The sequence below is a fragment of the Micromys minutus genome (genome assembly GCF_963924665.1).
Source record: "Micromys minutus genome assembly, chromosome: 8".
NCBI lineage: Eukaryota > Metazoa > Chordata > Mammalia > Rodentia > Muridae > Micromys > Micromys minutus.
Genome location: NC_137977.1, coordinates 40796381 through 40940559, shown reverse-complemented (window position 1 = coordinate 40940559; position 144179 = coordinate 40796381). Strand labels below are relative to the sequence as shown.

General features: G+C 42.1%; 1 protein-coding gene and 1 long non-coding RNA gene across 2 annotated transcripts; one reads left to right on the top strand and one right to left on the bottom strand.

The window, feature by feature from the left end:
* Positions 1 to 34920: 34920 nt before the first annotated feature.
* Positions 34921 to 36329, bottom strand: LOC308423480. Its single transcript, XR_013975107.1, has 3 exons — positions 36256 to 36329; positions 35632 to 35678; positions 34921 to 35380 (listed from the first exon to the last, which is right to left on the bottom strand). It is a non-coding gene; the product is annotated as an uncharacterized lncRNA (long non-coding RNA).
* A 1725-nt stretch (positions 36330 to 38054) lies between these two features.
* On the top strand, positions 38055 to 138188 carry ZNF608 (zinc finger protein 608; the record flags this gene model as incomplete). Its single annotated transcript, XM_080919945.1, is given in 10 exon segments — positions 38055 to 38432; positions 38434 to 38635; positions 38638 to 38957; positions 80314 to 80569; positions 128071 to 128158; positions 128683 to 131131; positions 132477 to 132894; positions 133493 to 133665; positions 136118 to 136271; positions 138103 to 138188. Coding segments are annotated over 10 exon segments (4524 nt in total).
* Between the last annotated feature and the right edge of the window lie 5991 nt (positions 138189 to 144179).

Here is a 144179-nt window from a genome sequence, read left to right as displayed (position 1 = left end):
ACACATTCTCAGCAGTCTTAAGGCAAACACAGATTAATCACGGACATTAAACCCTGGAAGAGGAGCAGGTGAGAAGGACCTAAAATTAGACATTTGTTCAAACACAGAAGACAGACAAGCAAAAGGGGATTAGCTTACTGCGGTTTGTCTTGGACACAACCTAACTGCCCTTACCACATGTGGTCATATAATCCCCTGAACCTGTAGGCACTCCCTTTTTTATCTCTAGAAGCATATTGATCAATCTCAGGTCTTTTCAAAGATTTGAAATGAAAATGCACTCACTATTTTTTTTTTCAGTACATACACAACAGTGGGTACCACCTACCCATTGTCTATGCAAAAATGGAGACTCAGCCCTCCTCCTTAACTCCTCCAGGAAGTGTGTGATCTACATAGGTAAGCTGACACCAGGCATGCGCAATGGGAATAGGGCTGGCTGGGAAAATAGAAGAGAATGATTTAATGTGGCCAAAAGTCAGAAAAACATTTTCCTGGTGCCTACTTTGGAAGCCTAAGAAGGAGAAAGCAGTCAGGCAAAGGGAGCTATAAAAGCTTAGAGGCTGCTGGTAGGACACATAATGCTGTGTACTTTCCTGATGTCATAGGACAAGTAAAGTACATACATATGAAAGAAAGTGGCCTGACTTGGGATTACAGTGGAGGGTGGAGGCTGGAGGCAAATTCAAAGTGTTTGAAACCATGGACCATATGTAAAGCGTAATGGGAAGTCTCTGAAGAAGTTTATGGGGGAAAAAGTGGGATATCCTGATCATATTACATACTAATTGTAGTTTTAGAACTGATGGCAGGTCAAGTGACAAGGAACTAGAACTGCTGTCACTAAAGAGGAGGAGCCCATCATGCTGAGAAGTCATCACAGCTTCACTGTGAGCACAGAATGGAAAGAGGAACCAGGAAGAAGATGGGAAGGGACCACTCTCCTGAGCATCAAATAAAGGCAGCGTGTTGGGCATGAAGGAGAAATCAAGCCAAGTAACTGCAAGCTGGTCCATTGGGTTAAATGTACAGATGGCAAAGCTATTGGCCAAGACATGTGATCAGGAGAATATGTAAGCGATTGTTTCCATTAAGATGTTGAGTCTGGCCTGATATTAGGACACTGATGAGGGACAGAGGGTCTAAAAACATTGACTTACATTTGATTAACTTGTAAGAGAAGGTAAGAATGTTAGAGCCATAAAAATAGAAAGAAGGAAAACCCAGGAAAGAAATTATTGGAGAGAAACTATTTTCTATTTATGTGATAGCTTTTTCACATTAAGAGAAAAAAATACAGATGAGAAATTTTTATGTTTTTATCTTGGTAAAGTTGGCACGTAGTACAATATTTTCTGAAAGACAGATAAAATTCAGAAACAAACATTAGATTAAAATATTTTACAGTGTTTGCCTATACATGTAATGTAATCTGTATTTAAGACGCTAGTGGGTTCATATTTAGAGAGTAATGTTTCAAATAAGAAGCTTAACATTATCTTGAGCCATGGCTGTTTTAAATGTTCATAATATGCATATTTAAATATGTACTTACATTGTATATGACAGATTCAAACACTTCCCGTGTCAACTATCATACACCTCCTTTAAAGATTTATTTATTTTTTAAACTACATTTTATACTCTCGTAAAAAAGGAAAATTGAATCATAAAAATATACATGAAGTTAGTGTTTACAGTTTAACTACAATGCGACCAAGATTCTGGAGAGTCTGGGGATGTGTCTCTTGTTGATTGTGAGGAGAAGTGTGTTGTTCTTGCTCCTGGAGCTTTGAGATAGCTGGATTTCCTTCAGACCTCCATAAAACACATAGAAGGTTGAGGTGATTTTCATCTTACCTGGTCTTACCTTCATTAGTACGGAAAGTGTAAGAATGGGTTATCATCCAGTAGAAATTAGTTTTGTATGTGAAGACCCAGAAAGGGAGTATATACATTCCAATGAGTGTTTGGTGATCTTTTATAGTAATTCATTTATTTATATAGTAATCATTCACTGGACTATAATATTCCAGACTTGGTACATAGTTTTAAGATGTGTGTGTTTGTGTGTGTGTCTATGTGTGTGTATACATGCATGTGCCTGCATGATCACAAAACATTTATATAGATCAGAGGACAACCCATTTAAATCCATTCTTTCTTTTTATGCGGGGCCTGAACGCTGAATTTTGGCTTGGCAACAGGCATCCTTTCCTCATCTCCTGGCTCCAAAGTTAGGTTGATTTTGTGATTTGTTGTGCAAGCTATGCTTTGTACAACTCCTGGGAAGGCCATTCACTGGCAGATTGTACAGCCTCTACTTCAGCCAATTGGCTTTTCCAACATCTGGCATAGAACCATGCCATCTCCATAAGAAATCTGTCCCTTAAACCCCATAGTAAAGGGATGGGGCACCTTTCAGCTCAGGGTTGATATAGTTGCTTGCATCCTTCAAATGTTTTTTAAAACGTTTGTTTTGGTAACAATAGGCAAAGGACTCTTAACAGGTGTGGTTTGGTTTCTAGAGACACATAGAGGGGACTTAAGGGATTTCTTTTTCCAAATATAGGACCAATCACATATCTTTAGTTGACAGCTTTAAAATGTATTGATCTTTTAACAAGAAAACAACCTCACCATATGCCAAAGTTCTCTAGAATTAGCACATAAAGATATTCAGTACCTGTGTGAACATCCTTTATTTATTCACACACAGTTCAAACCCATGGGTGGTTTTTGGGAAACACAATGGGGTGGATCCCAGTGTGATATTTAATCTTATCTGGGTTAAGAAGTGACTTGGAGATGAGTTAAGAACTCTTTGTGTGTCTTTGAGGAATGTCAAGATAGTATTAACTAAGGGTTAATCTACTCTGAATGCCCCAGTGTCATTCCTTAGGCTGGGGGCCACCTGGGTTAAAAAGTAGAAGGGAGAGGGTCAGTTTGCTCTCTCTATTTCCAGGCCACCATGATGTGGGATGCTGTTTTCAGCTGCTCTTCCATTGAGATGCTCGAAAACCTGTAAGTTGTTTTCTCCAGGATTTTGTCACAGCAGTGGAACTGACTCAAAGCAGAGAATGGACAATGTGATCAGGGGACCTCAGCTGGGACCTCAGATCTAGCCCCGTGAAATGTGAGCAACTCTCCAAGTTCACCCCCATGGGTTCAAGCAATTTTTATGTGGGCCAACAAAGAACAAGCACTTCCCAAAGTGCTGCTTATTTATCTTGGGGTGAAATATGATGTTAAAGCCAGCTATATGGTCAATATGCTGAGACTGCACCATCTATATGGTGCAGGTTCTCAACCTGTGGGTCATAACCCCTCTGGCAAACATCTATCTCCAAATACACACACACACACGCATACACACATAACTATTACTAACAGTAGCAAAATTATACCTATGAAGTCAAACAAAATTATTTTATTGGGGGGGTCAGCACAACATGAGAAACCATTAAAGGGTTAGGAAGGTTGAGAATCATTGGTCTAAAACATCTCATGTCTCTCTGGGCTCTTCCCTCTTTCTCCTCATGGGTGAATAGCCAGGTTAGACTTATTCATACTGTGATCTCAAGGTTACAGTCACAAAGAGCATAAGTAAACCACTTTATTTTTGTGCTCTCAGCACCTATTAATGTCCCATTGACCAAAGGGAAGTGGTGGCCAACCCTAGATGTGAAGACAAAGAAACTGTATCTCAGTGAAAGAACAGGATCATGCTAATAAAAGGGGAATGTGGGGCATAAGATCCATTTTATCTTATCATGCCAACAGATACTCTTATTTATGAAATAGATATAATGGCACCTGAGGTACCACATATTGTGATTACTAAATCACAAGGTATTGTGATTACTAAATAAGTCCCTTCCTTCTTTTTTGTTGCCTAGATCACTGGGACACAGAAATGGAAAGGGAGTAGGCCAAGACTGGTTTCAGTGTCATGATAGAAGGTTCTCGGTACTGTTGAGACATTGAAACTTACAGGAGAGATAATAATGCTATCTGCACATTGGGTGGCACCGTCTGAATTTATTTAGGGCTCTGTTCTTATGGCTATATAGAAAAAAGACTTGGGGACCCAATTCTGCTTGATCAAAAGCAACAGATATGGCTGTGAGGAAGAAAACAGAAAGGGTAATAAAAATTAAAATCCAAGGCAGTAGAACAAAGGTCATAGCTACTGAGTTGACTTTGTGGGAAAAGAAAAGAGTAGGATGAAAGGCTGCACTCTGTGTACCTGAGATTTAATGGTCTGATAGATAAGCAGAAAGGCAAGGTATCATAAGAGGTTCTTATTTGGCAGAGCAATGGAGCCTCTTGTGGGGATGTCTAGACGACTCTGAAATCTCAGGGTAGCTGTTTTGTGAAAAAGAGACTGTGGTTGTTTGGATAAGGATGTCTACAATAGGTTCATACATTTGAATACTTAATCACCAGGAAGTGGAATTTATTGATAAGATTAGAGGGCTTTGGAGACTTGGCCTTGTAGGATGAGAGCACAGCTCTCAGCTACAACGTGCATACTGCCATGCTCCCCCATGAATGTAAAGGATTAAACTTCTGAAGCTGTAAAACTATAAGCAAGACTCCATTAAATGCTTTCTTTCCCTTTTGTTGTTTTGTTTTGTTTTATCTAGACAGGGTTTCTCTGCATTGTTCAGACAGCTTTGTAGACCAGGCTGGTCTCAATCTCAGAGATCTACCTGCTTCTGTCTCTCAAGTGCTCTTTCTCTCAAGGATTAAAGGCCTACACCACTATGGTGGTTTGTATATGTTTGAATCAAACAGTGGCACTATTAGGAGGTGTGGCCTTAATGGACTAGGTGTGGCCTTATTGAAGGAAATGTGTCATTGTGGGGTTGGGTTTTGAAACTCTTCTTCTAGCTTCTTGGGAAGACAGTCCTCTCATGGCTGCCTTTGAATCAAGATGGAGAACTCTCAGCTCCTCCCACACCATGACTTCCAGGACTCTGCCATGCTACTGCCTTGATGATAATTGGCTGAACCTCTGAACCTGTAAGCCGCAATTAAATGCTGTCCTTTTTAAGAGTTGCCTTGGTCTTGGTGTCTGTTCACAGTAATAAAACCCTAAGACAGAAGTTGGTATTCGAAATCAGGTTCAAAGCCACATGTACATATTTCCAGGTAAAGAAAAATTTAAGTCATCGAATGATGGTACAAACATTTAATGCCAGCATTCAATAGACAGAGCTATGCAGATCTCAGAGTTTAAGTTCAATCTACAGAGTAAGTTCCAGTACAGCCAAGCTTAGACAGTGAAGGAGTTGAAAAACAGAAAGCTGGTGATAATGTAATAAGTAGACCAATGGGGACATGTTTCAGCTTCACCAAGCCACAGAACTAGCAGCTTTGGCCATGTGGCTCTGGCTTTAGAGTCATGATTAGAAGGGAAAACTGGGACAACTGATGCTGGTTAGCTGGAGCTAAGAAATTATCAGGGATTAAGAAGAGACCAGTATCACTGAGATGAAATCTTCTAGGAAGTGAGAACACAAAGAAGCTGGGTTTCAGAGATAGCCAAGGTTGTACCTTGCACAGCATCTGGATTTGGTAATGTGTAAGAATAACCTAGGTGGTATTGGTTTTGATGGTATAAAAGGGATCGTGGAGAACAGCTGAGGCTTGACCCTGTGAGGTCAGGAAACACCATTGATTAAGGTTGACCTCTCTTGTTGTTAGTCTCTGCTCTGTCTCTTGAATGCTAGCAATAAATGTATGCACCATCATGCAATGACTTAAACTTTTCTTTACCTGGAACTATGTACATGTGGCTTTGAACCTCATTCCACATACCAACTTCTGTCTTAGGGTTTTATTACTGTGAACAGGTCTGAAGGGACCATACAAGAAAGTTGAGGTTTGGCACAATGAAGAGAGTCTATGAGAGGCTATTGGTGAAGTCTAGTTGCAGTGGAAGATTCCAGTATATTGGAGATGCCTGTACCATGGGATGATGACCAAGAACAGCAGCAGTAGTGGATTAGGGTCAACCAGAGCCTAGAGTGCTACAGAGGATTGTGACCAAAGTTCTTTGGAGGAGGCCAAAAGATCACATGTGGGTCCCAGACATTGAAATAAGAAGCTATAAAAGTTGAAGTTGCCTTTGGAGACCCCAAGATGCAAGAGATGCCAGAGTTGCCACATACCTGCTGAGAAAAGCTGCCAACAGGAAATGGAACTAGCCCAAGAGAACAACCCAAGAAAAACAGCCCAAGTTTGTTGCTGCTAAATGCCATAATTACCCCATTCTTAGCTAGGGTTTCCATTGCTGTGAAGAGACAACATGACCAAGGAAACTCTTATAAATGCAAACCTGTAACTAGGACTGGCTTACAGAGTCAGAGGTTTAGTCCACTATCATCCTAGCACGAAGCATGGCAGCATGATGGTAGACATGGTGTTATAAAGTGAGCTGAGAGTTCTGCATTTTGATCTGAAGGCAGTCAAGAGAGGACTGTCTTCCAGGAAGCTAGGTGAAGGGTCTCAACATCCACCTACATGGTGACACATTTCCTCCAACAAGGACACGTCTCCTCACAGAGCCAGTCCCCAGGTCAAGCATATTCAAATCCCTGGATTAAATGGCTTCTGACCTTGGGGTTTTTCCCAGCAGTGGAGCACTGACTGGGAGAGTGAGAAAGGTCTTGACACCAAAGGGAGTTTAAACACCTGTAGCAAATACTAAGTTTGCCGTTGTGTACAGAGTGACATCTTTCCAGGAAAACAACGTTTTGTTATACAGAGCTATTTTATGAGAGCAGAATCAATTTTCATTTGTTTGTTGGTTGGTTGGAGACAAGAGTGGTTTAGAGACGTTCTTGCTGTGCAGCCAGGGGAGGACTTGAACTCAAAATCTTCTTGACTTTGGAAATGATTGGCACGTGTTGTCAGTATTTGTTTTTAAGATGTGTGAGTGGATTGTTTTTATCTGTGTAAATTTAAGGGTTTTTGTTTTTCTGGTTTTGTTTTTACCTTAGTTTCCTCCTTTTCCTTCTTATCTGATGACTTTTGCCACAGTTACAGCATACGGGGCTTTAGGCTCTGTTTCTGGAGACTGCTCAATACTCAGCCTAGAGCAAAGCTCTTATCTGCGCTCCTTCCCGGCATGACCAGCCTCCAGGCCCCGCCTGCCTACCTTGGAATGTGACTCTGGTCCTACCTTTTCTCCCATCTTTTTTCTGCATACCTTCTTGCCTTCTGGTCCATAATACATTCTTTAGATAAGAGCCCGGCCAGTATTTTAAGAACTGAAGTCAGATCCTATCACTTCCCTCTTAGTATTTTCCAGTGGTTTCCATTTTCACTTAGAATGAAATCTAGACTCACACATGGCCTGGAAGAGCCTGAGTGACCTCATTCCTACCCACATTTCTAACAGCAGAGCTCCCTACCCCCTCTGTATTTCCTTTGCTCTGTCCTCTTTGCCTCAAGACACCAAGCCCATCCCTGCCTTGTGACCTATGCATAGACTGGTCTTTCTGCTTAGAGAACGTTGATCCAGATTTCAAATGTTCTTCCTCTTCAATGGGGTTTCCATGCTCCATCCTTAGACAGATATTCTTTGGCTGCTATCAAATGCAGCCTGAACCAGCTCTCTCTGTTCTTCTATCATTTTTATTCTCCTCTTCGTGATTATCACTCTATAAAAATTACGTTTTGTTGATTTTCTTATATTTATGATCTGATTTTATCCATTCAGTTTTAAATATCACAAGACAGAATATCAAGTTTCCACTTTGCCCCCAGCTCAACAAGCTCCTGATCAAACACAGTTCATATCATTTCTAAATTGCTCTTGCTGCAAAGTTTCTAGATTGTTTTACTCCAGACACTAACCTTGGTGCATAATGTCTTCTGGTCTTCAACATTCTTCAAAACTTAGCATATTCCTTCTCCTGAACTTGATGACAATTGGAGATCAGAAATATTTCCCAGTTGTTTCCTTTCCCTTGGGGTGGTCTAAAACCGAACTTACAGTTGATATAAAATTTACAAAAAGTCAAATCTTCTATGATTTTTCTCTCATAAACCGATCGAAATATATATCTTAATCCTGTCTCCTCCCCAGATTGTCCCTAATCACCCTAACCTACAGAATGTTTGTCTTCCTTCAGTTTTCTCGTTACCACCAGTCTCATCCTAGTTTGTCTGGGTCCATATTGTGTCAACAAGGACATCTGCTTGCTTACCTAGTATGTCAAATTTCATACTCACTTTCTTATCCCGTCTGCTGCAAAGTAGATGACAAAATATTGGCTAAAGAAGCCCGTGGGTGGATGTCTGCCACTCAGAGACCTCTAACCATTTTTCCGGAGCAGTGATCAACTCTACACATCCTTGGTGTGGAGCACACATCAACTCAAGACCCTCCCTCTCCAGCTTCCCCGCCCCCCCCATCTTAGCATGCCATCTAAAATTTACTTTACAGCTGTTTTTAGTTAACATACCAGGTCTTTATGACTCTAATTTTCTCTCTATTTCACTAGTATTTTTACAAATGAAAATAGAGGCAAAGTTGTAGCTCACTGGGGAAATGAATGCCTAGTACTCCCCATCTCTGGATTTGATCTTCACCAATGAAGAACGGTTTGGGGGTTTTTGTAATTTATTTTTACCCGGACTGTCCTTTTGACTGATCTCTTTATCAGGATAAAAATATCTGTAATTCAGTCAATAATTCATTCTTTCTGAGGACACTCTATTACCTCCAAGCATCTTCCTGAAGACACGGGCACCTCATGCATTCTGTAACATCAGTTTCTTCCTGACATCATAGTCACCCTACTGAACCTCTGCCTCTCAAACTAGATCTACCTTCAGAGTTACTCAGAGGCCTCTTTCAAATCCAGATTCCTGCCTTTCATTCCCAAAGTTTTCAACAAGAGTGAGGTTGAAGTGAAGGTTTTTCATTTCCATTAAGTTTCCAGATTATGCTAATATATCTGATCTAAGGATCACATTTGGAGACTTAGCAACCTAATGATGTGTGTGTGTGTGTGTGTGTGTGTGTGTGTGTTAGTCTCTTTCTGTATCTCTGGCTATCCTGGAACTTACTATGTTCCAACAGGAACAATAGGCTGGCCTCTAAAGCAGAAAGATCTACCTACTTCTGCCTCCCAATTGCTGGGACTAAAGGAAATACCCAACATATTTCTAGTTTTCTAAAAACACAACAGAAGTTTTCTTTGATTTTTCCAGAGAACTCTAAAACTGGTCTCTGGAAATTTCCTCCTTCATGGTCCAACTTGCTCAGAATAGTTTCTGTAGTTCCCTTTTTCATTTTCTTGCGTTCATCCTGATACCATTTAACCGTCTCTCAGTAACTTCCTCCGTAGACCTCCGGTTGCCGTTTCAAGGTCACTTTGTTCTCTGGCTTTACTCTCACCCACTTCTTTTTACTCTGCTAAGATTTATTCCTCAAAATGCTTTTTTTCTTACCAGTTTGCAGATCACCATGATATGTTATAAAGTGGCATGAAGGAGCTAGAAGTCATGATGTCAGAGGAGATCTGAAATGGGTTACAGTTATAACCAATGTCTCCCAAGCCACACAGAGCTCTGGGCCTCCTTATTGGGGGTATCCTGGTATCTCTGTCTCAGTGTATTTTGTTCACTGCACTGGCCTGTCCTTTCCCTGTCACCCACCAAACATCTGCTTGCCTTGTTTGATACCGTCCTGGTCATTTTGCTCCTTAGGAGGGCTTCTTATTTTTCACGCCTGAATGTAAATAGCAGCTCATCAGAAAGGCTTTCACTTACTTCTTCAAGTAAGCCATGCCATTGCCACCAACTTAGTCATGAAAGTCACTTGTGCTAGACATTGTCCAACCGTGTCCGCAAACCCAACACTCTGAAGGCTCAAAAGCTGGAAGCCAGCCTGATCTATATGTTTGTAGGTGACTGGCTTTGGACTCTCAGTGAGCATCTTACAAACAAACCCAAAGGACACGTGTAAGTGCTGTGCTTGCTTTATTGCATTTTCTCCTCAGCAAAAATCTGAGGCTTGTTCTGCTGATTCAGCTTTAAGTCCCCAGGTCTACCAAGGTGTCTGACTCGAGGTTGGTGGAACTAGATACTCTTTGAAGTCTAGAATAAATGACTGTGTGAGCGAGTACTGAGAGCAGGTTTGTTTGCTTGCTTGTAGTTTCTGTTGAAATCCACAACAAAACAATTCTAAAAGAGAACCGTTCTTTTGCACTGAGTGTGTTCCAGTGCTTTACAGCTACCATGAGGGATTTTAAAAAACATTTTATCTTTCATATGTAAAAGCCAATACCTGTTAAGCAGTTGCAGCCAATTTTCTTCTTCCCCCAGTCACTAACCACGGACGCTCCACTTCTGTTGTCTCTGGATTTAACTATTCCACATACTTCATAGAAGTGAAAAAATTCAGCATATGACCCTTTCTGTCTGATTTCTTTCATTTAGTGTAATAGTGTCAAGGTCAGCCTCATTATAGCGTCTGAGAACTTTTCTTCTTATTACAGCTGAATAATATGTCATTGTATGTGCATACTGGAACTCACTTAACCATTCATTGGCGGACATTTGGACTGGTTCCACTTTCAGCTGTGGGGGATGATGCTACTGGCACTTCCTTCTAATAGGTCACAAGCTCCACTTTGGAATCTGGGCATAAAGCAGGGTTCCCCTCTCTGACTTTCTGTATGTCTCTCATGCTCTAGAAGGGTTCAGAGTCTTAGAGAGCTGCTTTCCACACTGCCTCAGCTTCATCATTTTTTAATCCAGTGATTTACCCTATGGATTCGGAGCACAGGTCCTAAACTTGACAGGGCTAGAACAGAACTTGGAGTGGGGAGGGAAGGAAGATAGCTAAAGTTAGGACTTGTTAAGAGTATGCCACTGTAAGAAAATCAGTTTATTCATCCAAAGTGAACCCCAATTCTCCAGGAAGTGTTAGGAGGAGCCGATGTGCTCTAAATGAAACACTTGGAGTCCCTTGGTGGTATGTTTAATGCCATCTCCAGTGTTAGAAACTTTTAATCTGCAATTAGATATATATTAAGCCATTAAAATATCATTGCATTTTAATGATTTGAATCTATGAAAATATGTAAATTAGTAATGGCTTATTAAACTTTACAGTTTTGGGTTATTGTAAAAAAAAAAATTCCACATAGAAAATGTTAGGTTGGGGGTGGGAGGAGTCTTTATTACATCATTCTTCAGTGAGGCTGACAAAAAGGAAAATGTTCCTGCGATCAATAATTAAAAAATATAAGTATATTAGTCATTATGAGCAGAAAGGACTCCCGTGAAGCCGGAGCACAGACCTTGTTTAAGGCTGAGCACGTCGTCTGCCTGCTCCTGCTCTCTGTGATCTGGAAAGCTGAACTCAATTTAGAACATAAATTTCAAAATGGTTTCCTCCCTGGAACTGTTGGAAAGCCTGTAGTTATGTGGTTACTTAAATATTATTTCCATAGCTACGCTGGCTTCCAGCCCCAGCTGTAATGCAAATCAACAAACCCTGTGAAAACTGGAAGGGAGGGAGCGAGAGAGGAGACAGAGGACACTAGCTTCCCTTCTTCTGCCGAGGAGGAGGTGGAATGTCTTTATAAAGTAATAATTAAAAGAAAAACAATTGCTCGAGCCTTATCAGGGCTATGCAGCTGCGCTGCCTCCTTCGGCATTAGCAGTGTTTCTAAGGTTATGACAAACCATGAAAACTGCATCTTTAGAGGAGTTTTATTCCTTTTCCTATGATTTGATTGAAACAGACAGCTACATTTTGTGTATATATAATTAGGCAGTAAAATGGGCTTTGAAGGCAGGTTCCGTTTAGTATGTGAGTCACATGCACAGCAGCGTTTCATTCAGCAGCCAGAGACTGATCTTTTTAATGCTTCAGCTCTCTCAACGTGTTTTCCAAATGCTACTTCTTACACATTGGGAGTTGGGGAGAGGAAGGGAAAGAGAAAAATAATAGCTTTTAGCCCCTAGTTCGTTTTTTCCCCCCCCCTCCCTTTTTTTTTTCATCTTCTTTCCAAAGGAAAAACTTCCAAAAAGCCAATCTAGGAAGTCTTTGGTGGTTTAACCTCACGACAAACTGATTTCATCATCTTTTTTCTCAGATTGTCGTCAGGGGCACCGCTGAATGCTGCACCAGCTCCTGGCGTGTCTAATCCCTCTCATAAAAGGCCATTGTGACAGTAAACTGAGACCAGTGGCCTTTCATTTTGTGCTTCTCAGCTTTCAGTGTAATGGCGATGGGTCCCCTCATAGACCCTTTTTCCTTCAGAAGAATAGTTTCTCCCTTTAACTAGGGCAGAGATGGGGTGAAGGGGGGTATGCGGGGAGCACTTGTGTGGAGACTTTTTTCCACATGCTTTTTCCACACTGTCCCCATATGTAGCACTCTAAGTGTTGTCGCTCCCACCCCACCACACACACACACACACACACACACACACACACTTCGTACATTGGGATGAGCTTTAACATGGGCTGTTCTTTGAGGGGCAGTCTGTTTTTATGAGAGATTCTCCTCTGAAATTTCAAGAATACAGCGAGAATAGGCCTAGGTGCCACCCCGCCCCCACCCCTCTTGTAATAGAAATCTAATCTATCAGTTGGTGCCTTGTCTGGTTAGAAAGTCCTTGCCTGCTAATCTCTGAAAAATGCTTGTCATCCTCCACGCCTTCCCTAAAAGCAGAGGAATCATCATATCCAGCCACTTGGTTGATTTATGCAAGTGATCGTCTGCCATTTGTAGGAGGAGGTCTTTCTTCTAAAGACCTGAAAGGACTTTAGGTACACTATCACATTGACTGGGTTCAGCTCCAATATAAAGGCACAGAAGCAGCCACCATAGTCTGCCAATCGAAACTTCTCTGGTGATTAGTACCCTGGTAACCAGGAGACATACCTAGGTTTTCATTTTTTGATGTGAATTTCAATGCTCATGCAAGAATTTCAATTTTCAACTCCAGCCTATCACTGGGTAAACCACTCAGTATTCAATTTACTTCCTGGGATGTCCCCCTGGGGAGTCTGCTCCCCAAGATGAAGGGCTTTACATGACAGGCAGGTGTATATATTTCCTCAATTGGCCTAATCTAATAAAGCTGGACATGATTTATATGTGCAAAATGTTGCCATGTTAAATAATTCAGAGTGAGACCGCCGTTTCTACTTGCACTGCAAATAGATGTCAATCTGCATTTGATGGAGTCAGTATCCCACAGGGATTCTGGATCAACTGAAAGAAATGCATGGCTTGCCCTGGTTCCAAGGAAGAACACTGGGGACGGCTCTTTAATGGAAGCCTATGGACTTTGGTCTAAGCTAAATGAGATTTTCAAAGTACACCATCGTCCTTGGCTTCCATAGGAGGAATGACAGCCATCCAGATCTCTAGGTGAATCTGATAGCAGGACTTCCTTGTTGTAAGCAAGATGCTTCTGTAATCAAGACACCCATCCCTCTCAACCATCCTATCCCAAGAGATAAACACTTCACCTCACCTTCCCATAGTCCTTTTCTCTCTTCTCCTGTCTCAGTCTTTCCTGTTCCCTTTTGTTTGACCTTGGACTGATCGTCCCCGTTCCTTTAAGTTGTTGTTGGTTTTGTTTATTTGTTTATTCTTTGTTTCTGAGGCAGAGTCTTGTTACTCATGCATCTCAGGCTGGCCTCAGACTCAATGTCTGCCTGTCTCAGTTTCCTGAGTGTACTGGGGTTGCAGGCATGCACTACTGTGCTTAGTAAAAGCAGCCTGGGACCACATTCTCTATTAACCATAGTGACACAATAGGAGCTTACAGAAGTAAGGTCTGCATATTTCCAAGGTACTGTGCATATGAACTTCAGCAAAGGCTTTGTATGTCTGTGCTGATGTATGGCGGCCAATGTTCCCCCAAGCATAGCCTCCCTGCTGATGAAAATGATATGGAGACATTATGAAAATGATACAATACAGCCAAGATTGAGAGCTTTTTGATAATAACTTCAGGACACCAACCTGGATATTCAACTTGGCCTAATTTTATGGCTGGATGTCTGTCTCCTGTGCTGTTACTGTGTGAACTCAGCAGACCACAGCTGTGAGCTAGTTCATCAATCTTTAACAGCTGATCGGGACCCAGCTTTGAGTTACTGGGAAAGAAGATGCTACTAAAGGCCAACGATGGAAGAGAAGCTATGCAAGGAACCCCACTTCTGCCATCCCTCAGGCCCAGGTGTGGTTTCTCCAGGGCTGGCTCTATTGAAGCAGGCAATTCTTAGTTAATATTCCCTTTAATTAAAGCATCATTTTGAAGTTTGTTTTAAACTCAATTCTTATTTGGTATATACACAAGCTCTGCTCTAACAAAGAACAGAGTTAAAATATTTTCAGGGAAATGGACGGGCTTAGAATGGGTAATATTAAGATATGGGTAAATTAAGACAATATTTATTGTCTCAAAAAGACAATAAGTGCATGTTAAATGCATGTTTTCTCTCATATGGAGAACCTGGGAAATAATATGTGTAAATATGTAAATAATTGTATACCTAATAGAGTATAACAGGGAGAAAAAACAGGAAGAGCTAAGACTCTGGAGATGAAGAACTGAGAGTATGCAATGGCCACAAATTTTGAAAGTGACTACAAAGCTAAGTGTTTTCCTACTTCTAGTTGTAACATTGGAGCCTTGGGGTTTGGTAGTGGATGGAGGCAAGAAATGTGTCCTACAGTGAGCCTGTGGAGTTCAGCGTGAAGATCCATAGCTTTGATGTTTAATCCACACTCTAAGTGCATAGATCAGAGGTCACGACCCCTTCGTGGGTCACATATTGGATATCCTGCTTATCAGATAGGTACAGTCCAATTCATAAAAGTAGCAAAATTACAGCTATGGAGTATAAATGAAATAATTTTATGGTTCAAGGTCATGAGAACACGAGGAACCGTGATAAAGAGCCTCGTCATTAGGACGGTTAAGGAGCACTGTAGATTATCATTGAACTGTATAGACTTTGGGTCTAGCTGATCTTTGTGTGTGATGTTTTTATTTATTTGCAGAGTATTTTTAAAGTCTTTAAACTTAAAAAAAAAAGTTCTGAGGAATACTCTGTATTATAAAAAGAAGACCATATTTTACTGAAAGGAAGCAAATAAAGAAGTAAGTTTCTCCTGTTCCATCTCCCTGTGTCAGCCTTTTCTATTTTCTTCATAGCATGTGTTGCTATTCAAAGTCACTGGAGTTTGTTAGCTTTCTAGTTATTATTTACAACTTCATTAGAATATAAGTCCCATTAAATATTGACTTTGGCATTTCTCATATCCAAAATGGGACCTGATAAACCATGAGACTCTATAAATATTCAAAAATAAGCAATCGATTAAATTTAAAAGATGTAAGTTATCATTTGATAAATTTTTATTCTATAATCCTATAAATATTTATGTGCTATTCAAAGTACTTGATTATTATTTTATATAAGAATTAACCCTCTAGAACTAATTGTTTGACAGCATTTAATCACTACCACCATTAAAAAAAATCTATAGTGAAATAGAAATGTAAAATGCATACAGTATTCTCAAATAACAGGAGATATTAACCCTAAGCCAAGTTCCAACTTAAAGACAATTTTAAATAGAGGTTCTGGGTAATTTATTATATTCAGACTCATTGACAGTTTTCGGTAGCCCCGCACTGTACTGAGAGTACACTTGGTAATATTTGAACTACACACCATCTTCTCTCTCCTTATCTCGGTGATGGAATTTGAACTTCTGTAGATCAAGCTCCAGGTCTCCCCTCATTGTTTGGTTCACTCCTTCACCCAAAACAGGATTATTATTTACTGACTCATTGATTGTGAAATTTTAAGATGAGATTTATTTGAACTACTTAGTGTCATGACTTGTAGATAGCCTTCAATAAAAAAAATCACTATCATTCTTTCTGCCACTTCCAAACCCATTTTAGCAATCCAGACTAGACATCCCTTTACACTTTTCTGGTTCAAGGTCGCCCTTTAGGGAGCTCAGATTGCTTTCTCGTCTGAAACTTGCATGGTTGATACCTGACCTTTGACTGGACTGATGCTCTCCGTCATGGCTATGCCCGAGTGTCATCTCAAGACCACACCAGCACTGTGGATCTTCTCTAGCCCAGGAGCCATATTCTAGATCTAACTACCACCTTCGCTCAGTCTCTTATTTTTAACTTGAAAGCTGGTTCCCAAGAAAATTATAAGTTGCTTAAACATCAGAATAATCTTGTCACTAACTTTGATGTGAAACTGTGGACAAACCACATGCTAACTGAATTTCCAAGTTTTCATCTTTAAATGAAAAGTTTTTGAGTTAGAATCTCCTATAAGGGTTGTGGATACGATCAGTGTTAATGTGTTTTCCCAGCATGTCTCTGTTTACTTCTCAGTGTGGAAGAAGATGGGAGGAGGAAAAGGAGGGGGAGAAATGATAAATCAAGAGTGTTCTTTAAAGTTATTTCCAACTAAAAATGTTTGATTCTAATAATAAGAAAATGTTTATGTCTATATTTTGCAAGTTATATTTTCAAAGAACTTCTACTGTAGCAAGGTATCCCAACTCACCATTTTCTCCCAAGCTGAACTACCTGACCAAGACTTTATATGTGCTGTTCTACCTCAGCATCTTCTTTCTGCATTGGAGGATTTCTAATCATTTGGCATGTTTATATACACATACACATAACAATGTGACTCCCCTATTGATTCCTACCAGAAGCAAAATCTGACATTTAGTATTAGCAAACCAGTAGGACCTGGTTTATAGTCCACAGTGCTCAAGATGAAGTTCCATCAGATGCCAGGCTGGATAACCTTACCGGACAACATAGGAAGGAACTGGGCAGTGGTGGCATTTATCTTTAATCCCAACACTTGGAAAGCAGACTTAAGTGGATCTTTTTGAGTTGGAGCCCAGCCTGGTCCAAGAGAGAGTTTCAAGGCAGTCAGAGATACACAGAAACCCTGTCTCAAATGAAAGGAAAGGAAAGGAAAGGAAAGGAAAGGAAAGGAAAGGAAAGGAGAGGGAAAGGAAAGGAAAGGAAAGGAAAGGAAAGGAAAGGAAAGGAAAGGAAAGGAAAGGAAAGGAAAGGGAAAGGGAGGGGAATGAAAGGAAGGAAAGGGAAGGGAAGGGAAGGGAAGGGAAGGGAAGGGAAGGGAAGGGAAGGGAAGGGAAGGGAAGGGAAGGGAAGGGAAGGGAAAGGAGTGCATGGCTTCTGTGGAAATCTATGTTTCTTAAGTCTCAGAGGGGGAAAAAGTGAAGGCCCTGCAGCAAAGCTGCTGTGAGCCCCTTCTAGCTTCTGATTGCTAACCTCTACTCTTTCCCTAAAGCACCTTATAGAAACGTCACCTTTTTCCTTATATCAGCCATAAAACATGAAAACCTGACTATAACCTCCAACTTTCTGTAAGTGCTGGCCATAAAGAAATTCTTTGACCTCCTTGTTTGACAGTAAGTAATAAGACCCCATTCCAGAAATAAAAGAGTTTACTCCACACCCAGGAGGAAGAGATTCTGCAAAAAAAATAAGTACAAGAAAAATCTAGACAGGTCTTTCTTGTTGGCCCACTCTGCCTGTTCCTAGTGGCCCAATCTTTCTCATCCACTCCAAGTTGTGTGCGGCTCACCCTGCTTCACTGATCCTAAGCACACAGACCTTTTCCCCTGAGTCTTTTGTCTGAAGGCTTCTATGTCACATAGAGCTCCGAGTGAGTAACTCTAGTGTGCTTTTCATGGTAGCTTGCATTTGGTTATAGAGGTGACAACCGTGGGTCTCAGGAGAGACTGGAGAGGCATCGTTCTTTTCCACTTACACAGCTTCGTGACTCAAAGTACATTTAGTCACACTGACTTCTCTGACCCTTACAACAAACTAATGAGATAAGTAGGGCGAGCTTATTGTCCCAATTTATACGAGAAAAAACTAGGGCACAGAAGAAAACTGAAGTGGCTTGCCCTAGGCACTACAGTTGATTAGTAGCAAGTAGGACAAGAACCCAGGATTCTAACTCCCAATGGTTATTTCCATGTTGTCTGGCCCCATTCTTAGGAGCCGACTTACCCCACGAAGTGCCCATCACCAAACCTTCACAATAGTAAGAGACCTTTTCCATCCACTGGCCACATGACTTTTTTTTGTACAGAACTGGTTTTAGAATCAGTCATGTAAAAAAAATACATACACACATATACATCCCTGCATATGAAAAGCTTATGAAGTTACACAGATGTGGCTTACAGTTGTAAATGTGCCATATTACTAGTGATCAAGACCCTGGCTATGCTCTGCTTTTGTGGACTCTTGTCTCCTCCTGTATGTCCCTCGTGGGATAAGTGGGGTACCAGGATTGGTTATACTTTGAACTGTGGAGTTCTAGTTACGTGATTGAATGAACCATGGGGCCAGATGTTCACTCTTACTGATTTAAACATACTTGCCCACTTTTATAGTGGGGATCTCTTTCAATAAAAGGTGAATGCTTTGACAAATGTTTCATTCCCCTTTCAATCTAGCATCATTGCTCCTTTATTCTCTTGTGTTACAGTGGTTTTATGTCAGTGTCTTTTCAGTTGTAAATTGGTAAAATCCAGGCCTGAGTCTGTAGCTCTGTGGTAGGGTGCTTACCTAGAAGGCACTAGGTAAGTTTGAGCCCTGGCTCAATACACACTAGATAAACTAAGTACATACTAAAGACATAGTGAAGTCAAATTTTATTTATACATGCTCAAGCCATCTTCAACATGTCTAGCCACAGTTTAGTTTTTTGGAAAGAAACATAAATGATGGGGGAAAAAAGATTTGTTCACTTGAAGCCTTGAAATATGCATATATCCAGGAAAGCACCTGTTGACTGGATATACTGCTGCATACCTTTGATCCTAGCATTCTGGATATTGAAACAGGAGCATTGTAGATTCAGGACCAGCATGCAAAGCAATCAAAATCAAATACACAAATACACTTGTGTAGTAAATGTTTAAAGATCCCAAAATTCATATATTAAAATCTCCAGTGTAACTATGTCTGGAGAAAGAAAGGAAGAAAACTTAGGATAAATAAATTTATAACACTGGATTCTTGGTCCTATAAGAATAGCATCCAATATGAAGAGACACCAGAGACCTTCTCTTCTGGTTCCTCACTTTTCCTTTTCCACAGGCAGACACAGGAAAAGGACTTCACTAAGAATGAGCCATATGGGCTGAGAAGATGACTCCAAGCCTAAGAACACTGACTATTCTTGCAGAGAACCTGGGTTTGTGGTCAGAGATGACAGAACTTTGCACAACTCCTGGGAAACAAATGTTGAAAGTGATTTGCTCCCATGCTATGCCATGCCTACTGTCACATTGTGTTAGTTAGTTAGTTAGTTAGTTAGTTAGTTTGTTTGTTTTTTAAGCATAAGGGAGAAAAATCAAATAGGTTCTCCAGGAATATTCTCCATTTTCCAAATATAATGGTGATCTCATATGTTTCTATTGCAATATAGATTATTATCTGATATTTTTGATTAATACAATGCCTCCTTCTTTGAGGTATTGAATAAACTCATCAAAACATTTTGGGGACAGCTAGGAAAAACTCTTGAACTGATATTGCTAAGTGATAAATTTTATAAGGTGATTACTACTGGGCTTATCCAGGCATTTATAAACACTAAGAGGAGACACCATGAGCAGAAAATAAATCAGGAGTACACTCCTCCTGAGCTTTCAAACCCAGTGTCAACAATAGTTTGAAGACCTCGGAACAGAGAGAATCAGAATTCAGCAGCAGAATTAACTCCCAAGGACGAAAGGATGCAACTAACTAAGAGAAATCAGTGCTGTAAAAGATTTGAGGAAACATTGCGTAGGTGAAAAAAATGGGCTGGTATGAAAATAAGAAAGAATTTTTAGAAATAAAAACTGGAAATTATTAAAATAGAAGTTCTATGTGAAAAGGACAGCCTGCATAATGGATAGGCTATGGTCAAATTAATGAGGGACCACACTGTGTGCAGTCATCTGCTGGAGTGTAAGGTCAAAGGATACCAAAGTGCATACCCCAGATCTACACATACAAGCCATAGCCCTCTTACCTCAAAGAGTGCTTGTATAGAAACAGGGTCACAGACAAGGAAACTGTGGGTAAATGAGATCCTATGAGTGAACCTTGTTCAGTCTCACTGATGTTCTTGAAACAGGATGGAATCTGAACACATGAAGAGACAGAACAGATTGGGTGTTCATAGGGAAAGCCTATGAGGAGAGCAAGAGGCTTCTCCTTTGAACAGCTTTCATTGTATAACCTACTGTAGCATTTTGATAGCTCAGCCCTAGCAAAACAATATAGGCAAAAACAAACAAACGAAAACTATGGGAAGCCTTAGAAAATGATTAAGAAACACAGACAATGCACCTTTGATTAAAAAGTAAATAACGTTTATTCAATATGATTTCCAGGGAGGTAAAAATAAAGATAATGGAAGAAAGAAAATAATCAAGAAATGGGGACAACTTAACTATTTAACTAACATTAGTTAAGCAGCCTTCCTCTGAGACCTGTTTTAGTTCCTGATTTCAGTTCCTGCCCTAATTGAGTTTCTACCTTGTCTTTCCTCAGTGTTACATCCTTTCCTTCCCAAGTTGCTTTTGGTTATTGTCTTTATCACAGCAGTATAAAGCAAACCAGGATAATAAGTGAGTCATAAAAAACTCTATTAATACATTATCTATTTTTTATCTATATGCCCAATGAATTTCTTGTATACAGTCCTGTAGAGAGTTCTTGAGGCCTCTGTTTTTGTTTCCCATTGGTAATTTCATGGTTAGAGCTGGATCAGCGTTTAGAGAGTATTTATTCCAAATCTCTTCACTGAAGTGAGGCAACTGACACTCAGTTTAAATACCACATGGCTTAACATTTCTGTCATTGAAAATTGCCTGACATGTTCCCATAGAGCCCGACACACAGAGAAAGATGTGTTTTCTCCCTTTGAAAGGAGTTTTTCTAGTGACACATTTGGCTCTCGTAACCAACTGTCTGGGGTTACAAGTAAGAGTTTTTAGTACTGGAAGTCCTCCAGGAATCCACTATGAACCAACAAATTAGGCAAAGGAGTCATCCAAAATGACTAGTGTATGTAATTTCAAAGACTGGCTCATAAAGACCACGCAATTCACTCTCAAACACCAAGAGTCCCAAGGCTGCTACACTAGACTGGTCATATGTGCCATTTTGACAAGGTGCCAGACTACGAGGGAAGTTGCTTTGGACCTTGCAATCCTAACTGTGCTCTAGCTTAGTGCTGCTAAGTCACCTCCATTGACATCACATCGAACATAAAGGTCCACCAGGGAGGTATGCTCTCACTACTGCCAGACAAAATTGTAAAACATATCAGATTCAGCTGTTCTTGAAGCTTCTGGGGCTGAGCATTGCTTGACACAAAACCATAGACAATGGGAATTGTGGTTGAAACTACAAAGATTGTCAGGATGCTTTGGTACTGGCACAGTGTTCTCTCTACCAGAACCCAGTCCTGTGTGGTGTCCTTCCAGAATTAGTATAGATTTTCCTTCTGAGCTGAGACACAGCTGTATAGACTTTATTTATTTATTTATTTATTTATTTATTTATTTATTTATTTATTTATTTATTTATCTGTTTGTTTGTTTTGGTCTGCATACAGTAAAGTGCATTTTAGTAAGGAAATGAGCATAATAATAACATTTTTAAAAAAAGAGATAGGCTTTGTTCATGGTATATTTTCATATTACCCTTGGATAATCACAGAAAAGAAATTTGAGAACAATTTGAACAGAGACAAATTTACTCTAAAGAGTTAAACGTAGGCCAAAATGATAGGTCCAGGTTAAAAAAGTACATAATTCTCTACCATATTGCCTGGGAAGATATCAAGGGAAGAGGTAAGGCCCAACCATGGCCAATCTTTTGACATTGTAACATAACACTGTCATCTACAAAGCTAACACAAACTAACTAAATACACCCACCCATGCACACGCAGACACCTCATAATGTTTTAAGCTTATGATTCTGTGTTAGGCCATATCTTCAATGCACACAACCTGGGTCTTGAAGTGAACACTGGTGTGTGAGACTGGGCCATTGAATGCTGTTGGTTGCTGTCTACTGCAAGATCATGCAGCTTTCATTGCTGAATGCTCATGCTGGAAGGGTCTCCTGTGTTTTAGGAATCTACCAGCTGAATGCCCAGAAACTAAAACTCACAGTCCTTTCCTTCTGCAATTCTTCTTCAGCGCCCTCAGTTAATAACACTCAAGATTGTGCCTGTCAGTGAAGCAAGGCTCTTAAAGTGTTCAGATTCACCTCACCTAGCAGATAGAGCAGGTCAACTGAGGGCAAGAAAAGATAACTGGAATTAGTCTGCTATGTGCCAAGATTTCACTTTATGATAGAGCTCTTGAACTTCTCATTTTAACTTCCACGAAAGATTACTCAGAGAGTTTTCAAAAGTGAATGTCTTACTAGGGATGGCCATACATTGCGATCAAATTTACACTTTACTTCTTAGTAAAGAATCATTAATATTGTGTGTGCAATATGTGTATGGGAGTATGTACATGTTATAACACTCATATAGAGGTTGAAGGACAACTCCGTGGGGTTGATTTTTTTCTTCCAGTTTTATGTAGAGTCTGGATTAAACTAGGCTATCAGACTTGTTTTTCAATTGCTTTTTACCTGCTGAGTCATCTTGCCAGCCCCAGTATTTTCTAGTGATAACTGTTATGTGACTACTATGTAATACCATGTAAGTGTGGTTTCTAATGTTTCAATGTGAAGCTCATATGCCACTATAAGTAGACCTGAAGTTTTTTTTTGGGGGGGGTAATCATAATGTTCTAATATTACATTGTGGTGAATGTTGCCAGACTGAATGTTTAAATCCATTTAATTGCATACTTTCCTGAAACAAAACCAATGGAGTCTTTTTAGTCTGCAGATGCCTTGATTTTCCTGAATCATGTCCAAACATTGATTGTATACTTCCTAGACATACTCTGTTTTAGGGTTTCATTGTTGTGAAGAGACACCATGACCAAGGCAACTCTTATAAAGGCAAACATTTAATTGGAGCTGGTTTACAATGGCAGAGGTTTGGCCCATTATCATCATGATGGAAGAATGGCAGCCTACAGAAAGACAAGGTGCTGAAGGATCAGAGAGTTCTAATCTTGATTGGAAGGCTGCTAAGAATTCTACACTAGGTAGAATTTAGGCCTAGGAGACCTCAAACCCAGCCCTACAATGACACACCCCTCTAAGGAGGACACACCTATTTTAACAGGGCCACATCTCTTTGGAGTGCCACTCCTTGTGGGCTATGCATCCAAACACATGATTTTATGGAGGCCATTCCTATTCAAGCCACCATGAATTTTTAAAAATTCAAGTCTTTATAGCTCCTTTTTGCCCTTTTCGATGACAGTGATGATGATGATGTCATCCTTTTTTGAGGTCATTGTGGCTGGGTTGAAATTCTCTGCAGATACCACCTAGACCAGGCTGAACTCTTAGTGATCCTTCTGCCCCTGCCTCCAGAGAATTGAGGTTTCTGGTATGTACCACAATCCTGACTACTCAAGCCTTTATGTTATTGTTCTATACTTATGTGTTTGTATTCTCCAATGGTCCATTTTTTATCTCATGTTCTGTTTATTGACTTAACTTTTTTTTCAGTAAACACACACACATACACACACACACACACACACACATATTATTTTTATTTATTTATTTTTTACAGAGAACCCTCACTCTCCAGGTTTTCAGTCATACAGCCCCTTTCTTGCTCTGGCTAATGTGATTAGGCTGTAGCATATTCTTAAAGAATCTGCACTTTCTTGTTTGGGAGTTGCTAAACTCAAGATTTCTTTAGTCCAAAAAAAGGAGTGGTCTATTTTCTGTTTGTTTTGCAATAAGGAATGACAAAGGTCACATTTGCCTCAAAGTTGCTATGTTGCAGAGAATGACCTTGAACTTCTGATCCTCCTGCATCTATCTCCTGAATGCTGAGATTACACAGATGTGCCACCACAATGGTTTTGTTCAGTGCTGGGAATCAAGAGTAGAGGAGCCAAATGCCCTCCTGACTGAGGTACACCCCTAGCCTGATGACCGTCTGTCCATTGAATGTACTCCTTAGCATAGACAATGTCCCAGTGCATTCTGATTGCTCATGCTTCCTAGGAAACTTTTCATATAGATGGGCATTCTGTACAAATTAATACCAAGCATTCTTAATAGCCTGATTTCTCAAAAGTTGTCCAGACATGTAGCATATGATACATTTACTAACACTTTGACCCTTTCAGAATGCTTTTTATATATGCCATAAAAGCCGGTGAAGTAAAAGAGATTGACGTATTTCCCATAGTTACTATTCAGGGTAGGCTACTACGCCGTGATTAACTCAAACTGCTCTTTGCAGGACATGTGACTGGAGGCAGCCAGGCCTTCCAGTGACACAGCACAGAGCCAAGGGTTCACTACTAAACCTCAGGTATGCAGGTGGCAATTTCCATTGTTCCCAAAGGAGACTTTTGTATGAGGTCATAACAGTCACCTCTGCAATGCCTCCCCTCTATACTCTGTTGCTCTCCTTCAAGACTTCTAGGATTAAGCCAGCCTTGCCTGATGCTGAGGCCCCAGTCTTTGCTTCCTCTACCTCAAAATTCATCTCCTCTGCCCCCAGACCTTTCCTCCATCTCTGTGTGAGCATGGCAGCCAGTTTAAACTGCTGCTTCCCCAGAACCTAGACTGACCCCTTAGATAAAGCTAGCCTTTCTTCTTCCTAAAGTCATGCTTTCTGGACTTATTACCATAAATCAATTCCTTTGAGTTTGGCAAGTATCTTATCTTCCCTAGGACACATGAATCAGCATGAGGGAGGAGCTGACTATGCCTTCTGCCTCCTGTCTTCTGGGAACCTCATAAAGCACAGAGGGGGTCTGCTGAGTTACCTGACAAATGGCTCAAACGGAATCACGGAAAATGAGTTAGTACTTATCAAGTGTTTGGTGCCATTCTATGTGCAGGGTGTTGTACAGGTGTTTGTTAGATAGACTGAGAGGCTGAGAGGACCTGAGCTTGGATTTAGGAGGGCTATTGCTATTCTAATTACTGGAAATGCTGTCTATAAATTATTAACAGACTCAGATAATTTTCTCTTTATTACCAGATTCCTACAAATGCGGAACCATGGATGGAAACACGACTTTCTTTTTATATTCTGTTCCTTTTTCTAATTACATATCATTTCTCTCACAGTGATAGTTAAATCTCATTATATTTAATGATTTATCCATTTTCTGCCGTAACAGTTTTATCAGCAACTCCTTGTATTATAATCTCATTATTTCACAAAATTATATCCTATTTGTTAAGAACAGTAGCTGTTACCATGATTTTATCTCCAATGCTCTTTTCAAAGTCAATGTCTTAGCCCTCTTTGTGTAAAGATTAAACATTTTCTTCTCCTCCTTTAGTAGAATTCTGTTCAATGCTGCGTACGTAAGTGTCTTTCACTCTATTTTGCTATCTTGTGTGAAGAACTTAATTCTTCATCTGAACTGTGCAGGCCTCATTTATACAATTCTGTGTTTTGAAGAAATAAGATGGCATGAACCAAGAAAATATAAATTACCAATTTTTTCTTTATTCCGAAGTACAACATATCTGCAATGAAATACCAGATTCTTATTTCTTAATTTCCACGGACTCAGTCCCTACGGGACTGATATTCTTAATTCTTGATTCAAATGTACTTTGTGGGAGGAAGTTGTAAAATGTTCAGCTAAGTCTCAGAACTTCATGCTGGACAATCAGACCACACAAGGCTTGAATGTGCCTTTGGTTAACAAAACAAACAAACAAACAAACAAACAAAAAAAAAAAAAACCCAACCTTCGTCAATACAAGATAGGGCTCCAATACAGTCTGCTGCTTGCTTGCACATGCTATGTGTGTTATACTGTCCCTTGAAGTTGCTTCCCTATATCAGGGTGATATGAAAATGTTTTTAATGCCAAAGGTTAAATTGTACTTCTTAAAGGTGCCCTTCCCCCAAATCCTCATCGCTTTCTTTTCCTTCCTATTCTGATATAGAGAATGTGATAATACATTGTATGAGTCATTATAATATAATTTATTCTTTGAAAAGTTATTATGTGTGTGTGTCTGTTTTGTTGGGGTTGAAGGTGTTATCACATCAGGGTAGTATTCATGTGAAGAGTAGCAGGCTTTTGGAGATCAGTTCCCACTTTCCCCTTTGTCTCACTGTTGTTACTCTGACTACTGCTGATGTTGCTGTGCTGCTCAATCCAGACCTGAACATTCAGAGGCTTTGCTTTCTGCCTCTTTTCACAGTGCACGAGTCCTCCAATGAAAGATGTGTGCAGTGATATCTGGATTTGACAGACTTGGGTCTGCAGCCTCATCTTTGACCCACTGACCCATCCCCCAGCCCCCTACATTGTTCTTTGTGTAAGACAACCACAGGCACATATACAAGGCCTGCATTGGTATATGTTCCTGAATCTTAGGACCAGAGAGAATACATCAGTGTCACGCTTTGTACCAGACATAGTCTAGATCTTTAGTGGAAACTTTGACACTTTGTTTCTCTTTGATGTGAAAATATTTTGATTCTTTCATCCAGGAAAAGAATTCACCCCCTATAAGGGTCCTGTGTGTAACTTAAAAGCTTCATGATGCTGTTACACAGTTTTGTGGCAAGCCAATATAGCAGTGAAGCCCACAGGGTTTCTGGGTTAAATCTCAATGTCTTCATCTGCTGAGACTCATACTTAGCTTTCGGGCCAGCTGTGAAACTTAAATACATTAACTTCCAGGAAAAGTTAAGGAGAGTTTTTGGAACTGTGTCTCAGGGATGTTTCCAGGTGCTCTTTCCTTAAACTACATCTTTTTGTTTGTATATTGTTTGGATTTCTCTGTGCAGCCCTGGCTGTCCTGGAATTTGCTCTGTAGATTGGTCTGACCTCAAACTCAGAGGTCTGCCTGCCTCTGCTTCATGAGTGCTGGGATTAAAGGTGTGTGTCACCACTGCCTAACTAAAGAGTTTTAACTTAAAACATTTCAGAACAGAGTAAATAATGGTTCAACTTCTAAAAGTCAATGCAAATGTTCCTTTGACCTGTTCAATTTTTTGGGGTCATCTAATAAGTAATGTCCTAGAGTGAGAACCTAAACAGAAAATATGAGATGGGAGGTACATTAAAATCTATTTTTAAGGGCTAGAGAGGTGTCTTCAGTGGTTAAGAATACCTGATGTTCTTCCAGAAGACCCAAGTTTGAGTCCCAGCTCACAGCTGGCTGTGACTTCAATTCCGGGGGATCTTAAGTCCTTTCTGGTACCTGTACACACATGGAGCATACATATAGAAATGTATACATAAATAAGGATAAACCTTAACATTCTATATTGAACAGCTTCCCAACAAGATTGTTCTGCTCTGTTCTTTAGAGGTGTGTCTGTGTGTGTGCATGCGTGCGCGCAAGCACATGTAGGTAGAGAATGAGAGATGAGGAAGAGAAGGAGAAATGATTAAAATGATTTCATAAGAAGAGGATCCATCCAACAGGGTAGCCTGCCAGCGTTTGTTGAGCTGTAGAGAGCAGAATAGCCTAGGTCCAGGAGCCATCCAATCAGGAGGCAGAGAGCCACATTTTCATAACGATGATTGGCTAGTAGTCTGGAGGCTGGCTGAGCTGCAGGAGAATGGGGAAGAAATGCTCTCCTGAGAAAAAAGCAGAACAACTTTCTGTTGTTTACTGCATGTTCTCCAAATGATTGTAGTGATTCATCCTTTAGGAAGCCTTGTTTAGCAAACAAAAGAGGCACAGTTGTTCTCAACAACAGTAGCATTCAACGGCCAAGAAGCTGAGCAAAATGGAAGTCTTCTTTAAAATCAACTTTAGGCTCCTGAGTTCTTCTAACCGAATTTGCAAAACCTGTCTAGGAGAGGCAGGAGGATCATAAATCACTAATTTGGGTTTGCAGGTTCTGATGAACGCCACCGTTGCTTTATTAAACGTGTGTCAGCTTTATGAAATTTGAACAAGGTAGAGTTCATCAAGTATGAAAATCCTTTAACATATACCGAGTATTTTCACAGTGAGGGGTGTTCTGACACCCTCCATAACAAAGTTTGTCCTGGGTATTTCCTTTTCCTCCTGCAGTCATTTGTACATAAAAATCTTAGAGACGAATCTATCAATGTGTTTCATAATGCTCTCACAGTTTTTAGGCTTATAACTATCTGCTCTCCGTAAATTACAGAGAGGACACAAAGAAAAGGAGCCGAGAAACAGAACGGCTGTACCTTACAGCCTTTTGTCCTTTCCAACTTGATGTTTTTCTGCTCTGTTGTTTTAAATTCACACAAAGCAGTGGCAACATTTCACCTACAAGTTTTTAAGTTTTGCTTTACGAACACTCCCCTCCTCCCTCCCCCCTCCCCCACCATTTCTCCTTCTGGCTCTGAGGCTAACCCAGCAGAGCAGATTAAGCAGAAGTATTTTGCAGACTTTCCCAGTGACCATTCCTTGGCTGGCTAACAGACCAGCCATTCAGAAGCAATTTTCTTCAGGCTGAAATTATGTGCTGACCGTAGCAGATCACTTCCCATAATAACCCTTCCCCCACCCAGCGCTAAATACAATCTGTCTCCTACTCGCTGTAATAACGTGCAAATGACTGTAATTTCGCAGACAAGAAACAGCCCAAAGTGAAACGTGTCTAAACAGAGGTCGATTTGAAAAATCAGGGCTATTACCTAAATCTGTAAAATACATATTGTAATAAAACCAGCAACAGCAATCTCCAATAAGTAGTTCTAAAAAACGGCAGCTTGTGTTTTGATCTTCTTTATGTACCGGTCTTCAGAGGCATAAAAGAGAACTCCTTTCCTAGAAATGGCTTCATTGCATGTGATGTAAATTGCCTAAGCTTCCTAGCCGATCCCAGACCCTACCAGGGCACCCAGGCAGACATAGCCAATACCACCCTGACAGTGCCTAGGGCCAGGCTGAGGTATGATTTGAGACACTTAAGGCTGACCTACCTACACTGCTGTTCTCTCAACACAAAAACGATACAAGTGTTTTTTCAAAAGGAAAAAGAGAGAGAGAGAAAGTGCTGTTTTGTTAGGTTTTCTCAAAGTGAAGCAGAGCAGGGACAGGCTGCAGCCGCCTTTTCTTCTCCATTAAAAAACTGGAACTGCACAAGAAAACAAGAGCGATTTGAACATACAGGGAGAAGACACCTCATCTTTCTCTTTCTGTCTTGGTATTGAACCAATACCATTGAGCAGGCGACACAAACACTCCACCATGGAACAAATTTTTATATTTTTACTATTAAAATTCACTGTAATATTAAATCATGTTATTTATTTTCCTTATACTGTTGTTTAAACTACCCTAGTTAACAAAGAGCTGTCAGGACTACACGATTTGCCCTGTCTTTGTGAGTCAACTGGTGAGACTTTAGGTTAAAAGGTATTAGCAGGACATAAAAGCCATCTGAAAAGCTAATGTGGCAATATTAGAAGATGTGGAAGAATAGTTATATTTGTGGGTGTCTATCAGAAATGTGTTTTTTTTTTTTTTTTTTTTTTTTTTTGCCAGGGGTAATCAATAGGTCTTTCTGCCTTTACTTCTTTCTAACAAGGACTTGAAATAGTTTTGTGTTCAAGATCTTTTTTCCCCTTGGGACTTTATTTTGGTCTAAGGTTACTTCAGAATTATGTAAACTATCAAATGTTTGGCCAAAAGAACAGTCCTTGGCTCTATTTGATGACAATTATCCAGAGAAAGATATTGCTAAGTGCTCAGTGGAAACTTGAGTCAGACTTAGTATGCAGGGTATGATAGGGTAGCAGGTTTTTGTTTTGTTTTTCTTTTTCTTTCTTTTCTTTCTTTTCCCTCTTTTCAGAAGCTCTTCTGCAACTAGGAGCAATTATCTGTAGGTGAAAAGAGTAAAGACCTAATGTCTCTGTGCTGGTTTCATTAATCATCTTCCTATTCTCTAGAAGGGAGCAGGAGAGGACCAGTGTTTAAAGACTCTTTCCCTATAGTTTTGTTGGGTAACTAATACATTTATAATTACATCTAACTTAAGTCCCTTTCATGCAAATTAAGCTCATATTATCTGTGTTTTAGGTTTTTCTCTTCCAGTTTTTCTCTTGATCTTGAGAGCTCCCAAGAACTCCCATGTGTGGTATGTGTAGATTTTTTAAAAAGCTTCGACTTGCTTCCAAATAAATAAAAACTCAGGAAAGATGTCTGCTGGCCACAAGGACACATCCTATAATCCTACCACTGGGAAAGCAGAGGACATCAAGCTTCTAGCTAGCCCATGCTGCCTCGTAAAGTACTTGTAGAAAATAAAAAAGGGGGGAGGGGTATAAAACTGATTTTGATTTCTGGCCCTTAATAATACAACCCCAATCAGAAGAAAGAATCACAAAGACAATCTGCATTGCTGTCGGAAGCTGTTAACCTACTCTTGAGTTTTTTCCAGGAAAAAAAAAAAAACCAACAAATAGAAAGAAAAAAGAAAGAAAGAAAGAAAGAAAGAGGAAGAAAGGAAGGAAGGAACAAAAGAAAGAAAGGAAAGAAAGGAAGGAAGGAAGGAAGGAAGGAAGGAAGGAAGGAAGGAAGAAAGAAAGAAAGAAAGAAAGAAAAAAAGAAAGAAAAAAGAAAGAAAGAAAGAAAGAAAGAAAGGAAGGAAGGAAGGAAGAAAGAAAAGAAAAGAAAGCAAGCAAGCCAACTCTCTTGTCAGGATGGCAGGACAGCTCTTCTACTTGCTAATGATGTGTTATGTGTAGTGCTGAACTGCTTTGAAGGATCCATGGAGGAGTGATGGTGGCTAATGCTGGTAGGATGAGTGATGGTGGCTAATGCTGGTAGGATGACAGTCTCTAATTACCTCCTTTACACTAACCTCATGTTTCCCCCACCCCTCAACTCCAAACACTGCTCCTTGTTCCCAGACATGCCCTCTGTCTCTCATGTCTCTGAGTAGACACCTGATGAAACGTAAAATTACAAAGTACACGTTGAAAGAGTATACTGGTGTAATCAAGTAAATGAAGTGGATATCTTTAGGAAGACAACTACACACCCTGGTACACTACTTTGATAAGAAATCTGCATAATAATAAGAGGTCATGAATTTAAAAAAGGGAATAGAGGTCACAGAAAGAATTGAAGGGGAAGAGACAGAGGGGTGGAAATTAGATACCCAAGTATGAAATTCTCAAAGAGATTAAACTTAAAAAAATAAATCAAGATAAAAAAGTTTTAGTTCTGTAAACAGAACCAAACTTTCCAACTTTGTGAGGTACAAAAGTAAGTCCATTTGTCAAAGCTGGTAGCTAATTATCTTTCAGTCTTTCATTATCTGAGAGTACTCACATGCCTCTGGATTTTCCTTCACCCCATGTCAAGCAAAACAAACACATGCAAAGCCTGTTTAACAATAGTAGTCTATTCAAAAGTTGCCTGGAAGAATTTGGGAGGTGGGAGAGATAGGGGTGGGGAATAAAAGGCCTGTGGGGATGATAAAATGAAAAGAAAAATGCTTAGATTTGCCAAAATAATTTGAATTAAATCAGTACTCAAGTTGGCCTTCTTTGGCCAAAGGTGTTTATTTTAAAAGGCTATAGGTTTAGGTTTGGCTGTAGAAGACAGGGTTAGGTTCAATTACACATCTGCATGGTGACATTTTGGATCTGGTTCAACCCTGTGATTTCTTTAGTAAGGAGGTATTTTGAAAGAGCTTTACCCTCTCCCAGTGCCTCTGGATGATATGTTTAAATACCCTGTGAAGTGTTTTTGTTTTAAGAGATAATCGTTGATATTTTTTTTTTTTCGAAATGAATGTAACATATGGGGTAACCACAGCCCGAAAGGGAGACAGGGACACAGGAAGCACACAAGGGTGAGCTGGTCTTTGGGGGAACCACACTTCTAAACGAAGGAAAGTTATGACTTGTCAAGTACTATGCCATTACCCAGGAGCCACACATACACGTACAACCTGTACAGTAAAAAGTACTACCCAGAAATCAAAACTAGAATGGAAGATGAGTGGATACTAAGTATCTCATTTGCCCCCAAATAATATTTGTTATTGTGGGTCTTCACTGTGAGTCTGGAGGTGTGGTAGTGATCCCAGTGTTCCTAGAGATGGCTTTCTGTGTCTTACTCCAGTCAAGGTCAGACCAGGCAGTTTGCCGCTTTTGCAGCATGTACTTTAGTTCATCTAGGGCAATGAAAGAACAAATTGGCATTTTTTTTTAAATGGACTAAATATATTAAAAACACAAACATTAGTCAATAGCCATTACTTATAACATGTGGCATAAATGTTTTTATTGATCCACAAAGTCGCCTCCAAACATTTACATCATAGCTCTCTTGTGCAAGAGGCAATCCACCCTTGTGTGCCCATTTGCGTACGCTATGGCAGGTCTAAGACTCCAGTTGTCAACTGAAAATTCCAGTCATATCCGATCCTTCAAACTTTGGGTTTTAACTGGTTTACTTGAACTCAAAAAAAAAAAAAAAAAAAAAAAAACCCTCAAGTGACATAAAAATCCCCACATTCCAGCTCCTAAAATAATTATTGAAAATAACAACACAAAAATAAACCATGTTCTAAAGACTTAATATGTAAGAATACATTAGCTTCAATATGTTAACGGGCTGTTTTCACATTAGCCTCCTGTCCTGGAAAATGAGTCTTATTAACTCGGCTGTGTTTGTCTTACCATAAAGTGAGAGCATTCTGTATGTTTGTGGACTGTAGACACAGCGTTAAGAGAACTTAGAATCCTGACCCTCCATATGAGTTAAAGATTTGAGAAAAGAACTCTGGCAGAATCGAGAGAATTAAAAATTGTGGACAGAGGCTGTTTAAGGGGTTAATATGCCTAGTATATTTTATCTTCCACAAAAATCGATTTTTTAAAATAAGGTTCATTTGAGGTGTTAAGGTGGTTTGCCTATCTATCTATCTATCTATCTATCTATCTATCTATCTATCTATCTATCTATCCATCTATCTATCCATCCATCTATGTCTATCTGTCACAGAAAATCAGCTGGAGGGATTTGTTGGTAATTTGAGGAGAGTCTTTCAGTAGGTTTGTTCAGTAGTTATTTGGGTACACAGTTCAGGGCTTGCAGCTCAGAAGCCTGGAAACAAAAGGGTAATTTGTTCCCCCACCACCGGACGCTCCGCACTGATTCTCTTATTTAATGAGAGAGAGAGAGAGAGAGAGAGAGAGAGAGAGAGAGAGAGAGAGAGAGAGAGAGAGAGAGAGAGAGAGAGAGATAGAGAGAGAGAGAGAGAGGAGATTGTGGGGGGCAGGATTGCAAGAAGGACAAGGAGGTGGGAAAGGGCTGAGAGGCGGCAGAGCTGGGCTGCGGAGTCCTTGGGACATGGAAGGGACAACAGTAAACCGCTCGCGTGGGTTTCCACCGAGCGGCGTCCCCGCTCTGTGCCGGTGGCTCAGCTGGCTTCCCTCTGCCACCGAGCGATCACATACATTATTTCCCCCAAGATAACACAATCAAACTTGCATTTACCGATATCCTCTCTTCGCAGCCTGCTTGAGATGTGTTTTAATAAATAAGTGTTTTATGTGAATGATGTAGTAATTGAAACAGGCGCCCCATTTTCCCCCTCCCTTCGTCCTGCGGGAGGTTCCGCAACCCCAATCTGCTTGGAAAATAAAACGCTTTGTCTCCACCGCCACCCCCCACCGCACCCCCACCAGCGCTCAGTGTGTGTTTTATACGTGTGTATATCTCAACCCCCTACAGTAGCCAAGAGAAAGCAGCTAGCCAATGAGAGAGCCCAGTTTCATAAAAGCTGCTCTCTGATTGGCCCTGTGCGAAAGGGCATTGGGAACAAAGAAAAGTCCCTTTCAGGTATACAGGCTGAGAGCTCCTTTGGCTCCACTCCCCCTGTGCGTGTGTTGTGTTTCAGTTCTGATTCCACTGTTCCAGAACAAGCTTGGTGTGTGTGTGTGTGCACCGGGGGTATTTCTGTGTCTTTTTTTCTTTATTTTTGTTGTTTTTTTTATTTTTATAAAAAAAATACACGGGACAGTCTGTGACATTTGCTGGTCCATCTTTAATAAAAAAAAAATTGAAGAAATTATAATTTCCAAAATAAAGCGGCTGCAACCAAACACACTCAATGCAGTTAGAAGGAAAAGGTCAACTCGCTCCCATACAGACCGTAAGTACGGTTGCGTGGTGTGTCGCTATATAGCACTTTAGTGGGGTATTCATGCAGGGGGATGTGCGAGTTTTATGCATTGAAATGAGGAACTAGTTACAGGGTTTGGCTTTGCATTTAGAACAGCCCAAGAAGGGTGAATTTTATTCAGTGGAGGGTGACTTTGTAACTTCTTTAGACAAATTAAGCTTGACTCGGCACTTGGGCTAACTTAGAGTAAATTACCTTTTGGGCTCTAACCCAAAGGAGACTAAGAGTGATTCAGTTACACACCCTGGTCCTCCGTGTCAGGTCTCTTGCGCACCTTCCCCCTCCTTTCTTTTTCTACCGGAGCTGTGCTGACCCCCGCCCAGACGAGCCAGGCAAATGGGAACCCGGGTAGAACAAGCTGATTTCTCTCCTGTCACATCCTCCTGCTCAGTAATTTAATAGTAAACTAGGGAATATTCATCCATTACATGTAATGACTGTAACTATCATTTTCCACCTTCTTAAAAGGGGGGGCAAAAACATCATTAAGGGGGGGAGCCCCACCCAACCCAAACAAGCCCACAATAGTAACAATGGTGTGTTTATTACAAGTCCCTGTTTGGGAACTAACAAAATGTTTTTCTTTGTTTAATACACGGGGGGGGGGGGGGTTGTCCTAAAATCCCAGCAGCTCCGGGGTACTCTGCCCTCCCCCCAGGCGCCCTCCGCATTGGCCCCCTTGGGAAAGCCGACAAATTGGAGATCAGTTGAGGAAAGGTTTATAAGCTGTTTCTTTAAAACATCTGCTTTGCTCTTGTGGCCATTACATTTCCCTCCTTCCGAACTTCCGAGATCCTAGATGGCTGAGAAATGTTTCACATTCATAACTTGTAGCTTCGCCCACTGTAGGGCGTGCGGGGGGAGGGGAGTTGCAGGGGGAAGGGAGAAACCTTCAGCCTTTTTTTTAAAAGACCAGATCAGTATTTTCTTGATACGCTTGTCACCATTTTTGTTCTCACGACAACCAATTGAGCCCTTGATCCTCACGTGATGTGAAAGGCTTGCACTGTAACAAAACCGCTCCTTTTAGATGGTTGGTGTTGCTAACGCGCCCATCCCCCTCTCCCAACCCCGACATTTCCAGCAAAGCGACTCTCCACTTCCAATCCATCAACAATTCATTACTGCTTTTAGCTTCCAAACGCCAGCTAATTAAAAATACTAAGCCAAGCTCCGAGGCCGTCTGACTAAACACAGGAGGGGGTGGGTGGGTGAGAGGTGCAGAGAGGAGGAAAAAAAAAAAAAATAGAGACGTACTGTTTGCTGCGTGTAGAGAAAGAGAAATTGTCCTGGAGAAAGGTCGCCTTAAAAAAAAAAAAAAAAAAACCTTTTTGACTCTAATTATCGAATTACCACATGACAGATCGGCTTGCGGGGCGGAGGATTTTAACCCCTCCTCGGGGACTATTCTAAGAACTCGGTTCTTTTTTTCTCAAAAACAACATAAAACAGGAAAACATCACATCCTTCAGGTTTCCAAGACAGCCCCTTTTAGACGCCGTTATTTTCCCCGCTCCACCGCCCCCCGCCCCGGGCGAAAGCTGCTCTAACTGGTTTATCAGCTCCCTCCCTGCTTCGTCGGCTCCTTCCTCCTCCACACCTTTCTTTTTCTCCTCCAGCCCAGCTCCTCATCCCACCCTTACTTCCTCCTTCTCCTCCTCCTCCCCATCCTTTCACCTCCTCCTTAAGTTAGTTGGAGAAATCAAATGTCAGGACGAGCGGAAAAATGCCACTTCCCGACTAACAGGCGGAATCCAGCCCAGATTTTCAGTCCTTTCTTCTTATTCTTTCTTCCCTTTCACTAATTTATCCCGATGTTAGCACATTCTGTCTCGTTACTAGAGGACGCCTGTAGGTTTGCTACATGAGATCATTACTTACTGATCACGGTGACTCTGAAGTCTTCAACTGAAAGCGGAATGAGAAGTTCGGAAAAGTTTTTTCTCTAATTCTCTCTCTCTCTCTCTCTCTCTCTCTCTCTCTCTCTCTCTCTCTCTCTCTCTCTCTCTCTCTCTCTCTCTCTCTCTCTCCCCATCCCTCCGTCCCCTCCCCCTCTCCCTCTCTCAACACCCTATTATTCTGAATGCTTGTTAAGAGGAAAAACACCCTTCGGTGCTTGGATTGTGAATGGGAAGCATCTCTCAGATGCACAGTGACACATTTTTTTTTTAAGGAGAAAAGGACTCCAGAGCTTTTTGCCAAAAGGGGGATGGGGAAGTGAAATAATGTCACTGAGTGATTATTTTGGCTGAGATGTGTTACATGCTTTCTTCCTTTTTGATCATTTGGTGTTTTAAGTAAAATGAGGCACAGGGTTGTGTGTCTAGTGGACTGAGAAATGCCTTTATGATTTGCGGGCCTACCTAATTAAAAATGATAAAGGATTTAAAGGTAAGCATTCTCTCTTTCTGCGTGTCTCTCTGTGTCTATGTATTTATTTATTTTTTCTTGACAATCAACTGTTAAAAGGGGGCTGATCCCTTTAAAAACTGTTTTAACTGCTCTTTGTCAAACACACACTCATTTGTGGTCACTGAGGCCACCTTGGCGCAGATCACTTAAAGTGTATGTCTTAATCAGTTTCCCTACAGTTAGTAGCACCATATTTAAGAGACTGAGCAGTTCTGTGACCCAGGGGTATGGCAAGATTATTTAAATGGATTTTTCTCATTTTTCTTTTTTTCTCAAAAAGGGAGATATTTAACCTTTCACACTGTCTTTTTTACTGAGCAAAATACTCTTAAAGAGGTCTGTGCATATTTCATGAAAGAATGTGTAGCTGTTGGGGAAGGAGAGTGGTAGGTATGTGTGTGGGAGAGGGAACTTCTTTTTTTTTGTTTGTTTGTTTTGTTTTTTGTTTTTTTGTTTCTTGTGGAGAACAAAACCTGAATTGTCTAGACAATTTGTAAGAAAAAGTATTAAAATTAGAAATCAGGAAAACTTAGTGACATTTTGAATACTAGTCCTAGAGAACTTTGAGGGCCTGGTTTATTCATTTATTTATCTGTTTTATGTTTTGTTTTGCTTTTTACATTGTGAGACCCAGGGCATGTTTAGGGGTGTTTAACAGGGTGTTTTTCTTGTATGAATGTCCAGGATCTTTTCCTGGGGTTGAAATAGCACATGTGCCAAGCAAAAATAAAAATGTTCAACTTAAAAAAAAAAAAAAAAAAAAAAAAAAAAAAAAAAAACCACAAAAACCTTTCTGGAAGAGCTTGAGTCAGCCCCTAGGAGATATTTTAATGCTTTTAAAGAACTGGCTATCCCCTGCTGTTTAGAGGGATTTTCGTTTTAGCTACTGTAAGATGCTTATTGCCAGGGGGGTGCTTTTCAAGTCTGGCTGTTTTCCCTTAAACCTGGTATTGGACTGTGGAGACAATAATAAACCCCCTCCTCTCCATTCTTCCCTGGGCCCCTTACTAACTCCCCAGTACTAATGGTTTTCTATTCCGGTAATACCCAGACAAGACATATTCGACTTTTTTCACCCTCCACAGGAGAAGGTGGACCTGGAGTAAACGGAGATCCCTGGATACATTTTGGGGGCAGGAAAAAGAAGAGGAAAATTGGAAGAAAAAAATTTTTTTCCTTAAGAAAAAGCCCAGAGGAGCTAAACGAATGTCCCCTCATCTCTCAAGGAAAGTTCATCGGATTTTTAATCTCGAGAGCTCATCTTCAGGATGTCCCTGAACGTTTCGACTGCAGGAAAAGGTGTGGATCCAAATACAGTTGATACTTATGACAGTGGCGATGATTGGGAAATCGGGGTTGGAAATTTAATCATTGATTTGGACGCTGATTTGGAAAAGGACAGACAGAAATTTGAGATGAATAATTCCACCAACACCACTACCAACACCACTAAGGATTGTGGAGGTCCGGCCTCCAATGGGACCTGTGCTACCTCAGCCTTAGCTGATGGCCTAAAATTTGCTTCTGTTCAGCCCTCCGCTCCCCAGGGGAATTCACACAAAGAGACCAGCAAATCAAAAGTGAAAAGGGCTAAAACTTCTAAGGATGCTAATAAATCTCTGCCTTCTGCTGCCTTGTATGGAATTCCCCGAGATCAGCAGCACTGGCAAGAGGCAGGAAGTCCAAGGGCGCCCTGGAGAGGCTACTGGCATGAATTCAGCGCTGGGTCAAAGTGTGAGCGGCGGCGGCGGCGGCAACCCAAACAGCAACGGTACCAGCACCGGGACCTCGGCTGCCACCGCGGGGGCAGGCTCCTGTGGGAAAAGCAAGGAAGAGAAGCCAGGAAAAGCCACAGTAGCCGAGGCGCCAAGCGGGATAAGGATGCTGCGAGATCCCGGAAAGACAAACACGACCTGCTGCAGGGCCACCAGAATGGCGGCGGAGGGCAGGCCCCCTCCGGTGGTCACCTCTATGGCTTTGGGGCCAAGAGCAATGGAAGTGGCGCGAGCCCCTTTCACTGTGGGGGCTCTGGGAGTGGCAGCGTCGGGGCTGCAGGGGAAGTTAGCAAAACTGCTCCGGATCCAACGCTCATGGGAAACTCTATGCTGGTCAAGAAGGAAGAGGAGGAGGATGAGAGCCACAGACGAATTAAGAAACTGAAAACGGAGAAGGTAGGATACGGTCGCCTTCTTGTGTGCCCCACTCTGTGCGTTTGTTTGGGATTGTGGGATGTGCCTCCGGGTGTCTTCCACTTTCTAGTGCTTTCGGGTTCTCTGTGAGATTTCTATGAGGTTCATCCTTTATGGATGCTACCCTGAGTGCAGTGTTTGGCTCTTGCTTCTGCTGCTTGTGGTGTCAGCGTTTGAAAGGTCATGGATGGGAGGGAGGCTCTCTGGATGTCCCAAGTGATTTTTTTTTTTTTTTTTTTTTTTTTTGCCTTGTGAGAGCTCCTGGGCAGTCAGCAAGTTGTCCGTGTGTTTTGACCAGAAAACCTGCTGCGGCACTAGCTTGAGTTTCGTCCTGATTTCTTCCCTAAAGAGAATTGTCGTCTGTGTTACTGTTAACAGTGTGTCCTTAGGAACAGGGTTCTAGTTACCTCTGTGGGAAAGAGTGTGTAGGGTTATTTACACTCATCGTTCTGTGACTTTTCCCCCCAAATAGTTCCGTCAGAGGGTGTACTCCAGGCTTGGAGTATTGAACACTGACTTTAACTATGCAGCCCAACTGTGCCGGTTTTAGTGACTGTGAGGACACTCCGTACCTTTGCTCTCTGACCTATTGAAGCTAAAGCTGTTGAGACTGTTATCACTTCGGTATTTAGCTTTGTCTGGGCAGCTGGAAGATTAGTAAGAATTGGAAAGCGCATTTGGCTTGTGTTCCTGAAATGTGAGGATACGACCTAGGGGCCCGTAGGGGCCGCAGTGAAGCCAACTGTGGCTTAACAATGCTTGACTTGGGCCACTTGAACCCTTACACTCTTCTTGGTCATTGTCTTAAAGTCTCTGGTTAGACACTGTGCTGGAAAACCTGCCCGGGTATTACCTTGCTTAGCCGCGGAGGCCTGGGTTTTGCTTGTCTGGGATGAAGTTGCTTTGGGGTAATGTCTGGGAACTGATGGCTATGTGTCTACTAGGCACATTGGTTGGGAGAGGAGAGTGGTGTTTCTGTGAAATTAATCTTTACACTCATTCCACAAGTTGTAGCATGCAGATGTAGTGTTCCTATCAAACGGTTGTAGTAATGTAATTCCTTCTAACTATGCTTATTATGAGATGTGATGTGATTTTTTTTCCCCTTTCTGACTGGAATGATGCTAAGAAGTCTCCTGGGAATTACTTCTGCATGAAATAATTCACAGTTCTCTGATTATTTTTATTTTCAACTATGGGTGCTCAGAATTAAAGTTGGGATGGACACAGGAATAAAGTTCTGATTGTAAACATTGATGGCGGCCGAGAAAGGTGTAACCAACACTGTCAAACTTGCAAAAGGCCACTGATTACTTTTTGAATCCAAATCCTCTTAGCCCTTTACATTGATGAATTTAAATTAACTTTAAAAAAAATCTCAGGGTTTGCTTCTTACTTTAAATGTGTGGTTTCACATAATTTCTACGAAAAGACATTTTGAAATCTTCTTATCACTTAGTACAGTGGGGCATTTACTTTTGTTGCCAATAGTCTTCAAATTGCAGCTCTAATCTGCTTTAACTATCTGGATGAATTGCCCTAATCCACCGCTCACAATGCTGTGGTTAAGGAGTCAGAGCTATTTGATTGGACCCACTGGCTGCTGGGAATGTGGGAGGTTCTGGCCTTTTGCATTCCCCTTAGCCTTTTAATCTCCCAGCCAAATGTTCACATTCAACAATTTTGTTTAGCTGGAGATCGGAACATTTCAGGATCTCAAAGGCTGCTGTCATGGCAACGGAGATTAGTGCTTGGTGTCGGTTCTCCAGTTTGTGTTCCTTTTGCTTGCTTCCCAGTCACCGAGGGAAGTGGCTGAAGAATGGAGGGGCTGAATTATTCACACTCATGCAATGCATCTTCAGGCAGAGCAGAACAAATGGCATCATATGAATTCCATAAATGAAGAGCAAACAAGTCATGCTGGGGCGTGGGGGTTGGGGTTGGGGGATGGAGGAGGGGAGAGAGAGAACATTGCCCTGCAGTGTGGAAGCTATATACCAACCTCAGCCACCAGAGTTGGCCCAGACATCATTTTAGGATGGTTTAAGGGGCCTGGAACCTTCACTGTTAGCCCCTCTTGTCAAGCTGTGCTGTTGGCTTGGGATCTTAAACATTGCTCCTTAAGCACTGTCCTCCCCATCCCCCAGACGACTTAATGATACATCAATCCTTGCCTCTCAGAGATAGCAACTCCCTGGCATATAAATACCACTGAGGGAAGGAAGCCTAATTCCACTAACTATTGGCTCCATCAAATTAGGCTTTTTAGAAAGCCTTCTCAATGGCAGAAGGATGCCTGTTTAGGAAGCAGAAACTTAGTAGGGCATACTTGAAAACATGCCTCACATCTGAGGCATCTTTAAAGAAGTTTTTTAAAAAACTATATGTTTTAAGTTCAGAATACTTGAAGAACATTATTGAAGAGTAAGCACCTTCAGGGTAAAGATGCAATCATTTTTTGCTCTTTGTTTGTTTGTTTTGAGGGTTCTGTTTTTATTTTTTCTTCTGGTTGGAAGGTTAAAGGAAGTTCACAAGACTCGCTGTCACTGGTTAATTTTCACAGCATGCTTAAATGTCTATTTTTGGTCTGTTTATTCTGTTTCTTCTCTACACAGAGTCAGGTAAAGCATGATAAATTGGACCTTATGAAACCTAATTAAATCAATGAGTGTTCTGGCTCCTTTATGTGGAAACCACAAGTATGTTGTAAAATTCGCCACTCCCTTAATACGTGAAAAAAAAATCAAAACACACCATAATTCCAAGACGTTTGAGCTGTGTTTCTATAGCCCATTTTGTGGTTAAGCCACCAGTGACATGTCTGCCTAAGTAGGTTTGATGAGTTGGCTTTTGGTTGTTAGAACCTGCCTCTCCACCTTCCTCCAGTCTCTCAAAGCAGAGCAGTTCTGCATTGAAGCTGTTTGCAGATCTCTCTTCATTTCCTTACAGTTTAGATGTATCAGAGAAGGAACCATTGGGCTGGTCTGAACAGTTATGTTGAGTAATGTTACAATCAGTGGAATTATTCAATCATCAGAATACTGAGAAACACACAAGGAAACAAACAAACAAACCAACTAGTCCTAAAAACAGCCAACACTTAAACAGAAATAAATGACAGATAGTTGTGTCTTAGCATTCTATGCTGCACATATTCCAATAGTCCAAGAAGAGTGATTTCTGTAATATCATAAACTTTTCATTTCCCTGGGTCTTGTCTTCTGAAAGATGGTGTCTATAATGAACCTGTCTATAACAAGATATCATTCATTTTGTTTTATTCTCCTGTAGAAGCCTTTTTACACGTCACTAGGGAATCCTGACACATTCTCTAAGTGAGTGTGAGCAGTTTAAGAACATATTTTGATTAATGACTTTTGTGGCTACATCCCCCACTCTCATGATATAGTGTCTTGTGAGTCAAGGAGTGCATTTGCTCTATGTTGGGATAAAAGGGCAGGAAGGTCACTTGCTTTAATGAAAAAACAGGCCATTGTAGTTGGACAGTGTTCTGGTTTGAAAGTTACATATGGATTTAGCTAAAGGCAGCTTCCTGTCAGCACCGATCCTCCTTCCGGTCCGGTCCGATAGACTTGCTGGGAGGGTGACAGGGTCTGTCCAGAGGTGTTTGTGAGAACACATGAATCTTGGAGTGTGACCAGTCACTGAATTTTGAGTTGAACGTTTGAAATCTGTCAGGTTTGTTGGAGGGAAAAAAAAACTGTGAAAGTACGCATAATTGTTCCAGATTTAGTTTAAAAAGACAATGTTCAGCTACTTTAATAACTTGGCAAATAGCCCATAATGCTAGGGTGGGGGGAGGGAAAGGGTGGGTGTCCAAATGTCACAAGGTTAAGAATATGCTCTTCAAGTAAAATTGTTTGGGTGCAGGATGGTTTTAATTAGAGTGTTATAAAGACTTACATTTTCCTAAGCAGCACTTTTATAGCATTGAATGAATGCTGAGAGTGTTAAGCAGAAATCTCCCTAGCCACGGAGGTGTTCAATAACCAGATTCAAACAATACAGAAAGTGCCATCTGTTCTTCGTTTCCAGCATGGAACATGGGGAAGGAATGAATGGCTGAGATTTGCCCCAATTTTGATGATGTCTGTGCTTTTTTTAATTTAAGAAAAGAAAGTTCACCTGGTACTTCATAGAAAGTTGAAATTGCAGTAATACACACACCACGGTGAAAACACATGTTCCCACATTTCTTTTAACCAGTTCCCTTTTTTCCTTTTTTTGGGGGGGGGGGGTGAGGATTTCCAGAAGCTCAGCCATTGGCCACTTCCTATGGGTTATTTTGTTTTTACAAGCCTTCACAATGAGGGGGTCAGTTCTTCAAAGATCTAAATGGTCCTGCCAATTTTCTTCCTGGAAGCTACTGGGAAAGGCTCCCCAGGGCGAACCCTGGTCTACACTCTTCATTTAACTAATTTTGTATGATAGTGGCAGGCACTAGTGTTTCCTATACACGGACTATACTCTCCTGCAGAGCCAGCCACCTTCTAGAATCCCTGATAAACAACAACACACTTCTTTAAGGAAAACTTTTGAGTGTTTGGCTCTGGGAGACAGACATTCTTGTCTTCTGGGTTTAGTGAGAACCCTGGGTAAAACATTATCCAGCCTTTGTTTGAGGTCTTTTATTGAAGCTAATGACTGAGCTTGTGCCTTCCTGAGATAAATGACATTATCTCTGAGTGGGCTGACAGGAAACAGACATGTTAATGGTGAAGCTGCAGGGGAGTATCTGCTTGGGTTCTGACAAAGGACTGGAGAAGAGACCCCTGGTTGTGGTCATTAGCACATAATGCATTCTTGCTCATCCTAAGAGGCCCTTGATAATTGAAAAGCGAGTTGAGCTGCAAGCACTTAAATCATACATTTACTACCTAAGAGTAGCACTGTAAAGTGTTTTTGTTAAGAAGTGTCTGTTCTGCGCTTTGAAGGTGGTGGCAGTTGAGGATCTCCACAATGACATTTGGGAGAAATGGCAGGTTGAATGGTTTGTTTTAAAATCAGGTGGGCACCCTCTTTTTCTTTCCTTGGTGCTCAGCCTTCCTTCTGCAGTCACAGGCCAAAAAGAAAGAAAGAAAGAAAGGAAGGAAGGAAGATAGATAGATAGATAGATAGAAAGAAAGAAAGAAAGAAAGAAAGAAAGAAAGAAAGAAAGAAAGAAAGGAAGAAAGAAAGAAAGGTATATCTAAAGCTTCAGAGAAGTTAGTTTTGTATTTGAAGATGTCTCATGGGAGGGGAATAAAAATCTCGTTTTTATAAGTTGGGAAAGAGATTTTGCTCAGTGATGTGAGTGTGGTGAAACCTGCCTTTTGAAGTGTATGTTTAAAAAAGTCATGGGTATAATTGAGTTTCAGTGCAATTTAAATTCTGCTGCTTGAATGGAGATAATTGCCACGTTGAACACACTCTAGAGGTACAGAGGAGGTGGAGGGATCACACTCTTCTATTTTCTAATATCAAGCACTGGGAAGTTTGTCATAGAAGTCACTGTAGCACAACACGGTTTTGATTGCCATGTTCTCAACTTGCCAGCCATCTGAACATCAAGGGTGCAGTTTGGATACTAAACAGTTTATTTCTAAGTCACTTGTATAGCGCTCTTCTGTCATGTAGAAGCCAGAAGTAAGGGAACATTGGGCTACCTTTGGTGGCACCATCCCAGTGGAATATCATTTCTTTGCTAGGATTGTTACCAGTGAATTATACATGCCCGATTCTCGGTTATTGAATATGCTAGGGTTAGGGGACAGGTGGGATTTGTTTCAGTACTGCCTTTGGTAGTCACAGAGTAAGTAATGTAAAGATCATATTGGAGCGTGGGAAGGGGTCTTGTATAGAGATCTGAGAGTCTAAATTATGTAATTGCATATATTAATGCTGAATTGATAATTTTCTGTGGTGTGAGCTCTATTTTTAAAACACACACACAAACACACACACACACACACACACACACACACACACACAAGCAAACAAAAACAACAAACCAAGGTTTTGAGATGGCTCAAAACCTCAGGTCACCAAATCTCAGGACCCAAGTTTGTTCCTTATGACCCACACTAAAGAAAAGAGAACCAACTCTTGTAATTTGTCCCTTTGACCCTGTTCATGTGCCCTGTGGCAGGGAGACACACCCATGCCCAAGGGCAAGCATACCCATAAGTAAATAAATGTATTTTAAAAGTAAATCAAAACACCACTAAATTTGCATTTTGCTCTGCCACAGAGAAAGGGATAGGTTTAGGGAGAGGGATAGATATAAGGAGAGAGGGGGAAGAGAGAAAGGGGAGAGGGGGAGAGAGGGGGGAGCGGGGGAATGGGGAGAGAAGGGGAAGAGAGAGAAGAGAGAGAGGGAGAGGAAGATGGAGAGGGAGACCAAGAGAGGGGGAAGAGAAAAGGACAGGGAGAGAGAGGAGAGGTCATTCCCCCTCTGGGTCCAATTCTGTCTCCCCACTGAAATTTCACTAGTGACTGCTTTCTGTAACAACTTCGCAATTCAAGCTAAAGGTTTTGGCAACTGTAACAAAGCCATTGCAACTGAATGAAAGGTTGTTAAAACCACTCTTAGCTGTCTGACCAGCAGTTGGCCTGTTTTGTAATGTTATTTTGAGAGCTTGGGGGAATTTAAGATGATGAGTCTGGCACCTTGTTCTGGAAGCTGAATGTTACATGCCTGCTGAATTTGATTTAGAGACACCTTTGGGAGTGTAGTAAGAGATTATGGATTCTGCTCAAAGATCATAAGTGACCACAGGACTCAAATGCTTGAGTCTTGGTAGGCTAGTGGGGCCTTGAACTATAGGAATCTTAGCGGATGTTTAAGAAGGAGTCCTTTATCCCCAGGTAAGCTAAGAAAAAATTTAATGTCTGTGTTCTAGCTCTAATGGAGAACTCAATGGGTAGGATGGTCAACAGACACCACTGATGACTTTTTCAAAGCCTCTCTCTCTTCTTTCCCATCTGGTCATCTGGACTGAGTCTGATTGTTATTCACCAAGGACTCTCAGACACTTAGCTTTCTGGAACTCTTCAGTGTCTGCTAGAACCCCAAGGAAAATGTACATTTAGGAATATCCCAACAATGCCTTATGAATGTAGGCGACACGGTTTACGGGTAACTAAAACCGTATTGATTATATTTTCGTGTCAGTCATAGCGGTCTTAGGTACGTATTTAGGGTTGAGAATGGCCTTATTATGTTAACCAGAGAGCAGATGGCATGGTGCCAAGGGACCTTTAAGGTTTCTGATGTGTTTTCTTTTCCTCTTATTTCCCCTGATGACTTCTTTTTATTGAAGGGTAACTTAAGGAGACCTGGTAGCGATTTTACTGCCTTCCCTTGACAGTTTGGAATAATAGCTTGGTCTTCGGTTCTACTGATCTTCTACCAATGAGCTTGATTCTGGTTTTTGTCATGTGGCAGTAAATTTTTTTTAAAAAAGTGTAATATGTTTTAAGAAATGGACTCTTTTATATGCTTCAATTAGCAACAGACGACAAAGTTCCAGTTGGTCACACTTGGAAGTTACTGCTTGCCCCTTTGATTAAAGAAAACTCCTTGATTTAGTTGGAAAGCACATCTGGCCTTCAGGATGCTAGCTTTCCTTCCACCTCTGTGTCCTTCACATTAGTCACTAAGGGTTCAAGGGTCATGTCCAAGTTGTTCATTGTTAGGTTAGCAGCCAATGTTGGAGGGCTGCCCTTTGGTCAGGTACCAGCCTTACTGCACCTCTGAATTCCGCTAGTGTAAAATCACTGTTTATGTTTCTCAGCAGATTTTACAGTTTAGCTCATTCTTCACTGAAAATAGAAGGGGGATTTGGAGAACATTTCTCCCTCCTCCTCTCCACCCCCTCCTTTCCTTTTTCAAACTGTGCTCAGCCAGACCGGCTTACTTTTGAATTTCCTGTCATCTCCTTCACCGATTTTATGGATAGCTCATATTAAAAACAATAATGTTTGACTTGGAAGGACTGAAACCTTGGGCTTTCATTCTTCATGGCGAACTGTTTGTTTATTTGCATGTGGCTCACCACTGTACGAGGATAAGGCTATCAAATCTGGGCTTTCTTTTGGGCTCAGGATCAGCACAATGGCACTTAGCTCTGTGTTCCCTGGTTCCAGTTCTTTTGTGATGGAAATGAAATTAGGGCCGAGTCTAGGAAGCAAAGGAGAAAAATAGACTACCACAAATAGAACCTGACCCTTGACCTAGTTCAAAAGCAAGCAGTGGTGATTTAAAAAGGGGGGGAAAATCCCAGGGAATGAAAGAGAGGCTAGTCCATCTTAACTCGGTGTGAAGCCGTGTGGAAATTGAGCAGAGCACTGGCAGCCAGTAGGTCAACCAGACAAACTGAAGGCTCGGTACCCGATGGAGAAGCTCTGAGCATTCTCAGATCTGTCAACGGCTGGAAGGTACTATCCGAGCTAAGTCACGTGTTCTGGCTGGGGCTGCCCAAAGGCAGCACCATGATTTCACAGGGGAGCAATTGGTCTCCCTCCACCCCCAGCTCCATGCATCCAGTTCTGTTTGGGCAATTGTCTCCATTTATATTCCTCGCCCAAATTCTTCCCCCAGCCCTTCATGGCGAAGCAGATGCCAGACACCGAAGTCGAAACCCAGCAGCTGTTTCCATGACTTCATGGTTCTATCAGCCCTCACTAGCTGCTTCCCCTTTTTCTCCCCTCCCCCACCTGGTAAAAAAAGACCCTCCCTCTTGGACTTGGGCCCTGACCTGTGTGTCAGTGTGCAGGGCCCTTTAATTTTTTGTGTGTGATGGGGATCAGAGACCGGTCTAGTTCCCTGGGGGCGTGGCCTGCGTTCCTAGGGGCACACTGCTCGCTTCTGGACTTGGGGAGGGGTGGGACCCACCCTTCTTGCTGCCAGGGACCCGTTTATGGCCCTGAGCACAGTAAATCTGTCAGCTCTTCAGGGCGCCTTCACCCCTTTCTTCCTTTGCTCCAGCTTCTAGTCTGACAACGTTCCCCTGAGGCAGAATTCTAATCTGCTTCCAATTAGTTGTAAAATGTGACTGAAATTTCCACATTATGTCTGCTGTTTTACTTACACGCACACATCTAGAAACAAACGAATACCCTTCAATATGTATTTGTTTGTTTGTTTGTTTATTTATTTATTTAGCCCTTGGTTTTACTTGTAGAGGAAGAGTTATGGACTATTAGGAATGACTTTCATGGGTCGCATCTCCTCCACTCCCATAGGTGGGCTAAATTAAAACAAGAGACATCTTTCAGTTAGGTGTCCCTTCCTAGCCACCTTTCAAGATTTCCCAGAATGTATTGCATATGTTTAAGTTTTTTAAAAAAGAAAAAAAGGTAGAATTTCTAAAATAAGCTAAGTAGGGGTCCTGTAGAGTGTTTTAATAGATACAAACACACATTTACTTCTAAATATAGCACAGCTATATTTGGCCCAGACATACTGCTACCTTTCAAAAATTATTTCATTACATGGCCAAAAGCTGAAGCCCCAGATAGAGGAGTCGGGTTGCCCTGGCTTGAAAAATAGGGTCGTGTTAGTGACGTTTTAGGCACTAACAAATATCCTAAATTGTGTCTAAATCCCTGGAGCAAAAGCTCTTGGGCCTCTGGGATCCTCATCCATGGAGTCTCATGATTTAAGTCCCCAGCACCCATGCAGAAGTGATTGGCTCTCTGGTGGAAGAAATCTTTTACACATCAGCGACTTCTACTCTATGTCCCCTTCTGGGACTTTTCGTGAAGTTGTTGATCCACCCGATCTGTGTGAATATTGGAAGGGTTTAAAATCTTGGCCTTGAAAGGGACATTAAGAACATGATTTCATTACATCCCTTGGAAACTACTTTCTCAAACACCGCGCCGGATAATTTTAGTACCTAACAGTGGACCCACAGCTTAGCATTGGTATAGAGGTGGTACTCTGAATGTTAAAGGATGTAAACAGCAGAATTTATTGGCACATTTTATAGTTAAGTTCCGTCCTCAAGCATCTTGGCAGATTGATACAAACAGACGAAATGGGCTTTAAAGAGGTGTGAAGGATTTTATTGATGGTAAAGAGCTTATGTTGATCACATCACTCTGTTAGTTTCTAAGTAACAGCTTTCCCTTGGAAATGGAGGCACCCATTGTCCTTTCAAGGTCGTTGTCATATAATAATAAAACACCCATGTTGATTGATTTTTTTGTACCCTCCTTTTTATGTACTATTTTCAGTCTCTGCAATCAAGAGAAGTGTTTATTTCACTGCATTTAAACAGGTTATATTCTACATTATTTATTACATATGGAATACAAATTACTTAGATGATTTTTACCAAAACTCTTAGAGTTTATTATATATGAAATAGAAATGGATCAAATAATTTTTTTTTTTTTTTTTTACAAAAGCCCTTTATTTAAACTATGTACAAATTCCACAAAAGCAGCAGGCAAGTCTTTTGTATGGCTTCCTTTCTTCTTCCTTAATGTCTGGTAGCAAAAGGAAAAATGGGCAGATTGAAATCCCTAAAATTTTAAGACATGGCCTCTTAGATTGTGGACACCCCCTGGTTTAAAGAGCACTGCCATCTTCATACTGAAACCTCACAATAGGCAAGACTGTGGTAGCCCCTCCAGTCCTGGGGATCACTAATTACCCCTTAATGAGGTCAGTCTGCCCCAGTCGCTCCCTATCTTGGGAGCAAATGCACACAGGATTGTTGGATTTCAAGTGGATCTTGCTGTATTTGCAACTTAGCATAACTGCTTTGAAGGCCCCCAGGGTGCTTAATTGGGGCTTGGCATTTGTGCTTGAGGGTGGGGGTGGGGCTGCTGCACACAGCTATTCATTGTGTGTCTGGAAGCCACTGTGCATCTTGGAAGCAATTCAGGCTTTTGTTGATGGTGCATAGTTTTATAAACTTTGAATGAGCTTATTACCTTCTAACCATTGGAAGAGCAAAATAATGGGTGAACTTAGAAGTCTTTGGGTTGGTCAGGAGCCAAAATGTTAGCAACAGCAGCAGCAGCAGCAACAACAACAACAACAGAGATGAATAAATGGTTAAATTTTAGAGCAAACCACTTGTTTATAATCTAAGACTTACTCCTCACTGAATCTGATGGGCTGGACATGAGGCTGTATAGTAAGGGAACTGAATGGCCAGGGTTCTGTAATGTTGTGTTTTGTGATCATGCTCAACCATTTCCCCCACATCTTTTCTGTACACAAAAAAGAAAGCAAAAAGAGAAATTATTTAGTTATTTAATGGTGAGGCTGCTTAGCCACGAGAGTGCCTTAAATTATCAAGAAATGAGATGGGAGGTGGGAATGCAAGTTCCTTGGTCAAGACATTAAGCCCAAGGACAGAAGTGCTTGAGATCTCTTGCTATGTTTTGTTTTATATTTTGTTGAGATGGTGCTGGGGAGAGCCAAGCAGAGAGGTGTATCAGGAGGGAGAGCAGAAGAGAAAAGACTGGATAGTGGAGGGCTCTTGGTGGCCCAAAGTCCTACCCAACACATTCTCCAGAATTGTTGGGACATTTGTCAGAAACATCCCCATTTAAGTGGGTAGTGGCATGGTTCTGAATAGAAAGGAACTTTCCAGGAAGGCAGTGATGTGGTATACAATCAAAGGGCCAAAGAGCTGTTGTCTGGCAGCCTGAAATTGGTGTGATTTTCTTTAGAAAAGAACAGATGATTTTTTCCCCCTTAGGATAGTAAAATGGCAGAAACAACAGCTTATGTTCCCATATGAGCTGCACTTCAGCCTTCTAATCTTGTGGGTAAGAAGTCTTAGAAATGTCTTCAGCAAACTACTGTTTTCCAGAAGTGACAGTCTAAACACTTCCTCACTCACTACTTTTATTTTTACACCAATCTTGTGAGAGCTGCTCTTTTGTCTACAAGCAGCCACACTTCCTGATAACTCTAGATCCAACTTTTTTTTTTTATATAACTGCCTTTGATCTCTTTGACCACAGTCAAAGACATCCCACCAGAACATTAAAACCATTGGTTCCTTACTTGATGTGTTCTGTACTATTTTGTGTGTATGAATGTTTGGGCCACATTTGTCTATGTGCACCACGTGCAGACCTAATGCCACCAGAGACCAGAAGAGGACATTGGATGCCCTGGAATTGGAGTTAGGTGCGGTTGTGTGCTGCCTTGATGCTGGGAGTTGAACCCGTGTCCTCCTGGAGAACAGCTCGGTGCTGTTAACCACAGAGCCAGCTCTTCATCCCCACATGATGCATTTTTGAAAAAAAATGGAGCTTAACAAGATCCTAATCTGCTTAAGGTGACCTTGATTGTTTTCTTTTTCAAGATTTGGTACTGCTATTTTACTATTTTTATCCCTTTGACACGGCATGACTTCCTGTTCAAATGGAACCTGGAAGCTTTCTTTGGTATCTCTCTTCTAGGGCCTTGTACATAACAGATATGGAGAGGTTGAGGGACAAATAGGACATAAGAGATCAGGTCCTAAGGACTTCACTGTCAAACTTCTTATGGTTTTTTAAAAAGATGTGTTATTATTTACACTTGACGCTTTTCCAGTAACATAGTCTATCCAAATAAGGGAGGAGACCGGGTTTTATGTCTGTGAGAACTCAGTGTAACTTTTAAAACCTTAGACTTAAATCTTCACTTTTGCCACAGAAGTACCGTCGTCTCTAAGACAACCAAATGAAAATGTTTCTAAACGTAAAGAATTCCTGGACCTGGTGCCTTCCAATTTTAATCCTAGCACTTGAGAAACAGAAGCAAAGAAATCTATGAGTTCTAGGCCAGCCAGGGCTACATGTGAGAACCTGTCCTGCCCAGCACCGCCCTCCCTTTCACCTGTGTCAAAGTCCAGACGTAGAGTAAACATCAGTGTCCTTACTGCTTTAACCTTTCCTGAAAGAACGTTTTTCTTTTCAGTTGTCACTGCCTCCCTCTGTGATGTCAATACTTGCTAGGCTTTTAAGAAGTCACCATTTAAACATGCCCTCTACTCAGTTTGATTCACAGGTATGGTAAAGAATTGGATCGGGCAGGTGTTGAGTTTCTGCCCCTATAACTTAATATGAGTTACTCTTGGGTCTTGCTGGTCCCATTGAGCCTGTTTTATATGCTATTTAGATGGCTCCTTTTTGTTACCTGAATAATGCCTGTGTGGGAGGGAACTAACCCAAGATGCTCTGAAAATGATTTTTGTAAGTCTGCTTGCCCCAAGTCTAATACTTTCTATCGTAGCTTATATTAAAGGATTAAGGCGCACTTTGAAAGACTACCACGTGAATCCACAAGCCTCCTGCAAGATCATGTACATTATTTCCTGGTGCCAACTAATCTTTTCTAGGTACCGTAGCTAGTGCAGCTGTGGTTACTTCCATGAGCTAATCCTGCCCAGTTTTAAAGTGACAGGAGCTCTTACTAGTTGCAGTTATGTACCGGTGATCAGATAACACGAGACCATTTGCTTTGCTAGGGATCAGCTGTCTGTACATTGAATTGTAAACACCTCAAGTTTCTGACAACTGTAAACACTGAAAAAGCCAGAAGACTTTTATATTTGAACTTTCTATTTATCCCCCACATTCTTACTCGAACACTGGATGTACATAATTCTTTAAATCGATTTAAAAGGATTTATTCTACTTATTAAAATTATGTGTCTGTGGGGTGGTATGTGTAGTGAGTGAGTGAGTGAGTGAGTGAGTGAGTGTGTGTGTGTGTGTGTGTGTGTGTGTGTGTGTAAAACTGAGAAGACCAGAGGTGTTGAATCTCCTCCGCTGGAACTGGAGACTCAGGCAGTTTGAGGAGCCTGGCATAGGTACTGGGAGTCAGACTTTCAACCTCTGGCTGAACAGTGTAAGCTTTTAACTGCTGGGATTTTTCTCCAACTCCTCAAATTGCTTTTTAATCTGATGAGTAACTTGCCACCATTTACCCGTAGAAGGAAGGGGCTAAATGGTGGCAAAGAAATAGGTGATGATTTATCTTTCGTTTGCCATAAATTCTAAGAGATTTGTGGAGTCTCCCTCATTTTGGGTATATTGTCCTTTGTTTTAGGATCTAAAGAATGAAATTAGCTGGATAAACAATTTTGTGCAACGGGGTAAGGTCGCCTTCATGTCATTTGAGCCTGAATGTGCGTGCATAATTGGAGAGATTATTGGAGAGAGTGTTTTGCTGTGGTAGATGTGGTTTCAATCCTAGCATTGAGCATAGCATTTAGTTTCTCAGCTTACCCACAAAATCTGTGACTAATTTAGTGAATGTGAAGATTTTTGTCCAGATGGTTAGGTTTAATTGTAAAAACTGGAAAGAATTCAAAGTACCCTTTGGGGGAGTGTGGGAAATGAGTAAACAGCAAGGAAGAATTAAAAGTAACGATAAATCACCAAATATAGAATATATGTGTATTTTATATTTATAAACACACACTCATATATACTTAAACACACACATATATTTATATACAGGGAAAAGCTGAAAGAACTGATTATAGCAGCACAAAGGTATAGGATGTAGAAGAGGAGTGTGTTGTGTTCTGTGTGGTGAGCTTTCTCTGAGCTCGGAACAAGCTTTGTCACAAGGGTGGTGAGGTCCCACTTCCTTGGCACGGGTTCTTCATGGTAAGATGATTGGTTATTAACTCTGATAGATTGAAGTGGACTGTACTCTCTCCTGAGATGTGGCTTAGAAGCCTAGGCCATCATGTTCTATGCACAGTGCCGCTGTGTAGCCTGGAGTGGTAGAAAGTTTGATTTCAGAACCCATTTTTTCTTCACAATTCTTGTCTATGATAACCATGTCAGAATGGGTAAAATAATCTGGGAGGATGCTCCCCCAACTACTGAAGAGCTTCTCATTTCCATCACTTCTTATGGAGATGGTTGCTGAAAGCACAGACGCTGCCTCTTGTGTTTTGTGGTCAGGATGACCTAAATCTTGACCTCATAAATTATCTTTCTTTTCCCCAGTAAATTTTCTTTGAAGTTGGTAGGCTAATAGATTCTATACTGAACTGCTTTTGTGTGTTACCTAGATTTATAGGGAGAGAGAGGAGTGACATACCAATGGCTTCAGGAAATATCCAGACAGAAGGGGAGGCCACATGGCTATTGACAACATCTGTTGTGTTAAGTGGCCATGGACTATAGAAAATGGTCCCTACGGAAGCCACATGGGCATATTCCTGCAGAGGAACAGAAATGTATCCAGACATCAGAAAGTGTGGAGAAGTGAGCTGTGAGCTAAATCAGTGTATTACATTTATCACATACCAATTGCTTTCATAGTTGATGATCCTGAGCACTTTAGAACAGCCAGACGAAGGAGACTGAGGCTGTTTTGCATGAACAGAAGATTCGGAAAAAAAAAAAAAAGAACAAAACCCCCACAAAACAAAGACCTGCCGTATTGGGATGGTGATTATAAGATTCTGAAAAGACATGTCTAATAGAAGTCAGACTATGAGAAGACAACCCACAGAATCAACTAAGTAGGGCTCATATGGCCTCCCAGAAATGGAAGCTACCAACAGGCTCCGTCATGGATCCTTGCTGGGTCCTCTCAATATACCTTATGGGTGTGTAGCTTGATGTTTTTGTGGGGCTCCCATCAGTGGGGGTGAGAGCATTCTCTGACTCTTTTGCCTGCTCTTGATACCCCTTTCCTCCTATTGGGTTGCCTTTCCTAGCCTTGAAATTAGGGTTTGTGCCTAGCCTTACTGTATCTGGTTATGTCATGTTTGGTGGATATCCTGGGGGGCCAGCTCCTTTTTCTTTTTCATTAGGGAAACAGGAAGTGTTGATGTGGGGGTGGTGGCTGGGAGGAGTGGAGTGGAAGGAGTGGGAGGCAAGTGGGAGAGAAGAATTAGGAGAGAGAGAGAGAGAGAGAGAGAGAGAGAGAGAGAGAGAGAGAGAGAGAGAGAAGTTTGGAGAGAGCTTTCTGCCTGGGAGTAAGTTTAAGTCTCCATTGACATTGAAGAGCAAGGTTAACTGTAGGTTCTCGGTTTTAATGAGGAAGTAGTCTTTGCCTTGCTCCCTGTGGCTAAATTCCTGCAAAAATGTATCTTTTCTCCATCTTCTGACAGATTCCTATCTGCGTACAGTCTGGTTTTTCTCCCTCTGTTTATCAAGAGCGTTGACCTCTGTTAGCAATCCAATGGATGGCTCACCTTGAAGATTGAGATAGTGCGCCTCAGGCCCCAGCCCATGGACTGATAAGAGGCCAAGATAAGGGGGCTCCAGGGTAGGGACTGTCTAGTAGGGAAGGAGGCCGGAGAGTGTGGTTGCAGGCTTCAGTAACACACCTTGATGAGTCACATTTTCTGCCTGTGTCATGCTGAGTTCACAATCTGCTCTACCCTCTAGTCTTTTTCTTCCTCCTTTTTCGTTCTTCCTCTTTCCCTCCCCTAATCTCCCTAACCCAAGGCCTCATTCCTGCTAGGAAATGCTGGGTCACTCAGGTATTTCCTCCATCCTTTTTGTAGAGATTTTTAAAACCATAGTAATACAAATGAATTTTATTCTGATTTTTAAAAAATTTTATAGTTTAGTACAAAGTGCATGATTCAAAAGAAAGCCAGTAATCCCAAGAGATCCCAGGGACGTATGTTGCTATCCAAGTGTCCTGGGAGACAACTTGAGATCCATATGCATGTTTATTTTTGTATTTTGTATTGTTATTAATTTCATATATCTGTCCAGTTTTGTTGTGGTTTCTAGAAATTATTGCAGATTTCTCATGAACCTTATAAATTAGTTCCATGTATAAAAATAAGAATAGTGCACATCACGGAAGAGATGACAAAGGTAGCTTTACTTGGTTCAGGCCACCGGAGTCCCAAGGATACAATGGGTTTCAAGAACACAGAGTCTGTGCAAGTAGTAATACATTTTATCTCTTCCCAAGCCTTGACTTGGCGGAGGGGAGTTTCTGATGGCAGAGCCCGTGGCTGTGTTTTTCTGTTGGAAATCTGGACTATCTTAAGACACGATGGAAAAGAGGTCACTGGAAAATTGTAGGCTACTTTTTTTGCTGCTAGCTTTTTTAAGACTTTCAATGACAGGACGTTCCTATAATGGAAGAGGTTGGATCTCAAAGGCTGAGAGGGCTGTGTGGTTTGAAGCTGTATTATAGGGTGCAGAACCTTGTCAAGTGTGTGCTTGAGATGGAAGGCAAAGAGCAGAAGGCACTGCCAGCAGTAGATCCAGAAAGTGATGCTGATGGGGGTGGGGACTTGAGCTTGGAATCTGGAATTGATTGGATTAAACACAACCACGATTTTTCTGGATGTGCTTTCTTGCCCTTTTCTTGACTGACTGAACATGCTGTTAAATTCCCTCAGATTACACACATGACATGCATTTTGCACAGTCCGTGTCCAGATTGGGTTGCACAGTCCGTGTCCAGATTGGGTTGGGACCTGATCCTAGGCCCTGTCATTCAGGGCCTTGTAGTCTCTCTGGTTAAAGAGTTTGGATTCTAGTTGGAGTGAAATAAATGGCATGGTTTAGTTAGATTTTTAAAAAGCCTCCTTTGAACTGTGTTGGGTGGAAGGAGCCATTGCCAGAGGTGCAGTGATTCTGGTTATTGACTTTTCCAGAAGTTCCCAGGAGATGTCTTCATTGATCACAGAGTTTGGTTGAAAGTAGTCATGTTGTCCAAAGGCAAAGGCAGACTAGGACTTAGTCTGGAATTGTGAAACAGTAACAGGCAAGGATAGCAGCTAAACTGGATGGCGTCTGAGGAGTCAGTGGGTGTGAGTCACCTTTGCTTGTCCTTTTTTTTTTTGAAGCAGTATCTCATGTATTCCTGACTGGCTTCAGTAAATAGCTGAGGGTGACTTTGAACCCCTGACCGATACTGCTTGTGCCTTCTGAGTGCTGGCATTGCAGACATGCACCCGCACAGCCAGCTAGGACACACTTGTGACCCAGCCGGACACAGATTAGGATGACTTGGAGGGTGGTAGGCTGAGAGAGGTCACCCAGAGTGGGAGTGGCCTTAGGAAAGGCAGGAGAGCAGAGACCAGCCATGGAGTCTGGGATACATGTGCTTTGGAAGAGGAAACCCCGGGCAATCTGGTGTTTCTGGAAAGCAAGTTTAGAAATTCCATCCAGGTGGCTTCGATCATCTGTGCCAAATGCTGCCAAGAACTCAGGTTAAGTTGAGACTCAGAAGTGATGGCTGCTACACTCAGCAATCATAGTCTTGCTAAAACACAGGGACAGGGAAACACAGGCTGTCAGTGAAAGACTTAGCTTATTCTGTAGATGATTGTGGGGGACATGGGAGATCAGAATATATCAATCCTTTTTTTTTTTTTTTTTTAAGGTTAACATAAGGACTGAAATGTTTATCCAAATATTTAATTATTTACCAAGTAGGGGTTGTAGCTATGGACATAGCTCAGTTGATAGCTTACTTACCTAGCATGCACAAAGTCCTGAGATGGATCTACAGTGCTTTTCTTAGCTGTAAAGGAAGTTCAAGGACAGCCTAGGATACAGGAGACCCTATCACAAAAGGGGGCAGGAACATAAAGATCTATCACTTCCAAAATGTAAGGAACTTTTAATAGCCTGTTTATGCACCACTGCGAAATGGAGGCAGGTAATTATACTAGAGCGACAGCAATAAATGTTTTTTATTAGGCATGAGGGTCAGGGTAGCGGAGATTTGGTACCCGAGGTGGGGATGGGCTGTCTTGAAGCTTGAGAGTTGAACGAGTCTTCTATTGTAGCATGGGAAGATGAAGTATAGTAACACATAAAGGGTTGCTAGGATGGGTGGCTAAAAAGCAAAAACGACCCCTCTGGATTAGAATAACAGCAACATCTAGCAAATTTTTGTTGGTGATCACACAGGCCTTGCACACGCTGAGCATGCTGGGGAACTATGCTCCTAGCCAGAAAGATTTTATTTTACCATCTGTGCAGCGTTGTTATGGTATTAGGAGACTTAGACTATTTCTTTAATAGAGATGCTGTAGACAACAGTTGTGTATCCATTTTTTTTTTCTCTCATCTCTCCTGTGGTCCAGGAATCTTTGAATACTCTAGTTTTTCTAGGAGTAGAAATAGTAGAAAAGTAAAGTACATATATGTGTCTGAGTTTATTTTTCCATTCATACCTTAATCCATCTCTTCATTGAATGAGTCTTTTTTTTTTTTTTTTTTTTTGAATGCCTGTGTCTGTGTCTCCAAGGCACAGTAGTGAGCAAACCAAGTCTTCGTCCTGTGAAGCAAATATTTTGAGTTCTTATGGAGAGATTATTCTTGTTTCACTCTTGTAAAAGGGAATGTAGCAGTGGAGGATGGAAGAGAGCTGGTAGAAAAGAGAGTTTTTATGTATTTGTGCTGAAGTAAGACCTGAATACAGGCAGGGACCATTTGACCTGTGGAAGGAATCTTACTAGACCCAGAGTGCGGTCCCTGAGGTGGGGGGTGTTTGTGAGCCTGAGAAGTTAACAGTGTCCAATGTGGTGTGAGCAAGTGATGGAAAAGAGGCCCTGTGATCTCAGGGGTATTATCTAAACTTTTGAGCCTATCCCCAGGTCTTCTGGATTTTCATTTCTCTGTGGTCATGGGAGATGGAGGCATTATTCTGTGTGAAATATACCAATTCTTCCCGTGGAACACTGCAAATCCCAAGGGCTATTGGTAGAGCCTTCCTCAGAAAACATTCAGGAAAGGATTACTTTCCAGATGGAGTGTCTTCTTCACTCTAGGTGTTCACACGTGTTCACACTCTGTCAATACATACATGCACACACCTCATGTGCTGCCGAGTGATAAATAATATTGATTATTATTTCATCTTCAAACAACAGAATTAAAATGGGATGGGCTAATGATACAAAGAGCAAAATCCCTTTTGCTTTACACCCTCTACTTTCACACTCCCTTGGCATCTGATATAACTATCATGTTGGCCGTTTGTCGAACAGGTTGTTGATCCCAGCATGCAGAAGGCTGAGGCAGGAGGATCACAAGTCAGAGGGCAGCCTGGGCAACACAGTGAGGCCTTGTCCCAAACACATTTAAAACAAAGAATATGTCTCCTACTTTGAGACCTGCCTCATTAAACTATATTAGTTGCGCTTAGTAAATTACTGCTTCGTTTTGTTGTGTTGGATACAGACTCTTCCGTAGCCCAGGCTGGCCTCAAACTGAGAGCCTCCTGCCTCTGACTTAAAGTAATTGTTAAATAACTTAAAAAAAAAAATCAAATCAAATCAGTAGATGAGTCTTTCAAAGTTGAAGTTGTAATTATCTAGCCCATGATGGAAACTGGGCATTCTTTTTCCTAATACCTGCTCTTAGCCTGCTCCCTAGAGCCAGCCCCCATAAGCTCTATCCATATCTTTTTTGAAGTGACCCTTCTGTTGGTCATGTGGATTCTCATGTCCCATCTCCTGTACAATGAGAGCATCCTGGAGAGCGTATCTGTGCGTGTCCCTTCCCATGTTGCTGTGCTTTGGGAGTCACACATGGTGTTATAACTTGGATCCTACACTTTAGTGGGCCTGGCAGTACAGAGGCCGTGGGCATCTACTGAACATCGCTTCATGCACACATCTCAAATCTTAATTTCCCTCCAATCCGACTGTATAGTGTGGGCCACCCAACACTAGAACATTCTATCTGCCTTTCTCTACAACTTACCACCGTGGGTTATGATTTTCTGGGTTCAGTCGGATAGTGATTTGCCATTTCAATTGTATTTTCATGAGGATGCATTGATTACTGTAATCTTTGCCCAGTGAATGGTGAGCCAGCCACTTCTTGACTTTAAATATTTGGGTGTATGTTAACTCATCACATTAATTTTTACATTTTACACATTTCTTGCTTGTACCTACATGTTTACACTCCCTCGAGGTCTAACTACACATCATGGTGGTTTACACATATTTTTTCCCATCTTTTATCTCTCGATTGTGTTTGTTCAAAGTCCCCTACCTACCACCAACTACCAGTCTGGTGTAAAAGTTTATAATTAATTTTCTTTCGTGGCTGCTGGGCTTTGCACTGGCTTACGGAAACCTTTCTTATTTTAAGATTATCAAATTGTTCTCTACTACTTTCTGAGAGCTGTAATACTCTTTTAAGTAGTTTTTATTTTATTATTTTTTTTATTAAGATATGGTCTCCCAATGTAGCCCTGGCTAGACTGAAACTCATTTATGTAGACCATTCTGGCCTACCATTCCCAGAGATCCAGTTCCTTCTGCCTCCTGATTGCTGGAATTACGAACATGCCCCACCATACCCGGCTTAAACATTATTGTTTGATCAATTACCTACCTCCTCCCCATTTCCCAGATTCCCTGCTTTGTCCTTCCTTTGTGCACATTGAATAGAGATTCAGACAACTTACCTGAAGATTTATATCCCAGACCACTTTCTCCCAAAACTGGTTATTTGAATCTATTTAAAAAAATAAGCTCATTATTATTTTTTTAAATCACCATAGCACTCCCTTAAATACCAGTTCATAAAGGTGTTGTAGGTGGTTAATTTGTGGGTGTGGCCAAATGAGAGGTGGAGCCAAAAGCACCCTGACAGTCTAGACCCAGGGAGATGTATGGCCAGGACACACACTCCTGCTGCCTGGAATCCTGGGTCAGGAACTTCACAGCACAAATGAACTGCTTAAGTAGTGAAGACCAGGCTGGCCACTTTGTCGGCCATGCTGCAACACCATCTCTGCTGGTGAGCTGGGTTCTGATCTCTTTTATGATAATGCACAAAATCCACAGCTTGAGGGATCTTGTCTTTTTTTATTTTTTTTAACTTTATTTTATTTATTTTTATTTGCTTTCTCCTCCTGGGACTGGATTTTCTGAATGTCCTATTTCCTAAAGACCTAAAACCCTCCCATCCCCACCTCTACTTTCTACACTGCAGGCGAATGTCTCTTCTCTGCATCTTTTTCATTTTTTTCCTGTGATCTGTGCATGCACATTTCTTCTGTGTGCTGGGGAACCCCTGAGGACACTTTTCCTTATTTTTATCTCTGTTGAGCTGTGTGCTCTTTTACTAGAGTCGCGGGGTAGAGGAGGGTCTTCAGTGTGTCTCCCCTAGATCCAGACCTTTTTTATTTCTCTGTCTTCTGCGATCAGAGGCAAAGACACCATCAGCAATGATCTAGGTTTGTATCTGTCTTGCAGTCATATGCATTTCTGATTCTTTAAAAGTGTTTTTATGTGTAATTGGTTAGATTGCGTATGCCTCTCAAGTCTGGTAGGACCTGACTTTTAGGTTAAAGAACAGCAATAAAGATGGCTAACAAAGGCTTACACTGTCTCAGCATAACAGATTATGGTGATTTCCTGTGTGATGGGAGACTTTTGTCTGATGGTTTCTTTGTTAACCGCAAAACTGCCAGGGCAAAAATGGACAGCTACTCTTCCAAAAATGGGGGTGGGGGGGAAACCCCTTCAAGAGTTGAATGAGAAAAGAGAGATGCCAATGGGAAAGTTTGTACCAGCAAACCTGATTTGCAAAAGAAATAAAATAGGGTTAAGGAGATGTTTGGGGGGGGGAGGTGTAAAAAGTTTTATGTGTTTTGCATGAGGACCTGCAGGTCATTGGCACCCATTAAAAAGGCAGGTGTGACAGCATTCACCCATAATTCTGGCCTCGGGCGGTACAGACAGTATTCTCTGGGGATTGCTGGCTGGTCAGTCTAGCAGAAGTGGAGGGCTCTGGGTTTTGTGAGAAAGGTTATCTCAAGAAATAAGGTGGAAAGTAATGGAGGAAAGGATCCAAAATCAGTTTCACATGGGCACACATATGTACACCCAAATGTGTGCATATCCATACATTCATAAAAATGGTCAGCCCATGTGTCTGGAGTGTGATGAGCTCTTAGGAACGCAAACACGGATTTGGCCCTTTTTCCTCTATGTTAAAATTCATGGAAAGAATTTGACACCTGACCCTGTCTGAGGGTTCTACATGTCCTCATTGTTTGTATTCATCATTTGTAATCAATCATTACCCATGACTGGGGTAGAAAAGGGCAGTGGTTTTGTCAGATCCTCGTGATGCACAGCATTCAGTAGGCAGATGCAGGCAGGTCTCTGTGAGTTTGAGGCTAACCTGGTCTTTATAGCAAGTTACAAGTCACTCAAAGATTTGTACAGTGAGAATCTGCCTTAAAAAGGAATTGAACAGTGTTTTTATTTTGTTTTTTTCCCCCTAACTTTCAGTTACCCATAAAACTCAAAATGCTATTTAAGGATATTATTTTATTATTTTTTGTCTTTTTTTTTTTTTTTTTTTTTTAAATAACAGTGTCTCCCTATTAGCCCAATTTATCACTGACTGTCCTGGAACCCACGTTGTAAACCAGGCGAGTCTTGAACCAGGCTAGTCTTGAACTCTCAGAGCTCTACTACACCCAGTTTAAGAATATTTTTAAAAAATGATACTTTCTAGTATAAATTCTGCCAACCAAATTTACACTTGTTTATGATTAAATAGTTTTAGCTGAATGAATTCTGCTGCTTCTGTGTTGCTTAGGAACGGCCTTGGCTTTTAGAAAGCCTCTACTTCGTTGTGTCTTTCTTAACATCTAATGGTTCCAATTGTGAAAAGTGGCCCACACCTGTAATCCAAGCTCAGGGAAGGTTGAAGTAGGCACACTTCAGAGGCCAGCCTGGGCTACAGTAGTCAGAGCCTATTTTGAAAAGCAAAACTATAGCACCTCCCTCCTACACCCTCCCCCCTACTCTCAAATAGTGTGAGCAAAACTGGTAGAGAAGAGGAATCCCATGGCAAATATGAGAAAGAGCATGGCCATCGATGGAAAGCCTTTGCATCTTTTGGTGCAGCCTTGTGATGGTACCCGCTGAGCCCAGCATCTTGAGACTTTTACCCACTTATGGCTCTCAGGTACATTGTTTGTCTAGAAGATTATTTTTTTTTTCAAATAGGTTGAAATAGTCAACACTTTTTTCTTATCTTAATACAATAATCGTTAATCATGTTGCCTGAGGAATGTTTCTTGATTTCAGTAGCATCTGCAATTATGTTTGTGGACTTTTGAAGTCCTATTGGTTTTAGGTTGACCCTCAAAGATGTTATTATCCCTGGTTTGCTGACAAAGAAACTTAGGTTTTATATGAATGTCAGAACCCTGGGTCTATCTAGAAAGAGATCCTTAAAAAAAAAAAAAAAGCGTATTTTAAAATTTTGCTTTCTTTCTGTAGTCCTGGCAGCCCTGGAATGTAGACCAGGCTGGTCTCAAATTTACAGAGATCAACCAACCTCTGCCTCCTGAGTGCTAGGATTAAAATGGTGGGCCGTTGTGCCTGGCTGAACGCAATGTGGAGTTAGAAGAAAGTGGCACAGCCCTTAGCTGCTGGCTGCTCAGTAGCCTCCAGGTTAACTGAGCATCTGTGGTTCCTGTCTCCAGGGTTTAGGAGGAAGGGAATATATACAAAAGTACAGACAAGAAGTTTCTGTGATGGCCAGCCTTCTCAGGATCCACCAAGTGTTTGAATCCCAATGCAGACTCTTTGATTTAAAATTACTTGTCAATAAGCCCTTGAATTAAGTGATTTACTGGGAACCAAACTGCGAGAACTTAGGAGAAGTAACTGGAACCCCCTGCTTCGTTTCCTTCCCCTAATGTTTTTTCCCCACTGCCCCATGCTGATTTTCAAATCAAGAACAACAAATGAAATAGCAGGCGAACACTTTGTAAATATAGGGTGTTTTACAAATCTAAGCTCAAACAAATCTGTAAGTGGTGAGGAAACCCAGGCTATGCATTTTGTGGTGGCTTCTGTTCATACATTAGGGAACCTGATGGGACCCCCTACTAAACAATTAGTTACCAGCTGTTTGCTTTAATCTGATCATTTACCAAAATACAGCAGTCCTTACTGGTAGTAAATCTGACGGACATTAAAATGAAAAACATGCCAGTGATTGACACTTCCTTGCAAATTCTGTCTATATGGGTGGTGCAAACTGGTTTAATTCTCAACTCCAGAAATATCAATAAATGTATATCTGTCTTCACGAGACAGCTGGAGTGAAGGCACTGAAGTTTTAGAGAGTACACACTGTGATTTCTTCGACAGTGGAAAGAGCCAGGTTAATTTGGGGAAACTCATTAATGTATAGGTTAGCATTATAGCAGTGCCTCTTAATTAAATTTCAGTGGCAGAAAGGAGTCTTAGGAACCTCATAGGAGGTTCTACAGAATCTCTGATTGAGGCAAGCCACTGGTTATTTCTACTATGCGTGCTAATTTACAAATAATTCAATAACGATTCGATGTGTGTCATCCTGGCATTTGCAAGGGGACACGAAGAAGTCTTGCTTGTCTTTATTCACCAGATAGCAGTTTGCAGACCCTTACGAGTTCCCATATGTTAGTGAAAAACATTTTCTAAGAAACTGGCAGGATTGCACTTTGTAGCTGATGCCAGCTTCTTCCTGGGGCCAATTCAACAGAGAAGAGAGAGAAGGCAAAAGGGGAAAAAAAAAAAAAAAGGCCTTCCTTGTGTTAGTGGCTGAATTACTCTGACAAGCTTTCACCTTGCCCCTCCTCTTATTAATATTCTTTTTGATGTGAGCTTGTAAAACAGAGGATTGGCTGTTAATCTCCAAGATCTCAAGGGCTTTTGGCAGTGGCCCATAATTGATGTGTTCACATGGCTGTTGTCTGACTACTAATGATCAGACAGCAGCGTTATCTACCAGCTAAATCTGTGTTGCTTATAAATCACACTTGATAAACTGAAGTTTCATTTCTTCAAAGAGTCCGTACAGAATGCCAGGGGCATTTTATGATTCCCTGACAGCTTAGATTAGGTTTATTTTTCATTTCTGTTTGACAAAATATTAGACTCCCTAACGCAAGCGAAAGGGAATTTGTTTTGTTTCTCTAACGAGGCAGCTGGAGGATGGGGTGATAATCGGAGAAGGATGACCTGCTTTCCACCCAGAAGAACATACAGATTGGGGTGGCAGATGGAATTGTCCCTATTGTTGGCATAATCCTTCAAGGTGTGTGGAGTTTGGCCCGTGGCATAGTGAAAGACAAAGGGCAGAAGAAAGTTCTAAGAATGTGGGCCTGGGCTCAGATTGTGACATGGCCAGAGCAGGGTAACCAGAACTGTGAGATTACAGGAACACACTTACAGTGTGTGTTGAGCCTGTGTTTCAGGTATGACTTCCTTCTATGGAAGGCCAAGAGGAAGACGACAGAAGGTTTTACAAAATAAGGTAACAGAATTTCTGCCTTCTGTCCTTCACCACTAACTGAGGATACTTACGACCATGGACATGCCCACAGTTCCCCTCTAATCTGGAGATTAAAACCAGGTTATAGGATGCACGTTTCTGGTGTGACAAGACTGGGGACTTATGCTAATTCATGGTTGTTTGATTGGCCACAAACTCCTGTGGCTCTGAGCTCCTTTTCCACGTATAAAAGGAAAAAACAAAAGGACTAAATTTCATAGCTCATTTTATAAATATTATGTAAATATTTGTGGCTTCTGGCTGTTCTTACAAAGCATTTTGCTAAAGCATTAGATTGTGTGTGTATATTATATGTGTATATATACAATACATATATTGTACATATATGATGTTGAATATATACAATATCATATACATGACACAAGGTCTCTCTATGTAGCCCTTGCTTTCCTGGAGCTCCTTATGTAGACCAGGCTGGTCTCGAACTCACCAAGATCTTTCTGTCTCTGCTTCCCATCTGCATTACCATGCCTGGCTTGTGCCCATAAATTCTTAGATTTCAAGGAAATAGTTAAATCAAAATTGTGATATTTAAGAATGAATTCTGTTGTGTTTTCATTCTGTTGTCTAGATGGGCCTGAAACCATTGGTGATTCTCCTGCCTCAGTTTCCTGGCTTCTGTGATTACAGACATGAGGCACTATGCCTGGTTAAAAACCTAGATTGGCCTTGAGTTTTCAATAATGCTCCTGTCTCTCTGACTTTCCACTGTTGGAATTAGTGCCGTGGTTATTATGCCTGGGCATTAACAAATTAATGACATAGTATTTTAAAGAGAAATTTACACAGTTTTGAGGTGCGTTAGACATTATTTTCTTTACCAAAATGTGTAGCTTTTTTGGCCAGTGAGGTGGCTCATTTAAATAGAAGCATTTGCCATCAAGTCTGAGGAGCTAAGTTTGATCTCCCAGGACCTGCATCTTAAAAGGAGAGAGAACTCTCACACTTGGTCCTCTGACCACCACACGTACACATTTGAATGGCTCCTTCTTGTGGAGCTCATGAAGGCTCCTGCCATCCAAATAAATAAAGAGGTTTTAAAAACTATTATTTTAATGTATAAGTTTATTCAGGGTAAAATCATGTGGCAAATGCAGGGAATAGGGATTTCTCCAGGGTGATATTTAAAGAGGTGTTACAACTCTTTCAAACCAGGAGAATGTTCTTAATATCAAAGCTACTGATGTGCCTTCCACCAGTCCACCCCTCCCCCACCCGGTCCAACCGAACTCAACCGCACAGCTAAAAATCAAATGAAACCAAAAGCCATGCAGATCTCCAAGTACTACCTTTTTGGGTACTTTATTGTTTTTTTTTTTTTTTTTTTTTAAGATTTAATAAGAATTGCTTGTGTGTGTGTGTGTGTATGTGTGTGTTTGTTTGTACATGCACTCGCACATTTGCGTGCACTTGGATATTGAAGCTGTTGAAGACTCTAAAGCTTGGAATACAGCTAGTTATGAGCCATAGATTCTGGGAATTGAACTCAGATTCCCTCAGAGTACAGGCCCTTAATTGCTGAGCCATCTCTCAAGCCCAGTTTTTATGGTTTAATCCTAGGTGCCAAATGTATTCCTGATCTGGTCACAGTAGCTGGATAAGAACATTCCCTGTCCTAGAAATAATTTTAATGCTGGAATTAAAATTGGCACTACCATCAAGGAACGGATGTTTATTGATAAGCGTTAATGCTGATTAACAAAGGAACTTGTTTCTGATACTTATCTTACCATGATGGATGGTTCTGAGTAATTCCGCTTTTTATTAAACAAAAACAATTTCAGTGTAAGCTGTTTGGGTTAAGGTTATTAGATTTTAATATACTGGAAAAATATCCATGATTAACTTTGGGTCTTCAGCTACTCAAATAGAGGCTTCATTGAATTTGTTTTAGAATCAGCGATGTAGGGTTTCTAATGGCTGTAAAATATGGGAAAAATTGCATTAAGAGATGTGGAGTGTAATTTTCATTATAAAAACATGTGTGTGTGCAGAAGGGCTGAATTATGATATTAAAAATAAAATACTGAGAATATTTGAAGAATTTTGTTTTTAATCTCATCTTTAAATAATAATCCACCTGTGAGCTTTATAAAGTTTATAGCCATTATGGCAAAAATAAGCAGGAATTCTTTAATTTTAAAAGATAGCAGTTTTTTTGATTGATGATTTAAATAATGACTCAAGTCAGCTTGATTTAAATTTAGCTGAGTCTGCTCCTAAAACTGCAGGTGTTTATCCACCAACTGGAGAATCGAGTATAATTTTAATGTAGATAAGAGCAACTCTGGCAGCCACCATTGTCTGGGAGTTTGTTAATAGTGTATGGAGGAAGTCCCTGTCATCTTTGGAAGAGCACCGTGTATGAAATTTGTGATTCACATGTTAAGAAATCTTGGACCTTTGGGACAACCCTCTGGAAGACATAGACATCTTTGTTTGGAAGTCATTTATCCCTTCTGCTGCCATGTGACTAAGATTTAGATCAGACGGTATTTACTAGGCATGACTGAGGTTGCATGAAGGGTCCTTGAGTTAGTAAACCCTACTACCACCTTGGCCACTGTGTGTGCATGCGCGTGCAAGCTTGTGTACACGTGTAAGGTGAGGTTAATTTCAAGCCTCCGATGTTCTCCTTTATCTGCCTCTCAGCAGAGGGGTTATAGACACACACACACACACACACACACACACACACACACACACACACACACAGAGCATTGTACCCAGGTACAAGAGAGATGAACTTAGGTCCTTATGCGTGTACGACTGATTGAGTTGTCTTCCCAGCCCCCTGGGATAGTCTAAAATTAGATTGTTTGTTTGTTTGTTTGTTGTGTTTTGCTTTATCCTTTTAAGATTTTTGATTATATATGGAGGCACGAGTGTTTTTGTCGGTTTTGAGACAGGGTCTTGCTGTATAGCTCTGGCTGTCCTTAAACTCATTGTAAAGAAAGATGACTTCAAACTCACTGAAATCTGCCTGACTTTACTTCCTGGTTGCTGAAATTAAAAGTATACACCACCATACCCTGCTCTGTATAAGTATGTGCACTGAGTGCAAGTAGTATCTATCCATGGAGGCCAGAGAGGTTCCAAGCAGTTGTGAGCTGCCCCACTGGGTGCTGGGAACTGAACAAAGGTCCTTTGCAAGAGCAGTAAGCATGCATGAGCTATCTGTCTAGCACCGAGTCTTTGGAACTTCTGATGATCTAAATTATCTTCTGAAATAAAATATCTAAAACTATTCTGGAAGTATGAGTGTCCAGAGAATGGGATTCTGTTAACACCTCCTCTGCCTGGGTACCTATAAATGGAAGATATTAGTAAATGTGAAAGGTTAAATAGGTTGTAACTTTTTAATTTGCATTTGTGGTTCAAAAAGATCTTTTTAAAAAATTCTGGAGTTTCTAATGTGGCAGAGTTGTTACAGGCCTTCAGAGTGCCATTTTATAGATTGTTTACATCAGAAGACCCTGACCCCCTAATCTTCAGCTAAGGTTTTGCAGAGAATACAAGTTTTAAAGGAGGGGGAAAAAATCACCCTCTGTCCAAATCTCATCAAACACCAGATTCTACGTGACTGTATATACTTTAGCTACCTTAGCCTGTGACAAATTAAACAGACCATGAACATCACTGAACTTGGTGTCTTAGGGATCATTGGGTGGAACAGGAGCTGGCCTGGGAGCAGAAAACAGCTTGATCCCCACAGATTTTTGTGACTACTCTTGAGATGAAGGTTACATTATCTGTTCTCCTGGCTGCCAAGGAGACACCACAGGTTGAGGCATTGAAGGGTTGTTCAAAGGCAGTGAATCAGGTAATGAGTAAGAAACACTGATAGTGAGTCATCTGCGCTGAGACAGAAGCTTCTGGTTGGTGAGAGGACCACACACCACGGTGGCCCTTGGCTATAAGGGTGAAGTGACAGAAAGTGCTTTAAAATACTAATAGTCCTGCTCTTCTGGTAGGTGAGAGACAGGGAAACCTTCATCCAGCTCCTGGTGGTGTTGAATGTCAGACCTCTGAGACCAACTTTCTCCTAAATCAGGATTTCTTTGATTGAGGCTACCTCCTGATGACTAGGACTATCCTTCTGAGTAGTCTCCCTCTCTTCCTTAGCTCTATTGGGGTTTATGGGATTACTCCTTCCTTCCTTACAGCCCTCCTGTTTTTCCTGAGAGCATCACATCCTTCCACTGGCTTCCTCCTGTGTGATGCTGATTACTCCAGTCCAGCCCTGACCCATCTCATTCCTCTTAGGTCCCGTGCCTCCCCAGGAAACATTTTCCTCAGATCCCTCTGTCCAGGTTCCCCTTCCCAGGAACTGACTAAAACGAACAGACATTTGAGAACTGTCTTTGAGTACATCCTCATCTCCCACCTTCTCGAATCTTGACCATGTCTCTTTCTTGGAGTTTGGCCATGGCATCTTAAAAATATAATTTCAAGTTCTCTCCCCCCCCCCATCTCTTTCATTTCCATAGTCGAATTCATAGTTCAATGTGGGCCTTACCCAACAAGCCAGATGATTTTTCTATACCCTCTACGTCACAAGCCCATACATTAATTTTTAGCCTCCCAGAAACCCCTAGGTTCTCATCCTTGCCTGGACTCTTGAGTTCCCTCTTATGCTTCCTAGCTCCCGAAACTGTCAGTCCCTTAACTAAGGTAGCATTCAGGATGGCTTAGATCTATGCTAGCCTTTGGTCCTACACAAGTTTATAAATCCACCACAGTACACTCACTGCCCCACCCCCTTGGTGCTCCCATAATGCCTTGGGCTTAACTGACCATCTGAACCCTGACCATATTCTCTGCTCTGGTGTCTATTCGTCTCTGCTGGAACAATGCTTGCCACTTAGAAGCACCCAACAGAACGATACTGGATAAGAGGATGACTTCCCTAACAGTGAGGCAACTTTCGTTAGCAACTGGAACAAAGGGGAGGGCATGGGGTCAGTACATGGTCCTAAGAACTAGGCCCTTATATTTTGACTAACTCTGTTGATTAATATAATTTGTATGGGGAGCCAAATAATCATCTTTCATTAGGAGCCTTCATCCTCAGCTTTGGACTGTTAGTTCTTCTCTTCCTCCTCTTCTGTTTTTCTGAATCACGTTCTATGGAACTAAGGATGACCTTGAACTCCAGATATCCCTCCCTCCACCTCCCAAGTCCTGGGATGAAAGATGTGTGTCCCAACATGCCAGGTGTTAGTTTTTATTCAATGTTAAATGGCTTAGCATCCTATTTATTAAAAGATTAAAAAAAAATCTTGAGTGTGTTAGCTCACACCTGTAATCCCAGTTCTTTGGAAGCTGAGGGTTTGAAGCTAGCCTGGGCTACACAGTGAGTTCTAGGGAAGTCTAAGGCTGAAATGTGAGACATTACCAACAGCAAATGAGAGAGACTTTTTTTTTTTTTTTTTTTTTTAATGACACCAGTGGTTCCACTTAGTATTCCATGAGTATTGAAGACTATAGCCGAGGCATCTTCTCCTACCCTGTGTGTTATTCTGTAGATAAACTTGCTCAGAGAATATTAACATACTTTAGAAAAAAATTGTTCTCAACAGAGAGACACCTATTGGGTTTTAAAATCTCTTCTATTCTCAGAAGGAAATATAAGGTTGAACTTGGGAGCTGTAATTTATTTGGGGGAGAAGTTGTGTTATGGGTCCGGGGAAGCACAACCAAACAAGCTGAAGCCCTGGGTGAGTGTGGTCCTCAAAAGCAAACATACATAGAATTTGTGTAATAGTGAACTTATAGAGGGCAGCTACAGACATTACTGGGGAAACTCATGACTTCTGGTGTGTTTATTGTTCTTCTCAGAACCCCCACTTTTCCCAGCTTCTGACTTGAAGAGGCAGCTTCTCTTTTGGACTTCAGTTTTGTCATTTCTCAAAATCAAATGAGAAGACCAACATTGGCCTTTCAGCCGTAGCGTGGTAGGAAGGAATGTGTTGCAATGTGTCCTTTAAAACAGGTAGGCATTTGATACCAAGATAGACAAGGTCACAACTCTTATTGTCTATGGTTGGCCCATTATGCTTTGGTAAAATATGTTCTGACCCTTTGCAAGACACTTCCTGAGGGCTTGAGGTGAGTCAGACTTAGCCGCGCCCTTGGTCACTAAGACCATATGTTGTCCAATGCAATATAGTTTACAGGACTGCTTTCGGGTTGCTGGAAGAGGTCACCTAACCAAGGGAGAGAAAGGATTTTAGTTAAGAACAAAAACAAGAGGCTTTTCTTCAAACAGGACCCCCCCCCCCAAAGATTTATTTATTTATTTTATGTATGTGAGTACACTGTTCTCAGACACACCAGAAGAGGGCATCAGATCCCATTACAGATGGTTGTGAGCCACCATGTGGTTGCTGGGAATTGAACTTGGGACCTCTGGAAGAGCAGTCAGTGCTCTTAACCGCTGAGCCATCTCTCCAGTCCCCATATAGACTTTCTTGTCCTTTTTTCCCTATCCTTCCGTTCCCCTAGAAGTAGAATTCACATCTCGCAGGGTGAGATGAGACATGGCCATTCTTCCCCTTATTTCAACCTGACTTCATAAGTTCAGGAACCCTGGAACTACAGTGCCTGAGTTCAGTAGAGTTGAAATTGACCCCTTGGCTCTCAGAGGTACCCTCTGTAGAGCAGCATTGGGTCCACTTCCGGGATGCCTTCATCAAGGGATTCGAATGTGACTTAATTGGTAGAAACAAAATTTTTGGTGGACCTTTTCTCAGAACTGGACTTCGTACCAAGGGGATTGTAAAAGGATTCTTCCCAGAAAGAAGGTGGCCTTTCTAGTACTTCCTATGATCTCCACCACCCTTCCCTGTGGCTTGTTTTTACATTTTAAGACTCTTTGGAAACAGGATGCGAAAACCAAACATTTCCTGCGACACCCTACTCACTTTCAGAATGGACTGAGTGTCTGTGGCTCAGCAGTGGAGCAGTGGTTTCTGAGAGAACACAAATGAGGCTAAGCAGGTGACAACTCATAGAATATGGTGGAAGGGCAGGTGACAACTCATAGGATATGGTGGAAGGGCTCTTGAGGCCTAGATCTGTATGAAATTACATATTGAGCATCTTTGAGGGGAGATTTAGTTTAGCTTCAAAAACAAAATACAAACAAAACAAAAGAAATTAAGGCATTGGGCTGAGTGGTATAATTAGACTGTCAGTGCATATTCATACCTTTGATGGTGCTTGGGAAAGAGCCAAAGCCAGTCAAGGAAGTTTAAAGACAAGCTGTTGTTTAAGCATGTTGTCTACATGTGCTTGCACATAGTGCCACTTCTGGGGTGATTCCTGATGGACAGTGACCACCCCCCCACACACACCTCAAGCAGCATTATAGAGAGCCTAGATTGTTGACATTCTGCGTGTGTCCAGCATTCTGTTTGTCTTGGCTGGAAGTGGAAGCAGTCTTCCTGGCCCCAGGAGGCCAGAGAATAGTTGTTTGTGACGAGGCTTTCGCAGCATCTCACCTATGGTTTCTCCCCTTGATGCTGGGGACGGAGTCTAGAGTTGCATAATGTTACTCTACCTTGCAGCTAATTCTCCACCATCCGTGTGTGTGTGTGTGTGTGTGTGTGTGTGTGTGTGTGTGTGTGTGTGTTATTCGTACCTGGATGTATTATGTATATTGGTTTGTTTCTGCACACCCCCTGAAAGGCCACAGAGGGTACCTATCTAACTCTATCACTTTCTGCATCATTCCCTTGACACAAGGTCCCTCTGCAAACCTGAGCTACAATAACATCCAGGAAGCCTCAACTATCTCCTGACTGTGCAACCACCCACCTCAACCCCACAGGGTTTACAGGTGTGTGCTCAACCATGCTCAACATATTTTCATGGATTTTTGGGGATTCAAACTCATGTACTCATGTACAAAGTCCTCTGTTTCTGGGGTTAGGGTTGGGAGTTCAGGAGGGATCACAGGATTTGTGTGCAAACTTCAAAACTGTAGGCATTGAAAGTAATTCGGGTGCCTGGCTTCCTGTGTACACAAAAGGATAAGGAATTCCCTGTGGAGGAGGCATTCTTTTTTTCTCTGGCTCTGTTTTGCATTTAGAGCAGGTTGCTGCTTTTGCCTGACCTTGGCCAGTTCAAATTCTGGCTTGGTTGCTCTCCCTAAGAGACCCTTCGTCTCTTCCCATCTCCTCCTCATGACTTTGTGAAGATCAAATGGAAAAACTCAAGGGCACAATGTAATCTTGCCTATGATGTCTGTTTGAGAACTATTCTAATCCCTTTACATTGTGTGTGTTAAACAGTAACTCAGAATGTGAACTCTTTCGACAAACAAGTCTAGAGCAACAAGCAGGCAGGACTTTTGAATTTTTAGCTCTTTGGATAATTTGCCCCTGTGTTGGGATCTTGTTCCTGACTCTCTAATGGGGCAATAGTGGAGACTCTGGGTTGGAAGAGAATTGGTCCTTTAAATTGTTAGCATGAATTTGCTCTACTCCTATTTATTTATTTATTTATTTATTTATTTACTTACTTACTTATTTATTTATTTATTTGTTTGTTTGTTTGTTTATTTGTTTGTTTGTTTTTGCACTGAAAGTCCCAACGCATGAATTGCATTGATCTTGTTTCTCAGAACTGTCTACCACACGTAGGAGAGGCTAAACTAAGAATAATGACCAAAGCTGGTGCTGTTCTGGTGTGTCCACCGGAGATGGAAATTTAAACATGATTAATTTTGGAGAGGGGATCAGTGTCTAAGGAACATGTTTTTAAGCCGACCCGGCTTTGCTAATGCAACAGTGACGTCAGGCAGCTGTCTAACACAGATTTGCTGCCATGGCGGCCATGGTCACCTCCAAAAAGCCGGGATTTCCACTTACGGCGGAGCAGTCTTCTGCCTAATGCGTTTTAAATTAAGAGGTGACTGTGGGCAATCTAATAAAACAGCCAAATACCAGGATATGAAGAAAATGTGAGCCTTAAGTACCCATGCCCCAGCATGCTCAGAGAATCAAAACATTGACTCTGTGCAAACTGAAACAGCACTCCGCCCGCCTGTGGCGGTTGGCAGTCTGAGAATCCCAGGATTGAGGGGTTAACGGCAGGAGCCCTGTGGAGATTTGTGAGAACAGATGGCAGAAACCTAGGTGTCCCGTCAGGGTTCAACCCCGTGCAGGCCAATAGGAGTGGGGGCGGGGGCGGGGTGGTCTCTGCAGTGAGGATGCTCCTCTGTGGGAAGCCCTGGGCTCCTTTCTCAGCCCTCCGCACTCGCTGGCTGTCTTCCTGTAGCAGAGCCACGTGGATGTGTCTTTGTTGGTCTAGAATGCCTGCTGCATTGCCCCTCAGCCCAGCCCGGGAGACCCCTCTGGATTTGCTCTGGGTTTCCTGGTAGTGCGGACCCTCCCTGGCTGACACAGTCAAATGTTGGATGAGAAAAAGCAGCCACCACCAGCACTCTAGCTTTGGAGCCTTCCTGGCTCATCAGCACTCAGGAAGCCCTTGAAATAAGGTGAACAGAGAAAATATTGCCAGGACCTCTGCAGAGTCGTCCCCCCACTCCCCCCGCCCCCGCCCCTAGCCCTCTGATTACATACACTAAGTGCTGGCTATCAGTGTAAATAACCTTCTCTTCCCCGCCTCCCTCCACCCCTCTGCTCCCCCCCCCCCCCCCCCGCCCCCTGCTCTTAGGCTCTCTGGCGTGATAAATAGCCAGGCTACTGCACAGCGTGCACCAACACCTGGGAATAATCATGCAAAAATAACAGTGAGAGACTGCGGCGCGTCTGTTCTTGACATTAACTTTCCTCAGTTTGACAGGCTGCCACCACCAGCTGTTAGACTTACTAGTCTTTTTTTTCCCTCCCCTTCCCCTGCCCCTCCACCCTCACCCCGAGATGGCTGCTTTCCTCTTTTGGGCTTTAATAGGTTACATCAGTGTCCCATCAAGATGACAGACAAGAGCGTTGACAAAGGAACCCTTACTATATATATATATATATATATATATAACTGGCCAGTACTTTCCCCCCTAATCTTTAATTTTCGCTGTTAGTACTGTATAAGCCCATCCCCCACCCCGTGAGTTTTAAATGAGGACTATCTTATTAGAAATATGTTTCTTTTCCTAGGAAGGCACGCAGGGTTGCCTTTCTTGTACTGCTTTTTGTACTAAAGCCTAACCTTTGGCCTCTTAGGACCAGACCACTCATCAATTTCCCTTCATTTGGGTCTCAGACGTATTTGCCATGATAGTAATAATTCTGATGGTGGCCCCTACTTACTGAGTATTACTCTGTCCTAAGCCCTGAATCAGGGTTTATTGTATGACTCCCTGTCACATTATCTAGGGGCTATTTATGTTTTTGTTTTGTTTTGGTTTGTTTTTAAATCTGCAGATGAAGACAAGAGTCACATAGAGATCTAGCTAGTGGCTTGCCTGAGCATCCGTAGTGAGTGAGTGGGCTAGGATTCCAACGCTACAGACTAGATTGTCTGCCCCATACTGCTGATCATGAACGTCCCACCGCTCACTGTACAACTCAAGTTGTCATTTCAATTCATTTATGATTAATTAGTGTTGATTGATTCTCTTGATGAAGCTTGTTAGCCTTGGGGAATAGAAGCTCTAGCCCATTCTTTTTTTTTAATTTTCTTTACCCCCTCCCCCATTTTCTTTCTTTTGTTGCAGGTTGCTCAGAGGTTAGGAGCAGTATCTCTTTAGTGGATGTGGGGTTTGAGGAGCAGGAATAGAACACAGGGAAGGCTGTGTGAGAAAAGGTGCAATTGGAGATGGGAAGACTTCTTGGTAATTAGGCCCTCATCAGGACCTCTGAGATGCTCTCTTCCTGGAGATTATAAAATGGGTGTGGACCGTACGCAAGGATGGCTGCCAGGTGTCAGTGTTTGAAAGAGCCTGCGTTTCCCCAGGCTGAGCTCCTCTGGGTTAAACCCACTTTTCTTATACATTTAACACATTTTAAGCAAACTTAGCTATGCATTTGGGGGGAGTGGTTACAGATTTATGTTGACTATAGTAACATATAAACAACAGCTTTGTAAAGTTGTGTGAAGGGTTTAGAGAGCTGGAATATCAGACTGGGGAAATCGGCCACACACTTAAGATAGTGTTTACCGAGAGGCACCCAGTTTTTAATGCAGCCCTGTGGAGGTGTTGGTCGTTACCACCTTCATTTGAACTGTACCCTGTGCTGGACATTCCTTTTGCATGAACTGTCTCCATTTTCCTTGCAACCCAGTGGGTACGATGGCCATTACCATCCATTTCTTAGATTCTGATCCTGATGTTAGCGGCCATTGGCTTAGCTTCCCATACAACATACATTGGTATAGTCAGGACTTGAACCCCGGGCCCCTTGATCACAAAACCCCTTTAGCTGCCCTGCTCAGAAGCTGCCTCCCCATAGCAGACAGGCCCGTGGAATGGTTCACAGTTCACTGCCTTAACAAGCTTCATTGGCTGAAGAAATGATGGCCCCAGCCTAGATCAGTGACCTGAGAAATGGCTCAAGTGGAGTTACTCCTTTTGTATGACTGTTAAAGCAGGGTGTGGGTCTTATAATCCCAGACCTAGGGAAGCAGGGGAATGCACAGATTGAAGTCAGATTATTCTGTTTAAGGAGACCCTGTCTCAACAAATACTAAATAATACTAAGTTAACTTAATCTATCCTCTAAGGTCCTGGTCACAAATGTGGCATGTAAGCTCTGTAATAACATGCATGAGAGAACTGAAACCTCAGAGGAACATTTCCACCAGGCATTACCTGGTAGAAATTACTGGTCATATTCTCTGAACATTCCCCTCCGTTTTAGTCTCCTGGGGTAGGTGATTCGCTTGTGAATTTCCTACTGCTGAGTGTTCTTTTCTGCTGTCCTGGCTGACATCAGAGCTAGCTTATTGTTCTTGCTCAAAAAGGGGGACACAAGTTTCCATTGGATTGAGTGGGTTGGTCTAGGTAGCCTTCATGCTGAAACATTCCGTGATGTCCTCAGGCAAAGTTTCAAGGCACAGACACATTGCTTGTGGCTGATGTGAGGAATGTGGGCTCCACGGAGCTCCATTTCCAGTCATCTGAGCTAATGGAAATCCAGATTCTTCCCTAAGCTCCTGAGTGTTGGTAAATAAAAGGAATGCTTTTTAAAAATACCAAATGGGCCAAATAAAACACGCTGGGAGTGGCTGCAGTTCCTTTCCAGAAAGCCTTCTTTCCATTTGGTGGCCTGTAGAGAGGAGGGCCAGCTGATGGCCACATGGGTGGTCTTTGTGCCCCACCTCCGCAGAACTCAGGCCTGTGGGGGAGAGAACAGCAGTTATGGGTTCCATGAGGAAAAGAGAGAATGCTTCACTTGTGTCAATCAAAGATTTGCATATTTGAGATTATATTACCTACCAGGTGTTAAGGTCTTTAGACTGTCATCATTTTATGAGTAAGTTCATATTTATAGTCAGTCTCTGAACCGTCTTTACTTCCTTGTTTTAAAACTTGTTGGATGGGACTTCTATTTTATCACTAGCTCAGCTTTGATCATTACATTTGGCTGGTGTTCATGAAAATAAGCACAATTAGTTTATTAGGATGCCTTTGTTACCAAGAAACCCAAATTCCTCAGGAATTTGAATTTAGGGTTAGGAATGTCTTACAGTGATAAGAACGTAGCCTGAGTCTACGCCAGGCCCTGGGTTTTGGCCCCCAGCAGCAGCAGCAGTAGCAGCTCCACAGCAATAATTCCAAAAGGAAATTTGAGTTTAGGAATTACATAAATGTCACAAATACTATAGGATGTGTTCAACCTGTCTCTAAGTGGGGTTGTGTTGAATTTAATGCAGAAACAGGTGTAGTAAGGTTTGTTAGCAACATTAGAAGTCTGAAGAATCCATTTTCCAATTAAGGAAAGTGGACCTTAGTTAGAGGGGTTAAAGGATTGGGGAGGGTCACTGACTAATTAGCGTCAAAGTCCTAGTGTGAGCACACGCTGCACCCAGAAAGGCCCCGCTCATTGTCCATTCGATCCTTGCCTTCCGAATGTAAACCAAGGCTCTCTCAGACTCCTCAAGGCTTTTATTTTGGCCCATTTTCTTACACATTAACTCAAGCTGTCTTTGTTCTCAGTATTAGTGCGGGCTGTGAGTCAGGCCACCTGAGTCTATTTTCAGAAACATGTTCCATATTTGTCCTTTTAGCATTAAACCGTTGCCTCACTTACGGTTTTTAATTTTGTTGTGTGATTCTGATCTCACAAACAGGTTTTTATCTGCAATAAAGACTAGTTAGGATTGCTCTCCCCCCCCTCTCTCCTCTCTCTCTCCCCCCTTCTCCCTCTCCCCCCACCTTAATTTCCTTCTGCAGAGCCCCTTTCCTCTTTATCAGCCCCCACTTTAAACAGGAACTTGCTGTGCGAACTTTGACCCACATTAAGCAGCAGTAACTCTCACAGGCATAAATCACCTTATCTAAGATTTGGCCCTGCTGAGGGATTTTCTTTCTGGGACTCTGCCATCAGGAGCAGGAACGCAGAACAATAAAAAGCATGGTGCAAAAGAAGTTTTATGGCAGCTTTTCTGAGCAGGAAATTAAGTTTCTTTAACATGCAGATGGGAGAAGGGTTGTTCTCTGGCATCTAGAATAGCTTCAGAGGAAGAAATGTCACTTTATCCTTCTAGGTGGGATGCATATTGTAGTCCTTTGGTCATTTCATCCAGGAGCCCACCCAGACAACTGCCCGGGCTGTTTAAGGAACACAATTTCTCATCTGACTCTATTGAGATACTCTTTTTCTCCTTGCAACAAAAACTAGGTAATATTAAAATCTATAGCCAAAGACTGCAAAGTAGACGTTATGAAGCAAGAGATGTATGCCCAACAGATGGGGTTTTACTAGGTCACCCATCTGTGTGTCCTTCTTAACATTTACTGTTTGCTAACCCAACTGGTAGCGAATGCAAGATGCTGACCCTTGGCACTGCAATTGTCTGAGCACAGTGCGTAGGTAATCCTGAGTCCCAGTATACAGATGTGTGCCTCTGCCTTTTTCCTCAACCAGTGACCTGTTTCCAAGGGCAGATCAGTGCTGTTCAGTGGTATCACCAGCCGTTGGTATGTGAGCCAAATAAATGGCTGGCAATCTGTTTTGTACATACGGGGACTTTGTTTTCATCTCAGCTGGGCATCTAAACTGGAGAAGAACACCTTTGCTGCCTTTCTAGGGGTTCCAAGGGGACATTCTTGGACAGCTAGGCCTTGTACTTGGCTGCCGTTTCCATTTCTCTTGGATTTTGAGACGGAGCTGCCAAGCTTTGGTCAAGCCCCCCAGTTGCCTCAATAAGATGAGCCACAGAAGGCTTTGTGGTTTGGAGAGCTCAGGTTGTGCTGGTGCCAGGCACACACATTTATCTACCCTCTTTATGAATTTCTGCTAAACTTCACGCTAGAACACTTAATTAGGAATTGGTTCTTAACACAGGCTAATATTCAGTTTATGTGCTTCAGTGTGTATAATCAAGTTATAAATTTTATGTATTCATCAGAGGAAGTTAATATATTTTAGTAGTGATTTAATTCATTATGCTTTATAAAGTATTCTGAGAATAATGGTAGTCCATCTCCTTTATTTAAATGTCCAATAACATAGATGTTGTTTATTAGTATTTATCAGAGTTTCTCCCTTAGATAATGTCATACTTTTGAAATTGAGGTTTCTGTATGAATGGGAAGGAGTGTTAATTTTACAGACCATTTTTCATTCACATTTTCACAGACAAAAAGGTTGTCCGTTGGTGAATTTAGAAGGCCTGCTTCTCAATCTGGAAGCTAGAGCTCCCCTCTTCACCTTCTTGGACTTGAAAACACAAAATTCTCATTTCTGTTCGGCTCGTATTTTGGCAGCACGAAAGCACTCCGAGCCTTTGGTCATTGCAAATGAAATGTGGAATGATGATCTGTTCTAGAAGCCATGTAAGCAGATTGCATTACAGAGAACTCCCAGAATGCATCACCCCTGCAGTAAGCCTGTCTGTCTTTCAGGTTGACCCCCTGTTTACAGTGCCGGCACCACCGCCGCCGATTGCCAGCTGTCTCGCGCCTCAGATTCCGCCCTCCTACTTTCCCCCATCTTCATCCAATATTGCAGCACCAGTCGAACAGCTTTTGGTTCGGACTCGGTCCGTGGGTGTCAATACGTGTGAAGTTGGAGTAGTGACAGAGCCAGAGTGTCTTGGGCCCTGTGAACCTGGGACCAGTGTCAATTTGGAAGGGATCGTGTGGCATGAAACAGAAGAAGGTAAATATCATTTATTTTTATTTATCTCCCTCTGCCCTCTTCTCCATGATGTATCTCTGTCCATCTGTGAAGGGAATTTCTTTTCCTTATGGTTTGAGAGGGCAGAAAGTTGGTTTCTAGGTTCTCTGACTCTTGAGTTAAATAATGATGCTTAACCGTGATCCTGGCTACCTTTACCTTAAAGATGAGTCGGAGCCTAAATAAGGCTTCATCATCCTGAGGGCTAACATGGAGGATCTGTGAGAACTGGGGTCAGGAACAACTTTCTCCTAAAAGATATCAAGGAGACAGAGCTAAGTTCATTGAATATATGGTATGCCAGCCAATTTGTCCTTTTCTGTGTTGTGGGGTCTTATGCTTTTCTACCTACCTACTGAATCAAGTGGTGCCCTTTGTGAATAGCTAGGGCCATTGTCATGATGCAGCAGAGGCTGGTTGGTGCTCAGAGCTAATGAAGCTAAGGTTAAAGGTTTAAGACCCAGTTGAGCCAGTCATCTCTTTTGCGTCCCCAGACAGAACCTTCCTTGCCCTTTAACTCAGCAAGCCGTTTGGCAAGCGCAGCACATTAGTCACCAGGGAAACACGGCCCCGAGAAACTGGATGCATCTATCACCGCTGTAGGGAATATAAGTCAGAATACCAGCCATGCAGACAGTCCAGAGCAGGCCTCCATGCCTCATAGCACATGGTGTGGGGTGTTTCAAGTGTTGTGCATCAACAGGCCAGAAAAACAACTCCCAGAGAGGGGAACAACCTGCATACCAGTTGTTTCCAACCTTTCTCCCCTTTAAGCTAGGTTGATCAAGTCTAAAGGAGGTAGATAAGAGCTACAAATATTTGGGCATCTGTGAGAAGAGTCAGGACCAAGCCAAGCGTGACAAGAAGGGGCTGATCATTAGCTGGGTTTATCTGAATTGGAAAGGGGAGAGGCAAGCTCGAAGGAAGAAGACAGAATACACTAATACATGCAATGGAGACTTGGACACATCCCTCTGAGGGTTTTGTCACTGGGCAAAAGTTGTAGCTCTTCACTGTTTGAAGGAAGAGAAGAACGAAGATTGGAGACATCTTTGAATTCCACTATAACATTATATGTATTCTTGTATGGTTTAGTTCTTGGTAAATATGTGAAAAACAAAGATTGTTGCTGGTGCTAGTAATAAAAAAAAATAATAATGAATTATACAGCAAAGGCTATGGTATCAACTCTTGTTTGTTTAAGTAGAAATGATACCTAAACTTTAATTTGACTTTAGAACATTTTTCCCCCATCTTCTCTATCTTTGCATTTTAGCTTGGGTGGCACTCTGAAAAAGCCTATTACTGCAATCCTGTAAGAACATAGGGCTGAGAAGTGATGGGAGAGCAGAGAAATGAAAACCTTTCTCATCCCGTCTGTTTGTTTAGGACCCACTTCCAAGACCAAGGGCCAGTTATATCGAATTATAGGTCCCACCCCTGAGGTTGTATGGTTTTCTTCTTTGGGTTCTCCCTGTAGAGCAAATGGTGGAGAAGGGGTTCAGGCCAATCCTTCCTCTTGTAGAAAAAGAATCAGGACATGAAAAAACATCACAGTTAATTAGTTACATAAAGATTTTCAGCAGGGGTGGGAGGGCATTTGAAGAAAATCTGATCTAAGTTCCATAAACTTGAAACTGAGATTTCTTGGAAAATTCACTCATTAAAATGAGTCGCTGTCTTCCTGGTTCTTAATGGGCTTTATTGCTTGTCATGATCTTATTTATGTAAGCGTGGAACAGGGCAGGCTTCCTGCGGTACAACCTCACTGGGTGGTAGATGTTATAAAATTAGCCACAAGCTTTCTGGGACAGTTTGGGTTATTTTTCAGTTTGCCAAGAAGTCTGTTTAGTTTTGACTTTTAACCTTGGCCTCTAATTAAAGTGGATTATTTGGAACAGGGGGTGTTGAGAGGTTGTGCGGAATGAATAGCCAAAGCAGCCTCCACATTGAAGCAGAAGCCTCTAAAAGATAATTTTTGATTTAAAAGAATTGTTTTTTTTTTTTTTTTTTTTTTTTTTGTTTTGTTTTGTTTTGTTTTGTTTTTTTGTTTTGGTGTTTTTTTTGAGACGAAGCTTTAGTCTGTACTGGAGGCTGGCATTAAACTCATGGTCCTCCGGTCTCTGACCTTCTGAGTACTGGGATTCCAACCTTGTGCCTCCATGCCTGGTGATCTCCAGAATAAGATAGAAATGTTTTTTTGTGCCCCCACCCAGCCATATCTGTGGTGTCTCTGCACTGGCTCATGACTAGAGAAGCAAAGCATAGAAGCCAACCATGGGCAGGCCCAGGCTCCTACTGCCTCCCATGTGTAGGGTGTGGCATGGGCAAATGCTACCTGTGCTTGTGTAAGGAGCTAGAGACAATAGTAGAGTCATTTTTGCTGGATAAACTAGACTTGGCTTCTGTAGAATGTTAGAACTCATCTCTATGGAGGCCCGAGTCTTAAGATGTGTATTTAATACACACCCATTTTCAAAAAGGCTTCATTTACTTTATTTATTTCTCAGTACAGGGTGCTCAAGGCCTTGGCCCCAATTTAAAAAATAAACCCAATTGACTCTCCTTTCCAGGAAAAGCAAAGGTATTTGTAGGCAATTATTTCCCAGAGCTCTGAGGAAAGGGAAGGGCAAGGGAAGGTGCAGCCATTTGTCCTGTGACCTTTGACAAAAGGAACAGTGGCTCATTCTCACACTTAGAACACTGTCAGGTGTCAGCAACTCCGGGCCTGTAAAATGAGTTGAGTCAGATCCATTCCTACTATCACAGGGAGTGTTGTGCGCACTGCAGCACACCCACCCACCAAACATAATTTGATAGTGTGAAGGTCATTTATGCTCACATTTTAATTTGATAGTGCATTCAAATCTGGAATTCATAGTTACAACCTTCCCAGGATATCGGATAATTTTGCAGCCTCTGGGCGGTGGCAGGAATAAAGATGGGACTGGACATTGGGTTAAGTGTTTAGCTGTCTCCTGAATTTGGGGACCCTCATTAGGGTTGGCTCCTTTTAGTTAGTCTTTGATTCTCCAGTTACAGCCTGTAAGTGACTTTTTGGTTACTCAAGAACCAAGTTGTGCATGAAAATAAAGTGTTAACAGTGAAGTTGCTTCTGGAAAATATTAGCGGGCTTCAGGCTGTGCTTAATAGGAGAGAAAAACTATTACTACATGTGGGTGTTTGCTTATTCTACTCTGATCTTTCTTCTCTAAGGTGAACGTTTAGAAGCCATGATGGATTGTATGAAATGACTCACAGATGTTGGAGGAATTTCCATAGGATTTCACTCGGGCCATTTGTGACACACATGCCTAAAATATAAGAGTTTGTTTGAAAATCTGCTCTTAAAAATGGGGTAGAAATTGGTGACTTCGTGTGTATGTAAATACATGTGTTGATCTTGGCTTGAGGAGTCTTGAGTGTGTTTTCTTTAGCATTTTGTTTCAGTGGGAGATTTCAACTATTTTGATTTGTTTTTAGTTATTGCACTCGAGTGCATCTGTGGGTATGTACACTTGGGTGCAGGTGACAGAGCAAGCCGGAAGAGGGCTTGGGTTCCCAGAGCTGGAGTTACAGGTGGCTGCGTCGAAGGGCACCCTGGGTGTGGGTGTTGGCAACTGAACTCTTGACTGCTGAGCCAGCTCTCCAGCCCCTCAGTCATGTTTCCTATTGGGCTTTTTTGAAGTAGGTGGCCACGTAAGGGAGGAAAAACTTGGTTTACCCGTGTCCACTGCCCATTCCTAGAACAGCCCTTCCTGTCCCCTTTAGCTCTAATGGTTAACTGAATATATAGCAGGGGGGGGGGGGTGGGCGGCATTTGCCAATGGCAGCATCTTGAACAGCTACAGACAGAGCCGTGTGCTGCTGGACCACTGAGGAAGGAATGGATGCCTTTCCGTCTCATATCACCTTAGGCACCAAGTCAGGCTGAGCTGGCATGGATGTGGGTATTGAGCTGCTTTGGTTAATGGCCTGCCATTTGTGGTGTAATATTCCAAAAGTGATTGGGGGAGCATGAGAGAGAAAAGGAGAAAGAGAGATGCTAGGTCCATTGCAAGATCCTTGATCCTTTCTCTTTAAGGGAATTTATGTATTCATTCTCAAGTACCCGAGCATGAAATGGGCCAGGGACACTTGCCTTTACCCAATGGTTGATGAGATCTACCAAGATGCTGAAGGATGGCAGGCGAGCATAGATGTTCATTTGGTGGCGAGGAATGTGGGAGACCTAGAACATCCAGATGAACCAGAGAGAATTTGAAGAACAGTGCTCACAACCAATTGGTACCACCGTTCCGATTATATTGGTACCTTACTGTTGAGTTCTCAAATGAGTCAGGCACTGTAAGTTTATTTCTTTGTAGTTTCTGCTGAATTACTTTTGACACAGTCCAGAGAGCAAATGGTAATGTCACTTAGCGTCTGTTAGGGAGAAAGTGATCTCTCTGCAGTTCCAGCAACCTGTAGACGGACAGAACGAATGTGAGTTCGAGGCCAGCCTGGGTTCTAGAGAGACCCTGTCTGCAAACCAGCAAACAAGCAAACTAACCAACCTTGCTTACATCATCAGTGGGAGTTTTCCTACAAGACAGCGGAATAGCCTCGGCTCGCCGAGTAGGACTATAATAAGACAGAATCGTGCTGAAAGGAAGGATGGCATATGGAAACATCTTCACCTCGGGTTCTGTGCCTTTACATTCCAATGGGGGTGGGGCTTCAGGAAGTGATTATTTTTAAAGGTAATTAACTGGAGAAATAAATGACTTCTTTTTTAAAGCCACTAGAGACATTCGTAAACTCCGCTTCTCTTGGATCTCCAAAGTCATAACTGTGCAGGGCAGTGAGTTTGAAGATAACTCATTAAAAGGCAAATGATCTGCATAATTGAGGATAGTCTAAAGCACAGTGTTATAACTCTTATTCTGCCGTATTTACTTACTGATCCCACCACTTCAAACAGAGCATTTCTTTTTAGAATTCTGATTAATTTGAGAAGAGATTACGTACTAATCCAGGCTTACACCGTGTTTCCTGTGACTAAGCATGGAGTTTGTGTGATGCTTTTGCTGGGTGAGAAACTGCTATTGAGGCTCATAGCTATGTTATAAGCTTGTCTGTGACTCACGGGGACATGAAATGGCACTGTTGACCTGCATGCTTCATTATCCGCTCCCATGACCGATAACCACGCAGTCACTGCAAACGCTGAACTAGCCGGTGGCTGGAGCCGATGACCGGTGCATCAGTTCATGTATGTGTCAAAAGTAAATAGTACTTTAATTACCACACCGGTAAGATAAAGGGTCTAGCCTTGATTTCCAAACAGACCCCATGTGGAGGTTATGAGGGACTGAAGGAACTATTTATTATAATCTGCCCCACTGCGTGCACTAGCCACGGACTTTTTCATAGCCTTCGTTGCCTGACATACAGGTGGCAGTGAGTGCAGATGGTCCCTTGAAAGCCACCATCACTGGTGGCAGAGCAGTGCAAAGCTTGTAGGTCCCAGAGTGCACATTCATGTGGAAAGGAAACCCACATCAAAAAACCAAAGCGTGTGTTCACCGAACACAAACCGCATATTTACTTCTGGTTATTCTGAGAGTAGGGTTGTTGTTTTGTTTTTGAGAGAGTCTTACTAAGTTATCCTAGGACCATGCCATCCTTCTTCAGCTAAGTAACTGGAGTTTCAAGGGCAAACCACTGTGTTCACCCAGCATCTTTAAATTAAGAACAGATCTGGAGTAAGGACAGACCACTGGGAAGTGCAGTTAACCCTGTTCTGAAGTAGGCATGCTGTGGACACAGTGAGGGTTGGGACTGTGTGATTGGTTGGAAAGTCCCAGTACCTTTCCTGTTATCTGAAGGTAAATAACATGCTACTTTCAAGTAGGACTCGACTTCATTGTCTTAGATCAACATTTACATTTTTGGTTAACTCTATCCCTTCTTTGGTGTTAAATAAAGTAATAAAGCAGAAACCTTGAACTCACTTCGTGTAAAGACATTTTAAAACCCTTTTTGTTGCCTTATCTCAAAGGTAAACTTCTATCTTTGAATACAGAACTTCAAGCATTTAAAAGTAATTTTTTTTTTTTTTTAGGATTTAGATTTGAGAAAAGATGAAAGTTGTCTTGTAAGGTGTGTGTGTGTCAACTGAAGTATTTTCTTTTTTTTTCCTAAAAGAGAAAATTTATAAAGGAAATTTGAAAGTCTTGATGTTACAGTGACTTTGAACTGAACTGAAGATACATTTATAATTACAGATGGAAATGAGCTCTCTATTTGCCAAGAATAGCTACTGACCCATCCATCCATCCAGACATCAACTGAAGTATTTCACTGATGTTCTCCCCTCTCTCTCTCTCTCTCTCTCTCTCTCTCTCTCTCTCTCTCTCTCTCTCTCTCCTCTTCCTTCCTCCATTCTCTTCCGATTTTTGTAGCTTTATTGAAAGGCAGTTGACACAGCATGCAGTCCATCCATGGAAGGTATGGTCCATTGCTTTTTCCCCTGCATGTTAGGGGGAGTTAGGGAAACCTCATGACAATTCATCTAAAAAGGTTTTCACCACCTCAAATGAAAGCCAGGACCTCTCTCCTCCTGCGGTGACATTTTCCTTTTTGTCCTTGACTCTTTGCTGGTGTATGGGTGGACATGTGAAGTTTTGGGTAAAACATAAGGTTGGTTCGATAAGCACTTTCTTTATACTGACTTCATTTAAACCAAAGAAAGCTCCTTGTCACCATCTCTGTCCTAATAGAGAGGTGGAGCTCACTTGATCTTTGCCGGGTGGTACGGCTGTCAATACGCCTGTCAAGAGCATGGATGTGAACTCAGGCACTGCGACTTGTTCTTTACAATGTTTCTCTCTTCCCAAGTTTTGCTTTTCTTCCACTGGAGCTCTATGTTTCCCCTCTGTGAAGAGAGGAGATGAGTGTGGTGTGGTCGCTGAGTGTGAAATGGGAAGTGAGAAGTGTTTCTTTGTGTTCATTCTCAAGTGTCAGCTGGGCTGATGTGCACACGCCGTCCTTTCAGCCCTACTGTCCTGCCAGCTACTTAAGTGTGCAACAGCCTCTTTTTCAGTGTAGAATCCTCTGTGCTTGAATAAAGCAAGGCCAAACACGCAGCTTTGTTCAATGTTGAATAAATTCCTGGAGCAAAGTGATACCCGCTAAATGCCTCTATGAGTTGGAGTCATGGAGCTTTCCAGCCATTCTTTTTATGAATTATGTTTGATCTTGATAATGAAAAAAAATAGCATCAGAAATATCTTATCGTTGATTTTTTTTAAAAACATCTATTGAAAAAAATATCAGATTTTAAAAAGTAATTCAATTTCTAACTTTGCTGTTATACTTTACCAATCAGAAGCGAAAGAAAATATTATCAAGATTATTCATTCAGGGATGGTGACAGATCAGAAGTTAGTGCCATTTGCCTTGAAACCTTAAGATCTGAGTTCCATCCTCAGGTACCACATGGTGGTAGGGGAGGACTGATTTCTGCAAATTGTCTTCTGGCCTCCATATTCAAGTCAGAGCATGCCCATCCCCCATACATACATAATACACATACAAAATGAACAAATAAACCAATAATTTATTAATTTATTGTCACCCTCAAAATGCCTTTTATTTTCTGATTCTAAAATGACCACAAATGGGATTCTGGATGGGTTCTTGTAGGGTCTCTTGGAAGTAAAGACAAAAGTGTATAAAAATCTAGTCGGACTCAGGCGACACTTAGTATGTCAGTTAACTTTCTTACCTTGTTAAGATAGAATGTTGTATATGAGTCTTTAGAATAGAGCCATCTCTCAAGGTTCATTCTATCCAGCACCAGCTGAGTTCACACATGATGTCACACATGGCAGGATTCACTTCTTTTTTAGAGTTGCGTAACATTCTACATGCACATACATACATATCCACTGTTCAAGAAACATTTCCACATGATGACACATAAGGAAAGAAGTCGTGTGTGTGTGTGTGTGTGTGTGTGTGTGTGTGTGTGTGTGTGTGTGTGCGCGCGTGCATGCATGTGTGCTTGCTCACGCACAAAACCACCATGAGATCCTGACCTCAACGCTACGTGGTAAGTGTCTAAAATGTAAATGCTGGTTTTTGATTTTTGTATAATGGTTGCTATTCTGGCAGGCCTGGCAGGCCTAGCCGTCTACGCCAATCAATGATGGCAGTGCCCTGTCATTTGATTTACATTTTCCGATGGTTAGTGGTGTTGGGCACCTTTTCATGTACTTGGTAGCCATTTGTGCGTGCTTTCTGAAGAGATGCACGCTCAGACCTTGTGATGATTCTGTGAAACACTGATGGATCAGAGGTCTTTACTGCAGGTCTGAAGGCTCCTGTGTTCTTCCTCTGCTGGTCAGACAGGTTTCACAGCAGCCCTCTCAGCCCCGCTACCGTCTCTTCTCTCCATCAGCGCCTCTTGCTTTGAGGAAGCCGTTAGCTTCATGTAGTCCAGCTATACTGTTTTGTTCGGTGCTTCCCACTGGCATAACATTTTCCTGTGCATTCAAACAAATCGTTGAGCTCAAATACTAGACACTCTTTCTAAGACAAATGTTTAATAACATGTTTGTTCATTCAAAAAAATTTCTGTCAAATTTCCTTTCGGAAGTTCCTGGGCCATTTCTCATTTCCCACCAGTGATGACTAGAAGCTCCTGTTACTCTACCCCCTCTAGGTCTTAATGATCTCAAGTTCTGAGTTTTGACTCATGGAATGAGCTTCTTGCTTTGTGAAGTTCCTGTTCACCTTAAGGATGCTGGGGTAGAGCCTGCTTCATGGTCATAGCTATTTGTCTGTCTTCTGTGATGGTTTGTGTCTGCTAACGTGGTTGGGGCATTTGAAACATGTGTTTCTTTTCTTGATATTTGATTTGAAGAGCTCTTTGCTTATGGTAGATAACATACTCTCTCCCAGTGTAGACTTGTCACTTATTCCTCTGGCAATGGTTCTGTCTCTTTCTCTCCTTCCTCCCTCCTTTCCTCTTCCAATTGATCTAGATTTTCTTCTGTGCTTTCAGTTTTATAGTTTTGCACTTGCATTGAGGTCTGTAGTCCATATTGAATATCGTTGTAAAGGTCATGAGATTTGTGTCTCAATGTTTTTGTACAAAGCTGATGGAGCACCTTCCTGTATCTGTTGCCTTTGCCCCTTTGTTGAAGATCAGTTCACTATATTAACCTATGTCTATGCCTGAGTACTGTTATGCCAGAATGCCTTTATTCATTTGTGCCAAATGCACATGTGAGCTCGAAGATGTGCCACGGTGCACATGTGGAGTTCAGAGGACAACATGTATGAGCTGTCTCTTCCCCCAGTGAGTGACTCGGGTAGCCTTGGTGCCAAGCACCTTTAACCGCTCAACTATTGGGCAACCTTGTGTCTTAAATGTTAAATTCTACTTGTTTATGACTGAGATGGGATGCCATTTGTGCCCCGTGCCTTGGATTATTGTGACATGTACATTCTTATGTTGAATGCTGCCCTTTCTTCCTTTCTTCTTTACTTTCCTTCTCCCTCCCACCCTCCCATTCTCTCCCCTGCCTCCTTCTTTGTCTCTCTCTCTCTCTGTCTCTCTTTCTCTCTCCTTTCTTTCTCTTCTCATTGTATACAGCAGGGCATTGTGACCTACACTTTTATCTTAGCCCTCTGAAGGCAGAGAGGCAAATCTCTGGGTTCAAGGCCAGCATGGTTTACAGAATGAAGTCCAGCACAACGAGAACTACACAGGGAAGAGAAACTCCATGTCAAAAAACCAAAAGTTTCTTTCTGTGTGTGACTGTGTGTGTGGGTGTGTGTAAAATGTGTCCTAATATTATTTTTAAAAATTATTTTAACATTAAAAAAAGACTAATTCTCCCTGTTCTTTGGGTGTAGGGATAGGTGTTGTGCTTGTTCCGGCCTTTTTAAAGCATCCATAATGTTACAGTACCTTGAGTGTAGATTCCATGTCATTTCTAGGGGACACAATTTTAGAGCAGGCCTCCTGATGCTCTGGCTCTTACGCTCTCCTGAGTGTGTAACATATTCTGTTTCTAAAGCATTTCCTAAGATGGGCGTGGTGATACATGATTGTGATCTCAGCATTTTTTGCGTCTGAAGTGGGAAGTTCATGAATTCATGCCTAAGAAGCAGTTTTCATTGGTATGGGATGTTCTGTGGAATAAGTATAATTAGTTTAATTGACGCTTCTTCAGTTCTAGCTCACATTGGTTTCAAGTTCATAGGATGATACATCCTTATAGAAAGGGGGTGCTCGTAGATTTGGAATCACAGTGCCGGTGTATGTTTTCAAGAAAATGCTTGCTAAGTGTGTAAGAACAGACGTTTGTGATGTACTAGGACATGCGTCTTCTTTGTGGAATGGACTGAACCAATGTGGATGCCCAGGATGGGAAGATGTTAACATTTTTCTCACCCAACCTAGCTTTGGACCCCTTCATTTTAGAATCAAAGGGGATTCTGCTCCAAGTTCTGTGTCTAGCTTGTGATGCCAATGTCCAGACTCTCTGGTCTCTGCCTCAGGAGAGGCCTTTGTTCTCTAGCACAGAAAGAGTTGGCTTTGACCTCCGCTTCTGTCTAGAATGCCATTCCCCATGGAAAGGTAAGGAAGTTAAAAAGGGGCTGTCAGACACCAGAGATTCAAACCCACCGTGAGGAAATATTAGTTCATCATCCAGTTTCAGGGACCCCAACCCCTTAGGCTTGTCTTCCCAACATCTCTTTGTTCAGTTCTGTTTCCTTAAAGGAGAGGAAGCGAGGACAGGATACTCATAGACAACCCTTTGAGTGTCATAACCCGTTCCTAATGCACACTGTTTGTTACTTCACATCATCCAGCAGTGTACAGATCTCTGTCTGGCATGGCTGTGCCCTGCCTTACCCCTCTGCCTGCCTCCTGTGCTTCCTTTCATCGTGTCTCCTCCTTTGGCAGGAAGAACTGTCAGGGTGCTTTTTACCAGTAATGTCGACCAAAGCACTCCCACGTGTCCCCTCCAGGATTCCTGTTCAAAGGGAAGCTTGGCTAGTGTTTCCTTGGCAAAGCAAAAATAAGCCATAATATGGGAGAAGGCATATCCTAGGTTCCAGATAGCTGTTCTCAGCAAAGAAAATTGCAGGAATTAGGCTCGCGGGCACAATTGCAGACTATCTAGCAGAGTCTGACACCCATTCAGGAGACTCGGGAGAGGGGCAGATAAAAAGTGTATTGAGGTACGAAAACCCCCGATTGCTCATTTAATAACTTCTTATAACCTAATGCTAAATTGAGCAGTCACATGCATGCCCGTATTTATTTATTTATTTTTTCATAATTAAGCCTCCTGACTCCATAAGAATCTGAGGCACCTTTGTGGCATTTCAGTGTATGAAAGGTGGCTCCTGGTTCTACGTGACATGGGACACACTTGATAGGTTTGTGCCCTTAAACACTTTTGTCGGGGAAGTGGGGGCCACCTTATTGTTACGATTTGAGTCTGCCGATCCCCTGCCAGACCCACACTCTGAGCAGTTGGTTCCCAGATGGTGGTTGCATTTGGGGGATGCTCTCTCTACTTGCCAGTGGTGCTACCATGTGGGGAGCCACATATTCTCACTGCTGTGAACGCTGCTAGGCCTTCCTTGCTCTAATGGACTGAAACCCCCCGAAACAGTGAGTGAAAACAGCTCCTCTCAGGTTAATTTGGCACCGAAGAAGAAAACTAACACACACACACTTATGAAGCTCTGTCTGTCTAGTTAGCCTCATGCTCTGATGTGGAAGGTTCTCATAACAAAGTTCATTCTTTTGATATATAATATTTTTATTTATTTTTTGACTATTGTACATAGCTTTTGATCATGTATACACACACACACACCCTCTTCCCAGACTCACTACATCCAGCTTCATGTTTTCTGTCCCCTCTCCCACCCCACATATTTTCTAAAAACCCCCTGAATCCAATTTGTGCTGCCTATAGGTAGTCCTCAACCTATGAGTTGTGACCCCTTTTAGGTGGGGATCCAATGGCTTTTTTCACAAGGGCCACTTAAGATTAGTCAGTCTTCATAATCATAACAAAATTGCAGTCACGAAGTGTGCCCTTACCCCCACCTTAATGGGCTGCTGACTTGTGATCTTATACAGGACTGATGCTTCCATTGGTGAGAGCAGCAACCTCCTCATTTCCAGAAGCCACTCTTTTGACCCAATTCTCCCCAGCCTCTGGCTCTACCCCCATCCCCTATGATGGTCCTCAAGTCTTGGAGGGAAGACCATTCTAACAGAGTAGAAGAACATCTACATAAAGTGACTACAGGCAGTATTTTTTTCAGACTTGTTCCTAACTGATGTAATTAATCTTCTCTGGTTGTGAGTGTGTGGATGAATATAAGTAGGTTTTAAAAACTGCCAAAAAGCAAATAAACACGTTCCTGTCTGTTAAGGTTTTGGCTGAAACGTGGGAACTCAGTTTGGCTTATAGAGAGAACTGTTTTTGAAAATTTAATATTCGCTAAATATTTTTATAAAATACCCCAAATGTAGTTTTCAGCTATGAGCGTCATAACAAGAAACATAAAAACAACGGCCCACTTTCCTTTCCTCGGAGAAGCACCTCCACATGCTCCCTTAGGCTGGTGGGAGGCTTGGATCTGGCCAGAAGCACCCGTGTACATCTGCAGTCTATGTTTAGCCATGTAGACCTCCGCTGACAGACAACATTTGAAGCCACTCAAGTCAAGAGAGCTGGCTAAGAACATCTAATGTGTCTCATTTCACTGGTGCAACAGCGGAGGCCAACTTGTCCAACAAGACCCAACGAAGGCAGCTTTCCTCTGGGTTGCTCAGCTTCCTGGAGACACTCACTTCTCAGAATATGAAAGCATGCCTGATCCAGACAGGGCCAGAAGTTAGTCTCTTCTTAGCAACATCTCTCCTGTATATTATGGGATGGTTTCTTGTCCTAACAGATGTGTGGTGGTAGATACTCAAGTTGTGTGGAACAGGGTCAGCTGTGTTGGTTTGATGTTCTCTGGACCTGTCACCGAGGTGGCTGCAGTTAGATGATTGTATGGGAGGTGTCTTACTTTCAATGGATGTCTGAGTGCTCAAGGGCAGACTAAGGATACTCTAGACAGAAAAGCATCAGGGACATAGACTTCTCTGTAACGCCTGCTTGGTAGAAAGACTGGAAAGTAGTGCGTCAGTTTGGGAGGGCTTTGTTGTTGCTTGTTTTGCTTTGTTTTTAGTTTTGAATTGATAGTGTGACTTGGAGAATAAGGAGTCTATTTATAAGAAGAAATGTTGTGAGCTGCTTAAAGTTATATTGACTGGCAGGAATCTTCAATGTCTTTAGGAGAAGAGTATTGTCTTAAATGGCCAGTCTGTTATTTGGAAATCCTTGAAGTGTACACCTTCCAAGAGATCTCATTTTATGTCTGGCTTGTGGCTTAACTATCTTCTTGAACTAAATATTGTCAGTTGGGCCAGTCCCCCTGAGCCCGGCGGTTTCTCTCCAGCAGCAGGTTTTCTGAGTATGGAATTCCATCGAAGCGTATCATGTGTCGGATGTAACTGTTAAGTCTGCGAGACTGATTTTACATCCCTGTCTTTATTTTCTCGCACTGCAGAAAGTAAAGCAGGATGGGCAATTTATGGCCCATTGCGCAGGCAAGACAGGATCCGAAAGAGAATGTGGTGGCACAAAGTTCCAGGGATTTAGTGATGGTTTGTGAGGGATCTACTTACCCTGCTTGCTCTCCTAACACCTACCCCAGAGTTCCAGGGGAGGGTGGGCTGGACCATACATGAATGAAGAGTCAGCCACTGCAGCTAAGCCTGATCCCTGGGAGCCCAGTTTTGGGTTTGCTTATGAGGAGTTAGTGTTCCCCTCTAGGTTTGCCTCTTTGCCTGACCACCCTCATGAGTAGACTCTTTACAGTTTACTTGGTCTGTGGGGAATGCAGATATTCTAGCAAGAGGTAGGTGGTTCGTGTTAGCACCTTGGGAAAACTGTGGGTTTATTTTGCAATGGTAGAAGGATCAATTTGCAGAAGATATTTGTCAAGGACCCTGATTTTTGTGTTCTTCGACTATGAATTCTGGCAGTCCAACTTGTTATGGTTCAGTGTTTGATATCGCCCCCTCTTGTATTTCCTTCTAGTCATTAATGGAAAATGATGAAAGGGTAACAGGAGCACCTGGTCTGCACCCTGATTGGAGTGCAGATTGGGAGTATGGAAAGGCAGCCAGAGCCTTTCTCCACTCTATGCCGACTTTTTCTCTCTTTAATCCCTGCCTCTCCCTTCCTCCCTTTCCTCTCTCCCTCTCTCTCTCTCTCCCTCTCTCCCTCTCTCCCTCTCTCTCTCTCTCCCCCTCCCTCCCTTTCTCTCTCTCTCTCTCCCTCCCCCCCCCCTCTCTCTGTGTGTGTGTGTGTGTGTGTGTGTGTGTGTGTGTGTGTGTGTGTTGGGGGGTTCTTAAGTGTGACTAGTAAGAAGGAAGCCATAGAATATGGCTGCAAACTGTGGGCCTTCATCTCCTGTGATGATTGCACAAAAGGGGCACTTTACACTTCACAGAAAATGTTGGGTCTGTTAAGGCCTAAAGGAGCAGGATTCCACAGCTTAGGAACCATCCATAACATTTTTGATTCATTTTTTTTCTCTTATTATCTATAATCTGTTATTTCTTCATCTAGCTATATGGTAGACTCCTCCTGAGTCCTTAGTAAACAAAGTGAAAAAGGAATAAACAACAAATGAAAACTAAGGTGCCAGAATTAATACAGATGTAAGTAAGAATATTAAGTTGGTGTAAAAGCAAGTGGTGAGGGTTCACACTTAGAAACTCACCATTTGGGAAGGCTGAGGCCAGAGCATTGCCAGGAGATTGGCACCAACCTGCGTGCATAGTGGGTTTAAGGGCAGCTACACTGGTGATAGCCTGCCTTTAAAAATTGGGGTAGGATTGGAAGGCTAGGTTGGTTGTCTTCCTGTTGCCTCCCCTGCTTTTGCAAATACGATGAACCCCTCCTCTTCAGTTTGATATCAGACACATTTTTTTTCATAACTCAAATGAACAAGATGGGGGTCAGACATGCCTTGAGACTTGGAGTGGGGAATTAATAAGATACGTTGAATGAAAGGAACCCTGAACAACAGCACTGGCTTGGGTGTCAAACCCAGTGCTAGGTTTGGTGACATATGGTTCTAATCCCAATATGTGAAAGGTTGAAGTGGGAGGATTGTGAGTTCGAGACTAGTCTGAGGTACACATGACTGAGACAAAGACACAGAGGGAGAGAGGGAGGGAGAGAAACAGAATGAGGATGCATGCACAGGCTACAGTGCTCAGCCTTAGCTCTTTTCTCCTTGGCCCAGGTCCTGGCATTCTTCATCTGTGAAATGGAGTGGACCAGAGTGCATGATCTTTGGGTAGGACTAAAGGTCCTACAGCAAAGGAGTGTGATGATCTTGGGTGCCCATGCCAATGTCACGCAAGACTTGATGGATTCTGCAGAAAATGCTTATAAGGTCCAATGGCATCACTCTTAAATATCCTCTGGGCTAGTGACAAGTCCTGCTGAATGGGTAGGCTAGATTGGAGTCTTCATAAACTGGCATTTCTCAAACTCTTTATTTACTGAAAGCACACGTTGATCCATCAGCACTTCTGCAGGTAAAATGACTCCTCTAGCTCCCTTTCTTTGATGAGAGGTTCACTGAAGGTCTCATCTGGCAAGCTGTTTGGAGCCAGGGTAGCTTCACTGCCAACAGACCCTGAAGCCCTTGGCCTAATGGACTTGTGCGAGCCCCACTGTGGAAAGAGATGATACTGGATGTAGGAGAGTTAACATATGAACACAGTTTCATTTCCTTTCTAAATCCTATCCAAGTTACACACACACACACACACACACACACACACACACACAATTGAAAAGTCCACAGATTTTTCTTAGGATGATTTTTTTAAAAAGTAGTTTCAAAGCCAGTTTTCCTTTTCCTACTGTGTGTGTGTGTGTGTGTGCGTAAATATTTCTTTCTTATTTAGAAACACAGTGACTAAGCTCTCTTTTTCCCTCCAACACAAATATATTTTATCCCACCCATACTCCCAATATAATTATGAGTTATGAGCTCTCTGTGGCTGTTTGACGAGTTATTCTAATACGTAAAGCCTTGCAATAACAAACATATATTATGTCACAGTTTCCTTGGGTCAGGAATGTGGAAGCCACTTAGCTGTTTTATTCAGACTAGGCTCTCTCCCAGAAGTTTTTGTCAAGCTGTGGCCAGGGCTGCTGTTGACTGAAGACTTGGCTGAAGCTAAAGGACTCTCTTTTGAGCTCGCTTATGTGGTTATTGGCAAGCTGTAATCTGTTATGGGCTACTAGGCTAAAAGTTTTAACATGGGCTATCCATGGAACCACTCAGAGCATGGCAACTTTCTTCTTCATCAAGATAGACAAATAGGTTAGATAGATAGATGGATGGATGGATAGATAGATAGATAGATAGATAGATAGATAGATAGATAGATAGACAGACAGATATAGATGGGATGGATGGACAGATGGGTGGATGATGGATGAATAGATGGGTGAGGGGTGGGTAGATGAATATAAAGTCCCAAGTAGAATCTATACTTTTGTATAACTTAATATTAGACATGATAGCTTTTTAGCTATACTCACTTCAGGCTAAGTGTGACTGCTATGAAGTGGGCAGAACCATGACCACTATAGAAGCTGCCCACCACAAGTAGTTCTCTGTTGGACAAATATTCAACATGCACATTATTGTGGATATGAACGTAGTACCCACGGCACAGCAGTGCACTGAGATTACCTGGCTGTGTCGTCTATCTTTCTCCTTGGAGTTAATATTTGACTTTTACTTTGTTTGCTTAGTGTTCCCTGAGCCCATCCCTAATTCTTCATGCATTATCCTGCCAGAATTAAATTGCCTCTCATTACATTGATTGAATAGGCATCAAGTATCCCACACGGCTTATATATTGAACTAATTTCCCCTGTCTTCTGACCTGCTCTACCTTGGACTGATGACATAGGCATTATCCATGCTACAAAACCTGAGGTTGCTATTTTACACTTTGCTGAAGAACAGACCATCACATGTTCTATTGGATGCCCCCCTCTCTTGGTCTGCCTTTAATTTGGGGGAGTCTGTCTTCTGGTAGAGTTAATGGAAATAAAAGTTGTGAAGTCCCGAAAGCCTGGAAATGTTTTTCTTTTATCCTCCCACTCAGTTAATACTGTGGAGCTGACTGGACGTGTCTTGACCTCAGGCCCTTGAAGGTGGAACATCACTGCCCTGTGTTATGTTGGAAATGTGCAATGCCACCCCAACTTGAGATCTTGTATTTGATCCTTGTCTTGTCCCCTAAGCCTTCATTTTTTTTGTTTAGAGCATTCTGACATATGTTCTTGACATCCTTTGTCATGCTAAACTTAGTCCTTCGACAGGAAGGGGTCCTGTTAAGAGACTGTCAACAGACTTGGAACTATTAGTCTCATTCACTTCTCTTTAGACCTCTTATTCAGAACCTCCTGTTACAATCTCTCCTTTTCTCCTTTCTCAAAACTCTGGTGTATGGGTATTTATGTATTTTCTGATTTCAGCAGATTTTTCCCTAAATTTATCATTGTTTTTTCACTGACAATTCTGTTAGCTTGTATCCTTTATTTCTAAAAGCTTTAAAAAAGTAGAATTGTTTCCTTAAGACTTTCATTCTAGTTTTGTGAATAACTCTCTTCTTGTCTCCTCTGAAAAATGCTTCTTTTCGCCTTAGCCTTAGTTTTGATTTCTTTCTCTTTTGAATATGCCTAACTTTGGTTTTCCATTTCACAGTGGTGATATTCTTCAAATGTCTGTGGGTCCTTGGCTGTCTGCTCCTACCTGCTAAGGAACAAACCTTGGTAGGACTCAATGGTAGAATAAAAGAAATGGAGACACGTTCTTGGAAGCCAGAGAATATAGCCTCTGTGGATTGGCTGGAGGAGCTTCTGGGGACAGAAAGAAGGAAAGGAAGAAAGGAAGGGAGATGTGCCATTTCCATAGCTTCCTGGACTGGGGATTGCTTTAAAGCTTTATGATGCTTTTATCAGTTTCCCAAGAAAAGCTTTCTCTACATTCTTGACTGTCATCTTTTTTTGCTGCTAATTTTAGGGAACCTAAGACTAATGGTATTTTCTTTATTATGCAAATTTAGCTTAATCTTCCTGATGTGTGTGTGTGTGTGTGTGTGTGTGTGTGTGTGTGTGTGTGACTGTAATATATATTATAGTATATAATGTAAGTTTTTAGCTGATAATCCCTGGTAACTACTATGAGATCATTTCAGTTGATTTATAATATGGTACTGTAATTATTACTTAAATACAACAATTAGTTTTTTCAAGAGTATTTTAAATTTTCTTTGAAGCAGAGACTTTTCACACACCGTAGAACGGAGCTTGGGGTTGTGGTGCCTCAGACTCCCATGTTCTGGGATTATGGTCCAATCTGGTATTGCACATTGTTAGACCCAGTTATCCCTGATAAATGTGGCCTCCGTTGTGTCCTATTCTGATACAGACTCTAAGATTGGGAACTTCAAACAGGAAATGAAACTTCTAATGTCATCCACCAAATTCCTTTGATGTTGTTTGGTTATTGATTATCTAATGGGAGATTAATGGCTTTTGGAATGAACTCTCTGCAGCCCCTCGCCCTGTCTACCTCAGGAGTCCTTGCCTGTCATTCTTTTGATCAAATCTCTGCTCTTCTTTTCTTTAGTAAAAAGAGTTTGCCACACCACTGATATTTTTCCTTATTTTCCCAAAACTCTTTTCAGTATTTGTTGTAAAAACCCTTCCTTCCTTGTGGAGCTTCTGTGAAGTTATAGTTAAGGTAGGTCTCATAAGTACTTTCTTTCTCCAAAAGAAAGACGTCCTGAACAAAACTAAGTTTCACTGTTGTATACACTTGTAAAACCACACTTGGGCAGGGTGTGTTTGGAATGTCTCTGAGCAGCATTGCTCAGTTAACCCCACACAGCACATGCAACGACTTGTACATTCAAGTATTGTTATTTGTCTAAAAAGGTCCTGTTTGGTTTAGTCTACCCACTTTAGAGTAATAAATGGTACCTACCTTTATTTCTTGAATATAAAGATCAAGAACAATAGTATGGACATTACATTGATATCTCTGTGGCATAGATGTCTGTCTTGTTCACAGAGCATGGGGTCAGGTCTCAGTTCCAATACTGTTGTCTAAAGACTTTATTCACCAACCTACAAAGTGATGATCAAATCTGTTCCTCCTTTCCATACCTCTATCCCACCCAGTTCAAGTCTGTGCTGGCATGGAGTGGGTGATTAGGTTGGGTTGGGATACGTTGATGTGGTAGGCTCAAGGCTCTTGCTGTTCTCTCAATCAAATCAATGAGGTGACAGACAGTTAGCCAAGGGAAACAGTTTTTATAACCTTGAAAGTGTTATCTTGGAGAAGCAGGGCTTGCAATGATGGAGTGAAGAAAAGCCTCTTTTACATGGGTAAGTCATTGCAGGCAAAGCTACTAGTTTGTTGTTAGCTTCAAGGAGATTTAGGGCCTTGGGGTGCCTGGCATCTGGGGTGTACAATGGAATTATTTTTCTTTTCCTTTATCTAAGTCCAATCTAGGGATGGCTGGAGTGTTTAAAGAATGGTAGGACCAAATGCTTCTTTGACTGATAGACATGGGAATTTGTTTACATGGAGCATTTCTGAATTTATGTGTTTTGTGGAAGATGTACTCATCCTTTTTTACATCTTGAGGCAACCACAGCCTGCCTGGCCACAGAAAGGAGAACTGGAGGCTGGTCCCCAACCTGCTGCTAAGGAACCAAACAAAGGGAAAGATTTTATCCCCTATCCCTGGGCAGAGCTGTCTCCAGCCTTGGAGAAATGGACAGCAAACAGAAAATAATACAACTCAACTGACATGCTTGTTAAGTGCAGTCCTTTCATAGGTTGTTAGCTGAGCTTAGCTAAACTTGGCCAGCCAGCCAGGCAAGGTGTATACACAAGAATTGAGGCTGGTTGGTAAAGTACTTGTCTAGCATGCATGGAACCCTGAGTTCTGTTCCCAGCGTCTATAAACTAGGCAGGTAGTACATACTAGTAACACACCAATATAATCTACCCTTGTACAGGGCATAGAGGTGCATACTGGTTATCCTAGTTACCAGTATGAAAAGAGGAAATAGAAACAGGAGGAATAGGCATGCAGAGTCATCCTCAGCATCATTTTCTGTGACATCAGGGCACGTCTGGGTTACACAAAACCATGTCTTTAAAAGCTCCAGTGGCAGTACTAATTGTGGTGACATCAGTTCCTTCCATCCAGCTGCCTTCCCTGGCTGCCAGTTAAGTCTCAAGTCCAACCTAGACTGTATTGACCTGCTGGTGGCATTGAGCAAAGCAATGCAGAGGACAAAAGTCAACTCGATGGTTTTTTGTTTGTGTTTGCTTGTCCAGAACCTTCATTAGTAGCTAAGTTTTCATTATTAATTTTAGTGTAACATACACTTTCACTGTGTGAAAGCTTTGGTACTGAGGATGAATGGTGTTTTGTTGTTGTTGTTTTTAATTCTTGATAATAGCTGGATCAACATTCTAGAAATTGCTTCTTTGCCAGCTTTTCTTCCCACCCCCCCCTAATGGAAAATGCATGAATAATTCCTTCTTTGAAGGTTTAATACACAAGAAGCTAAGAACTGCCTAACTGCACTTTATAGGCTGAAGGGGATGATGTAGAAACAGCATTTGAACCAACTTCCAGTCACCTTAATTTAGTAAGGGGTTGCTGCCAAAAGCCATGGAAAGCTTTATTTGATCCATTTATGAATTAAGAGCCTGAAGTAAATTAATCACCACATATCGGGGCTAATAAAGTCTAGCAGAAAGAGACTGCCTTTGGGTTCCTATGCAGAGAGGAAACAAGTCAGAGAAAAAGAGAAAGAGCTGCTCTCTGATGTCTGAGGGTTTCCTGGCCTGTGGGCCTTCCACAGTACCAGGCAGAGATGCTGGTTTGTGTGCCTCAAGTCCACCAGAGGCCTTGGAGCCAGCTTCTGCCTCTGAACTGCTGCGAGGCTTTGCTTTATTGATCATAATAAGCTGTTTCGTCTTATTAAAGTTGCATCATGGAGTCTGGTTTTTAGGAATCCTGTTGTGAATTAGTTGCAGAAGAAGTGATTTGCTTGTATTTCCCGACAGTTAACAGGCCAAGCAGATGGGACAGCAGACCTGAAATAGTTGGGTTGGCTGCCTGCCACTGTTCTGTGAATTTTGATTTGCATGGATATGTAATGGTTTTATTATTCTTTTATTATTTTTTTTTGGAAATACTTGCCTATGATGCTTCAGAAAATTAAGCTTCATTTTTCTGTAAACACACTGTTCTAAATGAATGGAACTGCAGTCTTCCTCGAAGATTCTGTGCTATGTCACATGTGAATTAGCGAAGGACACCATAGGTTGTCTGTCTACGATGAATAAACAGCTGGGTGTGGTGGTGCTAGCCTTTGCTACCAGTACTTAAGAGGACGCAGCAGGAGGAACTTCATGAGTTCAAGGCCAGTCTCATCTACATGGTAGGTTCTAGGACAGCTAGGGCTATATAGTAAGATCCTGACTCCAAAAAATAAATATATAAACTAAAAAGATGAGTATGCACACATGAGTTTCTCCTGGTTGAACAATTCTTATTCATAATTGATTCTGAAATTTTTTTTTAGAGAATGGGGATTCTTTTCCTTTCCTTGACACTGTATTCATTGAAACAGTAAATACAAGAAGGATGTTTATATTCTTTAAAAGAGGAATTTTGGTGCATGCCATAAACTGGAGTGTCGCTTGTGTTAAGGTCTGGATTTGATTCTTGCTGAAGGAAGAGTCTAATACCTTGTTCTGATTAGTAATGCTGAATACATGCAAAATATTACTTAAAATATTTAAGGCATCACTCATAAAGAACAACATGGAAACAACTGTTTGTTTTTCTATACCAACAAAGAACAAAACTCTCCAGTTTCCAACCATTGCAGCATCTTGGTGAGCCTTTCGTAGCATGTCTTCTTCCCCTCCATAATCTCTATTCTGAAATTTGTGAGGTCTGTTCCTCTAGTTTCTCAGATCTCTAAGCTTCTCTACATAAGATACTACTTGGATTTTCTTACTCAGAATCACACACAGGGTCTTTCTTTGGCCGGCGTTTTTCATTTAGCACTAAGCTGGAGCTCATTACAACTGCTCTTTCTATCAGTCTCCCTGAATTGCATCCTTACAATATCTTCTTGTGCCCATAGACTTTTGGACTGTGGCCAGTTCTTTGCTGTTTCCAATGCTGTCTCTTGGTTTCCAGGCTTGTGTTTAAACAAACCAATCTCCTTCAAACAGCACATTGCTATTTTTCCTTCAGGTTTGTTTGACTAAGAGGATACGTCACTAAGTATTTCAGGTATTACGGATTATGAAACAATCACTTATTGCACACTTCAAAGAGAGGCGTGCATTTACTCCGTAGTGGAAGGGGCTCTACAGTATGGCCTCTCCCTCCTTTTTGCAACCATCCAGATAAAAGCCATGATTGCTGCAAAATGGATTGCATTAGTGTTTGCTCAGACCACAGCTCAGGGAGCCAAGTGGAATTTTAAGACAGAAAGGATAAATAGAACAGTGCTACTTCAGGGCACTGGTTCATCTGTTCCTTTGGGTTTCTGCTGACATCTCTGTGCGGCATTCACCAGAGGCATTGTGAGGGCATCACTTGGATTTTGCAGTGTCTCTTCTGCTACCTGTGGGCCATACTGTCATGACCTATGGTTTTCAGCTCTTGGCTCAGATAAGTACTTCCTCAATAACGCATTCCTTGACTACCATCCCCACAATGCCTTTTCTCCTACCTCATCCCACACCCTTGTCTGTTTAATTTTCTTCAGGGTCATCATGCCTGAAAGTGCAGCTGTTCCCTTAGTGATGATCTGTCTTGATTCATTGGGCTGTAGTTCATCTTCACTGTAGGGCCAAAGCCTTCAAGAGAACATTAAGAACAATCTTAGGACATTACTTTTACCTAAGTAACACGAAGACTGAGGATATTTCTTCATAAACAATGGTTGTGGCACAATGTGTAACTTAAACCATTTAAACTCCTGAAGTCTGTTTTAGCTACAAAACGGGGTTAAGGATTTGGGACGTAGTGGATGGCAATAGATTAAAAGTAAGACTTTGAAAAAAATGGGAAAGCCAGTGTGTAAACTGTAGGAGGTGCACTAGCTGTTCGGGCCACTGACAGCTTTCAGCGGAACACGCTGTAGACATCATCTGCAGGAACATGACATTACTCAAAGGTAAAAGAGTGGATCAAGTTTGAAGGCTCTGGAAAATGTTTTCTTTCAAGTGAATTTCCGTCCAAGTGAATTTTAGACCTTTTCATGTAGTATCTGGACACTTTTGGATGATTTATGTCCTTAGCCAACATGAGGCATATTTTCTTTTCAACACTTAGGATATTCTGAGTTCTATAAATATCACCCTTGTTGATGGAGTGTTTGTAAAAGTCTCTTGTTCTTTGACCTCAGTATATTATTTATCTGACCAGATGAGCTCAGTTCCTTCATAGAAGAAGTGGTTTTGTTTTTTAAGGCATATTGTATTTGGCAAGGCATAGTCTTCTGCTTTGCAGAGAAAGTATGTTTGGCCAAATGTAATAAATTTTTTAAATGTGTTTTATTAACCTTAAAATTCACTATGTTCTTCTCAATCTGGATTTTACATTAAGATCATATTAGGACTTAAAAAATGTGATTTTTAAAAAAGATTGGTTCAGGTTTCTGGACCAAATATTTCTGTTCATTTGGTTTAAGACAGTGATGTCTTTCTTTTTTCTTTTCTCTTCTTTAGCTTCTCCCTCTCTCTTCCTTAGTTACTGCTGTTAGACTGTAACTTCCTACATGTTGCTCCGATGAACAGAGATGCCAACTACTCATCTAGACTAAGATGTCACTTTATAAATGCATGCTTTTTGTCAAAACCCTGAGAGATTAAGACTTGTTGATACTTATAATTCTTCTCTAGTCACTGGCTAAAAGCACCCAAGATGGTCCTAATGTACAGGGGTTTCTGAGTCACTAACACTCAGACACAGGTTTCAGTGCCAGACATAGATAGTGTTTCCTTCTTCGATGTTGCCTGTCAGTATAGTTTATTTATAATGCTCCAGCTATGCATGTTCCTGGACTCTGCTCTTTATCCACAGAGAAATGCTAAGAATTCCAGGCACGAGTGCTCTCTCTCTCTCTCTCTCTCTCTCTCTCTCTCTCTCTCTCTCTCTCTCTCTCTCTCTCTCTCTCTCTCTCCCTCCCCCCTGCCCACCCCCTGTGTGTGTTTGTGTGTGTGCTTTGTAATGCAAATCTAAAGACCCTTCTTACTATATTGTGGTTTTGAGCAAATTGTTGCATAATTTTTCTGCTTTGCAGACACATGCTATCTTTTGAATAATTAAGATTAAAGATTTTGATATTTAGGGAAAATGTAGAAAAGCTGCAGAAGGTGTCAATTAGGCCATTTCAAGGAGCAATTATTGCTTTTTTTTTTCTGTAGTTAAGTGATCATAAACTGCATTCTATGTAAATCTGAGAAATAAACAGCCTATTTGGAGATAAGTGTTTGATCACAGGAATATGGCAGATTCTTAGCTGTGTTCTAAGGAGTACAGGGATCATAGGTAATTAAAGCCAGAACTGATGAAAAGACTCAGTACTTTTGAGGGTTCTCTCTCCCTCCTCTCTCTTCCTGTTGTCTTTTTTTAGTTAGAGGTTGTCTGTTTTGTGAGTTGTGTTTTGTAGAGATACTGTGTGTGTGTGTGTGTGTGTGTGTGTGTGTGTGTGTGTGAGAGAGAGAGAGAGAGAGAGAGAGAGAGAGAGGGTGGGGGGGAGAGAGAGAAAGTATTCAATAGAATTTATTGAATTATTTTATTTGGATAACATTGTGTAAGTAACTAGGAAAGGAATTAAAAGTACAGCAATGTCATATAATGTCATATGCTTGAAGGTTAACTATAAACATATTTGTACAATATAAAATTTTAATCCACCAACTTGTTAAGTTGTTGTGAACGGTGAGAAATCTATCTAACCCTCGTCTACAGGTATAGGGCTGTCTAACATTTCCGATCACTTATAAGAGCCCTCCAATCACTGGCGAAGGCGGTTCCCATTGGTGTATGTTAAGGAACCAATTTAATAGCATTTCTAGCTTTATGCTGGGAGTCATGCTGTAACAGTAAGGTCTCCCACAGTAGACGGCAGTCTCCAGAAACGCAATTGCATGTGCTTGCTCTCTCAGACGAGATATTTCCTCCAAGTCAGGAATCAGGAGAGTCATCTCTCGCTTGCGTTGTTCTCTCTCCCTGGTATTTCTCAAGAGTTGGCAATTATTTAGTAAAACCTTGCTGATAAGACCATGTGCTGACTGCAGATGGGTTCATTCTTCTTCATAGAGAGAGAAGTTTGAGGAGGCACGTTTGTTTTCTCTAGACTTCCTCTGAACAATGTTAGGATCTGAGATTTTTTTTGCCTCTTGGCATTTAAGACCTAACATCAAAAGGATATTCCTTCAAAGAATTTCATGTTGCTATATTTAAATGGTAATTACTTTCCCCCTGGCTTAGCTCTGAGCTTGACAAATTTCATAGGCTCAGTCATTTTTATTTTATTTTGTTGGTACCATGAGATGATTTTTTTTTCTGAATCAAATCCACAGAAGTACAGGTTAAAAGACAGATGGACACTTAGACTAAAGCTCTGTTCTGCTGTTACTTCAAAATGTTTATGTTCCAGAGAAAAGCGCAAATAATCCTTTTGTTTTTCTATTATTCGTTATGTGTGAGGTTTTTTTATTTTCATTGTAAGTGTTGAAATACCATTTTAACAGTCAATACAGTCTGTTAGAGAACACAGATTTGCTTGAACAGTTCTTTAGAGAGCCATGGTTTCCAAGGGAAGAACTGAGGCAGGGGAACTTCAGCCCTGCCCATCCGTTATGCCTACGTGTGCCTTTTAGAAGCTGGCCTGGAACTCAGACCAACAGACCCATACTATTTAGGGACCACTATAGTATGACGGTTAGAAACACAAATTCCTGTAAGCACGATACACAGCAAAACTCAAAACAACTCCCCAGACAAAAACAGTTCTACACTTTGTTCAGCTAAAAGTTAAACGACCTAAATAAAAGTTCCTTAACTAGATCCCTGGGAATATTTTCTGTTGTGTTTTTCAGTCAAATTTTTAGGAAAAGAATGGTTTTCTAGCGATTTTTTTTTTTTTTTTTTTTTTTTTTTTTTTTTGCCTGCTGTTTCTTGACTCGTAATTTGAACCCTTTCTCTGAAGAATTAGAGTTCTAAGAGCTGGCAGTTTCTCTATGTATTTCTTTTTTTTTTCTTTTTCTTTTTTTAAAAGGCCCATTGACGGTCGGACAGTATGAGGCATCCATTTCCTAACCACAAAAACAACTCCATTTCTCTCTCCATGTAAGAACAGTTTGCCTTTTGAGGGAGAGTGTAGGCGGAGGCGCTGGGATTGGCTGTGCCACCATGCCTGCCCGCTGAGGTCACTCTTGGAAACTCGGAGCAAGTAGTAGGTTTTGTTTTTGTGGTTTCAAGTGAACATGGTTTCGAGCTATGGTAAGCAATTTAAAACCCCAAGCAGGAAGGTGAGTCTTGGCACATCTAGGAATTAGGTTGGCAAGATACAAAGAGAGAAGGGCTTTCCTGGGCCTTTCCTCATATTATGTATCTATTTCCTGACCATTTAGCTGGCACTTCCTTTGAATATTTTATTATCTACTTGGTTTGTAATCCAGACCACCCACTTGATTTTAGCCTGCAGACTTTTCCTCCCATCTTTCTATTCCCCCCGAGCCCTTGGCGCATGTGTATTCATGTTTTTGCTTTCCATTCACGGAGACCTCCAGCTGGGAAAATATAGTGTGTACAATACTCTGCCTTCAGCTGACATTGCTCATAAATTGTAACAGAAACACTGCTATCAGCAGCTTAATAGCAGGTAGAATACAGTTCTACATATCAAGCCTCAGCAGGATGCAGAATCTATGGTTACCAAATTTCTAGAGGAGCAGAGGAAGGGGCAGAAATTTTTCTAAGAGCGGCTACAGCAGTACTGGGTGCATGTTCACTCAAAGCAGTTTTCTGAAAAGGACTCGGAGGCCTGACTCAGTGGCTGCTCCCCCTGGCACAAGTCTTTGCTGAAGTGTTATTTTGGAAGCACTCCCAAAGCTGTTTCAGTGATAGAACCAGGTAGAAAGGGTGCTTGTTTGGTTCTCCTCTTCTCTTTCTCTTCTGTCCCTTTAAAAGGAAAGATCTTTGAAAAGGTAGTGAAAAGGGTTCTGGTTAGCAGATTCTGGGGCATTGAATAGGTGTACTTGGTGTGCTTGTGGGACACGCTCACTTTCCCACAGGCATTTGGCAGAGGCACCAGGTGGAGAGCAAGCAATGCTATCTGTTTTGTCTTGGGGTTAGTGTATCCTGTCCAAGGACATTTTCTTAGAAAGCACAAAGATCTGAGATCACTCATGTAGGTAAAGGCCTTTCCCATCGAACCTGAGTTCAAACCTCAGAACCAACATGGTAGAAGAGAACTTCCTCCCACAAGTCATCATCTAAAACTTGCCATGTGTACTGGGCAAAGAAAAACATAAATAAACAATCCAGTCAATAAATTTAAAAAAAATTAATGTGTGCATGCTTACCGGAAACTCCAGTACTGTGTGGGGCAGAAACAGAAGGGCCACCACCTAGCCTTCCAGCTTAGCTCCATGCCCAGTGAGAGACCCTGTCTATGGGAATAAGCTGGAGAGATGAAACATGACACCTGACATCCTCTCACAGCCTGCATGTGCTGGCGTGTCTATACACACCACACATGTGAACATGTGTGTAAGGGGAGGCTGAAGACAATAGGAATGCTATAGATGTCTTCCATTAAAAAAACCTGTGAGAGTAGAACAGATAGCTTCTGTGATGTAAGATTTTCTGTGACTTTGCTATCATAAGTGAGGTTATATTAACATTGTGAAGTGTTGCGAGTTCCCGTTCATGAAGGAAAGGATGTCCAGGGCCCTGTGAGAAGCTATTGTTGCTATTCTGCCTCTTTCCAGAAGAGATTAGTGTGGATGGTGGAATAATTCCCTCCTTAAATCAAGTGAAGCTGCTATGCTAATTCTCCTGTCAAAGGGCTCAGGCAGTTAAAAGTCCTTGGCCTCCGTTAAAGTGCCTTAGCAAATTTCCCCAAAGGGAATAGCAAAATGCATCCCACCCTCACCCTGAGAGTATGGGAAAGAAACACATCAAAATCATGGCTCCTCATTCTTTCCTGGAACTCTTCCGTTCTGATAGGTATATCTTATAATATCATACAATATACATTTTTCTTTAAAGACTACTAGCCTGATAAATCTAAGAGCCACCTTTCATCCTGTGGGTAGAACTAGCAATTAATTAGTATCTTCAATAAACTTCCAGTGGGATTGTTTAGCATATGGAGAGTTTGAAGATACATTCAGTATGCCTAAAGCTAAGAAACAAACATACCATCTCAAAAGAAGAAGGATTCACATTCCTTGTGGTCCTTCTGGAATAGAACTTTGACTCTTGCAAGTTAGAGACATGAAACCTAAGTGTCTACATGTAATGACACCTCCATTTGACTCAGCCACTGTGAGCTTCAAAATGTCCTTCCAGGGCTTCCAAGGAGCTGCAGGCTGACATACTGGCTCATCACCATCCAGAAAACAACTCTGCTTCTATTTTTGGAACTCGAGCGAAGTACATCCATGAGGATGCTGCCCCTACCTTTCTGCCATCAGTAACTACTCTCTGGCTGATGTGATAAAATAAAGCAAAAGTAGGCAAGAGTCGTATAAGCCCTGCCTCTTACTGTGAATGTGAGGAAAGATGAAGTGTCACCTGTAGCTTGTCTTCTCCACCCAGTTCTGTGTGAGGTGTCTGTGGTCATAGTCATGCCCAAAACCCTGTCTCTCAGTTGCTTTCTCTGGTTTGTTTGTTTCTTGACTTTAAACAAATGGAATTTTGTAATGTGTTTATTGCAATGAGTAATACTCATGTTCATCTTTTAAAACATTTTATATGTCATAAACTTGACAGAACCGTCTTTAGTTTTCGTTTCCTTGCTGATTGGGCCAAGACACTTTGGATTTATTAAGTGAAGCCTCATGGATCACCCACCGTAGGACTCCAGTGCTGCCCAGTGCATTTCTTTGTTCATTCAGTTTCTCATGAAGCCAGGCTGAACTTGAACTTTGATATATGACTGAGGAGGACTTTGAACTCCTGATCTTGCTGCCTCCACCACCCAAGTGGTGGGACTACAGGTGTGCACCACTCTGCCTGGCTCCTGTGGTGCTTGAGATAGAATCTGGGGCTTTGTGTATGCTAGACAAGCATTCCTCCAACTGAGCTACTTGCCTGGTCCAAAACCCTTTTTCTTGATTCTCCTATTCTCCAATGCAAATTTTCTTCCCTGTGTGTTATTCTTACCAGAGTGGATTTCCTGAGGGCTCCTGGTTATGGGCCAGGCCTCCCCACTGTTTTGGGCAAACCTCATCCTCCTACTCAGAGACCATGATGGGTATCTTCAGCCATGCAGCCTTGTAAAGATAAAGGATTACTGGAGGGGAAGATGGTGGGATAGCTTTTCGTTTCTGTCCTGGTTTCAGCTCTGTTCTCATTAGTCTTAGGAGCCCAGGCTACCACTTATACCTCTCTGGGCCTTTTGAGGTGTTTCCTTCTCAATAAAGATTCCCCATGATGCTTTTGTGCTTAAAAATTAGTTAGGTCTTTGTTTATTTATTTGTTATTTGGGGAGAATTCACCCTTTTAGATTTTTAGTAGAGTTCAATAAATTAATATTTATGAGATTCCTTGAAAAAAGGCTTAACACAACAGCCAGCATTTTATGCCCTCCGTTAAATGGAACAGGAGTGGATAGCAGCGGAGTTCATAATCACATTTGTTGTAGAAACAGTCATGGGAACTTTTTACCAGCCAGCCATTGTGTTTCTCGTGTTCTGATTTCCTCAAATTTACAGTGAGTAACAACGGTGGGGATGTTGCCTACCGACCAAACAGAGGTGGTGTGAGGGAGAAGCTGTAGTTACTGTGACTCAGACATTCAGGCAACATTTCTCGTGCCTGAGGTTCCACACAGCTATTCTCTGGATTGAGATGAAATGTAAATTCCAAGAAACCATGATGGGGGACACATATGGCTGCTAATTGCTCTGTCAAAATTACTGAAGCTCCACTCCCCACCCCTTCTGCTGCTAATCCAACCTGCACAGGATCATGTGAGGAATGGGGTTGTGAACACAGTCCAAGGAGAAGTGATTTTATAAACTTGACCCCAAATCCTCCAGCAGCCAGGGATCAGGCAGTTCATTCTGAGTTTGAATTGGATTAAGTAAATGGAATTTACATTTCTGCAGTCTTACGGAAGGAGGGCAAGGCGGCTTTGACCAGACTTCCATCAGCATCTGCACTGGGTTGTTACTGTGACTACATTTTTTTTGTTGTTTTGGAATGACATATTACATTTTTTAAAAAAATGCTTGTTTTAAATGTTTTCTTGTCTATTCTGTGTAATACATGCCTGGATAGCAGAGTTTCTGTCTACTTACTGTTCCTATTTTTAAATATGCATCCACATAAAATTAGACTAATTTAATTAATTGGTGTTTAAGTATTAGAGGTCACAATTTGTTAAACGAAGTAAACGCACTCATACTAAAAAGTACACTCATACACGAGCACTCCACCCCCATCAAACTTAATATGCCTAACTCATACACATACACCCTACAGTTGCCACACAATACATATAGGGCAAACCTAACTTAATATGTCATATGGACAAGAATTTAATGCTAATTCTTAGCCACATCTGTCCCCTATACTGGTGGCCAGGTACATGCTTCCTAGCAGTTTGGCCACCTGGCATTTATAAAAAACCTTCTTTATTATTTGTAACATAAGGAGGCTTGAGGTTCCCTAGAAGCACACAAGAAAAGTGATGACCCTACCCACTTCTGTCTGGCAGGAGCACACTTACTAAGGGCATGTGAAGCTGTCGGTGCCAACACTGGGCACAACAGGAAAGCACCCACTGAGTTGTCTAATGTGGATACTTGGGAACAAGCATCTACTGAGTTGTCTATTGTGGATACTTGGGAACGTGTGATTTCTGAGCTTCACATTGCCAAGCAACAAGCTGAATAATTCTGTGTCTCCTTGAAATCAATTTCTGCTGATCACACACAGAGGTGGGAACCACGGCTTTTGAATATTTACATCCAGCAAATAAAATTTACGTTCCCTGAAAGGCAAAGAAGGCTGCCATTTCATGCTTCCTAGTCTTCATTGTGTCTTTCTCGTTGCTACACACAGCAGCCGAGCAGGCACAAATGTTCGTGCCCATTGTGGAGGGTGAGCTTTCTGCTTTGTCAACTTTGTTTTAGAAAAAGCCCTGGATTCTTTATTGCCTGTATCTATTACATCTGTAAAATTTATTTAAGCAATGACAGATCTCTCTTTGGGGCTCCGAGTCTGAGAGAATAACCATTGGCAAGGCTATTGGGATGAGATTTGTTGAATATGACTATTCATTAAATTGCAAGTAGTCAGGAGGCTAACAGTCCGGATCTGGCGTGCCTGGGCAGGTTATGGTCTGTGTTTAGCGCCTTTATGTCAGGTGAACAACAAATGTATCTCATCAGTTACTTTTGGAATATAGAAAAAGAAAATAGAAGGGGAGGGGGATAGAAAGTGAATAATCTTTGAAAGCCTAGAAGAAAGGTTCCTGTCCTGTTTATCTTGCAAGATTGTCCATTCCACACAAGGTTTCTATCAATCAACAACAATGAAACCAAAAAGCCAAATGATTTCTGTTTGTATTATAAGATTGGGAAGTGAGATGTAAGGCTGGGGGTTTAATGAATGTGGAGCTCTAACTTGTTAGACCTTCATTTATTTTAAGAGCTAGTCTACCCTCTTACCTGTTTGGTAAGTGCTCGCTCTTGGTTAACATTGAAAAGTGTTACTTAACCAGAAGAAGAGGCTGGGTGGTGAGCATCAGGACCCTCACGTGCAGCTTTGGAAGAAATACCACAGGAATGGCCAGTTATTTTACAGAATCTGGAAGAAAGGCCTTCTGGGGTATATTCCTCTTGAAGTTAAAGAAAACCAGGTCTAAGCAAGAACCAAGATGCGCCATGGTTCTCCAGACCTACTATGGGAACAAAGAGTTATTTTGAAAGTACTGGGTCCCAGAAAAGATTAAAGGCACCTTGAAGTATGAGGCAGGAGAAGGTACCCACATAAACCAAATTCAAGCCTGGGATTGCTCCATGATGTGGGTAAAGAGGTCAAGACAAATATCCTGATGCCAAATGAGATGTAAGAGCGTCAGTGGAAAGGGATGTCTGGACTGTGAATTTTGACTCTTTTGAAAGAGAACTCACGTCATAAAATGTTACAACTCTAGCCCACAGAGAGTTCTAGAATCATGTGCCTCAAGTCTTAATTACCTCCTGGATATGGAAACAGAGATTTAGAAGGGGTTTGAGATTCCATGGTTCTTTTAGACTTTATTTTCTACGACAAGTTGCCTTATGACACAAGAAATGAATATGGGAACCACTGGAATTTCACAGTAGGCATCAACCACATGGCCCTGGTTGTGGTTGAATTTGCTGCATTTGCTGCTCTGTTGCCCTTGCTGCCTTCAAGGCTGGGCACATGTCCCAACCATAGGCAATTTGAAGCTTCTAAGGTAGTGCCACTGAACCTAAAGTTGAGATGAGGTTCTCCCACCTCCAGCACACACCTTTAGCATACCTCTGGTCATCATAATGGCTTCCTTGTTCATGCCTAGAGGATTCTCATCCGTGCTCCTGTACAGAAACTATAGTGTTTATAAGAACCATGTTCTGTAACCATACAGAATACACATGGGAGCAGGACAACAGAAGTCAGATCATGTTCAAATCTCTGACTTTCTAACCAGGGGACATCAGTTAAGCATCCTTAGAGTTAATGTGCTCATTAGTAAGGTAATAATTAAGGAACCTGACACACAAGCTCGGGGAAAACAAATGAGTGGATCTGTGTAAAAATACTGAAGTTTGTGACTCATGCATGGCAAGGTCCCGGTCAACATTCCTCCTGTTTCTTTTCCATCTTTTTCTCCTAGCAACTGCAGTGCAAATATTAGCCACTGGATATATTAAGATAATTTTTAAAGTTGCCTCTTTGATGCTTCAGTGGATACCTCCACCCAAGGTTCCACTCTATCAAAATTCAATAGGAAACTCTTCAGTTCTGTTTGTCTGTGGATTTCCACTTTTGGTAATATGCTTATGTTTGTCTTCGGATGTCTTGTGCTGCTACTACAGGATACATGGGATTGGGCAATTTATAATAAACAGAAATGTATTTTCTTACAGTTGTGGGTCTGAAAAAGTCTAAAAGTCAAGACTCTGGCTTTGGGGCTAGAAAGTTGGCTCAACTGGTAAAATGTTTTCCACACAAGCATGAGGTTCCAGATCCTTAGATACAACTATACATCAAAGATGTCACTAGGTATTATGCCAACTTGTTTCTGTTGTGATATAAACACCATGTCCCAAAACAGCATGAGAGGACAAAACATTTATTTGCCTCATACTTTGGCATCACCATCGTCAAGGACAGTCAGGTCAGGGAAGGATGAAAGCAGGAAACTGGAGACAAGAAAGAGACATTGCTTACTGACTTTGCTTCCAGGCTACTGTTCTTCTGTGTCCTAGACCCACTTGCCTAGGGATGGTACCACCCACAGTGGGTTTGTTCCGACTGTGTAAATTAGCACCCAAGAAAATGTCCTCACAGATATTCTCACAGGCTAATCTGACGGAAGCAATTCAAGTGAGGTTTCCTCTTCCTACGTGTGTGGAGATAGTAACCAAGACTGGTTATCACATTGCCTAAGTAATAGAGCAGCTATTTACATGACCTCGGTGCTGTTTATGTATTATAAGAATCTAAGAGGCTCAGCAATGGTTTTATGCAAGAACTGTGCCCTGCATGTGAAGCCTTCAGTGCCTGTGGCACAAGAGGGTTTTGTCCTGGGAGAGCAGCGCACACATGGAACAGCAGTGTGCACATGGAACAGACTTTACCACGGCAGTGAAACAGTGGCTTTCTGGGAAAACTGCTCTTTGCTTTAAGAAGTGTATATGAACTTCTGCGTGCTGATCCATGCCCTGGAATACACTACCTGAAACAGTATAATCTTTTGGTTGAATGTCAACAGTTTTATAGGCAGAAAAAAAATTTTTTTTCAGTTAAAAGTTTCTGCCCCACCCCCATTCGAAAATATTGATTTCTAAAACATCAAAGTATGATTTCTTCCCCCAAATTTTGTCCCGTCGTTTACCACTTTCCACAAAAAAAGACATTGGCTGATGGAACGGGCTTGGCAGGGCCTGGTTGGGCAGGGTCCATCCTCCGGCGATGACCGTCTATCAGCCGCTGGCTTTCCCACCCTTGGCCGTAAGTCTGCGAGGGTAAGTAGACATATAGCTTGCTTGCTTTCTCTTTCAAAGAGAGCCAGGAAGCCTTTGGACCAATAACGGCAACAGCTTTAGAGTGCTGGATTCTTCAAACAAAGCCGAGTGGCATCTCGTTCACTTCACCCCAAGTCCATCCCTCCACTGCTAGCTGCTCCCAGTTTCTACTGAAAACATCTTTATTTGTTGGGAGCCAGGGGCATCAGAAGGAAATAATATAGGTCTGCACCTCAGTCTTCCACCAGGCATTTTCCTGTCCTGGGTACCAATCCCACAGCCTTTTGTTATGAAAACAAAGCAAAGCAAAAACCAAAAACCACTTATCTATTGCTTCCTGAGCCAACTTCCAGCATTAGCTCTGCCTAGCCAGACAGCCTGTTTGTGGTGATACTTGATTTAGCAATCCAGGGATGGGAATCAGATTCTTGTCTTCACCCACCCTCTCCCTTCCTCCCTTCCTTCCTTTCTTTCTCCTACCTCACTCCTCCCTCTCTTCCCCTCCCCCTCCCCCTTCTCTTCTCCTCCCTCTCCCCCTCCCTCTTTTCCCCTTCCCCCTCTTCCCTCCCTCTCTTTCTCTCCCTCCCTCCATCTCTTTCTCCCCTGTGTGCTTGTGTGTGTATCTGTGTATGTGTCTGTGTGTGTGTGTGTGTGTGTGTGTCTGTGTGTGCTTTCGTGAGTGTTCTTACATGGCTCCTCTGTGTGTATCTGTCTGTGTATGTTCAATCTCAAGTATAAGACAACCTGGGAAGACATTTGAAATGTTGAGCCAAGTCTTTCAGTGTGAAGAGGTGTATAAAACACATCCCAGTGATGAGTACCAATTAACAGTGCCTTGCTTTCTGGAAAAGACTTCAAGTTGGCTGCCCTGCAGGTCAGAGTCAATAAAGACTGAGTTACTAACAATAGCCTTTCTCTGGCTGAAGCCTTGGACTTAACCCTAACTTCATCAGACCAGAGAAAAAGAGGATAATGTGAACAATAGGAGTCTTGGGGGTTGACTTGAGCCTAATGCTCAGAGGCTGTAAAAACTGTCAGAGGGCTTGATTGATTGGCTCATGTGTTGTAGTCCTCCGTGCAGAGGACTAATGTCTCTGCCTCTTCTGAGAGAGTTCGATGTGCCACCTGGGGTCAGAACTTATCAGCCTGTGGGGCTAATGTTTCTGATGAGGCCAAAGTGCAGTCCATAATTTATACAGAAATTTGTGCTTAGAGTTTTGGCTTGCATCCCTTCCTCTACTTGAAAAAGTGTGGAAGAACTTCTAGGTGCTCTGACAACAGCATCGTTGGGTGTGTTTAATAAACAAGACAATTGTGAATTCAAAAAGAGACTTTAAAAATCATTGTGGAGTCTTTAGTTAGCAAAGAGGCCTGATTTGGGACATCTCAGAATCCATCTGTAGAATGGGTATAAAGGGAACGGTTAGCAGTTTATAGACATTAAAACCAGACTCGACCTGGAGTGACTCTGAAACAGTTCTGAATGACCATGGGCAAAGTCCCTGCAGTAGAGGTCCCAGGATAGCGCCAGCAGAGAGAAGATGTCTGGCAAAAACCAAGGATGGAGAAAGCTGAGGAAAACTATACTTTTGGCTAGATGCCCAAAAAATTCTGTCCGGTATGTAGAGAGCATTACAGCACCCATATAAATTCTTATTCATACAGCTCCTAGAATTTGAGAGTAAGCCAGTGTCCCAGAGCAGGGTTGGCCAATCAATACCCAGCTAAGTTGTATTTTGCAAAATGACAGGTTGCTCCAGTAAGTGCTAACAAAGGCCCCTTTACCTTCGCCCTGCACTAGGAGAGCTCTGTTAGTCACACTTCATTAGGTTTGTTTACAGAAAAGAGCTGGTCTCTAAGCAGGGTATTGAAATCCTTGTAACTATATAGGGTTTAAAAAAAAAAAAAACAAAACCTTTCCTCCCTGAAAGATAAGAACTTTGGAATGTGGGTGGGGGAGGGTGCAAAGGAACCTTGGACCTTTGTCAGGAAAACTGCTTTGTTTGGATGGGAATTGAAAAGAAGAGTTGGCTTAAGGGGTTGCTGCCTTGCCAGGAACCAGACCTGACACTTTGCTGTCCACACTCAACTGCCAAGCTTCCATTCGGCCTTTTTGTGACCTAGAAAAAGTGAGGTGCTCTTGAGGACTTGAGATGAGTCTTTTTTACCTTAAAAGTAATGCAGAGGAGCCACATCTAGAATTTCAAGTTGTCAGAGGAGGAAACGTTTGCTTTCAACAATGAGTGACAGTTAGAAAAGAGAACTTCCTAATGGTTGGAATTAGTGGTGTGTATAATAGAAGCAATAAAAGGTTCTCAAGGTTGGAATTTGCCACTCATAAGATTCTAAAACACAATAAGTGACATCTTGTGCCCTGCCCCTCACTAGGAATATATAGGTAATGGGTACAGAAGCCTCGCTCTGAAGTTGCTTCATCTGGAAGGAACATAGGAAGACTTTTGCCTTCTTCATGTGGAAGTCTTATTTTCTTCAGCAGTGGCCTAACTTACAAGAGAGTTAAAAAGCTGTGGTCACATGATTCTGACTAGTAGAAGGTAAAACTGGAGCTCAGGAAAGTACAGGTTAGCTCCACAGAGGACTGAGAATGAGGAGGAGCTTCTCAGTCTCTGCATTTGTTGGGAATGGGGCACGGGTGCCCCCTCTGGTTAGCGTTCTTCCTGGCTACTCTTCAGAATTCCCTTTAGCTCAGAATACACATCACCATCTTCCCCTGTTACTTCTGAATCTGCACCATATTTTATGTGACCCTATCACCGAAGTCATAAACCCTTGTGCTACCTGTGGGGTATAGCCACTGTAGGAGGAAACAGGAACGGGCAAAAGCATCCATCAAGCTCAATTCTGTAACCAAGAGAGTGCTGATCCCAATTTCTCTGATATCCTGCCCTTTCCATCTTTTCTAGATTGCCCAAGACGGTGGCTTTATCTGTTGTGTCATAGTTACCTCTTTGTAAGCCTTATGCCTGCAAATCTCTCTCTTTCTCTCTCCTCTCTCCTCTCCCCCCCCCCCCACACCCTGCCATTCAGAGAGTTGGTTCTCTGTTTGAGCTGCTGTTGTAAATTGCTATTTTAAATTTCAGCAAGTGGAATAATAGCTGAGAGATCATCCCCAGCAAATGTTGTTGGCCTTTGTAAAGAATGGCTCCTTCAGAGGCTTTCTGATTTACCGAAGACACAGCTGGTGGGCAGCAGAGCTGTAGGAATCTGTGCTCTCCTGGGCCTAGCAAGCTCCAGATGAAAAGGGCCCAGAGCTGGCACAAAAGCAAATAAGCCTCTGACTTTAAATAAAGCATCCTAATTTATAGGAAGCCTAGCTCTTCAGTCCCAGCGAGATCTATGGATCAGTAGCAGCCTTTTGATGTGGAGCATAATTGTCAATTGGTTCCCACTGTTTCCTTATAATTCAGGACCAGGCCTGGTTTTAAAAAAAATTTTTTTTTAAAAGCACATTCTCATAATCTAGGATTGTGGTAACATATTTTGTCAAGGAATTCAATAACGTTTAAACCTGAACCTCTGCATTACCAGGACCTATAACCTGGTCCTGATTTGGGAAAAAGAATGGGTGATCAGGGAACACCTCCTCCTCTTTCCTTGCCCACTCTTCCCCTAAGGCCATGAGGTTTTCCTTTCTCAACCTCCTCTCTAACCATCCGATTCACTGGTCCACAGAACCACTTTGTCTTTCCTCCCAGTTTCCCCCTCCCCAACCCCTGGTCCAGATAAAAATGGGAAATCTGTCTATTAGAGGATTCCATAGTCACAGCATGAAAACTCCTCTACTCTGGGTATTGAATATCCTTTTATGGGGACTGATCTGGAGGGGGGCCTCTTTTTGCCTTGAGTAACCGTTTCTATCTTCATCGGCTGCTCACTTTGCCTGTTTCCCAGCTGAAGCCATGACAACATGAAGAGCTCGGATAAGGAGGAGCTCTTGATGCAAAGGAGACACAGGAAGTGCAGGGAACTATGGGAACAGGCTGCCTCCTTTCGATTATCTGTCTTCAGTGGCTCTGACAGTGATAGAAGGGAGGCTCTGTCGGTTTCACTCTGGGAGACCTTGGCCATGTTCCTGTGTGCCCAGGGCCACTTGTATGTAACTGTGTCTTGAAATAACACTATTAAAAAAGGTGCGACTCTTAGGAGATGATATTGCTAGAGTTCTTAGTAAGCCTGATTCAACAAACATTTATAAAATGTCTTTCCCACACTCTTGAATGGCTTTATTTAAAGGAAGAAAAATATTTCCTGATGAACTAATCAAAGCCTGTGGGAGGTGGAATGGATTCATGCCTTCCCAAGTGGGAGGGGTAAGAAGGCCTTCTCTAATGATGGAACTGCTTCAAAGGGTGTAAGGTATCTGCATTGGAAGTCCATCACAGCAATTCAGATCTCAAACCAAAGAATGCCTGCAAAGCCGACGTGCAGAATTAGGTATCAGAAGTAAGAGTGGCTTTGGGCTCCATGGTGTCAATCAAGGCTGCAGGGAAGCAGTTACTTACTGGAAAGGTTAGTCAAAAATCATAAATGAAGCCTCTTTGTACAGATTTCTACAGACACATAAATCATAGCATGACATTTGCTTGCTTGTCCTGTTTATGCATTTAGATTACTTCAAATGTTTGCTTCAGAAAACTCCCTCAGCCCGGGATCCCCTGTGCCTCCTTGTTCTTTCCTTCCCACTGTGTGTTGACTGAGCCTTGGTGGGCCATGACCTGCAGGGATTGGCACGATGCCCAGCAAAGTGTCTCTCTGGCTTGTTGCCTTGTTGTAGAAGCTCCCCGGAGATGTGTCCTCTTCCCTGTTCTAGCACTGTCATCTCAGACTTGTTTTCCAGCTTGTCCCCAAGTAAGGACTCTGGACGCTTTAGCGGAAACTGTTGCAGGAGCTTGCCAGTAATAAGGGTACTCGGTATGAATGCTGTTTTATAGAAAATGTATTCTAAAGCCACCAATGCTACTTTAGGATATCTATATCTGCTGAACATAAAGGCAAATACTTTGGTTATTGATCATTCATGAAACTACTTTCTAAAGGTATCCACGTGGTATTTTCTTTCATGATGATTTTCATTACATTTGAAGCATATTATAAAATTGATGACATTTTGTAAGCAGGAAACTTGCACAACATCAGTTCTGGCTCTTGCCACCAACAGGAATTTATCTCTAATGACCTGTCAGGAAATGATTTTGTTTTCAGACATTCTCAGGTCTCCGGCTGGCACTGAACACATTGTTTCCTAGGGCTGGTGTTGAACTCTTGATTCTGCTACTATCTCCTAAATACTAGGATTGTAATCAGGTAACTCCATGCCCACCCGTTGTCCCAGCATTTCTGAGAAGTTGTGTCTCAGGCCATAGTGCTGTTCATACATCCTTCTACATCAGTGACTTTTGGCTAAAGGACATTTCATCCCTATCTTTGATGTGTTTACCAAAAGGATAAAGAAAAAAAAATGTCCAAGGTTTTGGCACCAATGTTAGGAAAAAAATAGAGTAGGGGGATATGTTCTATGGAGGTGTGGTTATGGAGGGAAGGAAGATGCCCAGAGGCATCCCTTTCTTCTGGGGGACCAGCCACATGATGGTACAGTATAGAATAGAATTTATGCAGGGCATGGGAGGGGAGTTAAGAGAGTAGTAGGGGCAGAGAGAGAAGAGTAGAGAAGTAGAGGTAGGCCATGAGCACATGGAGAGAGGGGAAAGGAAATGGAGAGAGGAGGGACAAAGGGATGAGAGATCAAGACAGTAAGGAGAGGGCAAGCAGCCCCTTTTATTGTGCCAGGTAACTGTGTGGTGGAGTTTAGAAGAATCCTAGCAATCCTCACAGGCAGCAAACACACACAACAGCCTTTTAATGTTTCCGATGATGCCTATCAAAAACCCCATTCCTGTTCTTTGTAGACATGGTAGAGGATATTGTTACTAGAGAAGCAAGGAAAAAAAAACCAGCAAGTGTTTCCTGCAGCTGACCAGTCAGCTGGGTATTGATCACCTGTCTCCATGGGAAAGAAATAGATGGCAGTGAATAAGGGAGAGTCTAGTTTTCCAAGAAGCTGAATGATTTTCCCAAATCAATACAGCTCATCAGGCCTCGGAACAAAGGCTGCAGAGGCGGTGACAGAGATGGAAGTGGTTCTGTGTTCTTCTGTGTATTAAACCATAAGGCCCATGGGGAAACAAAGCTTTTCTGCCAGTGGTATGCGTGTACGTGTGTTCATTCTTAAAGACTTATGAAGTATATTCGTAGGAGGGGAATCCTTTCAGATTAAAACAAAAAGAGCTCAAGTGTTTGGAGGAAAAGAAAAAAGAGCACAGAGACTATTTTGTCTCCTAAAAGGTAGGTGCGAGCAAGACCCCATCTTTACCTTTAAGGGTTTTTCCCTTCCTATTTATGGAGGTGTTTAGACAAACTCCAACAAATGTCTAGATAAGAATGCTAGACCCTGGCAAACAGCCCAAACTAGTCTGCCATGAATGAAACCAGCACCTCATGCCCTGGGAATAGCAGGAAAACGGAAACGCTGGACCGTCGCCGTATAGAGGTTATAATTAACAAAGGTGGAACAATTCTAACGTGTTCCAGCCGCCAACAGAGAGTCACCAGCAAACTCGGTCCTTCTGTCCTTTAATCGGTTAGCCCTCTCTGCTTTCGAAAGGTAGTAAGTTAACGCCAGAACACCGTGTCTGCGGGCTTTACGACTGGGGCGGCGGCACATGGGGCATAAAGTATTTCATTATACTTCCCTTTGTCAGCCCTGCCCTATCTCACAAGCTCCATTGCTGTACACTATTTGTTCAGATAAAGCCCAATGTTCAGGGTGACTAATCGCAGAACTGTGTTCCAGATGGTTTGATTACAGGATGTGGTTAAAGAGACTCTTCAAACATTCAGCCCAGCAGTCAGGCTCCTTTTAAAAAGAAGGAAAAGAAAAAGAGGGGGGGAACAGCAACAACAAGAAAACCCCACTATTTCATGGTCATGTGACAACCCTGACTTTTCTTCCCCGATACACTACACAAACATCCTTGGTGAAGACAATAGGAAAACCATTTTGCTCTTTGGCTGACACATGAAAAAAAAAAAAAAACTGTAAATTTTGTCTTCGGGAAGAGAGTCTAGCTGAAGGCTAAAGGAGTCTGGAGCCTGGCCTGTGAATAAATGCACTATTTCAGCTTCCCTCTGAAAAGACACCAGGACAACACTCAACAGAACAAAGCCAGAGTGCTGCTGTGGAGAGAAGTTCTGCACAAAGAAATATGATAAGCCCCACCCTGCACAGTGGTCACACTAGGACAACGTAGGGTAACCCAGGCACTAAAATAATGGCATTCCTATTATCTCTGGTGTTTCTCTTGAAAAAAAGGGAGGGGGGAGAAAGTGTCACCATAGAGGGGGAGGAGGGAATCACAGCACAAACGAGTTACAATGTGAAGTTATTGGAATGAGGTTTGCATTTTCTGCCCGAGTGCACGCCAAGTCTATCCAGATGTGGCATTCTGAAGAAGAGTTCAGGAAAACTGTGTGATTCCAAATTCGGCATTTGTGATGGCTGCCAGTGCTCTTGGTCCTGAGGATGGAGACTGTTTTAAGGTTCAGTCTTTACACTGTAATATAAATAGATTTATGCAAACCACTGGGCTATCAGCATTTGCCCAGTTCTTGAGGAAACAGCTTCACAAATGCAAGGAATAATAGTGCATAAGCCACATAACTAACCACGGGGGAGCGGAATTTCTCCACATAAAGTGTCATCAATAAGCTAGTGTTGCGAGGCCTTCTTTGTTGAAGATGTATGGCAGTAGTGAGACCTGAGAAACCAGGGTTCTGTTCAGAGTCTTATGGGTTCCAGCATGTTCAGTGAGCTTATCCTTAAGGTGCGGTGCTTCTCAGGGCTGTGTTTGCGGACAGCATACCAATAACAAAGGAGGGCTATATTGTTGGATGAGACCAGGTCAGCATACACATGAATGGAGGGAAATGTTAAAAGAACGTCCTCTCAGAATAGAACATTCATCCTCAGCCGTGTTCAACCATGGTATGAGTTTTTCTCACTAGTGAGTGGAAAGCTTTCTGTGACTCGAGTTACCATGGGAAGGAGACTTCACTGCCTTGAACTTGTAGCCTTCAAGGTCCCTTTGGTCTTTCCTACTCCAGGCAAACAGAAATGAGAACAGACTAGGAGATTGTATCTTAGAAATTCTTAAGAACTGTGCCCTTTCATGCTCTCTCCTTCAGCAGAGTATAATCACAGCCCCAGGTAGAACCCATCTTTAAAGCAAGGAAAAAGGGAATAACATGCTACTGAGCATCAGTCATAGTGAAGACATCATGGAGTCCAGTCAGTGGCCCCGGAGAGACTGGATTTAGTGGGTAAGATGATGTGTCTGCAGATGGGCAGGTGCTATCACACGAGTTTGTCTTCATTTATTAAGGACTTCAGTTCTCCTTAAAGAATTCTGTATAGGCACTCAAGCCTTCTTTAGGAGAGTTAAGTGTGATGTGAGAACCGGCCAGCAAGATGGCAGAAGGGGTCAGGGAGCCTGCAGTCAAGCCTGATGACCTGAATTTGATCTCCCAGATGCACATGGTGGGGGCAGCGGGGGAGAGAACTGACTCTCAGACTTTTTCCCCTGACCTCCTAATGTGTGCCATGGTGTGCAAGCACAGAAAGACAGACAGACACACACACATACACACAATGTAATAAATGTTGGTTATATAGAATAGCATAAAAGGGGCTTGGAGAAACTTGTTTTGGGCTGGAAGGAAAATAATGACAGGATGTTATTATTAATCTAGATTCCTGGGATATTTGTGTTTGGTTGCCTCTGCTTCTGGTACCCATCACTGACCCATTTTTATGAGGTCAGCTTTGGGACTATTTGTCTGAGACCTTGTTAGTCTAAGGCATATTTTTGAGCAAGGTGTGAGAAGAGGGCATGAACCAAGGGCATCACACCTGGGCTTTAATGCTTAGAGCCTAATGTAATGTGTGAGATTAGTCTAGTCTAACAAAGAGCCCGCTCTGTAAGCATGGATGATATGCAAAACTAAGCTTATATTTCTGGATTATGATGCATGTCTGTACTGGTTGTAAGACTGTAGACTCTTTAAGTACAGAAGCTGAACAGGGTTTCCAAAAAATATGACTGAGTAGCACCAAATAGCTACTTCATAAAGACCCAATAGATGTTGCCAAACTTGATGGGCCTGAATAGGAAATAGAAATAAATTCTTATGTGACTCAGTGTGTGCTATGCTGTGTGTGTGTGTGTGTGTGCGCGTGCGCGCGCGCGTATGGGACCAGTATCAACAATACAAAGAAGAAAATCATATGGGGTGAGCCTCCCGGTCCATCCTTATAAATTTTTTTTTCTACTTGCCTAGCATTAACAGTAATATACCTCAAGTATTTTTCAAATAGCCCTTGGGAGGAAATAAACCCAGTGAGACCCTGTTATAAACATCAAAAGGGCTTGCAGAGGGAGTGTCAGACGATCCTAACTCACAGGCAAAGCATTCAGGAGAGAACGTGTGCTTAGAAAGACAAATCTTTTGGGAACTAATGTATGTGCCAGTCTAATTTGTTTAGAGAGAAACATAACTTCAAGCCTGGGGTTATAAAGTCTTAACCTGAACTTTCTGAGGGCTAACTCCCATCTGATCTTCATCTGTCAGTATGCTTTTAGTAAGTTATATGCTCTATGTGGGCTTAGGTTACAAAATGTTTGAAACTTGTAATTTCATCAAATAATCAAGAAACGCTTGATTTATTGATTGAGACAGGGTCTCACCATGTAGCCCTAGCTGGCTTGGAACTTGCTATGTAAACCAGTATGGCTTCCAGCTCACCGAGATCCACCTCCCTCTGCCTAGAAATAATGTTTGGGCCACCACGCCCATCAGCTTCCACTTATCCGAACTAAACCCCTTATTTGGACCTTCACAGTGGCGGGTTTTCTAAACGTGAATCTCCAGCCCCTCCCCCCAAACAAAAGAAAACAACAAAACATCAGCCGTACTTTTCAGTTCATGGGGGAACACTGCTTAATCTCTCCTCCAACTTAGAGCCTCAACTGTCTATGGTGGTACTGCGAAGAGACTTGTGCACCACAGACCCATAAATTAATTACTACTGCTTGAGAAGACTATTTAAACAACCACTCTCCCTGTTTTGAGCATTTTAAATTCAGACTGCTTTTAGAAAAAAAGCAAAACAAAACAAAACAACAAAACCAAGGGTGACTTATTTAGGCTTCCAAAGTTGAAAGTAGGCCCTTCTTTACAGAATTTTACTACTCCCGGTACAGATAACATCGTGGCCCACGCGGCCTCTAGGCAGTAGCAGATGTGAACTGTTTTCATGAGGAAGTTGCAACTGCTGTTCATCCTTTGTGACCGTTTCAACCTGCGGCCCAAGATAACCACTGATTGATGGCCTGTGTTGTTGGGTCCCTTCCTTTTCTCTGGCCCAATTACCCTTGCCGGGCTTGAGGCCGCAGATTTGGACACGGCTTGCATGGCCTGTTGGCTGTATGGTAGAGATCCTTGTGGGGGCAGGGGTGGGGAGCCTGCTTCCAGCTTCCAAGGCTTTGGTGAGGGGTTCTGGCAATGTTTCAGCTTCCCCACCAAGGGGGAGCACTCCTCCTCCTGCCCAGCCCTTTCTCCTTGCCTTGTCTTCCTGTGTTCGGGCCAGCCAATCAGACGCAAGTGTTCGCTGCAGACCCTGGCCAATCGTCGGCCCGCCTTTGCTGGAAACGCGAAACCCTTAGGGGAAAAGCAGTAACAAAAGCCTTTCACTGCAGACAAATGTTAAGTGTCTGTGCAGACTTTTCCTGTTTTTAATTTTATTACTGCAAGAATGGAGGGTTTGTTGTTTCTTTCATGTTTCCTTTCAAGCAATTTTAATTATACATTTGTGCTACATCAGGGACTCTGGAACGCAGTGATTTCAGCCTATTGCCTCTGAAGCTAAAATGCAGTAACCTTCTGGCAATACAGATACATTCCTGCACTGTAAATATAGCTGACATGCTAAAGAATTTTAAGCAGCTGCAGAGGTCTCTGACACCACACACAATGCCCCAGAGAGCAGATGATGAGAAAGCCAGCCCCGGCTGCCCCACTCCTTCATGCCCCACCCCTCTTTCCTGAAGGGATGTGCTCTTAAAGACTCCTTTCCGATTGTTCTATCTTGTGCAGTTTTTGACCGAATGCCTAATTACCATTGATTCTCATTGCAATGGGATTTTTTTAATACTCAATGGTTAAACCCCACCCCTACCCCCATGGGAGAATCACAAAGGAATCAAGCATAATTTGAGGCGATTCTTCCTAGCTTCCCCCCCTCTCAGCTAGACTATTGCTACAATAGTAGATGGAACTTACAGTGTGTAAATTCAGCTCCATATAACTAATAGCAGCCCCGACCATATGGATAACCATTTAAAAATCTCCTTTTGAGATTTTGGGGAACATTTTTTTTCCTATTATTCAGTAGTGGAGCCCTGATCATTCAGATATTTTATCTTCTGTTTAAAGATTCCCCCGTAAAAAGAGTCCTGTTGCTTTATGTGGTTCCCAAAATGGCAGATAATACAAGAGAGCAAGTCTCCCAGGAAAGACTTGGAGGGATGGTCTCTGAGAGCGGAAGTGTAGGCACTAAAAGAAACAAAGGCTCGCTGAAATGTTTCATTTACTTACCCTACTCTTCTGTATGCCTCCGGATCTAGTTTCTTTACAAATATGCTGTAAGGATGTGATTTTTTGTTTTGTTTTGTTTTGCTTTGTTTTAAATGGCACTTGTCCCCAAGAGAACAAGCCTCGTGTTAGATGTTGTTTCCAAGTGACATTTGGCATACTAAGCACACTTAAGTTTAGTAATTCACAGATGCAGCAGCGCTCAATTAAAGTGTCTGTCTGCAGAGCAGCAGAGGAAAAAGCAGAGTGGCTGGAAGGAAACATGTGTGTTGATTTTTTTTTTTTTTTTTTTTTTTTTTGAGTTCTCTTCTAATCCTCTGCAGCAAATGCTTACCAAAGTTGACTGAAGATAACCCTGAGAGCAGATGTATTGTGCACACTTATTTTCTTAAGAGAGCTATTTTAAGAGCCTCTGAGACAAGACCAAGCGGTGACACAGAGCCAGTTCTGAGGTTGATTATTGTCTCACACAGGCAAGGAGGGGGTGGGTCAAGAAGAAATCACAGCTGCCCCAAGGTCTCACTTTTTCCTCAGTGTCTATTTTTACCTATCTGCAAGGGTTTTTTTTTCCCCCTTAATAAAAAAAGTTAGCATTGTTTTATATGGTTGAATTGGAAACCAGATTCCTTTTAGTCAGCCTCTGGCTTAAGCACTGGTAACTCGGACTTGGTTTATGTTGGCTGTCCGCCAAACGAAAGCAATTATGTGTAATAATAGAAAAATTAAGAGGTGAATGTTACTGTTTTACAGCAGGACATGGCAAAAACCATTTCCTTCTGTCAGCAATATCTTGATCACACCCTCACGCAGTCTCAGCCCTTGCACCACACTTGTGAATACACACACACACACACACACACACACACACACGGGGCGATTTCCTGTGGGTTTTAACTTGAGGTCACTGAAACCAGAAAGAGGAAGGTTGCAAACCGCAGCTTTTGAAAGCCAAGTGAGAATAGATCATTGCTGGTAAAAATAATATCAATGAATAAAGTAGAAATAAAGAAATAAGTGATGAATGTGTCCCATTGACCCTCCGCTCTCCCCTCCAGGTGTCCTAGTGGTCAATGTCACGTGGAGAAACAAAACGTATGTGGGGACCCTCCTGGACTGCACCAAGCATGACTGGGCCCCTCCCAGGTAAGTGCCTTTTCTCTCTTGCTCCTTCCTCTGTTCCTCCCATCCCGTTTCTGCATGGAAACCATAGAAAGAAATTAATAATATATAAAACTCTTCCTGTAATTGAAACCAGACAAAGGAGAAATGAGCCATTCGGCCCTGAACCAGTAAAACACAGATGCTATCTTTCTTTTCTATCAGATCTCTCCTCCTCTCACTTCCCTCTCTCCTTTGTTTTCTTCTTCTCTTTCTTTCTTTTTTCTTTTTTTTTTTTTTTTTTTTTTCTTTTTTTAGAATGGAAATTTGAACTGATTGAAAGCCAGCTCTTTGAGCTGCTTTTCCTTTGATTCTCTGTGAGTGAATATAATCCACCGGGTAGCCTGATCGTGGGCTGATGTACCAGTACAGAGACTATCCCTTCCCTTGGCTGCACCTCACCCTCAAGCCGCCAAGGCAATGGGTGCTCTTTGATACCCCGTGTCCCTGAGATCCTACCTGACTCTTTCGGAGATGCTCATTATGACACATGTTATTTGCTTCCCTAGGTTTTGCGAATCACCGACAAGTGACCTGGAGATGCGAGGGGGCCGGGGCAGAGGAAAGAGGGCGAGATCTGCCGCGGCTGCTCCGGGCTCCGAGGTCAGCTTCACAGAGTCTCGAGGGCTGCAGAGCAAGAACAGAGGGGGAGCCAATGGGAAAGGGAGGCGGGGCAGCCTCAACGCCAGCGGACGAAGAACACCCCCAAACTGTGCTGCAGAAGACATAAAAGCCAGCCCTTCCTCAACCAACAAAAGGAAGAACAAGCCCCCAATGGAGCTGGATTTGAACTCGAGCTCTGAGGACAGTAAGCCAGGGAAACGAGTGCGCACGAATTCCAGAAGCACCCCTACCACTCCCCAGGGGAAGCCAGAGACTCCTTTTTTGGACCAAGGCTGCTCCTCTCCAGTGTTAATTGACTGTCCCCACCCAAACTGCAACAAAAAATACAAGCACATAAACGGCCTGCGGTACCACCAGGCACATGCACACTTAGACCCGGAAAACAAGCTAGAGTTCGAGCCTGATAGTGAGGAGAAGATCTCAGACTGTGAGGAAGCCTTGAGTAACGTGGCCCTCGAATGCAACGAGCCAAGCACAAGTGTGTCATCATATGACCAGGTGAAGGCACCTGGGTCCCCTGGGGCTGGGAACCCCCCTGGGACACCCAAGGGAAAGAGAGAGCATGTGAGCAATGGTCCTATTATAGGTTCGAAAACCGGGAAGAATTCCGGCAAGAAGAGGGGCCTTAACAATGAACTGAACAACCTTCCGGTCATCTCCAACATGACCGCCACCTTAGACATTTGCTCAGGAGCAGACAGCAGTCTAGCTGCGGAAATGCCCAAACTGGAAGCAGAAGGACTGATTGACAAGAAAAGTTTGGGGGATAAAGAAAAAGGCAAAAAAGCAAACAATTGCAAAATGGACAAAAACCTCTCTAAACTGAAAAGCGCCCGCCCCATTGCCCCCGCCCCCGCCCCTACGCCCCCACAGCTGATTGCTATTCCAACAGCAGCCTTCACCTCCACCACCACGGGGACCATACCTGGACTGCCCTCCCTCACAACCACTGTGGTCCAGGCTACACCAAAGAGCCCTCCATTGAAACCTATTCAACCAAAGCCCACGATTATGGGGGAGCCCATCACCGTGAACCCAGCTCTGGTGTCACTCAAAGACCGAAAGAAAAAGGAGAAGCGAAAGCTCAAAGACAAAGAAGGAAAAGAGGCCGGAGGTCCCAAAATGGATGCTAAGCTGGGGAAGCCGGAGGATGCCAAGGTGGCTAGCAAGGATTTGTCTGGGCACTTTTTAAAGGACCATCTCAGTAAGAGTGAAGGACTGGCTAACGGATTGTCAGAGTCTCAGGAGAGCCGCATGGCCAGCATCAAAGCCGAAGCCGATAAGGTTTACACGTTCACGGACAATGCCCCCAGCCCTTCCATTGGGAGTGCCTCACGGATGGAATGCGGTACCCTGGTGAATGGGCAAGCGCCCATGGCACCACTGCACGTGCTGACACAGAATGGGTCTGAGAGTTCAGCAGCCAAAACCAGCAGCCCAGCCTATTCGGACATATCGGATGCTGCAGATGATGGCGGTTCTGACAGCAGGTCGGAGGGCATGAGGTCAAAGGCCAGTTCCCCATCGGAGACCTTTTCTAACAAAGATGGTGTTGTGAAAGGACATCCCTCAACTTCTGCACAGCCATCTCAGCTGAAAGAGTCCCATTCTCCCTATTACCATGGCTACGAGCCTTATTATTCTCCAAGTTACATGCACCCTGGACAGGTTGGTGCCCCGGCACCCGGGAACGGTGGGAGCACGCAGGGCATGAAGATCAAGAAGGAGTCGGAGGAAGATGCAGAGAAGAAAGACAAGGCGGAACAGTTGGAGTCCAAGAAAGTGGACCACAGTTCTGCATCCCTGCAGCCTCAGCACCAGTCAGTCATCACACAGAGACACCCTGCCCTGGCTCAGTCACTTTACTATGGCCAGTACGCCTATGGACTTTATATGGACCAGAAATCTCTGATGGCCACCAGCCCTGCCTACAGACAGCAGTATGAGAAATACTATGAGGACCAGAGGCTGGCAGAGCAGAAAATGGCCCAGAGTGGGAGAGGAGATTGTGAAAGAAAGGGTGAACTCCCCTTGAAAGAACTGGGCAAGGAAGACAATAAACAGAAAAACATGCCATCAGCCACTATCTCAAAAGCTCCCTCTACCCCGGAGCCTAACAAAAACCATTCTAAACTAGGGCCATCAGTACCTAATAAAACTGAGGAGACAGGTAAATCACAGCTTCTGTCCGGTCACCAGCAGCAGCTTCAGGTCGACAGCTTCAAAGCTAAGCAGATGGAAAACCACCAGCTTATTAAGGAGGCTGTAGAAATGAAGTCTGTCATGGACTCTATGAAGCAGACAGGTGTAGACCCAACTTCGAGATTTAAACAAGTAAGACTGTGGAGCGTGGCCCCCCGCAGGCAGGGAGCAGTCTTGAGTTGTGCACATGTCCTGGGCTTGATCTTGCTAGACCTGTAGACCCTGGGAGGAAACCATCGTCAGGGGTTTTTTCTCTTCCCTTGAGAAGTATTCTCAAAGACCCTTGGGAGTTCCTATACCATTCTAGAACGTACGTTACTCACTGATGCCATGGTGTGCAGCTGTGTGTCACCTAAGAGTAGCTCTAGTCAAAGATGAAGGCATGTCACTAAAGGGCCTCAGAAGTTTCTCAAATTCTGAGATTTTATGTCTTGCCACTGATACACTTGGAGATGTCTGGGTTTCTGTTTTATGTTTCATTTAGAACCCAAAGTAGAGAAGCTCTTGAGCTTTACAGAGTCAGGAGCTGGAGGTGACAGTTCTCAGGAGTTCCTCCAGCCAGGCGGCGCACACTTGACGTGCAGTCACCATAAAACCATAAGCATTGCTAGGTCTGTCCCCTCACCCACTGCTGCCCTGTGGGCAAAATTCTCGTATTCTCTAGCACCAACAGCTCAACTTTACTACACCCGGTGCTTGCCCCCTAGTGAGTCAGAACAAGAGTTCTTAACTGTCATGTACCTTTCCAGCCAAAGCCGGAATGGAGGGCCATCCTCAGATTCTCAGTCAAGACCTGAACCCTCAGTGGTGTTACACCACGAAGGGCATTTGAATCCTCAGTCCCGTGCCCTCCATAACTCTTACTGAGGCTGCTGTTTCCCAGGGCTACAGTAGAACAAGATAGTTTTTAAAAGGCCTATGGATGGGTTTGTTTTCTAACAAATAAATCATAATACATGCCATTGGTTTGATGTTTGGGGTTTTGATTAAGATGCTAGTATATTAATGGGAAGCAAGCCAGCAGAGTGAGATCTTCAGCTTGTAGCCAGATAAAAAAAAAATGTGTTAAGAAACCAAGAGTTTATTTTTGTCTAATTGATGTTAATAACTGTAGCAATTGCTTAAAAATTTTTACTGTTAGCTTGAGTTTTTGAAATCCCCCTTACCTGTGTGAGACAATAAAAGAAAAACATAGACCGAATTAAATACCCCTGAGGATGTTATTATCTAAGGCTTTTCAACCCAGCTGCCGAGTGACCTTGATGTTGGCTCAGCTATAAAAGCATGGGTTTAGTCTGTGGTACAAGGATTGTTGCTAAAACCTACCTCAGATATTTTTTTTTTTTTTCAGAGTAGGCTGAGCAGCACATGTTCACTTAAAATTAAATAACAATAAATATTGCCATCGTGTAAATAAGTGGATTTATTTGCTTTGTGAACGATGTAATTTTAAGACAGGTCTTTATTTTCAAACCAGGATCCAGAGTCAAGGACATGGCATCATTATGTATACCAGCCCAAGTATCTCGAGCAGCAAAAGCCAGAAGAACTTGACAGAGAAAAGAAGTTGAAAGAGGACAGTCCAAGGAAGACCCCTAACAAAGAGAGCGGTGCTCCCAGCCTTCCTGTGTCTTTAACAAACATCAAAGAGGAGCCCAAAGAGGGCAAGCGCCCTGATTCTCAGTCGGTGGAGGAAAGCAAGTTGAAGAATGATGATCGAAAGACTCCGGTGAACTGGAAGGACTCTCGGGGAACACGAGTGGCTGTGTCCTCACCCATGAGTCAACATCAGTCCTACATACAGTACTTGCACGCTTATCCTTACCCACAGATGTATGACCCCAGCCACCCTGCGTACCGGGCTGTCTCTCCTGTCTTAATGCACAGTTACCCTGGTACGTGTTGTGGGTTCTAACTACACTGGCGGGAAGAGGCTGTGTTCAAATGATAGCTATTAGCAACTGGAGATAAATTAGAAGCTTCACGAATGACATTTGGCTTTGCTTGTTTTTAATGCTGCTTAGAGTCCCAAAGATGAAACTGATTTAATGTGAGATTTTTATATGTTGTAATGAAATGTCAAGAATCCTGGGGCTGTAGCCTCCTTACTTCCTGATGGCTGACTATAGACGTTTAGACTGACAGATACTTTATTGCCTGTGGAAATATTCTAAGCACTTACTGTCATAATCATTATAGTTACTGTTTCTTTCACTTAAGCGGACACATAAATGCATGAAGTAGCTATAAGCTCAATTCTGTTTACTTCCTCCGATCATCAAGATGAATTAACCAGAAAAGAAAATCAGAGGACCTAGATACAGATAAAAAAATCATGTAGTCCATTCTTAATGTAACCCCTTTTTGTAGGATGTCTGACTTGTATACCAAAATTCACATGTTCCTGCCTCCAGCCGATTTTTTTTTTTTTTTTTTTTTTGGTTTTTAAGATTTAGCCTGTAACGTGTTGTGACATTTGTTGTTTATCTGCAGGGGCCTATCTCTCTCCAGGATTTCATTATCCTGTTTATGGGAAGATGTCTGGGAGAGAAGAGGCAGAGAAAGTCAATACCAGCCCGAGCATCAACACAAAAACAGCCAGCGAAGCCAAAGCCCTGGACCTACTCCAACATCACGCCAACCAATACCGAAGCAAGTCCCCTGCTGTAAGCCTCCTTTTGTTGGTAGTTAAAAGGCCATGTTTGGTGGGGGAAGGGAGACAAGCAATAGAACAGTCATGAAAGAGAAATGGTTTAGAAACCCAGCTGGGATTTCAGGATGCTGTTCTATTCTGATACATAAAAAAATGAAATGTTGAAATATAAGATGTGATCACACAGGAGGGGGAAAAATGTTGTTGAAGTGTTTGTGGAAGTGGAGAGACTTTCTGTTGCAAAAATGTGGCGTTTCTTGCTTACCCAGGAGGAGATGTGTTAGGGAGAAATTTAAATTTATGGTGACTTTTTGGTGTAAAAACGTTCATTGTTAAAACATTAAGCAGGAAGTACTAGAAAGCTAGTTTATACCAAGCTTGTTACTGATTAGTTCAGAGGTCACAAACTTTTGACCTATTCAACAAGTTGAGCTTTTGTTAAATGTCTTCTTAAGCATGGTGTTGTAGCTCAGTGATAGGCGGCTTGCCTGTCATGTTCTTGGGCAACATCCCTAGCCAGACAAAGAAGCAACAATGAAGATAGATTAAAACAAAACAAAACACCTCAAATATGTTTTCTTCAGAAACAATTTTGAAATCAAAGTCATTTTTTTTTCTTTTTTCTTCTATACAAATAGAAAGACTTGCTTTCTTTTAAGATAGTAGCAAACATAACCCTCAAACGTTGTGGTGGTTGATGGGAAAACGAATTTAATCAAGACAATCCATCCAGCTTATAAGCATGGACATAAATAATGGTGACCACATGGATGTCACCTCTTTTCTCCGTCCTCACCTAAGCACAGTAGACACTCGAGTTTTGGATTCTTCTGTGGACCTGGGTATCCACAGGTCCCATACGCATAGTCAGAAGCTTACGTGAAGCTGAGGGTCTATGACACACCATTACCATTAGTTATTCAGAAATAAATTTGAATCTCAAGCAACGTGCATTTCACATGTAAGCCTGAGTCTCATGGCAAAGGAATCAAGGCTGCATCTGCTGTCTGCCGGCCTTGATGCATTATCCTGTCCCCATCTTTCAGTAGGAGTAATCCAAGAAATGTGTCTCTGTGAAAGATTCACTTCCAGAGAAGTGGTAACTGCTACTCCTAAATGCTATTTATAAAGAGACCAAAGAAAAGAGATAGCTCTTGGTTAGAAAAGGAAAGAGAGTAAGATGAGAAACCGTGAGTGTCTACGAGGCAAACATCACTACTACCGAGAAACTAGGAACAGTGATTGATCCAAGCCCGATCCCTTTGTATAATTTCTCCTTTTAGTACTTGTACAGACAGTTCCAGTGAGGGCCTAGAGCAGAAAAAGAGAGCTAGATTCTAAAAGGGAGAAACCTGTGTGAGAAACACACTCCTTGATCCTCTCTGATGTGGAAGATCTGGAATTCGTGGTACCTTCTCAGAAATGAAGAATCTGGACCGTGGGCAGGGCAGTGGTTTCCTGCGGAGGCCACCCACCCTGGAGTGTGCAAGGAATTGGTTCCTGAACCTCTTGGGAATGCTAAGTCTGGAGACACTCCCAGTCCCCTTTATAAAGTGATGACACAGACTTTACCTGTAAACCTATATTCATCTTTGTATTTTTAGTCATCCCCAGATTTCCTCCAAGTATCTACTACAACAAAAGCACTATATAAGAGTTCCCATGCTGCGCTGTTTAGGGAACAATGACAACTAAACATGTGTTATAGTTTTAGTATGCCAGTTTCCTTCATAAGAGCTTTTTATCCAGGCTAGTTAAGTCACAGAAGTAGAGCTCATGTATACTGTCCGTAGAATTATAAAGGGACTAAAATATGTGTGCAGCATAAGTAAGCATTGTATATTATTGTGTGAACTAGGGTGTGTCTTGTTGTAAAAACACAATGAATACTTTGTTAGTTTTTGATCTTTGAGACAGGGTTTCTCATTATAGCCCTGACTATCCTGGAACTCCTTTGTAGAACAGGCTGGCCCCTGTCTCAGAGATCTGCTGCCTCTGCAGAGATTGGGTGTTGTAGGATTATAGCTATGCACCTCCATGTCCCACCTTAGTGAGTACTTTTTATAAAATTATGAGAAAAATTTTTCTCTACAGAGTATAAAGGTATAGTTACAAAACCTAGCCTTTAAAAATAGTCTCAAAAACATATAAAAATTGCTTCTGAAAGATACCAAATGGTTTCTAAATAGTCATTTGGAGCAGTGAATCATGAGAAAAATTTTAGGAAATATTTGCAGAAAATATTGGTGCCATTTAGATTACCTTGGGAGGTTCTCTGTTGTTAGCTTAGTTCTTTTAAAACAAATGCCTATCTTTTGACATTTTCTGCCATTGGTATAGAGTTTTGAGTCTGTACCTACTCAGTGACCTGAATGAAATTCTGTAGGGACAGGGCAAAAAAGGGTGCTTTGGTATTTCTGATGTTGGTATGTCAGTACATTAAAGGAGACTGTTTCTCTTTTCAGCCCGTGGAGAAGGCTTCCACGGAGCGGGAACGGGAAGCAGAGAGGGAACGGGATCGACACTCCCCCTTCAGCCAGCGGCACCTGCACACACACCACCACACCCACGTTGGCATGGGCTACCCTCTCATCCCGGGTCAATACGACCCTTTCCAAGGTCAGCAATCTCATCACATTGGGGTCATTCTGTCTTGCAAACAGTTGCTATGGCTGCCTGTCGGTATTTTTAAAATAAAAATATTGAACTCGTACTAACACCAGTGGTAAGGATGATTCCTAACACCTATTTCTTAGTATTCCTGGAAGACATAACTAACGGTGTTTGTATTCTACTGAGACACACAGTGGCTACGACTTAATAATTGTCACTGGGAGATGTTATCTCACAGACTGAGGGTGGTAGCTAGTGTCTGGGGCATCAAATATAACAGCCTAAAGATCAGATAGCTACTTGGGAGAAGATTGTAGGGAAAGAGGAAATGTGATTTCTGAGACTTCTAGTTCTTTTAAATTACCTTTTCCCCATGCAAGTAACTAGCACGATCAGGTCTAACGTTTCATAACCCAGCTGAGACCTGCCTCTTATCCTTTTGCCAACATAACACTTTTATTAAAGGTGAGGAAAGAGCTTATGCATAATATACAAGGCAGTCACATCTTACCTGTCCCATTCCCAGTACCCCCAGAAGGGTAGGTAGCTAGCTTCATTTTATCACTTTTGTGTATCTGGAGAGCCTGGCGCAGGCTATGCTGAGCCATTTCTGGTGAGAACTTTCTTAGTAGCATTGAGGAGGGGTTTTCCTATCTTTGTTCCTAGCACATGGCAAGCTAGAGTTCTGGAATCCGTTACAAGAGAACAGTAAGCCTGTCAGATCAATCAGGACGAGGCCCTCAGGACCTCATTTTTCTTTAATCACTTTTGCATAAGCTCCTGAGTCCAAATGCACTCAAATTTAGAATTTGGGCTCAACATGGGATCTTAGCAGGATCTGGGGAAATTCAACCATAGCATTGGCCAAGGTACTTAGCAAGACAATGTTGAAAAATGCTTCCACATGCAGGAAATATAAGGGAATTGGACTTTTTAATGTGTCACTTGACAGTAAAAGAAAGCAAATAATGATATGATAGATAAATGATTTGATAAGTAGAAAGATGGTAGATAGATAGATAGATAGATAGATAGATAGATAGATAGATAGATAGATAAGTAGGTAGATCGATCTCCCAAATCACCAAGTATCAGAATATGGGAAGGAAATGAGTTTTCTAGCACATCACAGATGTAAAGGGTGTGAACAGAATAAGTATCTCTCTCTCTCTCTCTTATGTTGCTGCAATGTCTCAAATTATCTCTGGCCTTGAACTGTACCTCCAAAATTACTGCCATGCAGTCTCATGAGTTTTACCTGAGCAGTTTTCTATGGGATTCAAATACTTTGTTATGTGAGGCTGTTCAGGCCTCTGCTCCCCTATTAGCCTTACAGACTAATGTTCTAAGTTCATGTGAACTTAGAGAGCAGCTTTATTTATTTTTTAATCTGATAGCTTTATCTCATGTACCTTATGGAATACATCTTATTTGCATCATTGGAGAAAATGTTAGAGATAAAAATTATTATGAAAGTTTTCTAAACTAAATAGCACATTGTTTCTCCAAATTCACTGTGAGATGTCTCCTTCCTTTTTTTTTTTTTTTTTTTTTTTTTCTCTTGAGCTCCCTGTTCAGGAATACATGTGAACCACTTAGCGCCATGCAAAGCCAGTGAGATAGAAGGCTGTGCTGTCCTCTGAGTGGACTATTCAAAAGGCCACCACTCAGTAATAGAATAGATATTGGCTACACTGCGTAGCTGGTAGTCTGTCTTTGCAGCATGAAACATTTCACGTGTGTGTTTGGGAAAGGACAAGTCACTGTGTCCTTTACCACTGGGCCTGTGTCCACTCTTGTCTAATCTCATGGAAACTTTGTGTTTTCCTCCCATTAGGCTTGACCTCTGCCGCCCTCGTTGCCTCTCAGCAGGTGGCTGCCCAGGCATCTGCTTCTGGACTGTTTCCTGCACAGAGAAGGTAAGCTTTCCAGACACCTGGAATTCATTTTCTGGGCTAATGGTAACAAGGAAGAGAATGTAGGCTTCGAAGATGAAAAGCTTGACACCTGAGTTTGATTTTACTGTAATGAATGAACTTGCTATGACAGTCTGGTTCACACGGGACTTTGATTCCATGAGTGATGTACATCTAAAAAGAAATGATTTATCTTTTTAATCTAAGATAAGGGTAATTGTCCTTAGGTTAAGAAAAGGCCAACCCTAAAACTTTGTTAACAGTATTTATGGAGCTAGGGTAGTTTAGTGGTTGACCAGAACAACTGAGGTCCTAGGTTTGATTCTCAGCTCTATACAATAAAATATCAGGACTCAAAGCTTTCTGTTTGATTATACTTAAAATTAACATTGCAGATGGAGAAATGAGCTACCATAATGTCAAAGGGAACATTTGTATCCTTCGTGGTCTAAGTTACCCTGCAACTCTCCTGAGAATAAAAATAAATAAAAAACCAGATTAGCAACATAAAATTAACACTCCTGAAAATGTAGCTCATTATCCGTATTCCTATAAAGAAAGCCGCTCCATTCACTGTTGTTACGTAGTTCCTGTCCATTGTTGACAGAACCAGTTGCTAACATGTGTTCTTCTTTTGCAGAGAATAACAGAATCGGAAGTGTCCGGTGTCATGTGACTGGATCACATGGGGAAGCGCTTTATATAGACATCAGTTCCATGGTGTTAATTTGAAATGCCTTAATGGCAGGCAAAAACCAGTCATTTCATTTTGTAAATTACAGATTTTATCACAGAGTAACAAATGTTGCTGTAATTAAACTTCTGTTTTATATATATGTATATATATACGTATACATATCTGTATATATACATATATATATATATATATACATATATATATATATTCTTTACTTTTTTGTAACAGTAACCAGGCTCGCACACACAGGGTCTGCTGCCAAGTTGCAAACCACTCAGTAAAGGAAATTAAAAAAGAAAAAAAATGTATTTGTCATGTTGAAAGTGTTAGCCACAACAGGCTGCTTATATTCTTTCCCTTTTAAATTGTAAATAAATAATGTTCTGTATCAGTGTGCCTGAACCTGCATATCCTTCATCTCCCCCATAAAACCCCTCAGAAAGGCCGACTGTGATGACGGCACTTGGTACAACTTAGATGTCTAATTGGTGGCTCCTCTTAAAGATGCATCAGTGTAAAAATGTTCCCGTGGTCACTCTTTGTACCTGTTTATTGTGGAAATAAATACTTTTGGAAGGCATGGGGTTGCCAGAACCACAAGAACTGTGTTGTATATATGATGTAAAAATTAAGATGGGGAAATAATGAGCATCTGTGAATAATGAGGTGTCATTTTTTTTTGTTTTGTTTTGATAATCTTGAATGGCAGATAACCCAATAGGCTGCACACCAGAGACATCTGCTATCGCTCTCTTACTTGAATAGCCCTTCAGTCTTTTTTTTTTCTTTAATGTTTACAATTATCCAGTTTTTAGAAGAGAAGGATTTTAACGCCATTGCCTGGTTACTTGTTTTATGCTGTAATCTAGTTTATTTTATGTAAAATGTATATTGAATGCTTTCCTTTTTATACCTGCCTTAAATAATTTGGCAATCAGAATTAAAAAGGTTTTGTTTTTTTTTTTTAAATAATGGTTTCTTGTTTGTCTGATGTTACTTCTCGCTGGCTGGGAGTGAGTGTTCTATCGAATGAGAACTTCCTCATACTCTTGAATATGTAACATAGCAATACACAGATATTAACTTTTCATACATGATATAACAACCAAACGCCATGGTCACACACGAGTGGAATAGTATGCTAAACATGTAAATGTGTGTGTGTGTGTGTGTGTGTGTGTGTGTGTGTGTGTGTGTGCGCGCGCGCGCGTGTGTGTGTGTGTGTGTGTGTGTGCTCGAGCGCGCGAATATTCGGTTTATTTCTTAAAACAGGTTTATTTCACTTTACATCGTCCTGGTTGTGGTGGATCTACAGAGATCCTGCCTCTGCTTCTCCCAATTTCTCATATTAAAGCCATTATCACCATGCCTGGCCTAAACATGCAAGTGACATGTGGAAAGTAGAACATAAAAAGTCAGGCAGGCAGGGTGTGGTGGCACACACCTTTAATCCCAGCACTCTCGAGGTTAAGACTAGTGGACGAATCTCTGTGAGTTCAAGGCCAGCCTAATCTACATATTTGAGTTCAGAACAGCCCCAAAGTTACACAAAGAAACCCTGTCTTGAAAGACAAAAAAGCTAAACCAAAATGAGAGGATTAAAAAGTCAGGTAGCTGCCACTGTCATGCATAGATATTCTATATGAATTTTATTTTTTACCTTTTCTCAGCTCTTCTATCTGCCGAAGAGCCACCCATACTATCCTAAGCTGGGCTACACTACAGTGAACAAGACAGACAGAAATTCTCAAATTCATGGAGCTTGAATCTCCTAGTAGAGGGTACAGGCATACAATAAAGTTCATGCACATAGTAGGTTGTCTGATAAGATGAGGACATGTTGAGGATGCCTGGGAGTTTATTAGGCTTCTTGTTCTGGGAAGATGTCACTAAGTTCCTGAGAAGGGAGTTCATGTGAATTTTGGGAAGAGCAGCACCACAGTGAGATGGAAAAGCCAGTGCAGAATTCCTCCTGGGGACTTACTTTGAATCAGTTATTTTTTTTTTTTTTTTTTCTTTTCTTCTTTTTTTGTTTCCTGGTGCTGGGGCTCTAATACCCGCTTGCTTGGCTTCATAATCTCATTCCATCTCTCTGACTTTTCTGCAATCACCAGTGACCATCTTGCAGCTCACTACAAAGTGCTGGGGGAGGGGGCGCAGAACCTGTTTGGGTATCTGTTTAGCTTGCCTGCTTCCCAGAAAGTTGGCCCTGCAGAGCAATGTTCCCTCTGCTTTAAAACCACTTGCTCCCGAATCTAGTCCATGCTCGGGAGAAACACTTCACTTCATTTTCAGATGTTTTTTCCTTTGAATTTCAGTCGAAGTTCTTGTTCTGTTTTCAAGCTCTGCAAAAATATACATATATATTTCATTCCTTAAGACTTGGTGCCGTCTTCTATAGTTAAGAGCACAAGTGTTTCCTCGGTTCAAACAGTGCTTTCTAGTCTGTCTGTTGGTGGATTTCCTGAGACTCCAGTTCCTGACCAACCTTGTAACTGCCAAAACACTAGCAGGCTGGCTTTCATCGTCTCTAGTTGAGGCAGCCTGCTCCTGTTGAGGGCTGAGCAAACAGTATGGATTCCCAAAGACTTTCCAGCTTACCATCAGGCACATTTTTCAAATAATGTACAAGAAGCCAGTCTTCCTTTTTCAGTGGTAAAATCCTGAATGTATACTTACTGCATATCGGGCTTTTTGTCAGTCCTCCTTGGGTGGCTGAAGAGCTAGATTGTAAACAGGCACACTATACCTAACTCTTCTTTTGCACACAGTGAACGGGCATGCTGATAAATATGGTGAGATGCATGACCAAAATCACAAGGCCACTTGAGCGGCCCTCCTCTGCTGGGGCTTTTGCTTATTTGTGACCAGTTTACAGTGATCACCGAATGAAATTTTCTTTGTCCCCTTACGGCTCTGATTGCTGTCTATGCCCAGGTCATGAACTGCCGATGGCCAGAGCTCATCGACACTGCATACCATGTCTCTGGCCTAGTGTATGTTCAGTACCGAATGGTAAATTAAAGATTCCCCAAAGACAAGCATACTTGGCTCCATTATATTACTATGATGAATCTGCCATTAATATGCTTCTAATTGTTTTACTTTTATAGACATAAAATCAGTCCCCTTAGTGACTAATAATAGGGTTTATTGATTTTACTAAACATTATTCATTCCAGGCCTGCACATTTCAGCTTGTCCTGAACATATGCAAAGAGCCTGCCTAGCTGGCCGAGTGCAAATTAGCTTCCTGGAGAAATGGGCACGGAGAGCCGGTTACAGCTGCAGTCCCATTGAATACCGAATATTAAAAACAAGGCAATCGGCTCTGCATAGAACCATTTATTTCTAGGTTAGATTCTCAAATGGCTTTTTTCATGGAAACTTGCCATTGATGTTCAGCCCAGGTCATTAACACATGCAGAGTGAAAAGGCTGGCCTTTTCCATTCACACTGGCTCTGACCCCGACTTAACGCCAAGGCAGCCCAAGGCTCTCTGAATGACCCGAATGAATAGCTCTGATTGAGAAGGGGATCAAACAGCCAGTGTCATGATAATTACTGGTCAGTCCAGTCTCTCTCTGACTCTGAAAAAGAAACAAGACAGGCAAAGCCATTTATGATTGTTTGTGTCACTTAACCACAGTCATTTTCTTCCCACAGCCCTCTGAGTCATAAATGCTGTTTTCTCTCAGTTTTAAGTTACCAGAGAGAAAACAAAGTGAAGCCCTTCGAGCTGACCATTAGCCAGGCCTCAGCCACAAATTCTCTTTTCCTTCTGTAAACAAGCCCTATGTAAAGCCTGGAATGGTTGTCAGCCTCAACACTGCTGATTTTGGGGAGCCAGTAGTGCTTTGGGAAACAGACTGTGCGCTCTGGAATGTTCAACACTACCTGAGACGGGGAAGGAACAACCTACCCCACAAGTTACTGTTCCCAACTGGCATAGGGGGTTTAGCATCCCTGCCCAGCCCCTGCTGCACAGCAGACTCTTGAGTTGTCCTTAGAAGCATTTAGAAAACAAGAAGACTGACTGGGCAGTAATGGTGTACACCCTGTAAGCCCAGCACTCAGATAAGCTGGTCTCTGAGTTAAGGGACAGCCAGGGCTACACAGAGAAACTCCCATGTCTGGGAACGGGGTGTGGAGGATGGAAAGTAGAGTTGGAGCAAAACAACCATGATGCAATGAAGGGAGAGGCCCCACCCAGAAATATGTGGTTGTGGGGTTTGAGGGGAAGGGAGAAGAACCTTTAGAAAGTCCCAGAGACCTGGAATGTGAGAGGAGACTGCCTTATCTTAAACAGTGGGGAGGTGGAACTGAAGAGACAGGCCCCCCCAGTGGGGTCACCAACCTACCTTCAAAATTTTTGGCCCAGAACTGTTCCTGCCCAAAAGAAATTCAGGGACAAAAAATGCAGGGGTTGAGGGGTTGGTGGATGGTGGAGCACCCTGTCAGGGGCAATGGGAGGATGTAGTGAAGAACCCTCAGATGGGAAACCGGGAAAAGGGGCAACATTTATAATGTAAATAAACAAAACCAACCAAACAAATATTACTGTATGGGGGAGATTGTTCTATGAGAAACCAAGTTTGCAGCCCCAGAATCCATGAAAAGCTTGGTATTCGGTGGCTATTCTCTATGTCAGAAACATACAGGAGAACCCCCAGAAGCTCACAGCCCAGCTGGCCTGAAAGACACAGCTCTCAACAACAAAGGCACCTCTTAAGGTCAGGGGCAAGAACCCGCGCTTACAGAGGCATGCACTAGTACACATGTCCACACAGAAATCAGAAAGCCATTGGTGGCTCCTCGTAATGCCAGGGAAACATAAGGAAAGTTGTAGTTGTCCTTTCACTAATGGATAAAGTAGGATCAAATCTCTGGGCTTCTTTTGGTATTTTGAAAGGAGGTTACTATGTAGCCCAGGCTATACCACCAGGGCTGGTAATTGGATGTTCCAGACCTGTATTTTTAAATGTGTTACTATTTATTTATTCATTTTTATTAATATTTGTGGGCATGCATACACACCACAGAGCTTGTATGGGAGTTGGTTTTCTTCCTTCACCATGTGGGGCCTGGGGCTTGGTAGTCAGTACCTTTACACACTGAGTTATCCTAAAGACCCTAGTATAAAATTGTTTTTCTTTTCTTTTTGATTTTTTTTCAAGACAAGGTTTCTTTGTGTACCCTTGGCTGCCCTGTGACTAGCTCTGTAGACCAGGCTGGCCTGGACCTCACAGCGTCTTCCTCCTTACATCTGAGACTAAAGGTATTTGTTTCCACTGACCAGCC